The sequence below is a fragment of the Chionomys nivalis genome, chromosome 20 (genome assembly GCF_950005125.1).
Source record: "Chionomys nivalis chromosome 20, mChiNiv1.1, whole genome shotgun sequence".
In the NCBI taxonomy this organism is placed as follows: Eukaryota; Metazoa; Chordata; class Mammalia; order Rodentia; family Cricetidae; genus Chionomys; species Chionomys nivalis.
Genome location: NC_080105.1, coordinates 6097745 through 6222367, shown reverse-complemented (window position 1 = coordinate 6222367; position 124623 = coordinate 6097745). Strand labels below are relative to the sequence as shown.

Sequence of the window (124623 nt, the reverse complement as noted above, 5' to 3'; positions counted from 1 at the left end):
TTGGAGAGTCACACACAGACCCATCCTGAGGGGCATCTGCTCACCCATACCTCACTGATCTTGCCTCCCCACCCCAGCCCCAGAGTCCTCTATAAAGTGCCCTGAGGTTGGCAGAGCACCATACATGACCTTAGAGACGGGGTCTAGACTGACTTGGGACTGCTGGGTTTTGGTGAGCCTCCTGACTTGGCCTCCTGGGTAAGGAACTGCATGCTTGCTATCATACCTGGCTTATTTTGCAGTGCTGGGAATCCAAGGTCTTGTTACATCTTCTTAAACTGTTGGGGATGGGGTGTGCAATGGTGCATGTCACTTCTCTCCTTCCTTGTGGGTCCTAGGGTTTGAACTTGGGTCATTAGGCTTGGTGGTAAGCTGCTTTGCCCACTGAGCCATCTTGCCAGCTCAAAGGACTCTAGGAATGGATGGGTGGGCCATGCCCCCAACTCCTCACTGGGACATCCTGAGCTGTGACAGATGCCTTTGGAGGCTGGGTAGAAGTATAAAGTAAGGACTTTGGATCCAGTGGTGAAGTCTGTCTGTCATCCCAAGTCAGTCTGAGCCCAGAGGATTCTGAGTTCAAAGATACCCTCAGCTATGTGGTAAGTTCAGCCTGCATCCTAAGACCATGTTCACAATAAGGGGCTGGAGACTCATAACCACCTCCTGGAACTAGTTACAAGTTCCAGGAGCTCTGATACCCTCTTGTGGTATGAAGGGCATCAGGCACATACATGATGCCCGTGCAAACACACTTAGAAAAATAACTTTTTTTTTTTTTTTTTTTTTTTTTTTTTGGTTTTTCGAGACAGGGTTTCTCTGTGGTTTTGGAGCCTGTCCTGGAACTAGCTCTTGTAGACCAGGCTGGCCTCGAACTCACAGAGATCTGCCTGCCTCTGCCTCCCGAGTGCTGGGATTAAAGGCGTGCGCCACCACCGCCCGGCAGAAAAATAACTTTAAGAAGTGGGTGGTGGTTCACCTATCATCTCAGCGTGGAAGACCAAGGCTATCTCAGCCATTTCCTGACCCTTTGCTCTGTGGTTGTATTAGAGCGATTGGGAAAATAGCCAAGCATCTCCTGGATTTGTGCAGCAGGCAGCTCACACAGGCACCAGTGAGGACCCCTCCCCCATGATAATACATATAAAAATCTATGCTGGGTGTGGTGGCACGAGAATTTAATCCTAGCAGTTCAGAGGCAAGCAAATCTCTGAGCCTAAGGCCAGCTTGCTCTTACATGGTAAGAACCAGTCTCAAAGATTATATATTTGTTCACATACTTTATTTTTTATTTATTTTTTCATTTATTTATTTATTGATTGATTGATTGATTACAGGACAGGGTTTCTCAGTAGCCCAGCCTGTCCTGGAACTGTAGAACTCAGAGAGACCCTCTGCTTCTGCCTCTGGAGTGTTGGCATTAAAGGCATGCACCAAACTGGGTGGTGGTGGCACACACCTTTAATCCCAGCACTCGGGAGGCTGATCTCTGAGTTTGAGGCCAACGTGGTCTACAAGAGCTAATGCCAGGACAGGTTCCAAAGCTACACAGAAAAACTGTCTCAAAAAGTAAGAGAAAAAAGAAAAGAAAAACAAACAAACCCTAGCCAAACAACAAAAGAGGCATGCACTGCCATCCAGTAAAAGATGTTTTAAGAGTCAATGTGTAACTCATCCCAGCAATTCAGACGATTAAAAATGGCCCACAGGTGAGCAGTGAGTAGCAACAATGGACGCGAATCATCAGATGGATAAGCAACAGCTGTCCATTACACGCAGCATATTGTGTCGTCCTCAAAAAGGAACGATTGATCTTAGATTGATGACCCTTGAAAACAAAAACAATAGCAGTCAGACTTCAAACACTGAGCTCAGGATGTGTGACCGCACTAGGAAATGCCCACAGGGACATTCAGATCAGAGATGCCAGGCGACAAGGAGGAAATGAGGAAAACCTGCAGATGGGGACGGACAAGGCTGGCTTTCGACATGAAGGAATGTTCTGGAGCGAAGGGTGGTGGTGGTTGCACAACACTGAGGACGTGCTGAATGTCGCATAAGAGAGTGTTGTTTATTGGAAAGCGAGCCCGCGGCGTGTGGGAGTTTTATCCTGTTACTGAACTTTTAGCATCAGGAACGCTCAGCACACCGCCTGTTTGCGTCGCTCGGGCCGCTTCCGGTCTGGGGACCCCCCCCCCATTAGCGGGACCCAGCGAATCACGCACACTCGTTTACATAGTCACGCCCACCAAGCTAACTTTCAACATACCGCACCTCCTTCCTGCGCGCCGGCCCTGCCCACCTCACGCTCCTGACAGATCTGCGTACACGCCACCAAAGAAACGCTAGGGGGAAAAATCCACAAATAGCTGAGTAAAGAGGACCCCACGAGTGCGGTAACACGCGTCCACGTGTTCAAGGCTCATGAATAATTCATGTGAGGCGGAGTTTATAACTGGCCGTCTCTAAGTGGAAAGCTGAACTCGTCAGCGGCTCATGAATATGTATAGTGCAGGGGCGGAGGAGTGTACGTCAGGCCGCCAGGGGGCGTGGCCCGCTGAGTGGCAAACCTTTGAGGGCTGGCGTCCGAGGTGGGAACCGCCGCAACTCCGAGTGTTCCGGCTCGTGTGAGGGCCTGAGGCTGTAGGAAACGCGCCTCAAGAGCTTGCGGGCTTGCCAACCTGCGCGGCGCCGGGCGGCTGTGGGGGCGTGGCCAGTCGGGATTTTGGCGGGCAAGCGATGGTCTGGGCAACCACCTGGCCCGAGGGGGGCATGAGTAGACCTTCCTCATGAATAATGCAGCAAGGCGGGAGGGCGGGCCTTGTGGCAGCTTAGAGGCGTGGCCAAAGGCTTTGGCCGTGGGCGAGCATTTCCTGTGACGTAGGATTCTGTGGGAGCTTGGGGCGTGTCAATGAACTGAAGTGGGGCGGGCGTCACCAGAACCTGTGGGCGTGGCCATGTGCGTAGTGCTTTTATTTTCAGTGTGGGCGGGCTCTCTTCTGGCGGGAGGCGTGGCCACCGCGGCCGGCGTCTACAGGTCTTCCCTGAGAGGGGGCGGGCTCCCTGAGGCGAGGGGCGTGGTTATCTCGCCGGTTACTGCTGACAAACAAGTTCGAGACCGCCGGCCGGCGGGGACGCAATCGTCGGGATGCGGAGCCAGCCTCTTCTCGTAAACAGCCCAGCCCGCCGCCAGCGCCGCCCGCGCCGCCCCGCTGACCGGCCTCGCGAGACCTCGGGGCGTGGCCTCAGGCCACCCGGTCCAACTGGGCGCCCTTCGGGGGGCGTGGCCGAGCCGGCTCATGAATAATACCTCGCGGCGGAGGGCGGGCCGGGCGGCGGGGAGGGCGGGCCGGCGTGCGGGCGCAGCGGCCGAGGAGGGGGCGGGGAGTGATGGTTACAAGATGGCGGCGCTGAAGGAGGCTCGGAGCTACGGGCTGTCGTGCGGGCGCGTGAGCGATGGCAGCAGGGTGTCGGTGTTCCATGTGAAGCTGACCGACAGTGCCCTGAAGGCTTTCGAGAGCTACCGGGCTCATCAGGTGAGCGGCGCGGCGTTCTGGCGGGCGGGCTGCGCCGTGGGCACAAGGCCGCGTCCACACCTGGCGACACTTGGCCAACCCCAGTGACATCCTTCAGGTTTATTTTGAATCTGCTTTCGCTTTTTATAAAGCATGTCCTTCCTGTGTAGCTCAGGTTGGCCTTGGACTGACGACCATCCTCCTGCCTCAGCTTCTTCAGCGCTGAGATGACAGGCGTGCCTGGACCCACTCTTAGAAGGGATCCCAGACCCTGTCTCCTCAGGTCACCTTGTGTCGCTGGAGACTTTTGGACGAGGCCGTTGTGTTTTTTCAGTTTAACAAAACTGAGGTGATGTTAGCTAGGCATGGTGGCTTCCTCTGGCTGGGCACTCGGGAGGAGGCAGCAGTTCCACCGCATTTGGTCGTTCCCTCTCGTAGTCCACCCGTCGTCTGGGAGAATTGGAAGCCTTTTGGTGCTTCCTCCTGGCTTGGGGGTGGGGCGGGGACCCCAGCAGTGTGCCTCCCTCCGGGTCTCACCTGAATGCTCCACCCAGGTCTTGGCACCACCCTGCGTCCACTGGGACAGAAGTTGCAGGTCCCCAGGGCAAGTGGTTTCAGGCTTCACCTTAAAGTGACTGGGGTGCTGGGTCTGTTTCTGGGACGTGTGTTTGCCTGTGTTGGCGCAGGGGGTGTTGACGCGGACGAGTGAGCAGAGAGTAACTAGGAAGGAATGTGGTTTCCTTCCTGCCTGGGACATGCGCAGCATCATTGGCCAAGCTAGGAATTTCTTCCCCATTCAGCCTTCTGGGGAGCCTACCTCTTCCCACCTGTCTTCCCATCACTTCTTTTGAGCCACTTCCTGCCTGTGTCAGGGTCTCAGTTTCCTTCTTTCTAGAACAGGATCCGATTTCTTTGGGAAAAGATTAGTTCTTCCTTTGTCAGGTTCCACACCTTGAGACAGAAAGCGCCCCTGCAGGTGAGGAGGAAGAGGTGTTGGGGATTTGGGTGGTAGCCTCTGGTTGACCAGCCCAGCCGCTTTTCCTGGTTGGAGTCTTTCCCCTTGGGCCATTCTGACTAGTACTGGAGGAGCAGGGCTTTTCCCAGAAACAGCTGGACTAGAGTGTGAGTCACCACTGTCAGGTGGACTTGGTACCTGGTGGCAGTGCTGCCAGCCCTTGCCCCGATGCCCCTGCAGCCTTCTCTCCAGCATCACCGTCATACTGTTATTTTGAATTTTGGGTGTGCATTACATCCCCTAAGTAAGCTTGGTCTTCCTCATGTGAGGGCGCTTATGGAACTATAGGCCACATGCATGTGCCCCAAGGAAGCCAGCTGTGTGTGGCCGCAGCTGACAACGAGGGTGCCTGTGCCGTGTGGCTGGCAGCATTCAATTTTGGGGCAGTACAACCCTGTGTTTATCTGGAAAGCTGACAGGGCATTTAACTGGCAAGGTGACTTTGAAGTTTAATCTCTTGTCAGCATAGGAACTTCACGCTATCCTAGGTTGGTCTCAAACTCATGACTCTTTTTTTTCTTCTTTTTTTTGTTTTGTTTTTTGTTTTTTGAGACAGGGTTTCTCTGTGGTTTTGGAGCCTGTCCTGGAACTAGCTCTTGTAGATCAGGCTGGTCTCGAACTCACAGAGATTCGCCTGCCTCTGCCTCCCAAGTGCTGGGATTAAAGGCGTGCGCCACCACCGCCCGGCTCAAACTCATGACTCTTAAGTGCCAAGATAGCAGACAGGTACCCACCACTGGCCCAGCTTCAGAGATAAATTACTTGTTTAGTTTTCCGAGACAGGGTTTCTCTGTGTAGTCCTGGCTGTTCCGGAGCTCTCTCTGTAGACCAGGCTGGCCTCGAACTCACAGAGATCCGCCTGCCTCTGCCTCCCGAGTGCTGGGACTAAAGGTGTGTGCCATGCCTGGCCTGGATTTGAGCTTACCCTCTGAGCATGGAGGGGGCTGAGACAGGGTGCGCTGACAGCAGGAGGGGCAGGTTTGCAATGGTGAGCCTGGGAGGGACTTGGAGACATGTCGGTGATGATGTTCACGGAGCAGTGCCACTCGTGCTCTTCTGCCTGCTTCAGGTCAGTCACTCGCTTCCCAGCAGCTGCTCACTATTGAGCTGGGCCACCAGTTCTTACTTTTTTTCTTAAAGACATGGTCCTCTTCTGTAGTCCAAGCTGGTCGTGAACTCTCCTGCCTAGCTTCCCTGCACTGCATTGGCAGTCATGCCCCAGTACAATCCTATATTTTATTTTGAATCTCCAGGAGATTTTTCTTACCTTCATGTGTAGCCAGAGCAGAAGCTTGAGAGGAACTGACTGTGGAATGGCTGTGTGTGGCCTAGGGAAGGAGCTGGGCATACCTCAGTAGAGGGTTGGGAATGTGTGGTGACCTATACTGCAACAGGAGGCCATGCCAGTTCAAGGTGCAGCCATAGAGATGACCAGAGCTCATTTCACCTGGGACTTGGGTCTTTTTCTCTTCTAATGTTAAAAAAAAAAAAGAAAAAGAAAAAAGGCATACTGCCTAGGGTCCCAGGGCTGGGTAGGATGAGGAGCTCAAGGCCAGCCTGAGCTAAACAACCTAATAAAAAGTCCCCGAGCCGGGCGGTGGTGGCGCGCGCCTTTAATCCCAGCACTTGGGAGGCAGAGGCAGGCGGATCTCTGTGAGTTCGAGACCAGCCTGGTCTACAAGAGCTAGTTCCAGGACAGGCTCCAAAACCACAGAGAAACCCTGTCTCGAAAAACCAAAAAAAAAAAAAAAAAAAAAGTCCCCGAAACCAAACTGGTGCTGATGTGACACTTCATCTTTGTGTTTTGGGATTCAGTAGGTGTGCATTTAGGAGAGCTAAGGAAATGTGGTCTTCTTATCCTTTCAGGACAGCTTGTTGCTGCTGAGAGGCATGCCCTGACAGCTATGAGATGGGGACCCTGCCTCCATCTATTCCACTCTTGTTCATCTTTGTTGGCTAGGTGGGCTCTGTGGCCATGTGTCCTCACCTTGTCCTTGGTAGAAATGCACAGAGAGGTCAGGGGAAATTGAGGGTTTAAGCGGAGTCCACGTCCAGAGCCTTGAGTGGATGTGGGCTAGCAGAGGCCTGACATCTGCAACTCCAGGTCCTCCTTAGGTCTGCAGAGGTCTGCTCCCACTAGAGCCCAGCTTGTACTGAGATTCTGCTGTGGCCTCATGTTCCTGGGGCTGTCACTGGGCTGTAGGAGGCCACCTTCTGGACCCACCCTCTCTCCTGTCAGCATAGGGCTGGCCTTTGGGCCCAGAGGCGCTGAGATGTGCCTCTCATTACACCGGATGTTCTAGAATCCTCAAGAGTTGGCAGAGCTGAGCAAGGGAGATCCACCAGGGTAGATGTAATAAGGAGAGAAGTAGGGCTGTGATGGTCATGTAGGACCTAGAAGGGCATGGAAGCCCTGGCTCACTGTGTTGCACCATGGGGAAAACTGAGTATGGGGCAAGAGGCGCCCCAGTTCAGCCTGCATCTTCCTGGTGTGGCTCTGCTATCCCTGGGGATTCCAGCCTTTTGGAATTGGACAGTGCCCTGACAGTGGGCTGGTGGCTCCCACTTTGTCCAGAGGCTGATGAACCTTGAAGCACATCACCAACCCCCTGTCCCAGGCCTTCTCTCAGTGCTCATGAGTCTCAGGTCAGTCTGCTTGTACCCTAGAGAGACTTGGTGACTGAGGGATCGTGCCACCTTACTGGCATGTCTGTGTTGTGCCCTGTTTTCAGAGAAAGCTGGAGTGTGACAGGATCACCTTCTCTTGTTCCCTGCTTGTCCTGTGTTATTCATCCCAGTCAGCCCCATCGGGGAGCAGTGTCCAGTCTTCAGGTGAAGTCATGGGTGGTGGCTCTAGATGCAGAATCACCTCTCAAGACCTTTAAGCAGGGAGGTAGCTCAGAAGCCAGGCATCAAGGCCTCAGAAGGGCTGTGGCTCTGCCAGGAAGGGTTGGCCATACATTGGTGTGGGCATCAGAAGTGTGGTGGCCTCATACCTTTGGCCTGCTGGGGTGTGGGTTCCCATGTGTGTTGTAGGGTAGGTGCTGGATGGTGCTGAGGCCGAATTCCTCAGAGGACTAGAGAAAGAGGGAAACAGCCTGGCGCTCGAGTCTTTGGGGGTGATGGGTGTGTGCCAACGACTTGACTCCTCCCTGGCCACTCTGACCCTTGGCTTTGCTTCCGGCTGCCTGCCTGCGGCCACGGTGACTGTGTGTAAACAGCAGGCACTCAGAACCAACCCATCTGTTGACTCATCTGCAGGCCAGAGTTCATCACCCTGCAAGCAGTTTTGATAGCGCACCAGGATTGTGACATCCTGGCGGCCTTGAAGGAGGAACTACCCAGCATGGAAAACGTGGCTACTTTTCCCTACTCTGCTAGTCCCTATGCCCAAACCGGACCCACAGGAGACCCCAGAATGGGGCTAATGGGCACACACTGGAGTCCTGCTGATTGACCTGGGTGCTCTGAGTCACATATGTACATTTGTGCAGCTCTGCGTTCCCATGGTGACCTCACACTAGTGTCTAGCAGGTGGATAGTTTGTTTTCATTTTTTTTTCTTTTCTTAGACAGATGTCATGTAGCACTAGCTGGCCCTCTCTCTGCTTCCCAAGTACTTGGATGACAGGTGTTTGCCACCACACCCATTGTTGTGTCACGGTTCAATAAAAAGAAAAGCTGGTGTCCAAATAGGCCATCCTGAGGAAACTGCCCCACACTAGTGTCATAGCCCTGTGCTCTAATGACATCCTGCAGGCAGGAGTCTCCCTGGCCAAGGAGTAACCAGGCCCAAGGGTTTGGGGTGGGGGCTGGCATCCAGTGATCCCCAGAGTCCATATATGTCTGTTGCAGCACATGGGGAGCTGTCTCCTTTTTACTCTGTGCACAGCTAGCACAGAGAGGAGGCCCACAGAAAACAGTTGTGACTGTCCCAGCAGCCTGTGGTGCATTCCTGTCTCCCTTCCCCCATCCCCTGAGACAGGGTTTTTCTGTGTAGCTTTGACTGTCCTGCAACTTTATCTGTAGACCAGGCTGGCCTCGAACTCAGAGATCATCTGCCTCTGCCTCCCGAGTGCTGGGATTAAAGGGGTGCGCCACCCCGCCACATACTTTTGGTGGTCAGACATGCATGCGATTTTGTCTCTTTCTTCCCTAGTCATAGAGTTTATTGTCCCTTAAACTGAAGCCTGTGTGGTTGGCCCCAATGAACTGCACTGCAGCACAAGCTTTCCTGGCTGCTCTGTTTTAATTTTTATTTTGTGTGAATGGGTGTTTGTAGGAGGAGGGCCCGCTTGTTTGTTCCAGCCACCCGGCTAACTTAGACCCGAAATAATCACACAGAAACTGTATTTTTTTTTTCTCTGTGGCTTTGGAGCCTGTCCTAGAACTAGCTCTTGCAGACCAGGTTGGTCTCGAACTCACAGAGATTCACCTGCCTCTGCCTCCCAAGTGCTGGGATTAAAGGCGACAGAAACTGTATTAACTAAATCGCTGCTTGACCCATTAGCTCTAGCTTCTTATTGGCTAACACTTATATTAATTTAACTCATTTCTATTAATCTGTGTATCGCCACGTAGCTGTGGCTTACCGGCTAAAGTTCCAATCTGCGTGTGTCTCTGGTGGCTCTATGGAGGCTCTCTGACTCCGCCTTTCTCCTTCCATTTGCCCAGTCCCTCACTTTCATCTTTGTAGCCTGGGGATAGAATCCAGGCTCTAGAGCATGCTAGGCAGATAGTGACCACTGAATACCTCAGCCTCCCGAGCTCTTCATTTTGATGTCTGCACCCTCCACCGCTGTGTATGCAACAGGTCTCCCTATTCCTTGGTCAGACATGTATTGCTAGATGTGGTGTGTGATCCTGGGGATACTGCTGTGGGAACCTTGAGTAGTGAGTGACTCTGCTGACGGTGTCCTAGGAAGGTCCATGAAGTCATAGGTCTTGAGGAGGAGGCTCAGTGCTGGGAGCCACTAGTCTGGTCCCCACGAGAGGTACGGCGAGGCCCAGAGGAGGTTATAGGCAGGAGCTCCGGGGCCTGGGCTGGGACAGCACCCAGGAGTGGGCCCGAGGGCAAGTGCATGAGGCATGTCTGAGAAGGTGGCTATCTCCCTTAGAGCCAGGCTGGCCCAGAGCTGCCTCCTCCTGGCTCTGCCTCCTTGGTGCTGGGGTAACAGGTGTGTCCCATAGCCTTCTCTTTCTCCTTCCCTCCCTTCTTTCCCTTCTCTTTTTCCCCAACTCCTTTTTCTTTTCTCTCTCTATCCCTGTGTTTCTCTTTATGGAGCTGGATTTCACCACTCAGGTACTTAGCATGGACTAGAACCCTTGGCCACACGTGTGCAAGTATAGAGTTTTTTATTGTTGCGTGTGCATGTGTGCCATGGTTTGTGTGTGTGTAAATCAGAGGACAACTTGTAAGAGTGTTCTCTTTCCACCACAGAGGTCCGAGGGAGTGAACTCAGGGTGACAGGCACCATTACGTACAGTCTTCTGGTGTGAAGGCAGTTTGAATGGGTGTGGCATTGTGAAATAGCCTGTCCTCCTGGTTGCCCCAGTCCAGGCCTCAGCACCTCTCACATCTGACTACCACAGGGCCAGTCACCACCAATACCATGTGCTGACATACCTGATGTTGAGTCCCTTGAAAACCATCACCTGGGCAAGTATGACTGGAAATGCAGAGAAGGTGGCTGGAAGGCCTCATCGATTCCTGGGCCACACCTGTAGTCGTGTGTGGCAGCAGACTTTGCAGTAGCCCCCCAGGACTCAGCTGCGGGTGCGGTTCCTGGAGTTCTTCTGGCTGCCTTTTGCATGGAGGACTAAGCTCAGTGTGGGGATGCCACTCTTTTCTCTCTCTGTGTCTCTTTTTGTTGTTTGTTTTTTGAGGCAGGGTTTCTCTGTGTAGCCCTGTCTGTCCTGGAACTCACTCCGTAGACCAGGCTGGCCTCGACCTCAGAGATCTGCCTGCCTCTGCCTCTTGAGTGCTGAGATTAAAAAGGTGTGCGCCACCACTGCCCCGCTGGAAATGCTACTCTTGATATGTTCTGCTGAATTCTTCCCTAGCCACTGTCCTACCTGCTTGGAGAGGGTGTGGCAAAGCCCTTTCCCTCTTAAAAAGCTAAGGGACGATTTCTGGTTATGGTTCCTCAAGGCCACTGTGCCACCCTGGGACCTTGGTGTCTGTGGGGACAGTAGATGGTGCCTGTCTATTAGACATGGCCCTGCTCTTATTACCACTGTGCCCTCTAAAAGCAGGGGCCCAGTGCTGTGCCTTCTGTGCCCATGCCACAGATCATTCAGGTAACAGGATGGTGGACCTCCTTGGTGCCTGCATGGCTCCCTCTGAGCAGGCTGCAGGTCCTAAGAGATCACCAGAAACTTCTGGGAGACCCTGTGTTGTTTTCAGTGTGCGCAGCCATTTCCTCCTTAGCATGGGAGATGCTTCAATGTCTACCTCCTGGGCAGCTTGCTGTGTTTTTATTTGTTTGTTTTGAGAAAGGGACTCTCTACAAAGCCCAAGCTGTCCTTGAACTCATAGAGAACCCCTTGCCTTTGCCTCCTGAGTGCTAGACATGTGCCGCCATGCACAGCCCAGACTGTCTTCAAGTTTGCATGTGCTCCTCTCACTCCAGTGCTGAATGACAGGTGTGCCACTGTGATGTGTAGCACGAATAATAAAAATCCAGAGCAGAAATTGGCGTTCAACCTGAAAACCAGAAAAGCAAAGCAGCCAAGCCACTAGAGAAGTCTTACCTCTACCAAGGCTGGGTAATCACAGACTAACAGACTAAACTTCTCCCATTTTATATTCCCACTAGTGCTGGGATTAAAGGCGCAAAACTCACTAGTATTAGGATTAAAGGTGTGAACCATCACTATCTGGATTTGTTTTCAGCATTGGTCTTGTGTAGCCCAGAGTGGGCCTTGAAATCACAGAGCTCCATCTGCCTCTCCCAAATCCTGGGATTAAAGATGTGTGTCCCCACTGCCCGACCTCTAGTGGCTTAGCTTTGCCCTTTTGATCTTTAGGCTAACTATTTATTAAAACATAAATAAAATATCACTTATAGTTACAGCTATTCTTGCCATTTTTCCTTTAGATTTATCTTGATTTATTTATTTGGGTATTTTTGAGATAGGGTTTCTCTGTATAGCTTTGTTGCCAGTCCTAGAACTCGCTCTTTTAACAAGGCTGACCTGAAACTCACAGAGATCCACCTGCCTCTGCCTCCCGAGTGCTAGGATTAAAGGTGTGTGCCACCGCGGTTGGCTAGATTTATCTTTTCAGTAAGTAAGGGCTATTGTGTGTGTGTCACACACATCTACAGGTGCCAGCAGAATGCAGACACTTCGGATCCCCTCGAACTGGAATTAGAGGTAGTTGTGAGCCACCTGCTGTTGGTGGTGGGAAGTGAACCCAGGTCCTCTGCAAGAGTAGCCAGTGCTCTTAACTGCTCTTAAGTGTAAGCCCCTTCTCTTACACATTTCCTGGGTTTTATTAGAAGTGGTGTGTGTGCATGTGTGTGTGCGCGCGCGCATGCACATGTATGTGCATGAGTATGCATGTCCACAGCAATGTGACAGTCAGGACAACACTGGAATCTCTTCTACCATCTTCATGTAGATCTAGGAGCAGACTCAGATTGTCAGGCTTGAAGGCAAGTACCTTTACCACAGGAGATTGGCTTGGGCTGTTGTTCTGGAGGGCTGAGTGAGAGGAAGAGCCGAGTGGCCTCCCTGAGTTAGTGAGGTGGTGTGACCACTGCCTATTGCTGGAAAGACTGTCAAACCATTAGTACCCTTGGGATACAAGATGAAGAGGCTTGGGGAGAGCCTTGATGGCCTGTAACCCACGGAGGGGAAGAGGGGCTCAATCCTCACAGCTCCCCACCTTACAGCAGCAGGACTCTGATGGGCCACAGGCCCTGGCGGTGTCACCTGCTTGACGGCAGATTCAGCTTTGCCAGTCCCCTTGGCTAGAGGTTGGCAGTGGGCACTGTGAAAGGGAAAGGTGGACTGTGGGGACTGTGATTTCTCCTGGCTGGAGCAGGCCCAAGGCTGTGAAGTCAGAAGCTCCAGGACTCTGGGGGGTCAGACAAGTGGGACAGCCTTGGCTCCCAGGCCTGCTTGCCTCCTTTCCTATGTGTCATCTCTCCCCATTGCTGGCTGGAGGTGAGTGGGAAGGAGGGAAGGAAGGATGAGAGTTTCTGGAGTGGCCTCCATCTGGCGTGTCTCAGTGTGCAGGTGCACATGGGTAACATGACTGCTCTGCCCTGCAAACGCCAGCGCAGGCCTCAGTTCAGGAGCTGATCTGTGGGCTGAGACAGTTCTCACCTGCCCTTCCTAGTGCTGTGCCAAGTTTCAGGCCCAGTAACTCAAGGTCTCCTTGCCTTTCCCCGACTGGTTCCCCCCCCCACCCCCGTCTGTCTCTGTCTCTTTCATGCCCCCTACTTCTCTCTCACAAGTTTGTTTTTGGTTTGGGTTTTTTTTGTTTGTTTGTTTTTTTCAAGTAGGATCTCTTCTCTATGTAGTCTTGGCTCCCTGGAACTTGCTGCGTAGACCAGGCTGGCCTCAGAACTCAGAGAGATCCACCTGCCTCTGCCTCCTGGGTACTGGATTAAAGGCATGCACCACCAGAGCTGGCTCTCACTAGTTTATTACCATGGTTTGAGAATGGGCAATACGCATGTCATGGCACACATATGGAACTCAAAGAACTGCTTTGTGAGTTGGTTCTTTTCCTTCCATCTTCATGGGTTCCAAGAACTGAACACAGGCCCCCCCCTCTGGTTTTTTATTTTATTTATATTTTTTTGTGAGACAGCATTTTTCTGTGTAACAGTCCTAGCTGTCCTGAAACTCGCTTTGTAGACCAGGCTGGTCTCGAACTCACAGAGACCTACCTTCCTCTACTTCCCAAGTGCTGGGAACCACCACTGCCCAGCCCTTCTTTCTGTTTTTTTGTTTTTGTTTTTGTTTTTTTTTAAGGTAGGGTTTCTGTGTGTAGCTCAGGCTGCCTCAAAACTTGAGGTCCTTCTGCCACAGTGCTGGGTCATATCTGTGCCACCCCCGCCCCCACTCCTGACTCCTTCCTTCTTGTTCTTAAACAGCGGTTTTTCAAGGAAATTACACTTCCTGCTATGGACCTCGTGGTCTCCCCACATCCTGGCATGACTTCAGGTCCCAGCAAGGGTCTGAGATGATGAGGACACTGTCATATCCACAGTCAGTGCCCACCCTCGGGAGAGGACCCTGGGTGTCTCCTGTGCTCGGCTTGTCTGCAGACTTGTTCCCGGGATCCTGATGGTCTTCTGACTGCCCTGTTTTTTAGAGGGTCCTTACAGCCTCTGCTGCCACAGCTGTGTGGGGAAGCTCCTCCTGTGCTGCCCTTGGCTCAGTGGATGGAGAGGACCCTGACCATGTGATTGTTGCCCTAAACCAAGCCATGATCCAAGGGGTCTTGCCACACTGCCCTGTCTTTGTAGATAAGTTTTAGCATGACATCATGTATGGAATAGGCTGTTAAGCTGGGAGTATTGGCCCTGCCCTCCTCTATAGACCTCATTCCCCAAGCTGTGGTCCGAGGGTTGTACTGACTGGGGAGAGAGTCCCTTGGTTCCGGTGTTGTCGTGTTAACAGTAGATACTTGGAGAGAGTGACCATCTACATCACATCGTCTGCATGGATGACATCGGCTTCCCCAACATGCTTATTGGGGGCACCTCCACCCCAGGATACTCCACAGATGCTGCAGGACAGTGACACGCCTATGCTGCTTGCAGAGGGACCTAGGGAACACCTGGGTATCTGAGCTGGGTCTAACTTCTGTTGTTTAAAAGCAGATGTATCTCCACACTGGTCCCTGGTGGGCTGGAGCCTTGCAGTCTGGGTAAGGGAGCTTCGCCTTTTGTCTGTTGCCTCGTTCTGGGCATTGACTGCAGTCCCTACGCTCTGCCAGTGGCTGCTGCCTCCATAGAGGGTGGCTGTCTGGTGGTGGTTCCACAGCCTGGACAACTGGGGGGAGTGAATGTCTGTGAGAGTTGAACTCCAGGAGTCTCCTGGTGGGTCTGCTTAGGGCTCCTGCTTTTCCGTGTGTCCTTAGGTTTCCAGGTGGCCAGCACTCAGGATAGTGTGACTGGTGGAAACCTCCCTGGGAGCTGTCTGAGGGCAGGGGCAGGCTGCAGCTAGCAGAGTGTGTTCTTTTCCCGTGACTCTATTTTTGGAGTTGGCGTGAGGCATCCACCACTTGTTCCAGGGAAATGTGCTTGGCTCAGGGGACATTTGAGATGGGGAAGGGACAGTGGAGGCTGTGATAGCCTGTCTCAGGATCCCAGCTTCCTTAGGGGAGGGACTGGACCCTCATTCCTCCCGTCCCAAATGACAAGGCTTCTCTGTTGGGCTGCCCATGGGTAGGAAGCCAGCTGTCCTGAGCAGACTGGGGCTGTGATCTGGTCCTCCCTGCTGTCCTCTCCTGCTTTCTCTCTTTGTCACAGCACTTCCCCCAGGGAAGATGCACTGTTTTCTCTCACCTAGGAAGGTCAGCCTCCATCCCTCCAGAGCAGGGGTCTGCAGAGCCTGATATAGTGGATAGGGCCCTGGCCACAACTGCTGTAGCTCCACGGGGCAGAGGCCGCTCCTGTCTCCGTAGGAGGACTGCCCAGAGTTGTGGCTTTGATGACTATCTGCCCTGGGACCCCAAATGTTTCCACCTTCTCTTCCTTCCCATTCTCCTCTATTGTGTGAGTACATTGGAAACCTGGCTGCCTTGTGAGATGACAGGGATGACCAGTGAGGATGGCTGTGGTCCCCTAGGACAGGGCCTGAAGCTCAGGAGAGCTGCAGGTGTGCCCATCCTCGTCACATGCCTCTCCCCAGTTAGAGTGAGGTGGCCTGCAACTGGGAGCCTGAGGGTGCCTACAGCAGGACTCTGCAGGCCAGGTACTTTATCTAAGGTGTGGCCACACCAGGGCAGCAGCCTGGCGTACACCAATAGAATCTGCCTACCCCCATGCATCTGTGATCCAGATTTGTGAGGTAGGCTGGACTGAGGGCCAGTGCAGGCCCCAGTCCTTCAGTCCCCATGCTAGTGCCACCCGTGGACCTTTGATGTCCTAGAAGCTGAAGGGTGGCTTAGTGGGAACAAGCTCAGTCACTAAGGGACCTTTGTGAGGTGGCAACAGGAGTCCTGTTTGTAGCTCTCCTGGTCCTTAGCTCTGATCTGCTCTGTGGGGCTGTCTCTGCTTGTGCTTGACAGGCAGCCAGGGATAGCCAGGTGCCTTTGCTCTGAAGCCCAGGTCCCTGGTCTCCCTTGGGAGGCAGATGAACACCATGGTTGACTCAAGACCGAGGTGATGAGGGGTGTGTAGCTGGCAAGGCTGCACTGTCTAGACCGGAGGAGGCGTGGCCGTCACTTGGTTCAACAGTCCCACTCTCCACAGGAGGTGCTTCTGACCACTGCAGTCCCTGTCTCTACTGTCCTGGGACAACTGTGGCCCTTAGCCACTTGTGGTCAAGCAGGAGGCTAAAATGATGTGGTGTGTGCTAGTGAAGGTGACGAGGGTGTCATAGTACCCATTGGGAATGCCCACAGGTTTGCCCCACTGTTCTTAGGATGGGCGTCTGAATACAGGAAAGCCCTATGTTAGGAGGGTGGGGTGTGTGGCTCGTGAGCCAGCTCAGGACTGTCCTGTCCCTGGTCCCTGTATTACCTAGATGGCACACCTAATATTTGATGGGAAGTCAGTTCTTAAAATGGAAGGGAAACACTGGAAGGCACAGCTGTCACCACACTCATGGCCTGGGAGAGTCAGTGGCACGCCTTTCCTTCCAGCTGGAAGGTAACACACTTTCAATGCTCGTAGAGGCACTCTGTGAGTTCAAACCAGCCTGGTCTATATAATGAGTTCCAGACCAGACAAGGTTTTATTTTATTTTATTTTATTTTATTTTATTTTTTGGTTTTTCGAGACAGGGTTTCTCTGTGGTTTTGGAGCCTGTCCTGGAACTAGCTCTTGTAGACCAGGCTGGTCTCGAACTCACAGAGATCTGCCTGCCTCTGCCTCCCAAGTGCTGGGATTAAAGGTGTGCGCCACCACTGCCCGGCCCAAGACAGGGTTTTATAATGAAAATACATGTGTATGTATATATGGGGGTCACACATGCTATAAGCATCTTTTCAGGCCAAAGGACTATAGAGTCACTTGGTTCCCTTCCACTGTTGTGTGGGGTCTGTGGGCTGAACTTAAGCTCTGACTTGTGTAGCAAGCACTTTACACACTGAGCTATTTCCTGGACCTCTTTTTTGAGACTCGGTCTTACTTTACAGCCCAGGCTGCTATTTGTGGGATCCTTCTGTCTCAGTCTGTCCTGTGCTGGGATCCTGTGTATGGACCACTAAGCACATACAATGGATGGGCTTCCTTTGGCCTGGGTTAGGGTTTCCCTTTGTGGGCAGCAGGTTGCTATTGTCCCCATGGATCTGACCATCTAGACTATCTCTTCTCTCTCTGGGTGCACCTCCAGGGCTTTCTCTCCTTCACCCCCTGGTTCCTCCTGTGCCAGACACTGAGTGGAATCTATCGTAGCTCTGGTTTGTCTCCAGTGGCTTCTGTGCACTTCTCACTCATGCAAAATGCTTATGTTGCTTCCCACTGGTGTCTAGTTGATCATGGCTGTGCTCCTGGCTCAGGTGACCCCCTTGCACCTGGCTTCTGTTGTGTCAGCTTGATGGGTGGTGAGAGATTCACTACTTTGGAAAGCTGGCTCTGTCTGCTCATGCTAGATAAGTGGGCCTCCCTGCCTTGAGTTTGGGTTACTTGGTGTGTAGATTGTTAGGACATGCAGAGTTGACAGAGCAGGTGAAGTGTGCCTGCTGCCCTCCCCTGAGCTCTGTGTGCCTCCCAGATGTGCACTGATCTTCAGTCAGTGTCTGCTGCTTTGGGTGACATGAAGTCAGAGCCCAAGTAGCTTCCTTGATGGCCTTGCCCAGCACTTTGCACCTTGCTGGGTGATTTCTAGGTCATGAAACAGTTTTGGGAAAAGCCAGCCCACTCTTCCTTTCTTTGTTGAGGCAGCCAGTGGGCATTTTTAGTTTGTCCAGCACTTCTGGCCCTTGTCCCTTTGGTTACACTGTGACCTTGACTGGAGAGCAACAGGGTGAGCAGCACATGGATTTTTTTGTTGTTGGATTTTCTTTTTTTTTTTTTTTAATTTATTTTTATTTTATGTGCATTGGTGTTTTGCCTGAATGTATGTCTGTGTAAAGGTTCTGGATCCCCTGGAACTGGAGTTACAGACAGTTGTGAGTTGCTATGTGGGTGCTGGGAATTGAATTCAGGTCCTCTGGAAGAGTATAAACAGTGCTCTTAACCACTGAACCATCTCTCCAGCCCTCTTGGGTTTTTTTTTGTTCTTGTTGTTGTTGCTGTTGTTTTTTTTTTTGGGGGGGGACAAGGGTTCTCCACATAACTTTGACTGTCCTTGAACTAACTCAATGTGTAGACTGTCAGACTGGCCTTGAACTCACAGAGATCATTTGCTTCTGCCTTCCAAGTGCTGTACACATGGGATTCTGTGGCTGCAGGAGGCAAGCCTGTCATCAAAGTCCCATGCCAGGCTGTGGGTTCTCTTCCTCACTTGGGCTATCTACAGGGCTGGCCTAGGTCCCTTTATCAAATTAGGTGTTGTTTTGTTTGAGGATTTTATAGGAACATTCAGTAAAACAAATCAGGAGTTGAAGGGAACTAAGACTGTGTGTGTTGTGTGTGTGTGTTGTGTGTGTGTTGTGTGTGTCTGTGCATGCTGGCATATGTATTGTTTTGTGTGCAGCTGGGGCTGTTACACACACTGTTTCCCCAAGTGAGTTAGATTTCTACTTCTCTGTGATAAAACACAGAGAAGCTGAGTGTGTGTGTGTGTGTATTTTTGTTGTTGTTGTTGTTTTGAGACAGGGTTTCTCTTTGTAACAGTCCTGGCTGTCCTGGAACATGAACCTGAGTATCTTATTGAGGTCACACATGTTGGACTAGGACATTCTAAGCTCAGCTACTTCTAGGGCCCATGTGTCGTTCCTACTTGGAAAGGTCGAGTGAGGCAGGGCTTCTGTGTGTGAGACTTGTTCTCCTGCAGCCCTTCTGCTGGCCCCGAACACCAGCACAGGGACCTCTTGGTTGCCTGATGCCCAAGGTGGGGAAAGAAACTCTGCCCCATTAGAGCTGGTTGAAACCTGTCCTGGTCCTGGTGGGCTCTGCCTTCCCAACAGAGGTCCTTATAGCATTCGGTGGTGTACAGCGTGGCGCACAGCTGCTGCTTCCCCAGGGTCTGCACACCCCAGACCTCATCTCTGAGAAACAGCATGTAATGGTTCTACTTGGTCATTCTTGTTGGTAGGAAGTTTGGAGGACACAATATGTTTATATGGAGAATTAAGGTCTTTATTTATTTAAAGGCAGTCAGATAAAGGCCAGACTTGCCTTAGAGTCTCTGAGGGTGAGCATGATCTTGAGCTCCTAATCTTCCCTACTGAGCCCCTGAGTGCTGAGTGAGGGGTGTGCAGTTCCTGTGTGTTGTGGGAGCCAGAAGCCAGGGCCAGACATGTGCTTGGTGAGCACTCTGCCCACCAAACTGCAGCCTCAGCACCCCCAACACATTAGAACAGTTTTAATCTCACAGCAACATACAGTGGACTGTTAAAAGAGGCCTTTCTCTCGCCTCCATGGCACTGCAGCAGGGCAGAGTTCACAGCACCATTCTGTCACAACAAAACACCTTCCGACTTTCTCCTGAGGGCATACAGCCAGCATGCTGGGGAGCCCTGAAACAGGTCATATGGTAGTAGCAGATGGGAAGCAGGGCTGACCTGTACCCCTCAGAATCTCCCCTCAGTGACCCACTTCCTCCACCAGACTACTTCCTAAAGCACATCCCACCGAAAATACACACAAGCAACACCATTGGCTTGGGGAAGAGTGTGCCCACACATGAACCTGTGGGAACCATTCATGACAAACTGATCCGGGTCTCACAACCCAGATCCCTACAGTTACAAAGGTTTCAACATTTTTTAAAAGTCAGAATCTCTGCTGAGTCTCTGAGGCCCAAAACCAGACGTGGGGGTGCCCTGCCTATTGTTATAGAAGGTTCAAGGTCACCTTCACCTACATAGTGAGTCTGGCCTGCATGAGCCTTCTGGCCTTTGAAGACTTGAGCAGCCCAGAGCAGCCCATGACCTGTGCCAAGTGGAACCTTTCTTTTGGGCCTGCTCTGCTTTGTGCCTACAGCTTTCCTCGCTAGACATCTATGTGAGTTTGCTTTCTTTTGATTTGATAAAACTGACCAAAAGCAACATGTAAAGGAAAGGGTTTATTCTAGCTTATAGTTGAAATCTGTTGTCAAGGGACGTCAGGGCAGGAACTCAAGACAGGAGCAGAAACAAAGGCCTTGGGGGAATGCTGCTTACTGGTTTGCTCAGTCTGCTTTCTTATACCACCCACGACCACCTGCTGGCATTGCCCACATGAATCATTAATCAAGAACATGCTATGCCTCCAGACTTGCATACAGGTCAGTCTAATGGAGCTGACTCCTCATGTGACATTCCCTTTTCCCAGATCACGATGGCTTTTGTCAAGTTGATAAAAGAAACCTAACCAGCACAGTGTCCTATGTTCCTGACCATCCTGGCATCCCGGTGTCCCTGAGGCCTCACTTTCCCAACCCTGTGCCTCTCAGGGCCTCCCTGCTACATGCAAAGGGGTTCTCTGCTCTCTCCAGGAGTCTTTAGGTGTGGGGGCTGGCCTGCAAGGCACTTCTGTTGTACTGAAGCCAAGTCCATGTCACCTCTCACTGAGCTCTGAGCAGTCACAGCCCTGCTATGTTTTGTACAAAGCCCCCTTGTCCACTTTAAACCTGCCCTTTACCTCTCCACACTGCACATGCTCCACTCTCTCTGCTCTCTCCCTGAAGTCTGACTGAGAGCAGGTGAGGAGTGACCACCCCACAGCTTGGGCCTCTGCGCTCCTGAAATTTCCTCTTCCAGTTTATTCTAGTTTGTTTGTTGGCTGAGTGTGGGTCTCACTGTACAGCTCTGGCTGGCATGGAACTCACTATGTAGACCAGGCTGGGATTAAAGGCTGCACTGTTGTGCCCAGCTTATTTTGTTAGTTTTAGGTACACTCCTGAAAGCCTGTGTACAGGCAGAATGTAGCCAGGTTCATGGCCAGGACACAGCATGAACAGGCGATGGGAAATGCTCACTAGTTTTCTGGCACTCTGTTCCACGTACTTCCTTCTCTAGCCTTCCTACTGGCTTCTCACTGCAGTCCCACTCGTGGGCTGGCCCCTGCAGGAGTTACTCTTCTCATGGCTGAAGTGGTTTGGTGTGTGGTGGCAGGCACTGTGGTTGCTCACACTGTGACAACATAGAAAACACAGCTCAGGGTCTGGAGAGGTGGCTCAGAGGTTAAGAGCACTGACTGCTCTTCCAGAGGTCCTGAGTTCAATTCCCAGCAACCACATGGTGGCTCACAACCATCTGTAATGAGATCTGGTGCCCTCTTCTGGCCTGCAAGTATACATACAAGCAGAACACTGTATATGTAATAAATAAATAAATCTTTAAAAATAAAACAAAAGACAGCTCAGGCTGCAAGTGGGGCTGGGCTAGGGAAAGCCTGCCCCCAGTTTCCCCGCTTCCCCGGCTAGGCCTCACTCCTTAGTGACTCTGCTTTGAACACAGTGACACCAGCAGGGACTGGATGTAGAAAAACACTGAGCCTGAAGGGACCCATCGTGTTCAAACAAGCAAGCCCAAGTGCGTTTGTTTCTATGAAATATGATGAATGCAGAGTGTCGAAGCCACCAGTGCAGCCATGCGGATTTCCCCACCCTGTCCCTTCATTCAGTACTCGCCCATTGGAGCAGCTAGTTGCTTTTGAAGTGGCTCACATACCCTGACTAGTCCTGAACTCTGTTGTGCAGGATGCCATGAGCTCCCGTCTCTACCTCCTTCTAAGTGCTGGAGCGACAGCTGTGTGTCTCCAGCTCTGCTTATCCTTTTTTCTTTTTTCTTTTTTTAATGTTTATGTAATTTGATGCATATGTGCCCTGAGTTTGTGTCTGTCCACCAGTGCCCTCAGACCTCAGAAGAGGGGCTGGGGCTCCTGGGACTGGATTTACAGATGGCCTCCGTGTGAATATAGAACCCAAGTCTTCTGCAAGAGCAGTAAATGTCCTTAACCACCAAACCACCTCTCCAGCCCCTTGTTTTGGTAATTTTGAGATAGGGTCTTTGAACTCCTTTCCATGTACTGGGGATACTGGGTCTGTGTCATTATGGTCAGCCTACCCTGTTGTATTAGAATACAGTTTACTCATCTGCTCCATGACATGTCTCCCCCCCAAAACCCACATACCCAAGGATATCTGTGTTTTCCACTTTTTGACACATGCCTTTAATCCCAGCACACACGAGGTTTGAGGCCCACCTGGTCAACATTACCCAGTGAGCCTTGTCTCACAACAGAACAGTGGACATTTTATGAGTGTCCACTATCCTGCAGAGGCAGGCACCCACCAGCTCCAAGGAAATTCTCCTGTCTGTGCTTTTCTGGACATAGGGGTGCTAGGATTACTGATGTCTTCCATGTCTTCCTCTGGTCCAGGCTTGAACTCAGCTAGTCAGGCTTTGTAGTTTGTGCTTTACCCAATGAGCCATCTCCCTGGCCTGGACTGTGCTTTTGTTTTGTTTGCTTGAGGCAGGGTCAAGGATAACATAGCCAGAGCTGCCTGCTAGCTTGCTGTATAGGCAAGGCTTTGCCTTGAGTTCCTGATCCTTCTACCTCTGCCTCCTGACTGAAGGGACTGTAGGTGTGTGCCACCACCGCTCACATGATGGCTGCCGTGCTTCTGTGTGGGCACCTGCACTCCCAGGCAGTGAGGGGTTGTCAGTACCTGCTCCAACAGAGCCAGCTAGGGGACCTGGATGGGGGACTGCACAGCCGTGAGTTTATCTTTGAGCCTGCTTCTGTACAAACATAGACAGTCAGTCAATATCCAACCGCAAGGCCGTTCCTGTCCTTGAGCAAGCAGTATCTTCTATCTGTGTGCCCTCGGCTGGCATTCACCAGCCTGTGTCTTAGTAGATAATGTGTTCTTTCCCATGGGCTTAACCAGAACTTGGTCAAGGATATTTGGAGCAAGCAGAACAGGCAAGCTAAACTCAAATGACTTTTAAGCCAGAACGGACTCCAGAGGGAAACTGAGTCACTCGTGGGCCACCACAGGGACCTCAAAGTAGCACCTGCCATTTGTCTTAATGGGATGTTACCCGTGACAGTGGCTGTGCCACATACGCATGGTGGTGCTGAGAGCTCCCTGTCACCACATCCTTGCTGGCTTTCTGCAGTGTCAGTAGCGTTGGCCATTATCTCAGTTATGTAGTGACTTCTCACCATCATGGGCAGAAACTTGGTGTCACAGACTACAGTAAAAGCCACCTCCTGCCTGTTGGCACCTGGTGTGCCCTTATGGGCAAGGGCACGGAGTACTCAGCAAAGCCAGGGAGAGGAGGAAATGTGCCTGGCTGTTGCAGGCCTGGTCTCTGCAGTTTTCACTGTTTTCGGCCCACTGAAGCGCGCTTCTGACTTGCTGAACTGTCTGAGCCTCAATTCCCTCGAGGATGGAGCCTATGGAGTATTGATGAAGACTGCCTTCCCCTATAGACTTCACTCTGCCCTGCCGTTTGTCCTCAACCTTGGCAGGTTCTCTTACTCAGTCCTCCCTTGGGGGTCCTGTGACACCCAGGCATCTTCTGTGGTCCCAGGTACCAGGCTCATGGGTACCATCCTGGAACTAGTGTTCTCACAAGGCCCTGCCCTCGCTGGCTGATACTGTCAGCATCTCCTCCACAGCCAGTGTACTGGGCTGCTCCTTTCTGTCTCGGTGCTGGGAAACAGTGGGAAGTGAGCTGTGGTGTGGGCTCGGGCCAATACTGGATTCTGGAGCTTGTGGTCACCTCCTTCTTCAGAGACCCCAGTGTGTCTAGGTGGTATACCAGAGTCCAGCTGTACCCCAGGGTTGGGAAAGCAAGTAGATGTGTCTGTGCACAGATAGTCTCTGTGTGTATGTGCTTGCATGTGCACCCATGTGTAGAGTGTATGTGGGTGGGAGGGCCTTGGGTGTTCTGGGTGGCAGATTTGTGTCTGAGTTGGTTTCTAAAACATTCCTGGGACCAGGAAGGCTGTTCTGTGAGAACCAGCCAGCAGGTCATAGGACTGTGTCCTCCCTGGCCCAGCTGCTCCTGGTGACTAGGGGTCATAGGACACCAGGGCTGCATGTGTGATCAATGTCATTGTGTGCCTCTGCTTAGCCACACCTAGGGATCCCCATGCCAGGCTGTTAGCTCAAGGATCAAAAATGTTAGGATGGACTTCTGGCACTTGAGCCCACCATACTGTGATAGGGCGAAGTCACCCACAATCTGGGAGTCAGCCAGGTAGGTGGCTGCAAGAAACAATCTAAACAGGGACATGGGCCACCCGACTGTGTCCCTGTATAGGCGCTTCAGGGCTGCAAGGCCAGGCTTGCCACTGTCCAGACATTTGGGCTGAGGACAGATGTGCTGCAGAGGCTTTCTTCTGAGGAGACTGGGGCCTGGTCGGTGGGGCCAGAATCTGAGATGTGAGGTGGTGGAGGCTTGAGTTACATAAAGGCTTGGGCACACAGGTTGACAGGCATGTATTCATTCCTCACTCTCCTCGGTAATCTCCTGACCCGAAAGAATTGAGAAACTTCCCGAAAGTGACTATTTCCTGGGATTGTCAACTGGAGAGCTCTGTGCAGAGGAGCCCAGCTGGCTCCATCTCATGCTGATCTTGTTACCTTGAAGATCAGCCCATTTTTGTCTCAAGGCAGATGATAAACAGCTGCCAAGAGAGAACTGAGGAGTCCAGCCTGCAGTCCTCCCAGCCATCCCCATGGGTAGCCACCACAGACAGCTTTTTTTTTTCCCCCACCCCCACAGACAGCTTTTAAGTGCTGGGGACCCAGGGACAGGTGTCAACAGCATTACCTCATACCCTGTCTTAGCAAAGAACCTGCCTTTCTTTTTTTTTTTTAATATTTATTTATTATGTATACAATGTTCTGTCTCTGTGTATGCCTGCAGGTCAGAAGAGGGCACCAGACCTCATTACAGATGGTTGTGAGCCATTATGTGGTTGCCGAGAATTGAACTCAGGACCTTTGGAAGAGCAGGCAAAGCTCTTAACCGCTGAGCGGTCTCTCCAGCCCCCAAAGAACCTGCCTTTCTTCATGTTTAAGTTGGGCTTGCTTGCCCTAGCTGACTTTGGGTCTGATCATAGCCTGCTTTGTGAGGGGTTCTGGATGCAGCTGCCCATGCATCTCTGCTCCCTTACTGAGCTCCCACACCCACTCTGAGCAGACTCTGGCAGCATGACCTGTCACAGTGTGTCTCCTGCATTCAGGCTTCTCCATGGGCCCTTCTGTCAAAGCCAACTGAGGAGCTGGTGTGGGGGTAGGGGCCTGATTGTGCTCCAGTGCTTGGCTTCTGGGACATTTTATGTGGCTCTCTGTGCTTGGGTGAGTCATCTTCCTAAAGCAGAATGCTAGTAGGCAGATGCTTGGCATCAGCTTCTGCATAGACTGGCCAGAGATCAGGGTGTGTCACCCTGAGATAGGACACGGTACATGCAACCTGGGATAGTCCCTCTGATACACTTCCTCTCCCGACTAATGTTACTGCTCATGCAGGCTCTGCAGGCCACAGCATGGGTACAGTGGGCAAAGTCCCTTGCAAGGGACAGAGGCAGCAGCACCTGGAGCTGAACCTGTCAGATAGCACAGGCCCATGAGTCTGAGAAGGTGACTCGTGTGCATTTGCCATGACTTTATTTGACTGAGGAACTCAGTCTCAGGGAATTCTGTGCCTGAGGACCCCAAAGACCTAGGGTGGGCACTAGTACCTGCCATTGTGTTTGTAGGTAGTCAGCAAGGTGGGGCCTTGGGTTGGCCCAGGGACCCTAGCTCTCTGGAGGTCAGTCTGGGAGGTGTCCTAGGGAGGTCAAGGGCTGTGGTTGAGTGCACAGGCCTGCTGGGAGGTGATATGTTGTTTAGCAAAGTTCTGAAGTTGCATGCAGGTCATGAGTGGGGTTGAGTTGCAACATCCGGGTGAGATCAAATGGTGTGGTGGCCAGGCTGGGGTTGTTTAGGGATAACAGAACTTGCTGTCCTGTGAGGCTGGATCCCCACACCCTCGTTCAGTCCATGTCTTTTCTGGCTTGTCCTGTGGTCGAGATTGGGGGTGGACCTTTCAGTTAAAGGGGGTGTGAAGTGACTGCTGATTGGTGTGGTTTCCTCAGAGGGCTCATGGGGCAGCATAGGAACTGTCCTGACATCCAGCAGGAGTGATAGGACCCTATGAGTGAGACAGGCCAGTATCTGCTCTATGTGCTTAGCAACATCTTTGGAGGCAGATCTAGATAATGTCCTGGCTATGACATTGTTGGGGTCAGTGGACTGGAAGTGTGGCTGTCTGAGAAAGCTGCTCTGGAGGTGGACACAACCCCTGCAGGGAGTTTAGGTAGATGGTTATTTGGGAGATTATTAGAAAACATGGCTTTTCAGCAGAGTGGTAGCGCATACAGGCAGATCTCTATGAGGACAGCCAGGGCCACATAGTGATACATAGTCTCAAAAAGAAAAAGAATTAAATAGTGACCACAAAATACTGATGAAACATAATAAAACACAGCTTTTCAAAAAATAGTCTTTGGTTTTTTTTTTTTTTTTTTAGTAACAGCTGGGGGGCTGGAGAGATGGCTCAGAGGTTAAGAGCATTGCCTGCTCTTCCAAAGGTCCTGAGTTCAATTCCCAGCAACCACATGGTGGCTCACAATCATCTGTAATGGGGTCTGGTGCCCTCTTCTGGCCTGCAGGCATACACACAGACAGAATATTGCATACAAAATAAATAAATAAATATTTTAAAAAAAGGAACAGCTGGGGAGGCCGGGCATTGGTGGCGCACGCCTTTAATCCCAGCACTCGGGAGGCAGAGGCAGGTGGATCTCTGTGAGTTTGAGACCAGCCTGGTCTACAAGAGCTAGTACCAGGACTGTCTCAAAAGCTGCAGATAAACCCTGTCTCAAAAAATAAAGAAAAGAAAAAGAAAAAGCTGGGGATGCTGGCACATGCCTGTCATCTCAGGGAGGTGGAGGCAGATGAATCAGGAGTTTGAGACCCTTCTTTAAAGATGAAACAAGGAGGGCTGGGCGGTGGTGGCGCACGCCTTTAATCCCAGCACTTGGGAGGCAGAGGCAGGCGGATCTCTGTGAGTTCAAGACCAGCCTGATCTATAAGAGCTAGTTCCAGGATAGGCTCCAAAACCACAGAGAAACCCTGTCTCGAAAAACCAAAAAAAAAAAAAAAAAAAAAAGATGAAACAAGGAAAAAAAATAAACAAGAAAGTTAGGACATCCAGAACAGGAGCCACTCATGTGGGATCATGGCGCCTAGAGCGGGCCCAGCACTTGGTGCTGCCCCTGGATTTTGTGTGTAATATATGTAAAGTTGACTGAAGGTGGTGGGCACACTGTCGTCCAGGCAGGTGGGAGCTGATGCAGGAGGATCAAGGGATTGGGCCCACCATGGTTAAATAGCAAAATTCTTGACTTTAAAAGCCAAAAAGGAGAGCTGGGTGTGGTGGTGCACGCCTTTAATCCCAGCTCTCAGGAGGCAAAGGCGGGCGGATTTCTGAGTTAGAGGACAGCCAGGACTACACAGAGATACCCTGTCTTGAAACAAAACAAAACAAAACAAAACAAAAAAAACAAAAAAGGAAAAAAAGAAAAGCTAGGGTGTGTTGATACACACCTGCCTTCTTGGCACTCTAGACACAGGAGCAGGAGGACTGATGAACACTGGAGGCTGCCCTGGTGTAGGTAGTGAGTTCCAGGTCAGCAAAGCCTTACAGAGCTACAGACTGCGGCACCACATACTCAGGCACCGGGCAGAAGACCAACAGTTCTGAGTCATTCCCAGCTACGTTGTAAATTGAGGCAGGCCAGAAATGTGTGAGAACTGCTTACAAGAAAAAGAAATTCCAGCCGGGCAGTGGTGGTACACACTTTAATCCCAGCACCCAGGAGGCAGAAGCAGGTGGATCTCTGAGGTCCAGGACAGCCAGAGGTACACAGAAAAACACTGTCTCATAGAGAGTGGCAGAAATTAAAGTGACAGTCACAGGAAGGATGCTAGAAGGGACTGCCTCTGCTTCAACCCAGTGACACTGACCCAGGACAGGACAGGTTTTGGTGTTGGAGCTCCCAGGTCAGAGGATTTGTTACACAACCACAGATCGCATGCACTGTGTGACTCCATGGACACTTCAGAAAAGACACATTCACAGGGACAGAAAAAGACTTTGAGGAGGCTTGACATCAGGACTGGGCTCTGGGTAGCCATAGTGCTTGAGCTTTTCTGCCCAAGGCTGCAGGAGGGTGGTGGTTCCTGCTGGGTTGTGTCTTCATTTATGGCTTTAAGAATCTTGCTCGAAGAGGCAGGTAGGACAGCCAGGGCCACACAGGGAAACCCTGTTTAGAAATAAACAACAAAAAGAGTCTTCCTCAAGATGTTCCACTGTGAGCTTGCTGGGTCCCTCCTTGAGTTAGACAAACGTACCTACCATGAGTGAGGTCACTAAATGCATCAGGCTCAGCAGTTTGCCTGCTCAGTTGGACAGTGCCACAGCTGTGGGCCTGGCTCCCAAGCTCTAGTCATTCACACAGAGGCACTGTTCCCACCAGGGTCCACAGCCTTGGCGACCACACTTATCCTGCCAGGAAACCAAAGGAGAATTCCTTAGCAGCATTGCCCAACAGGCTGGGCTTTACTGGAAAGGGGAGGTCTCTGGCTAGAGCTCAGCCCCTTCAGCCTTCCCTCTGAGAGGACAGCCTGTGGCCTGGTGCCCCGAGGACTGCTAGAAGGGATCCACACCCTCCTTTCCCTGGTCTTCTGTCCTGGATGGAGTAGGATGTGGGTGGGTGTGGGGACAGTGCTCAGCAGGGTTGACATAAAAGCTGTGAAGCTCCTGGCTCCAGGAAAGGGCACAGCATGCTCTGCCACCCTCACCCAGCCTTGTCTGGCTCTAGATATGACCCATCCGTCACATATCTGTCTTCTAACTTGCTGCATAGGCAAGGATGACCTGATTGATCTCTTGCCTCTGCCTCTCAAATGCTGGGATTACAGGTGTGCGCCACCATAAGTAGTTTATGGAGTGCTGAGGATGGAGTCCAGGGCCTCATGCCTGCTAGGTATGTCCTCTACCAGTTGAACTCCAGCCCCTTGGTCTGGAGTTCACCCTCCTCCCTTCTTTGTGAATCAGGGTCTCGTCTATGATCCACAATGACTTTCCTGTGGCAGCCACCAGGAAGCCTGGACACTAACACTCTGTCCTTTTGCTCAGTGAAAGGGTCATAGTCTTTCTTCCCCTAAAATTCCCAAGGTGGGTCAGGACGCTAGTTAGCTTCCCTCTGGACCTTCCCGGGTGGTGAGTGTGAGCACCTTCTCCCCACCCCCATCTCTCAGTGGTCAGCTGAGCCTCAGCCACACTCTGTAAACTGTCCCCTGCCTTAGGGCATGCACAAACTTTCCTGTTGCCTCACCCTAGCTGTTCTCTAGAGATGGAGAGGATTCCAGGCCCTGTGTCCTGATGTTTGCCTTTGGGGTCCAGGCGTGGAGTGTGGGGGTGGGGTAAGGGTATCTTGGCACCAGCCTCCCCTACTCCCACTACCATCCCTGTTCCAGGAATCCAGGAATGGGTCAGTGCTTAGGGCATCCAGGCCCAGTGCCTATAGGATCTGAAGTCAACTGTCTCTCAGCCTCTTCTCAGTGTGGACCCTGCGGTGCTATCAGCCAAGTACAGTGGCCATGCCAACCCGCTGGCTCACAGCTGTGTCCTCTGTCCCCAAAGAATATGACCATTGCTGCTGCCTGCCCACAGCACATAGTCAAACTTGTTAACCCGATAGGACCAGGGAGGATGTCTCCTCCAACCAACCCTAGGGATAGTGACTCCTTAGCCATATAGCTTCTCCAGCACCCACCACTAGTGACCTCCCACATGCACTGGGAGCCAGTGTAGAAATTGCTAAGATCTCAGGAAGTGTCACACCTGCTATCACCTGGCCCATGGGACTTTATTTCTTGCTGTGGAGGTGGTACCACAAACTATGGGACTTTGAAGGCAGCATCCCTGGACTGCAGCGGGGCAGGTCCCTGCCTGGACAGTCCACTGCCCTGCACTTGCAGTCACTGTCACTCACACGGGCAGGCCCTGGAGGTGGAACTGATGCAGAGGCTATGCTGCTTAACTTGCTCCCCATGGCCTGCTCAGCCTCCTTTCTTATAGAACCCAGGACCTCCATGGGCTGGGCCTTCCCAAACCCATCACTAATTAAGAAAATGCCCTATGGGTTTTTCTAAAGTCCAGTCTCATGGGACATTTTCTCAGTTGAGGCTCCCTCTTTTTTTTTTTTTTTTTTTGTTTTTTCGAGACAGGGTTTCTCTGTGGTTTTGGAGCCTGTCCTGGAACTAGCTCTTGTAGACCAGGCTGGTCTCGAACTCACAGAGATCCACCTGCCTCTGCCTCCCAAGTGCTGGGATTAAAGGCGTGTGCCACCACCGCCCGGCTAGGCTCCCTCTTCAGATGACCCCAGCTTGTGTCAAATAGACATAAAACTAGCCAGCACTTGACCTTTGTCAGCTTGACACATCCAAACACGTTACTGTTCAGTCATAACCTTTCCCCAAGTTCACATGTTAATATAAACATTACAACATAAACGCTCAATTTTTAAAAGTCCCACATCTTTAAAAAGTTCAGTCTCTTAAAATAGACAGTCTCTTTTAAATTTCAAAGTCCCTCAACTGTGGGCTTTTGTAAAATCAGAAATAAAGTCTTACTTCAGGAGGGAAGAACCCGGACACAATCAAATCAAAGTCAAAGCAAACTCCTACTGTATAAATAACTCAGTGTCTGGCCAGGCGGCAGCACACACCTTTAATCCCACCTTTAATCCCAGCACTCTGGAGGCAGAGATTGGCTCTGTGAGTTCGAAACCAGCCTGGTCTACAGAGTGAGTTCCAGGGACAGCCAGGGCTACAGAGCAACCTTGTCTCGAAAAACAACAACAACAACAAAACAGTAACAACAACAGCAACTCAGGACCCAGTGTCTGGGCTCCTCCAAGGGTCTTGGGTCACTTCTCTGGCTCTGCCCTGTGGCTCTACATGGGCACACAGTCTCCCAGACTCCAGCAGCTGCACTCCCCACTGCTGCTGACCTTGGTGGTCTTCCCGGTACTGTCATCTCCACAATGCTGGAGTCTCTGCTGCAACTGGGCTGCACTGTCACCAACAAACTCTCCTGGGCTCTCTTCTGGGACTCCTGTCCTTCTCCACAGTGTCTGTAGTGTCTGTTCTCCGTGACCTTCCAGACCAGCACCACCTGGTGACTTCTACACTATCAAGTCTGGATGCTAACAGGACGTACAACATTGGCTACTTCTGGAACATAACTTCTGCATGCTGACCCTGGGGAAACAGGCATGGCCTTCTCTTGCCACTAACTAGCAACCGTCACTCACTGCCCAGATTGGGATAGGATTGGTGCTGGAGCTGCCTAGGTACTCAGCAGCCTGAATCCCAGAGAGCTATGTCCCTTCTGATTGAAACCAGCCCAGGGGGCGGAGCTTCTACAGACTCCAGGTTGTCCCCCTCAGGACCAGGAGGGTTGATGGGATGTGGTAGGAGTGGGTGGTTATAAACACAGGACACCCTTGGAGAAACCTAACTCCTCAGGCTTCTCAAGGCCTTTGAGCCTGTGCTTAGCTTTGATGTGAGGCACCTGCTGTCCTTCACGTGGCCTGGCTGCACTGTCCAGGACAGTGAACTCCAGCCTGACCCCTAGGTTTCTACACAAGACCACCTGCTGGGCTAGTGACAGGCACTAGCAGGGTAGCTCAGCCTGGTCACCTGTCTTCTGATACTCGCCCAGTGGGCCTTCAGCTGCTAGACAAATGGGCCAAGGCCACGGTGAACAGCTGTGGTCCTCGGTTTGTTGTGGAACACCAGCAGCGCCCCTCCTGATCTGGCTTTATTAACCTGCTTTTTCCCTGTGGGTCACTGTGACCTCGTGACAGATGTGGGTTGTGGCACTTTGCCCAGAGGCTGTTGGCTTTTGAGGCCAGGTTTTGCCCTGCAACCCGGACTGACCCGGGACTCACCATCCTGCCTCAGCCTTCCTCACTGATGGTGCACCACCATGGCGTACCTTGTTCCATCCATGCCTATCTAACCCTATGGGAGCTGCAGTCAAATGACGGGTCTAAGTAGTGAAGACTCCTTGTTGACATGAAAGTCCAGCCTGTATGGCTGGGAGCCCAGGTTTATGAAAACAGCCAGGTCACATGGGAACAGCCACTTGAGGTCAACCTTCCCAGGTCTGAGGAAGGCTGACTTCCTGGGCTACTCCAAGACAGCTGTAGGAGAATGAGCAGCCAGGAAGTTTACAGATCAAGGGGAGTGTCTGCATGGCCATAAGGCCACTCTCAGAGCTGGCCTCTTATGCTGTCACCCACGACTCCATGCATGTCATGGAGGATGTGTTTTTTTTCTGTCTTGTCCTTTGGTAGATCCCTGTGTTCTGCTTCTGCACTGACCTCTAGAGAACTTGGCCCTAGGGGTGGATGTGGGCCAGGCCGTACCTGCTGTTCCTCCTCCTGGGCCCAGTGCCACAAGGCCACCTGACCTTTGCTCTGAGTGGCTCTTGTGTCTTTCAGAGGCTTCCTTTAACCTGTCTTTCCGTTTATGGTAAGATACGGCCCCAGTGACAGTCCAAGCATGTGTACAAATCCTGAAAAAAAAAATGGAAGGATAATGAGTGGCACTTCCCCTTGCTCTATGGCTCCGTAATCCAAAGAGACATCTACACAGGCAAGCAGTGCACAGAGGTGGCTCCCATACAGTGACTGGTGAGGGATTTTATTTTTTGATTTTTCTAAAAAATATTTATTTATTTATTTATTTATTTATTATGTATACAATATTCTTTCTGTGTGTATGCCTGAAGGCCAGAAGAGGGCACCAGACCTCATTACAGATGGTTGTGAGCCACCATGTTGTTGCTGGGAATTGAACTCAGGACCTTTGGAAGAGCAGGCAATGCTCTTAACCGCTGAGCCATCTCTCCAGCCCCATTTTTTGATTTTTTTTTTTCAGTCAGGGTATCACATAGCCTAGGCTGGCCTTAAACTTCCTATATAGCCAAAGATGACTCTAGGCTCTACCTCGTTCTCCTGTAAGCTGGGACTCACACAGCATGTGGCCATGGGAGCCGAGGTCACATCCAGGTCACACTCTGCTTTTGGGTGGCTTCACCAGTTAGTTGGCCCTTAAACCTCAAAAGTGTGAGCTTTGGCTGTAAATTCTCCCACTGTCCTTGGTGTGGCACACCAAAGTGTGCAGTGGTGCTGGGATTGACTCAGTGACAGGTGTGCACTGGTGTGCCCAGCATCACACAAGATCAAAGAACCCTACCACCCTACACAGCATGTGGGTATGTGGTTCTGTCCTGGGAGAGGGTGTGGGTTGTCAGACTGTGGCTTTGTCTTCTCAGCACCTGTCATTGGCCCTGAAGACATGCCACCACTGGGTAGGAGATTGGTTGTGGTGTGGCCATGACCCCTCTGCAGGGATCCTCACCTGTGTCTTCAGCACAGCGCCCTCATGCATGCTGGGTGTTCTGTGACGTGGCTGAACCGCTGACCTGGTTGTGAGCAGCTGGCCCTGTGGGTCATCTCTGGAGAGCAAAGAGGGCCCAAGGCATGGGGCTCTGCAGACAAAGGGACCCTCACTGCCTCCACCCTGAAGGATAATTGTATGCTATTGTAGGACCACCGGCCACCTCTCCCCACCCCACCTGCCCTTGACTGGCTGCTCCTGCCATGCCAGCTGGCAGCTCTGGTTCTGGCTCTGGCCCAGTGTGCAGTGCCCCCTCGGCCCCCAGGCCTGCCCTGCAATGGACTCATTGGCACCGCAGCTATGTATCATCTCCTAGGAGAGAAATGGAGGGGGCAGGAGCCCCCAGACAACAGCATCCCTGAGAGAAGGTGGTCTGGACCCAGTGGGCTGCGGAGCCGATTGGAGCCTGGGGCATGTGGTCGTTCTGCTCTGGGCTGAAGCCCTTCATTGCAGGTTTCCTGTAGCGGCCACTACCCAGACAGGGCTATGAAGGGCTTTCCGGGTGTCCTCACCCCACAGCAGGATCCTGTAACTGTGATCTGCTCCACAAAGGCCACAGTGCGCTAAGCTCCACCTGTTCTCCTCTCCCAGGGAGTCAGCCTTGGACAGCACCAAGGCTCCTGACCTGTTGCTGGCTGCCCATGTCTCAAGGCTCTGCTTCTGTGACTTCTCTGGCAGTTGGAACTCCTACTGACCCTTCAAAACCCTTTGGGTCTCTGAATGTGCTTTGTGCTCTGGCCCTGTATGGCTGGAAGGATGTGGATTTTATGTCCATTGAAGCTTTCCCTTTTGTTCTCTTGTAGGATTCTGTGTCCCTGAGACCATCCATCCGGTTTGAAGGAAGCCAAGGAGTGAGTGTTTCCTGTCCTGATACACACATGGGCTGTGGAAGAGGGTGGCCCCAAACTGGACCCTGAACCCAGGGAAGGCCATGTGTGAGAGCAGGGTGACCATCTCACAGTGATCCTTGGGATGCCCTCTCATGGGCATGTGGTGTTTCAGATAGGAATGCTCCCATGGAAATTCTTCCACCCCCAACCAACTTGCAGTTCTGGGGAAGGAGCCCAGGGCCGCCTCCTTGCCAGCCCAGGCAAGTGTTTCATGGCTTAGCTACATCATCAGGCCTCTGTTGTGTTCACTGTCCTTTTGCAATGAGGAGACTCATGGCCCAGGCAGCTCTTAGAATGCATTTAACTGGGGACTGGCGTATAGTTTGAGAAGCTGAGTCCATTATCGTCATAGTCAAGAGCATGGTGGCACACAGGGAGGCCCGGCTGGAGAAGTGGCTGAGAGTTCTACTTCCTGATCCATATGGAGAGAGAGAGAGGCTCTGGGTTTGGTGTGGGCTTTTGAAACCTCACAGCTTACACTCCCCCCCACACACACTTTCTCCAACAAGGCCACACCCCCTAATCCTCCTAATCCTTTCAAACAGCTCCACTCCCTAGTGACTAAGCATTCAAATATATGAGCCTGTGGCACTGCTCTTATTCAGCCACCATGTCCTCTTTCTCTGTCCCACCAGCCTGTTCCCAAATAGTAACCCAGAGACTTATTAATTGTGAAGGCTTGGCCTTTAGTTCTTGGACTTGTCAACAATAGTATAACTAACCCATGTTTGTATTGATCTACGTTCTACTACATGGCTTTTACCTTTGTCCCATTCTTTGTGTCTTTCTTGCACCTAGATTAATGTCCTACTTCCTCTCCCCCTGCCCAAGTCCCGCCTATACTATACCTCCTGCCTAGTTCTTGACCATTCAGTTCTTTATTAAACCAACCACAGAAATATATCTTAACACAGCATACAAATATCCCACAACATTTCCCCTTTTTGTCTTAAGTAAAAAGGAAGATTTGAACTCTGACATAGTAAAAGTATAGACAATAAGAACAATTATCAGATAAGAATTCCATTCACAATAGTTGGCAAATGTGGAGAAAGCACTGTATTTCTTTCCTGTCTTAGTCCAAAGTTTCAAACCATTCTCTATCATAGATTGTATTACCACCCTAAAAATACCTTAGATAAATGACTTAAGCTTTTATGTTTCTGAACCTTATAAAGTTTACATCTCTAATATAAACTCCTTTTCTGAATTTGGTAACAAGGAAAATTGTAATTACAACTATCTAGTCTTGAGCCCCATCAAAGATTTGAAAAGGATACAATATTATCTGAGTAAACAGGAAGTGTTGCACAAACAACTTTCTAATCTAAGAAACAACAGAGATATCTGGCTGCCTGGACAGTCACCCAAAGTTCTTCTCCAATGATGGGGCATCCATCTTGGACCTACAGGCCTAGAATATCTGACAGACATTTCCATGAAGCCGGTATTTTGAAGGACTGTCCTACCCTGTCTTGACAAAGTTCTGCAGTCAGAACTTTTATGTCCTACTTGTTCAGTATGGACTGCATACTGTTAGCAGTTAAAGACAAGGACAGTTTCTTGCCCAGTGACTAACTGTAGCACAATTAATAAAAACCCAGAGACAGAAATTGGGGTCCAACCTGAAGATCAGAAAAGCAAAGCAGCCAGCTACTGGCTCTTACCTCTACCTCAGTCTGAAATGGCGATCCTGCCTCCAGGAATCTCAGAATGAGACTGTGTCTGAGAGCTGTCTCCTCCTGGTTTATAATCCTCTAGGGCTGGGATTAAAGACTTGCACCACCCGGTTTCTATGGCAAACTAGTGTGGCCACTGGGATTAAAGGTGAGTGTCACCAGTGCCTGGTCTGTAAGGCTGACCAGGACGACTTCAGGCTGGCATTATTTATTAAAACAGCTAGCTTTGTCACAATAAAAGCAAACTCCATATGGAGGTTCTTCTTTGTCCATCATTCTTTTTTTTTAAAGATGTATTTATTATATATGCAACATTCTGCCTCCATGTATGCTTGCATGCCAGAGGAGGGCACCAGATCTCACTACAGATGGTTGTGAGCCACCATGTGGTTGCTGGGAATTGAACTCATGGCCTCTGGAAGAGCAACCAGTGTTCTTAACCACTGAGCCATCTCTCCAGCCCCATCATTCTTTTTTGTAATAGATTGATGCCACCAGGAGCAGATATGTCTTACTATCATGAAAAGCCTTGTTATTAGAACATTTTAAATGCCATATTCTGTGGGTCTCTGAAATGCTTGAAGACTATCTGTCTATCTTAAATATATTTCTGTTTGACCTTGAAAACATACTTAACATGGCCACAAGTTTGATTGTGACTAACTACTAACCTGTATTTCTTAATTATCTTTAATACTTTGTAATAATAATTTTCAAGGACTAGAAATTTGCATTACATTGTTAAATGAGCTGCATAGGTACAATACCTTAACCAAGAATAGAAACATATAATACATTATAATGAAAATAACTTTAAATTTGTATCAGTATACAAAAGTCCATGATAGGGGCTGGAGAGATGGCTCAGAGGTTAAGAGCATTACCTGCTCTTCCAAAGGTCCTGAGTTCAATTTCCAGCAACCACATGGTGGCTCACAACCATCTGTAATGGGGTCTGGTGCTCTCTTCTGGCCTTCAGGCATACACACAGACAGAATATTGTATACATACTAAATAAATAAATATTAAAAAAACACAAAAGTCCATGTTAATATAAAATATTTGAGGTTAGTAGTTTTTAGTTTAAAGTAGATTCAGTAATCTACCCTTTTATCCTATCATTCCTGTATTTCCCTTTTTTCTAACCTTTCTTGCTTAGTTTTTTCCCTTGCCTTGACCAGTAATAGCTTGAATAAAATGCCCTGAACCAATGAAAACATCCATAATACATTGATTGACCAAAAATCACCCATTCTACCTCTGGGAAATGTGGGTATTGTATTTTCTAGACTGCTTCCTATTGTCTGAGAATGAAGGCATCTTTAGGGAACCAGAGAAAACTGAGATAATGGTCAAGGCTGGGAAAGCTAGCTGTATCATTTGTTCAGTCTGTGTGTGATAGGAATATGCAGGACTTGTCTGAAGTCCTGGCTGGAGTAGTGTGTGATTCTGGACCATCTCACCTAGCAGCTTTGAAGTTGTTCTGGATGCAGAATTTGGAGGAAACTGCAGAGGCATTTTGAGATACTGGATCACCTGGGCTGTGTGTGTGTGAGTGTGTGTGTGTGTGTCTTTATTGGTGTCTCGTTCTTGTTCCAAAAACACTCAGAATTTTAAAGGTAATGTGTATATCAGCATTAACACAAGTATGGGATGTCCAGTGTGCACACGTCGGTTAAAGGTAACATGTATATCTGCATTAACATAACTATGGGATATGCAGTGTGTACACGTCAGTTAAAGGTAACATGTATATCTGCATTAACATAACTATGGGATATGCAGTGTGCACACATCAGTTAAAGGGAACATGTATATCTGCATTAACATAAATATGGGATGTGCAGTGTGTACACGTCAGTTAAAGGTAACATGTATATCTGCATTAACATAACTATGGGATATGCAGTGTGCACACATCAGTTAAAGTTGATTTTTTTCATTTTATATTTGAGCAGATAAAAGGTATCTGTCAACTTTATATAAATCTATTGACTGCATAACTAAATTTCTACCCATGTCGTGGACTCAACAGATTTACTATGTCTCACCCAGTTTCATGTGTGTAGCCAAGATTTTCAGGAGGTCTCCCCAGTCAATCTGATCGGCACTGATTTGGAAGAGAACCATAACTTTCTGTTTCCTCTGGAAACAAAGGCAAAACCTCTTACCCACTGCCACATATTTTCTGACTTTCATTCTGAAGTTAAAATACATTCTCAAAATATATAGGTTGGTTTCATTTAGCAGTTTTCATGATCCAGTGTCTCTCAGCACTTGATGTTTTCTTCATTATCATTTAAAAATTCAGCATCAACAAAACATGGTAGGGGATCCAGACACCTCTGTTTCCCATCTTCGCATGGCTTATTCTCTTTACTTTGTTCTCTCTTAAAGACTTTATTTTTTATTTATTTTTTTAAATTTATTTATTTATTATGTATACAATATTCTGTCTGTGTGTATGCCTGAAGGCCAGAAGAGGGCACCAGACCCCATTACAGATGGTTGTGAGCCACCATGTGGTTGCTGGGAATTGAACTCAAGACCTTTGGAAGAGCAGGCAATGCTCTTAACCTCTGAGCCATTTCTCCAGCCCCAAGACTTTATTTTTTTAAACTATTCTTTTTTTTTTCTTTTTGTTTTGTTTTTATGAAACAGGGTTTCTCTGTAACAGTCCTAGCTGTCCGGTAACTCACTCTGTAGACCAGGCTCACCTCAAACTCAGAGATCCATCTGCCTCTGCCTCCAAGAGCTGGGATTAAAGGCGTGCGCTAGCACCGCCTATCTTTTCTATGACTGTCTATGCCCCCAAAAAACACATTCTTTTTTTGTTTTTAATGAGCTATATATTTCTTCCTCCCCGTCCTTCTTCTCTTCCCCCCCCCCCCCCCCCAGTTCTCTGGAGCTGTGGATTGCAGTCTGGTTGTCCTTTGCTTTACATCTTCTCTCCACTTAAGAGTGCGTACATACCGGGTTTGTCTCTCTGGGTCCGAGTTACCTCACTCAAGATTTTTTTTTTGTTCCATCCATTTGCATACAAATTTTATGATGTCATTGTTTTTTGCAGCTGAGTAGTACTCCATTGTGTAAATGTCCCACATTTTCCTTATTCATTCTTCAGTTGAGGGACATCTAGGTTGTTTCCAGTTTCTAGCTATTATGAATAATGCTGCTATGAACATTGTGTGCTTGTGGTTTGATTTAGCATCCTTTGGTTATATGCCCATAGTGGTATTGCTGGGTCTTGAGGTAGATTGATTCCCAATTTTCTGAGAAATCACTATACTGATTTGCAAAGTGGCTGTACAAGTTTGCACTCCCAACAGCAATGCTGGAGTGTTTCCCTTACTCCACATCCTCTCCAGCATAAACTGTCCTCAGTGTTTTTGATCTTAACCATTCTGACATGTGTTAGATGGTATTTCAGAATCATTTTGATTTGCATTTCCCTGATGATTAAGGATATTGAGTCTTTTGGCCCTTGAGAGTCTTCTGTTGAGAATTCTGTGGTACATTTACACAGTGGAGTACTACACAACAGAAAAAAATAACAACAGCTTGAACTTTGCAGGAAAATGGATAGAGCTAGAAAACATTATTTTGAGTGAGGTAACCCAGACACAGAAAGACAATTATCACATGTACTTACTCATAGGTGGTTTTTAAACATAAAGCAAAGAAAACCAGCCCACAAATCACAATACCAGAGAACTTAGACAAGAATGTGGAGACTAAGAGAGACTTACATATATATAATCTACATGGGAAGTAGAAAGTAGAAAAAGACAAGATCTCCTGAGTAAATTGGGAGCGTGGGGACCTTGGGAGAGGGTTGAAGGGGAGGTGAGAGACAGGGAGGGGAGCAGAGAAAAATGTAGAGCTCAATAAAAATCAAATTTAAAAAAAAAAAAGATTTCTCAGGCCCTGCCAGGCGGTGGTATTACATACCTTTTTTGTTGTTGTTTTGTTTTTATTTATTTATTAGGTATATAGTGTTCTGCCTGCACGTATACCTACAGGCCAGAAGAGAACACCAGATCTCATTATACATGGTTGTGAGCCACCATGTAGGTACTGGAAATTGAACTCAGGTCCTCTGGAAGAGCAGCAAGTGCTCTCAACATTTGAGCCATCTCTCCAGCCCAGTGACACATGCCTTTAATCTAAGCACTAGGGAGACAGAGGCAGGCTACACAGAGAAACCCTGTCTCAAAAAAACAAAAATAAACAAAAAGATTTCTCAATTCCTATGTGGAAATACATACGTGGAGGTTGAGCATTATATGTAATGAGTCTTGCTCTGTCCCACTAGCCAACTCCCAAATAGTGACACAGAGACTTATTATTAATCATGAAGGCTTGACCTTTAGCTCAAGCTTGTTGATAACTGGCTCTTATAACTTAAATTAACCCATATTATACATTCTACCACATGGCTTTACCCTGTCCCATCCTGTGTGTCTCTTATGCTTAGATTTATTTTCTACTTCCTCTCTTCTTGCCCAGAAGTCCCTCCTATACCTCTTGGCTAGCTATTGGCCATTCAGCTCTTTATTAAACCAATCACAGCAGTATATCTTCACACGGTGTATAAATATCCCACATCTTTTTATTTTTTTCCCTAATTTTTTTATTGCATGTTTTGTCTGTGTGCCCAGAGCCTGCTGAGGTAGAAGAGAGCTTTGTGTGCCCTGGCCCTGGTGGTTGAGAGCTGCCATGTGGGTGTTGGATCTGAACAGGTCCTCCCCAGTGCTCTTAACGCCAAGCCATCTCTCCAGCCCCTGCTTTTTACGTTTTGTTTTGAGACATCATCTAGCTATATTACCCAGAATTGATTTTATACTCAGTATCCTCCTGCCTCAGCCTCCTGAGCAGCTGGTATGGCCAGCCTGTGTCCCAGTCCTGTCCTCCTATCTTGTCACTGACCTGGTCAGTGTATGCAGTGAGATGGCCGCAGTGGCTCTCCTGTTACTTAGTGCTCTGGGCTAAGTGCTGTCTGAATGGGAAGAGGTCTTCCTGGCCAGGCAGACTGGAGCATTTGAGTGTTCCCACTTCTCCCTCCAGCTACCCAGGCTCTGCAGGTTTGTTCAGCTCACCTTTGTCTGTAACTGGTAACCAGGTACATGGTGTGCCTCAGCTGCCCCACGTGGCCCACAGTTGCTGGCCTGTGGCTCTCCGGGGGGGACACAGCCAGGAGTGACAGCTTCACCCCTGAGTTAGTCAGGGTTCTCTAGAGAATCAGAATTGATGGATATATATATTGTATGTGTGTGTGTGTTGTGTGTGTATATATAACAATACATACATACACACACACACAGATATATATAAGGGGATTATTAGAGTGGCTCACAGGCTGTGGCCCAGCTACTCCAACAATGGCAGTCTGCTAAGGGCAAAGTTGTTCAGTGCATGAGGCTGGGTGTCTCAGCTGGTCTCCGGTATATGCTGCAGTCCTGAAGAAGCAGGCCCTAATGACAGTGAAGGAATGGACTTGCTAGTGAGAGCCAGAGCAAGCAGGCAAAGCCAAGTGTCCCTTCGTCCCTGTCATTTACATAGGCTGCCAGCAGCAGAGGGCGTGGCGCAGGTTGAAGGTGGCCCTTCCCTCATCAGAAGATCCAGATCTAGGTTGGGTTTTTCCAGTTGAAATGATTCAGTCAAGAAAACATTCCTTACAGGTATACCCAGCCACTTAGGCTTTAGTTAATTCCAGATGTAGTCAAGCTGACAACCAATAATAACCACCACAGTCCCATGTCCTTGGCCAGGGCGCCAAGGGCGCCTTCCACAAAAGTCGTGTCAGCCATTTCTTTCACCACCTTTGTGCCTTGGTGTGTGAGGGGGAGGTGGGACCTCAGACATGTGCCCTTAGTGTGTTCCTGCCCCACTCATCGATCTGGGCTCCCATAGGAGCATGCTGCCTGTTGAGGGCCCTGACATCGGACACACCTGTGAGGGGGTCCGTCTCCTGCCGTCTCACTGTCCCCACAGCAGTCTGCTCCGCCTGGCCTCACCTGGCCTGCACGCGTTTGTCTGTGTGCCCTACTCCTTCATGGAATGGTCTTAACCCATTGAAGCTACAGCCTCTGAGGGGACATAAACTGCCATCTGGTGACCCTGTGATAAACAACACTGGTATCTATGCTGTGTGCCACAGTCCATCTGAGCTCAGCCCTGTGTGCAGCTGGCAAGGCAGCTGTGTGTCCCAATGGGGTCTAGAGAGCCGACTAGGCTCGCCACTGGGTATGCCTGTTGTCCTTCCTCTAGGCAGCTGGTTCTCAGCCTTAGTAATGCTGTATGCTGTGGTGACCCCAACCATAAAATTATTTTTGTTTTTACTTATAACTGTAATTTTGCTACTGTTAGGAATCATAGCGTAAATATCTGTTTCCAACAGCTGTCTTAGAGCAGACAGGAACAGCACAGAAGGGGTCTGGAAAGGTTCAGAATGTTCAGAACCAGTGTTAGCTCTGTGATGAGGGTGAACAGGTTGCCCAAGGGGACAAGTGGTTCATGCTAGTCAATCCCTGGGGTGAGGGGAAGGAAGACAGGCACCAGGGGATTCTCTGAGACCTGCTGAGGTGGGGCTGATACAGACAGGGTCCCTGGAGCACTCTAGAGCCCAGAAGCTGGGCACGGTGCTTGGGTTCCTGGGTGTTCTGTAGACCACACAGCTGTACATTCCTTGTTTCATTTTGTTTTGTTTTCCCGTTGGTTGGTTTTTTTCAAGACAGGGTTTTTCTGTGCATCTGTAGCTATCCTGGAATTTGCTCTGTAGACCAGGCTGGCCTTGAATTCAGAGATCCTCTGCTTCTGCCTTCCAAGTGTTGGGATTCCAGGTGTCTGCCACCACCGCCCGGCTGTTTTTGATTTGTAATTGTGTGTGTTTGTGTTGGGAGAAGTATGTTGCACAGCTAATGAAGGCCAGAGAAAGTGTGGGTCCCTGGAGCTAGTGGTCAGTTGTGAACCTCGATAAGGGTCCTCAGAACTGAACTTGGGTCCTCTAGAAGATGCTGAGCCATCTGCACAACCTCCCTTTATCTGATTTAAACTGAGAAAACATTGCTTAAAACATTTCTTTTTATATATTTTTTTTAATTTTTTTTTTATTGAGCTCTACATTTTTCTCTGCTCCCCTCCCTGTCTCTCACCTCCCCTTCAACCCTCTCCCAAGGTCCCCACGCTCCCAGTTTACTCAGGAGATCTTGTCTTTTTCTACTTCCCATGTAGATTAGATCCATGTATGTCTCTCTTAGGGACCTCATTGTTGTCTAGGTTCTCTGGGATTGTGATTTGTAGGCTGGTTTTCTCTGCTTTATGTTTATAAACCACTTTTGAGTGAGTACATGTGACAATTGTCTTTCTGGGTCTGGGTTACCTCACTCAAAATAATATTTCCTAGCTCCATCCATTTGCCTGCAGTATTCAAGATGCTATTTTTTTCTGCTGTATAATATTCCATTGTGTAAATGCACCACATTTTCCTTATCCATTCTTCGGTTGAGGGACATTTAGGTTGTTTTCTGGTTCTGGCTATGACAAACAATGCTGTTATGAACATAGTTGAGCACATGTCCTTGTGGCACGATTGAGCATCCTTTGGATATATACCCAAAAGTGGTATTACTGGGTCTTGAGGAAAGTTGTTTCCTAATTTTCTGAGAAATCGCCATACTGACATCCAAAGGGGTTGTACCAGCTTGCATTCCCACCAGCAATGCAGAAGTGTTCCCTTTTCCCCACAACCTCTCCAGCATAAGTTGTCATCAGTGTTTTGGATCTTGGCCAAAGATGTGTAAGATGGAATCTCAGAGTTGTTTTGATTTGCATTTCTCTGATGACTAAGGATGTTGAACATTTCCTTAAGTGTCTTTCAGCCATTTTAGATTCCTCTGTTGAGAGTTCTCTGTTTAGGTCTGTATTCCATTTTTTTTTTATTGGATTATGTGATCTTTTGGTGTCCAATTTCTTGAGTTCTTTGTATATTTTGGAGATCAGACCTCTGTCTGATGTGGGGTTGGTGAAGATCTTTTCCCATTCTGTAGGCTGTCATTTTTATCTTGTTGATTGTGTCCTTTGCTTTACAGAGCTATATTGTTTTAGGAGGTCCCATTTATTAATTGTTTCTCTCAGTGTCTGTGCTGCTGGGGTCGTATTTAGGAAGTTCTTTTATTGTACAGGATTGTTTTGGCTATTCTGGTTCATTTTTGCTTTTCCATATGAAGTTGAGTACCATTCTTTTGAGGTCTGTGAAGAATTTTGCTGGGATTTTGATGGGCATTGCGTTGAATCTGTAGATGCTTTTGGTAAGATTGCCATTTTTACTATGTTAGTTCTACCTACCCAAGAGCATGGGAGATCTTTCCAATTTTCAGGTGTCTTCTTCAATTTCTTTCTTCAAAGATTTAAAGTTCTTGTCATACCAGTCTTCCACTTGTTTGGTTAGAGTTACTTTGAGATATTTTATGCTATTTGTGGCTGTTGTGAAGGGTGGTGTTGCTCTGATTTCTTTCTCGACCCATTTATCATCTGTGTACAGGAGGGCTACTGATTTTTTTGAGTAATCTTGTATCCTACTACATTACTGAAAGTGTTTACGAGTTGTAGAAGTTCCTTGGTAGAATTTTTGGGATCGCTTATATAAACTATAATATCGTCAACAAATAATGAGAATTTGACTTCTTTTCCAATTTGTATCCCCTTGATCCCCTTTTGGTGTCTTTTTGCTCTAGCTAGGACCTCAAGGACCATATTCAATAGATATGGAGAGATTGGACAAACTTGTTCCTGATTTCATTGGGATCGCTGTGAGTTTCTCTCCATTTAGTTTGATGTTGGCTGTTGGCTTGCTGTATATTGCCTTTATTATGTTTAGGTATGTTTCTTGTATCCCTGCCCTCTCCAGGACCTTTATCATGAAGGGATGTTGTATTTCGTCGAAAGCTTTTTCAGTATCTAATGAGATGATCATGTGGTTTTTATTCTTCAGTTTGTTTATATGGTAGTTTGTGTTGACAGATTTCTGTATGTTGAACTATCCCTGCATCTCTGGGATGAAGCTGACTTGATCATGGTGGATGATGGTTCTGATGTGTTCTTGGATTCAATTTTGCCAGTATTTTTGCATCAATGTTCATGAGTGAGATTGGTCTGTAACTCTCTTTGTTAGTAATGTCTTTCTGTGGTTTGGGTATCATGGTAATTGTAGCCTCATAAAAAGAGTTTGGTAATATTCTTCTGTTTCTATTGTGTGGAACAATTTGAGGAGTATTGATAATTAGTCTTTCTTTGAAAATCATGTAGAATTCTGAGGTGAAACCTCCTGGGCTATTTTGGTTGAGAGACTTTTGATGACTGTATTTCTTCAGCAGTTATATCTGTTTTATTTGCTTATCTGGTCTTAATTTAATTTTGGTAAGTGATATTTATCCAGAAAGTTGTCCATTTCCTTTAAGTTTTCCAATTTTGTGGAGTACAGGTTTTTGGAATATGTCTTGATGATTCTCTGTATTTCTTCCATGTCTATTGTTATGTCCCCTTTTTCATTTCTGATTTTGTTAATTTGGATATTCTCTCTCTGACTTTTGGTTAGTTTGGATAAAGGTTTGTTTATTTTGTTGATTTTTCTCCAAGAACCAACTCTTTGTCTCATTGATTCTTTGTATTGCTTTTTTTGTTTCTATTTTGTTGATTTCCGCTCTCACTTTGATTATTTCCTGCTGTTTAGTTCTCTTAGGTGAGTTTGCGTCTTTTTGTTCTAAAGTTTTCAAATGTTCTATTAATTCACTAGTGTGGGATTTTTTTCCAGCTTCTTTTTATAAGCATTTAGTGCTGTGAAGTTTCCTCTTAACACTGCTTTCATTGTGTCCCATAAATTTGGTTGTGTTGTGTGGTCATTTTCATTGAAATTTTAGGAAGCCTTTAAATTTTCTCCCTTTATTTCTTCCTTGACCCATTGATGATTCACGTGAGCATTGTTTAATTTCCATGAGTTTCCGGGTTTTCTGGAATTAATGTTGCTGTTGAATTCTTATTTTAAGCCATGGTGATCTGATAAGATACATGGGGTTATTTCAATTTTTTGGTATCTGTTGAGGTTTGCTTTGTTACCTAATATGTGATCAAATTTTGAGAAGGTTCCTGAGGTGCTGAGAAGAAGGTATATTCTTTTTTGTTTGGATGGAATATTCTATAGATGTCTATTAAATCCATTTGAGTTGGAACATCTGTCAGTTCCTCTTATTTCTCTGTTTTTTTTTTTTCTGACAGACCTGTTCTGTGGTGAGAGTGGAGTGTTGAAGTCTCCCAGTATTAGTGTGTGGAGTTTAATGTATGATTTAAGCTTTAGAAGTGTTTCTTTTACATAGGAGGGTACCCTTGTATTTGGAGCATTGATGTTCAGTATTGAGATTTTCTCTTGATGGATTTTTCCTGTGACTAATATGAAATGTCCTTCTTTGTCTCTTTTGGTTGATTTTAGTTTGAAGTCTATTTTGTTAGATATTAGGTAACTGCACCCACTTGTTTCTTAGGTCCATTTAATTGGTGTGTTTTTTCCCAACCCTCTACTCTGAGATGATGTTTGTCTTTGAGGTTGAGGTGTGTTTCTTGTACGCAGCAGAAGGATGGATTCTGTTTTATATCCAATCTGTTAGCCTGTGCCTTTTTATAGGTGAGTTGAGTCCATTTATATTAAGGGATATTAATGACCAGTTATTGCTATCTCCTGTTAATTTAGTTTTTGTTGTTGGTGATGTTAATTTGTGTGTTTTCCTCTTCTTTGGGGATTTGCTGCTTTGAGATCATCAATTGTCTGTGTTTTGTTGGTGTAGCCAACTTCCTTGGGTTGGAGGTTTCCTTCTAGTATTTTGTCTAGGGCTGGGTTTGTGGCTAGGTATTTGTTAAATATGGTTTTGTCCTGGAATATCTTGTTTTGTCCTTCTATGGTGATTGAAAGTTTTGCTGGACCGGGCGATGGTGGCGCACGCCTTTAATCCCAGCACTCGGAAGGCAGAGGCAGGGGGATCTCTGTGAGTTCGAGACCAGCCTGGTCTCTGGTCTACAGAGCTAGTTCCAGGACAGGCTCCAAAGCCACAGAGAAACCCTGTCTCGAAAAACCAAAAAAAAAAAAAAAAAAAGAAAGAAAGAAAGTTTTGCTGGGTATAGTAATCTGGGCTGGCATCCATGATCTCTTAATGTCTGCATAATGCTTGACCACGACCTTCTGGTTTTCACTGTCTCCAATGAGAAGTCAGGTGTAATTCTGATAGGTCTGCCTCGTGTTATTTGTCCTTTTTCCTTTGTGGCTCTTAATATTCTTTCTGAATTCTGTATGTTTAGTGTTTTATTATGTGGTGAGGGGACTGTTGTTTTTTTGTTTGTTTTTTGGTCTAGTCTGTTTGGTGTTCTGTACGCTTCTTATATCTTCATAGGCATATCTTTCTTTAGGTTGGGAATGTTTTCTTCTATGATTTTATTAAATATATTTTCTGTGCTTTTGAGTTGAGCTTTTCCTTCTTCTGTACCTATTATTCTTAGGTTTGGCTTTTTAATTATGTCCCATATTTCCTGGATATTTTGGGTTAAGCTTTTGTTAGATTCAATGTTTTCTTTGACTGATGAGTATATTTCCTCTATTGTATCTTCAGCGCTTGAAATTCTCTCTTCCATCTCTCGTATTCTGCTGTTCATGCTGACATTTTTGGTTCCTGATTGTTTTTTTCATGATTTCTGTTTCTATAATTCCCTCGGCTTGTGTTTTCTTTATTTTGTCTATTTCAGTTTTCAAGTCTTGAATAGTTTCTTTCATATGTTTAATTGCTTTTCTTGGTTTTCTTTAAGGAATTTGCTGATTTCTTCCAGTTTTTTGTTTTTTCTTCCATTTCTTTGAGGGAATTTCTCATTTCCACAAACATTGTCCTGAAGTTATTTTGTAGATCATTTTCTTCTGATGCATCTATATTTGATTGTTCATATCTTGCTGTTGTAGAGTCTTTCGGTTTTACTGGTGTCGTGTTGCTCTTTGTGGTGTAGTGTGTGTTCTTACCTTGTCTACTCATCTTTTCCTGCAATAGGTGTGGTTGGGGCTGTCTGTGACTCTGGTTATTAATCTTCTAGGTGCCAGTGGATCCAAGACTCAGATGGTTGTTCCTCATGCTACAGTCAGTGTCACAGTTCTGGTCACCCCATTGGTCACTCCATGTTCCTGGAGGTTGCTCAGCGCTCCGGGGGTTTGCTCTTGTCCCATGTAGTTTGCTGTCTCAGGCCTGCTCTAGCCTAGATTGTTAGCTCAGACCTGTTTTTGTAAATGTCACTGGTCTGGATCCACTCCTGCAGACGGCCCTGGCTTGGGATTGTCCTGCAAAGGTCTCTGGTTCCAGTCTTCTCCCTCGGAGTTCCCAGGCTCAGGTGTGCCCAGACCTGCAGAGGACATGACTCGGGCTTACTCCCTCAGAGGTCCCAGACTCATGCTCTGACCCGCAAGGGGCGAGGCTTAGGTCTACTCCCTCGAAGGTCTCAGATTTCTTCCCGGACCTGCAGTGGTCTCTGGCTCCCGCTGACTCGCTCAGTAGTTGCTCCTCTGTACCTGTTCCTGTGGAGTTCGCTATCTTAGGTCTGCTCCAGCCCACGTTGCTGGCTCAGTCCTGTCTCCGCAAATGTCCTGTGGAGCTTGCCTTCTCAGGCCCGCTCTGGCCCAGGTTGCTCAAAACATTTTTTTTTTTTTTTTTTTTTTTTTTTTGGTTTTTCGAGACAGGGTTTCTCTGTGGTTTTGGAGCCTGTCCTGGAACTAGCTCTTGTAGACCAGGCTGGTCTTGAACTCACAGAGATCCACCTGCCTCTGCCTCCCGAGTGCTGGGATTAAAGGCGTGCGCCACCACCGCCCGGCTCAAAACATTGTTTAACTGTTAGCTGCACTCAGCTTAGTTCCCATGGAAGACCCCCTTTCCCCTCCACCAGTCATCTTGAACCAAGATTACAATGAGAGGTGAAAGGGTTTGGGGTGAAGCCTATGTCCCTCATATCTGTGCCTCAGACTAGCAGGATAGTTCCCAGGCCTGGGTTTCAGGCACTCTTGAGTGAGCTTCACCCACCTCATCAGGCTCTTTGCCTGAAATGCTGAACTTAGGTTACCTGCACACCTCAGACAACCTAGAGCCAAACTGAAGCTGGTCACTAGGACTGCAGCTTAAGTTACAGGTGCCAGACATAGCGCCTGCCATTTGAGACATCCGCAGGCTCTGAGCTACACAGCAGGGCAGCGGAAGCATTAACCGCAGCAGATCCAGCTCCCTGGACTTTTGAGCCCTGGCCTCATGCCCTGCCCATCACCTCCACCGTGGCCTGGTTGTCATGGTTGACATGGTTCCAGCTCCCTGTATGCTCTGTCCCCAGAGGTGCAACACTCCTTTTCTCACCCAGAGGGACCCAGGTCAGCAGCCCCTCTGCAGGCTCAGTCAGAGACCCCAGCATTGAGTAGCACCTGGAACCTGCATGAGACTGTTCATCTGTGTACTGCAGGACCCTGAGCTCACGCTGCCAGCCCTGTGTGATGTCATGTCATGTTTTGTTTTGTTTTTTTTTTTTTTTTTTTTTTGGTTTTTCGAGACAGGGTTTCTCTGTGGCTTTGGAGCCTGTCCTGGAACTAGCTCTTGTAGACCAGGTTGGTCTCGAACTCACAGAGATCCTCCTGCCTCTGCCTCCCGAGTGCTGGGATTAAAGGCGTGCGCCACCACTGCCTGGCTTTTTTTTAAGCAGTATTTTTTTTTTTTTTGGTTGTGTGATGTCATGTACAAAGAGCCCAACTCCTTGGCTGTGGCATTAGCCACATGCAACTCAAGGCTTGTGCCAAGGGAATGTCAGCTCTTGCCTAAGCTGGGAGTATGTGTCAAGGACAGGTGGCGTGGAGGCCCTTGCATTTCCCTGAGCCCACAGCCGGGACCTCAGCAGATGGCATGAGTCTGGGCAGACTGCAGAAGAGAGTGCGCATATATGTGGATATGTGTGAGCGTTGTGTATGCACATTTGAAGCTGCATGCTTGTGTACTCCTCACAGCCTGGGTGAGTGGTAAGAGGCAGGCCAGGGTTTGACATCTCAGATGCTGGGATCCCTCTTTAGACGATCAGTGGGTGTAATACTTGTCTGCAGCATTCCTGAGGCTTTGTGTTCATCATGTGCCAAACAAACCAGCTGTAATGCACACCTGTCTCCCCAGTCCTGAGGAGGTAGGGTCAGGACAGTCAGGAGTTCAAGGGTAGCCTAGGCCAAATTGCGAATCTGAGATCGGGCTAGGCTAGAGACCCTGTCTCCTAAAACAAACACATTTGAGCTGGACAGTGGTGGTAACACACACCTGTAGTCCTAGCACTCGGGACTAGGCAGGTGAATATCCTTGAGTTCAAGGCCAACCTGGTCTACATAGCAAGTTCCAGGATAACTAGATGTGTCACACAGAGAAACCCTGTCTCCAAAAACCACACACAAAACAGAAACCCCATATTTGCATTAAGGCAGATGCAGGCAATGGGGCCTTTGAGGTTTGGTTGCTGACATGCAGGGCCATAGATGGCGTTTACACTGTGTCTACAGTCATCTGCGGGTAGGAGCACATGTTGTCCTGTTAGCTGTGGCAGCTGGGGCATTCCACCATCATGGTGGTGAATCCAAGGGACTGCTCAATGATTGGGGTGAGCTCCTGTGCTGCCTAAGCCTGGCAAGAGGGTAAGGATGAGTGACCATCATGTACCTTCACGCCAGGAGGTGCCACAGAGGAAGATGCCCACATGTTCTGTGCAGGTTGCACATTGACAACCAGTGAATGATCTCTGTGAGGAGTGAGTGCTGACTTGTGCTGCAGCCTCCCCATGCTGAGGACCACAGTAACACTCCCTCTCCCCACAGCACATCTCCATACCCCAGCCTGACTGCCCCGAGGAGGTGCGGGCCTTCTCCTTCTACCTCTCCAACATTGGCCGAGACAGCCCTCAGGGCAGCTTTGACTGCATCCAACAATATGTCTCCAGGTAAGGCTACCTGCCCTCAGACTGCTGCCTGTTCCTGTGGTGCTGAGGCTGACTCGGCGTGGCTCAGGTGGCACCGTAATGGTGACATTTCCTCTTGTTGTGCAGCCATGGGGATGTTCACTTGGACTGTCTGGGCAGCATCCAGGATAAGGTCACAGTGTGTGCCACCGATGACTCCTACCAGAAGGCCCGGCAGAGCATGGCCCAGGCAGAGGAGGAGACTCGGAGCCGAAGTGCCATTGTCATTAAGGCTGGAGGCCGCTATATGGGTGAGTGGCAAGCAGGATGCTGGCACAGGGTGATGTCTATCCACATATCAAAGGGAGGTTCATGTTGCAGGGTGTTGGAGTATAGGGCTGTGGCTACAGATGACATGTGAGCCTCAAGTAGGACGGGGACCCTGGGCCAGCCGTCCTCTCCAAGTCTGAGAGGTGCAGAGCTGTGGGTAGGTTCAGGCTCCGCTTAGCTCTCCTGTTGTCCCCAGCCACCCTCCAGAGGGTGCTGTGGCCACAAGCTGCAGACTGGGAGGTGGGTAAATTTGGCCTCCTGAGAACAACCCAGCAATGGGACAGCACCAGGCACTCCCAGGGAGGAAGGAAGGGCCTTGTTTTGTCTGCGTGGTTTTTTATGTTTAAAGTAATGCATGTATTTCTAATATGCAAGTGGAACCTGCTCGGCTGTGTACTCACGTGCATGTTAGTTTCATGTAGAACTGCAGCCTTGTGTTTTTCCCTGTTTGCTTAGCATATGTAGTGAGTCTGAGGCCAGCCTGGTCCACTGGAGACTCTGTCTTAGAACGAGGACCCAGGTTTGGTTTCCAGCACCCAAGTGTCAGCTCTTGGTGCCCTCTACTGGCCCCCTTGGCCATTGCACACATGTACTCAAACATACATACAGGAATAAATAGGTGTCTATTTCATAATAGAATAAGAGTTGGAATTTCACGTTGTTTCCCCCATACCCCACATGTTGTGGGGTGCAGCTTTGGGTGGGTCTTGAGTAGAGTGAGCATGGCTAGTCTTCCTCCTGTGTGCCTGTGGTATTGGGGTTCTGAGCTGTCCGTGGTAACAGAGCTCTCCTCAAGGTCAGGATAGGGTGTGCACCCATGTGAACAAAGCTGTGGTCCTGTGGATACAATTTGGTTAGCAACCTCACTTGTCACACCTTGTTAAGGTACCATGTTGATTTCTAAGACTGTCGCTGTTTAACTAGTGGGCACACTCAGGAGTCTGAGGCAGGAGAATGATGAGTCAGTTTAGCCTGGGCTGGGCCTGGAGAGATGGCTCAGCGGTTAAGAGCACTGGCTGTTCGTCCAGAGATCCTAAGTTCAATTCCCAACAACCACCTGGTTGCCTATAATGAGATGTGGCTCCCTCTTCTGGCCTACATGCGTACATGCAGGCAGAACACTGTATACATAATAAATAAATACATCTTTTGGGAAAAAAATAGCCAGGGCTACAGTGAGACTTTGTCTCATACCAGACTGAACCAGATTGTGAAGAGAGGGGCCCTCTAGGTGCTGGGCTTGCTGTGTCCTGAAGGGCTGCTCAGGATGGCCTCCTGATGCCTGCACAGCCACAGAGCTCTGGCTGAGGCTGCAAGGCAGCCACGGTGCCTTTAAATCTGCAGAAGTAAGCAGAGCTGTTGCAGGGCACCTGTCAGCCCCGGTGCCTTCTGTCTTTGGGCTGTGGCAAGATGCCCACACATTCACAGTTGCTCAGTCTCTTTCCCCTCTCTCCTCTTGCCTTCTGCTTGCTTTGCTCTGCTATGGACACTGACACTGTTCATGAGTCCTAAACCTGGTGCACCCTCTGTGACATGGTATTTGGCTGTCTGCTGCACCCTAACACGCAGGCTCTCATTGCAGGCAAGAAAGTTCAGTTCCGGAAGCCAGCGCCAGGGACAGCCGATGCGGTGCCCTCCCGGAAACGGGCCACCCCCATCAACCTGGCCAGTGCCATCAGAAAGAGTGGTGGGAGCGGAGCCAGCAGTGTGGTCCTGAGGCCCTTCCGAGATCGGGTGCTGCACCTCCTGGCCCTGAGGCCCTACAGGAAGGCTGAGCTGCTGCTGAGGCTACAGAAGGACGGCCTGACGCAGGCGGACAAGGAAACCCTGGACAGCCTACTGCAGCAGGTATGTGCAGGCCAGCCTGACCACACAAGCTTCCTGACCCCACGGTGGTCTCAGGCCCAGCCTCCTGGGGTGGCAGAAATGTACTGGGTTCTTTCCTAGCAGGGCCCACAACAGGCAGTGCCCACAGACCTGTATGGTATGGTTGCACAGTTTTGGCAGGCGACTGCTCAGAGCTGTGTCTGTGACTGCTGTTAGCCCTGCACTCTCCATGGGAACATCAGGCACACTTGGGTCATGCCTTCTTGCTGTCCCCACCCACAGTGTTTCCTGGGACACTGGATGGTGAGCATTCTTGCTGACTTTAAGCTACCAGCCAAGGGTAGCTCACTTGGGAAAGGAGCTTGCTGTCTGGTGATGCCTAGTGGTTAAGATCAGTGTGCTCTTGCAGAGGACCCAGGTTCTGTTCACAGCACCAATGTGTTGGTTCACAGCTGTCTGTAACTCCAGTTACAGGGGATCTTAATCCCTCTTCTGGTCCCTGTGGGCACTAGGCATGCACGTGGTGCAGACACAGAAATTCGGGCAAAACTCCCACACATGTGAAATTAAAAAAAAATGGACAGTACCAGCCAGACCTTGAGAACCAGCATAGAGGTGGATTGGGGTGACCTCGCCCCTGTGCTCTGGGTGACAATATATATCAAGAGTCTCACGGACAGCACTTGGGAGGCAGAGGCAGGTGGATCTCTGAGTTCGAGGCCAGCCTGGTCTACAAGAGCTAGTTCCAGGACAGGCTCCAAAACTACAGAAAAACCTTGTCTTGAAAAATAAAATAAAATAAAATAAAATAAAATACTCACAGAAAGCTCTGAAATCAGGAGAGGTGGTGATCAACCTCTACCTCGGCCCATGGAGTTCACATAGATGCAACATGGGGCTCCCAGGGCCTCTGTGGTCAGCCATACCAAGCCTGACCATAACAAGCTCGACCAGCCTCACTCTGAATGTATGGTGTATCTTGTGTGGTAGTGGGACAGAACAGGCCTGTCTTGTCACCCATTGGTCTGGTCCTTTACAGCCTCCACGGGTCTCCAGAGGCCCTGAGCACCTGCAATGAGGAGGACCAGGGGGTGGATCGACCAAAGGAACCCGGTCTGCCCCAGGGCAGTAATACATGGTCAATGAGACTACATGCCATCATGGAAGAGCCTGTGTATGGGAATGTGTCCATGCTGTGCAGAAGCTGAGTGGCAGGCATGACAGTACAGCATCTAGATCTCAGTGCTATCATGAAGTAAGCAATTACTCAACCAGTAATAAGGCCCTGCCAGCTTAGCATGCTGGCATACTCGTGATCCCAGCATCCTGAGGCAAGAAGTTGTAAGTTCAAGGCCCACCTGGGCTACAAGTCAAGGCTTTGTCTCCCAAACCCAGAAAATATAACCCATTCCTCTCAGATCCAGCACACCTCAAGAGTACTTCAGATTGACACAGCTGAATGGCTGGTGTGTGCATATGCCTCACACTGGCGCCCAGCAAGGCCAACACAGACATGGCCTTAGCCCCTTCAGGCTCCTCTGATGAGATGCTCTAAGCCTCAGCTGACAGACAGCCTGGGATGAGTGAGAGAGACTTCCTGGCTGTCACCATCTGAAATAGGTAGGGGCCTGTGAGGGGCTGACGGCAGCACACCATGCTGCCCCTCGTCCAAAAGATAGTCTCCACCTTCAGTGTGAGCCCGTCGCTCCAGTGCAGGGAAGCTGAAGTAGGATCATCGCTGCCCATTTCCCTGTAGAGTCCTGTGTTCCCTAAGCACTCACCACCCCAGAGACTATGCAGTGCCAGTCAGTGACAGCTGGATATCCTGCAGGTAGCCAGTGTAAACCCCAAAGACGGCACATGCACACTGCGGGACTGCATGTACAAGGACGTGCAGAAGGACTGGCCCGGCTACTCTGAGGGTGACCAGCAGCTGCTGAAGCGCGTGCTCATGCGGTAAGGTCCTGTATAAACTTGGGTGGTAGCAGCCTCACTCCCACCCCTTCCAGCCCCAGCCTCAGAGGACCTTGGACAGGCTTCAGCCTGACAGATGGCTCACAATCATAGCTGTCCCCAACCAACTGTGCAGGCTCCTGCGAGCCAGGGTGTCCCATCCATGTCCCCATGGCTTCTAATGAGTCTCTTGGGCCCATGGAGTGCATGAGGCAGACTCCAGGAGAGTGGCTTGATAATTAAATGCTCCCCTGGTGCTGGTACTGGGAGGGAAATAGCTAATTGATTCTGGAGTGATTCCCTTTGAGAGATTCCTATTGATTCCTCAAGGTTAGGGACAGCAGCTCACTCTGGGCTGATCTAGCCTGTGCCTTTGCTAGAGCCTGGGTTCCAAGTGCTTGGAGAGGCTGGGAGGGAACATCTTGACAGAAGCCCTAGGCTTGCCGCTCTCTCTCTCTCTCTCTCTCTCTCTCTCTCTCTCTCTCTCTCTCTCTCTCTCTCTCTCTCTCTCTCCCTCCCTCCCTACCTCCCTCCCTCCTTCCTTTTTCTTTTCTTTTTTCTTTTTTTGCCTTTTTTGAGACAGGGTTTCTCTGTGTAGCCCTTGGTGTCCTGGAACGCACTCTGTAGGCTGGGCTCGAACTCAGAGATCCTCCTTTATCTGCCTTCTGAGTGTTAGGATTAAAGGCATGCGCTGCCCAGTTTCTTTTCTCTCTTTTTTGAGTCAGGGTCTTACAGAGACAATTCGGGTCTTAACTGCTGACCCACCTCCTTGTCTCTGCCCTCCACCAGTGCTGGGCTCCCTGAGCCGAGTGCTCACCTGGTCTCTTACTGGCCCTCATGTGAGTGTGCGGGCAGGATCAGCATGCCTGGGACTAGTCACCACTGCTGACGACATTCCCTGTGATGAGTGCTGAGCCAGTCGGGGTGTGTGTGGTACCTTGTGCATAGCAGGCCCACATACAGACTTAGAGCTGACACACAGGATGGGGTTGTGCTTACTGTGGTCCCAGGTGCTGACCACCCACACCTTAGCTTGCAGAGCAGGAGTCCTCCCTGAGGACCCAGGTGGGCTCCGCCTGGCGAATGTTGCACAGGCAGCCCCTCCGGGCACAGCTGTAGTCCAACATAGTGCCTCTACCGCTCTCCTGCAGGAAGCTGTGCCAGCCACAGAGTGCCAGCTCAGATTCCACTGCCTCCAGCCCACCCCGGGAGCATGGCCGCTCCGCCTCACCCTCTCAGGTATCTGCCTTAGGGTGGATGAGTGTGGGGTCCTCATTGGTGCCCCACAGCCCTGTGTGGCCAACATCCACTGCCTGAGCCACACTCCCTTGGGGAACTTACTTTCTTCGGGGTCTGGGGGTGTCTGTCTGGGTGGTCATATGCTTTGGGACCTTGTCTTCACCCTCCAGTGCCCACAGTCAAGTACCTGCAGAGTGCCTGTCACTGACCAGTCGGGCAGGTACCTGGTATGCAGGGATTGGTAAGCCCTGCCCAGCTGTGTGCGGGCACCCCCATGTGGCCACAGCAGACCCTCAAGGTGGCTTCTGGTTCCCACAGGCTTCTCTGCTCACTTCTCAGAAACGACCTCAGTCCACAGACTTCATTGACCCCCTGGCCAGCAAGAAGCCCCGCATCTCACACTTCACACAGCGAGCACATCCCACCCTCAATGGCAAGCTGGGTGTCCCCAATGGCCACGAGACCCTGCTGCCTACCCTGGGGTCCACCCCTACGGACACCCTCAGCTCTAGCCATTTGCCTCCACGGCTGGAGCCCCCACGGACCCATGATCCCTTAGCTGATGTCAGCAATGATCTAGGCCATAGTGCCCAGGACTACAAGCACCAGGAGGCTGCCCCAGCCCCAGCCCCAGCCTCAGCCCCTCACCTCAGCCTGCCCCTGCTGACAGACTTTTCCCAGTCTGAGCGACCTGCTGGCTCCTCGCACACCCATAGCCGACCCAAGAAGAAGTCCAAGAAGCACAAAGACAAGGAACGGCCCCCTGAGGACAGGCCCCCCGCCCCACAGCCTGATGCCCCTACACTGCTCCCAGATACTCCAGGTCAGTACCATCTTGTTGTCTGAGTCACTAGGTGTGGGATGTGAGAGCATCCCTGGGGTCAGGACCTGGGGTACTGTGGCTGGCCACCAGCCTGCAGCCCCAGGCAGGGGTGCCATGGGAAGCACTGAGATGCCCTGGGCCAAAGAGAACGTGAAGAGAACAGCTATATCCAGGGAGGGCCAAGTTACAGACGGGTGTACTGAGCCAGGGAGCAATGGCTGCTGGGACAGGAGGATATACCGTGAGGAGTGAGGCAGAGGTCTCTGGAGCCCTGTGTCCACAGTGTGGTGAGCACATGGGTATGGCGTTACAGGGCCTGTACTGGCTGTGTGCTCTGCTGGTACTAGGAACTCACAGACACAAAGTAGCTGTAAGACCTTTAGGGACTGCTGAGGCCGCTGTGGGCATGCAAACCATTGGCCACAGATAACCTCTGGCTTTGTCTGATGGAGGACAATTCAAAGGGTTGTGATTACACATGGGGCACACTGCCCTAAGAGCCCTTGTCCACCTGGTCAGCTCCAGCGCGCAAGACCTGTGATCCAGCACTGCGGGTCAGGGCCCTGAAGCCTATGTTGGTTAGGCTTGAGAGCATTTGGTCAAAACAGGGTATGTGGGGACTTTGAGCTGTTGGTCCAGGGAAGCAGCAAGTGTACCCTATCAATCCCGCCATGGAGGGGAGCCCAGGCTACAGAGTCAAATGAACTAAATGGCTGGAAAGTGGTGCTCTTCCTGGCAGGGCTGCACCTTGCCTCACCCCTTCGTAGGTTCCACCAGCTCCTGGTTGTAGGCTTGGTTGGGGATGCCATGTGGAGGAACCCCTCCTGACTGGCCCAGCCTGCAGTGGTATCTGCAGAGGGCTAGGGCCCAGCGGTCTCAGTGTTGCTGTGTTTGCAGTTGCTGTGCTGCCAGAGACCGCACCTGCCTGGTCGTCTGCGCTGTCAGGGTTTGTCTCCAGCTCAGTGCAGACACTGAATATTCAGAGTTCTGTTTTTGGCTTCAAGCCAACCTGTCTAGAGGCCAGTAGCCTGGACAGTGGGTCTCCACTGTGGCCAGCTGGCCTTGTCACCTGGTCCACTGCTAGTGCCAACTTGTAGCCATCTAAGCATGGCTTGCAACCTCATACACACTGACCCTGGACTAAGGGTGCATTGCTCATGCAGGTCTGAATGGAGCCTGTGCCAGTGTCCCCACGTCTACTTCTGAGACCACGGACTATTTGCTGTGAGTATGTTACCTGGGCTGTGTCCTACCCAGGCCCAGACACCTGCCTGAGCCAGGTGCTGCCAACCACTGTGCCCATGAGCCCCAACAACCCTTATCATCCCTCAGGAAATACCCCGCCATCTCGTCATCAGAGCAGCGTCAGAGCTACAAGAACGACTTCAATGCTGAGTACAGCGAGTATCGCAGCCTGCACGCACGCATCGAGCAGATCACACGCAGGTTCACGCAGCTTGATGCACAGCTCAGGCAGCTGAGCCAGGGCTCCGAAGAGTATGAGGTACTGCTAACTACCCATGACCAGGGTTTGACCACAAGCCCCTGCAGTAGGCCCGGGCAAGGTCAGGAGGTCTTGTAGCTCACACAGGTTTCTCTAGTGTGGCTACTTCACCATTTGTCTTCCCCCGCTATGTCCCCTGTACCCTTGATAGAAGTGCAGGAAGGCTGTGCTCTGCCTGTCTAGGTGGTTGCTTCCTCAGCTTCCCAAGGTGTGACATAATTCTTGCTGTTTCCCCCAGACAACCCGTGGGCAGATTCTTCAAGAATACCGGAAAATCAAAAAGGTGCGTGAGGCAGCGTGGGTGCTGAGTGGGGAAGCCTGCCTGGCCCAGGTCGCCGGGCAGATGTGTCTCACCCGTGGCCTTTGGTTCCCTCACAGACCAACACCAACTACAGCAGAGAGAAGCGACGCTGTGAGTACCTGCACCGCAAGCTGGCACACATCAAGCGGCTCATCGCAGAGTATGACCAACGGCAGCTGCAGGCCTGGCCCTAGCGTGCTAGCGGGCAGTCCTGATGCTCCGCCTGCCTTTTCTAGTTTTCTATGAACTCGGCCCTTTCGCCGGCGCAGAGACTGTCTATTTTTGTATTTTTTCTACTCCGTGCCTCTCCACGGCCCACACCTCCAGGATTAGAAGCTCCAGGGAAAGTCAGCAGAGTACCAGGTCCTGGTCACTGTAGCTCCCAGCTATGCCCAAAGCCCCCTGCAGTGCCCTCAGCAGCATATGGTCGTCAGCCCCTCACCCCCCCCCACATACATACCTTCATGTCACACCGAGGCTGTGTGGTCCTGTGCTGCTGGCCTCACTCTGTCCCTTCATCCATTTGTGGGTCATGGGGTCCTCTCTGCTGGGTTCCCACAGGGCGGGGCGGGGGGGGCCTGAAAGTGGTGCCTTGCTTGCCTTTTCCAGGGCGCAGGCCTATGGCCCCCAATTGCTGCTTTCTTATTGTGCCTCGTCTTCTCATACCCCAAATCCTAGGGGCCGTTGGTGTGTGCGTGCGTGTATGTGTGAGAGTGGGTTCTGAACTGTGCACATTCAGAGAGAAGCTATGCTGGAGATATGCTGGGGGCAGCAGGGTCACTGCTACCCATGGTGGCAGAACGGGGAGGGCAGAAACTCAAATACAGATGTCTATTTTTTGTTGTTGTTGTTGTTGTTTTCGAGACAGGGTTTCTCTGTAGCTTTGGGCCTGTCCTGGAACTAGCTCTTGTAGACCAGGCTGGCCTTGAACTCACAGAGATCCACCTGCCTCTGCCTCCTGAGTGGTGGGTTTAAAGGCGTGTGCCACCACCGCCCGGCCCAGATGTCTATTTTTCTAAACCTCAGGGGTGTCTCTGGATGGCTTCTAAAGAGCCTGGCAGCCAGGAAGCACCTGCCTGGTCCAGTTCTACCCCACACAGCTATTAGCTTTCCTATGGGATCCCTGGGGTCCCCAGACCCTAGAGGAAACCGATCCTTCAATGTTTGAATGACTGTTGGTTTCTAAATGGGGCTGGGCCAGATTCTGCACAGTGCGTTGTACAGGCTCTGGGTACACCCAGCCCAGGCTGCCCCTTTCCTGCCCTGGGAACTCCACCCAGGGACTATCAGTTGAATTGGTCTGATTTTTTGTTCTGTTGTCTGTCTGAGATTTATGAAGGGAGGGCAGGGCCAGGCTCTGGAACTGCTGGTGCTGGCAGGTTAAAGATGGTCTAACTTATTGGTGGTCTCCGCCTTTGGACTGTACAGTGGATAGTCTACTTTGAGCCATGGACTTGGTGTTTACAGTCTTCACTTTTGCCAAAACGTTACAATTGACAGGAGAGACGGTGCCTTCTTGGGACCCTTTCTCTGAACCCGTCTTTTGTACACTAAGCAGGTGAACCGCCGACTTTTAAAGTCTATAATAAATTTGATGAACTCGCATCCCTGCTGTGCCTTGTGTATGTCACTGAAGGGTGTGGGGTGGTCCTAAGTGAGCTTAGACCAAAGCCCCCTGTGGTGAGGTGAGGGGTGAGGCCAGGCAGGCAGGCTGGGGTGGTAGGGTGCTCGGGCATACACAGAGTTGACTCTCCTGCAGCACCAAGGCCGGCAGATGAGGAGTTAAGGCCTGGTGAGGAGGAGGTGTCTTAGCTCCAGCCACTGAGGATGGGGCAGGAAGACTTCCTGGGCCTGTTTTAAAAACAACAGTGCACACAGAAGTGATGGTGTGTTTTAAGCTGCACTCAGCTGAGGCCATGGAGCTGAGTGGTGGGCTTGGCCACCATTGGCCACCTCCAAGCAGATAGCAGAGGCTGGGTCTGAGCCAGGGCAGAGTCTGTGAGCATGTTTGTTCTCAAGGGCTGCGGTCAGTCTGCCTCGAGACCTTGGCTGAACTTCTAAGAGTTCTGAGGCGGCTGAGGGGGTGGAAGGAGAGCCAGGTGCCCTGTGGGCTGCTGTGTACCCACCACTTGGGAACAGCATGGCCATTCTCTGCCATCTTCGGCCCTGGAGTGGCTGACCCTTGTCCTCCACACCTGACACAATGGTTCCTGAACACACACACCGCCCCACGTCCAGGCCAGAAGGGACTCTTGGGCCAAGTCCTCTCGTCAGTCTTGCTTGCTTTCAGCTCTAGGTCCCTTGGCCAATAAATGTCCCAACTGCGGTCTTCTTGCCTCAACCTCCCAAATGCTGGATGACAAGTTGGCCAGCAGGCAGTATCATTACCTAAATCAGACTGATTAGATACCCTCCATTTCTATTGAAGTACACCCCAAGATGAACGGGAAAAAAACAGCGATCTTTACAGCACAATCTGGATCCTCGGCCCCCGGGGAACAACCCCACTTGCATCTGAGCTCCTCCCTGGAGCTTTACTTTAGGGGGTGCAGTGGGCTTTGCCTGTATTTCTTCCTTGACAATCTCTTCTTCAAACATCAAAACCCTCTCCAACAGCCCCTCCAGGAATCCTGCCAGGGTCTCTTCACCGGGATGTGCACAGTCCCCTTTCTGTTCCTTCATATTGGGGTTGGTTCAGGTTATCTGGACCAACCAACAACAAATAATCTTGACGCCTACGAAGCGCAGCCCCTCTCCCTTTCGTGCAGACATTGTGGACGATCCACCTTTTTGGCCCTGCTCCAGCAGGGGAAAGTTTCCACTAGGAGGAGGCCACTTGTTTTGGAAAATTCTGGGGTGCCTCCTCCGCCTGCCCGCTGGGTTCCCACGGTCCTTATCGCTATGCCTGCTGAGGGGGAGGCAGCGCTGGCCTGGCCATCCTGTCCCTTCCCGTTGGCCTGGTCATGCAGGACAGTGCCAAGGATTAGGGGGTAAGACATACGAGAGCGCAGTTTAGCTCAGCTCCAGGACCACCAAGAGCCCCTCGCCAAGTGGGGCCCCGCCTCCCTGACGGTGGCTGTCGCTCATTGGCTGCCGTGGTGTCCCGGTACAACGTGAGCGTGCAGCGAGCCAATGCGCACGGAGCTCGCGCCTAAGGCTGCTTCCGGCCACCTGGGTCCAGAGCGCCTCGAACCCTGGGCCGCTCGTTACGCCCAGCAGGGGCGTGGCCGGGGCGTGGCCTTAGTCCTTTTTTCCACTGCCCGCGCGCGCGCGCGCGTGCCCTGGTGTCCCGCGCTGTTCGCCTCCATAGTCCGAGCCCACTCGGAGCCGGTGAGTGCGGTCCTGTCCTGGGGTGTAGGGTGTGCCCCGGGCGGAGGGCTCGCGCTCACCGGCTTTCGCCCACAGCTCGCCGCGATGGAGCCCGCCGCCGAGATCCTGGTGGACAGCCCAGACGTAGTCTACAGCGCCGAGGCCATCGAGGCTCGCTATGAGTACCGGACAACGCGCGTCAGCCGCGAGGGCGGCGTGCTGCGGGTGCGCGCGGGCCCGGGGGGGGGGGGGCGGCGGTGGACACCGGGAGCCCGAGGTTCCGCCACTCATTCCCCACCCGTCCTTAGGTGCAGCCCACTGCTACTCGCTTCACCTTCCGCACCGCCCGGCAGGTGCCCCGGCTCGGGGTCATGCTTGTAGGCTGGGGTGGGAACAACGGCTCCACGCTCACCGCGGCCGTGCTGGCCAACCGGCTGCGTCTGACCTGGCCCACGCGCACTGGTCGCAAGGTGGGGGCCCGGGCCGCTGCGAGAGGACGGGGAGGACCCTGAGGGGCGGGGCCGTGTGAGGTGTGGGTGACGTCATCTTCGGTCTTGGGCGAGAGCGGGCGGGGAGCGGGGCCTCTGGAGCTAGTGGTCCCAGCGCGCCGGACCCCTACCCCCTCAACACCCTACCTACTCCTCTTGCTGCTCCCCAGGAAGCAAACTATTACGGCTCGTTGACCCAGGCGGGCACCGTGAACCTGGGTCTGGATGGGAACGGCCGGGAGGTGTTCGTGCCCTTCAGCACGCTTCTACCCATGGTGGCCGCCAACGACCTGGTGTTTGACGGTGGGCGGAACCTCGGGGTGGGGTGGAGGTACGTGTGGGAGGGCCCAGGGTACAGGAGGTTCAGTGTGAGAGTCCCCACAACCTAGGCTGGGATATCTCGTCATTAAACCTGGCCGAGGCGATGCGGCGCGCACAGGTCCTGAACTGCAGCCTGCAAGAGCAGCTGTGGCCCCACATGGAGAACCTGCGTCCCCGGCCCTCTGTCTACATTCCTGAGTTCATCGCTGCCAACCAGACAGCACGTGCAGACAACCTCATCCCTGGCACTCGTGCACAGCAGGTGGGAGCCTCGACTGGCCTCCCCAGCTCAGGCACCTGTTAACTGGCCACGTGGTCCTTTCCTTTGGCTAAATACCCACCCTCACCCACCCTGTCCCGATGAGTAGCCCACGTCCCTGGAGGGCTTGGACAGCTTCCTCCTCCTCTAGCCCCATCTTTTCCCAGTTGGAGCAGATCCGAAAGGACATTCGAGACTTCCGATCCAGCGCAGGATTGGACAAGGTCATCGTGCTGTGGACCGCCAATACGGAGCGTTTCTGCGAGGTGGTCCCAGGTCGCAATGACACAGCTGAAAACTTGCTGCGTACTATCCAGGTGGGTGTGCGCCCACGATTCCTGGGGGTCAAGGCCAGTCCAGAGGGAGCCTTGACTGACTGCCTGTCTGCCCTCAGCTTGGCCTGGAGGTGTCACCGTCCACACTCTTTGCCGTGGCCAGCATCCTGGAGGGCTGCGCCTTTCTCAACGGGTCCCCACAGAACACGCTGGTACCTGGTGCCCTGGAGCTGGCTTTCCAGCGCCATGTGTTCGTGGGTGGGGATGATTTCAAGTCTGGTCAGACTAAGGTCAAGTCTGTTCTAGTGGACTTCCTCATCGGCTCTGGCCTGAAGGTACCTGGGGGCTTCATGAGGTGCCCGGAAGGAGGCCAGGACCCTCGGGTTGGTGAGGGTCCCTACATCCACAGTATCTCTGTGACCACGCAGACCATGTCCATCGTGAGCTATAATCACTTGGGCAACAACGATGGGCAGAACCTGTCTGCACCACTGCAGTTCCGCTCCAAGGAGGTGACAAAGAGCAGCGTGGTGGACGACATGGTTCAGAGCAACAGTGTCCTCTACGCACCAGGAGAAGAGCCAGATCACTGTGTGCGTGGGGTTGTGGGCGGGCAGGGGCCTGGTGTCGTATGATTGGGCTGTGACCTGATGCGCCTCCACAGGTGGTGATCAAGTATGTGCCCTACGTGGGGGACAGCAAGCGTGCCCTGGACGAGTACACCTCAGAGCTGATGCTGGGTGGAACCAACACCCTCGTGCTCCACAACACCTGTGAGGTACGGAGGGCGGTGGCGGGCAGGGGTGGGTGTTGATTTGCCAGACCCTTGTCATGCCCTTCGCCAACCCCCACCCAGGACTCGCTCTTGGCGGCGCCCATCATGCTGGACCTAGTACTGCTCACAGAGCTCTGCCAGCGAGTGAGCTTCTGCACCGACTCAGACCCTGAGCCTCAGGGCTTCCACCCGGTGCTGTCGCTGCTCAGCTTCCTCTTTAAGGCCCCACTCGTGCCTCCTGGCAGCCCAGTGGTGAATGCACTCTTCCGTCAGCGCAGTTGTATCGAGAACATTCTCAGGTGCTCCTGGTGAAGGGTGGGATACGGCTGGCAGGGCAGAGCAGTCCTGGGGCAGCCCTGCTGAACCCACTCTCCCCGCAGGGCCTGTGTGGGGCTCCCACCCCAGAACCACATGCTTTTAGAGCACAAGATGGAGCGCTCAGGCCCAGGCATCAAGCCAGGAGAGATGGCGGCCACCAGCCCGCTGTCACATAAGAAAGAGTCCGCACCTGCTGCCACCAATGGCTGTACTGGCGATGCCAATGGGCACACGCAGGCACCAACACCAGAGGTGCCCACTGCTTAAGTCAGTAATCCTCTCGTCCAACCCTCATCATTGCCCCCAGGACCTTGCCAACAAAATAAAGGGTCCCCATCAGGCAAGCGTCCTTGTGGCTTTTTACCAAGTCTTAGTGTGTAGCCCTGGCCAGCCTGTGTATGTTAACCATGCTGGCTTCAACTCAACCCATCCACTTGCATCTGCCCAAGTGCTGGGGTTAAAGGACTGTACCACCAGCCCGGTCCCTATGTTCTCCTTGTAGATGTGGTAGGCTCGCAACTTCACCCCACCCATCTCATCTGGGCAAGGATTGAGGCCATAACTGCTGGTCAAGTGAGAGACACCAGTGGTGCCAAAAAGACAAAATCGAATGGTGTTTATTGGCTGTGCGCCCCCTCCAGCCCCGTGACAGCGCACAGTTCAGAAGGCCTGCCCTTCTCTGAGGTCCTTGCATTGTGTGCGTGAGTGTGTGTTTAGAAAATGAGAAAGTCCTTCGTGGGGGGCCCTCCCGGCCATCCAGGCTGAGCTGGCCAGGAGTCCGGGTGGAGCGTGACCCCAGACCTTGCCAGCAGGACACTGGGCGCAGACCAGGGCTATCACACGCTCATGGTCATGCCGGGGGAGTACTGCGGAGAGAGGGCGGCGCGCGGGCGCGGCTCAGCTCTGGCCGAGGCTGGGGCCCGCCCTCCCGGGGACAGGGGGGAACCCGGGGAGGGTGGGGAGGAGGGGAAGGTGCCGCGCCGCCCCCCCCACCTGGCCCGCCGCGGTCATGGTCTTGCTCTGGCCCCGCGGCCGCCCCGCCGGGGTCTGCCCGCCAGGCCCCTCCGGCCCGCTGCGGCCGCGGGTGGGGAGTCGACGCAGGCGCTTACGCTTTCACTCGGAAACGGATGCAGGAAGGTCCCGGCGGCCGCCATCTCGTTGTCGTCGCGCGGGGTCCCCGGGGCGTTGCTCAGGCCGCCCACGGCGCCAGGGGAGTTCTGGGGGCGGCGCCGGTCAGCGCATGGGTCCCCTGTTCCAGGTCACCTGCCCCCACCCACCCAGCGTGCACAACCTCACCTTCGGCAGCCCGTCCATATCGCCCGAGCCTGCGGGGAGACAAGAAGCTCAGGTGCTGGTACGGAGCTCAGGGACAGGGTATCCCAGGGGCTCTCGTTCCCGTAGCCTGGGGACAATGGAGGGTGCAGGCGTTGCGCTCAGGGGCCACCCGAGAGCTTGGGGGCAGGGGTCTCTCAGAGCCAACCCTCCCGTGGCGTGGAGGTCAGGGCACTAGCGGATCTAGGCGCCGGCGACCAGGGACCCTCGTAGCCTCCTGTCCGGGCGCCTGGGGGTCGCGGTGCCCGCCGATGAAGCCGCTAGGTGGCGCCCGGCCACTCACCCAGGGATCCGTTCACGTGGTGCGGCTCCATCACGCTCATAGAGGCCATTGGGCCCTCGGGGCCGGGGCCGAGCGGGAACTGCGGGCACAGGGCAGCGTGGGGCTCGGGCCGGCCGCCCCCCGCGGGGTCCCCGTCGGGTGAGGCGCACCGGCCCCCACTCACGTTAGCCCTGCCGGCGCCCGGCCCGATGGGGTTCATGATGGTATACATGTTCTCGCTGGAGTTGGTGGAGTCTGGGGGGACAGCAGGGGCTGTGTGGGTGGGTGTGTGGGATGGGAACCCCGGCCCACCCCAACCCGTGTGCTCTTTACCTCCAGGGCTGGGCATGATGGGTGTTCCGGGGGCGCCTCCTCCTGTGGGTCCCTGCTGGGAGACATGGGGACTGTGAGCCGTGGCTTGTCTGGCCTGCACCCTTCAGGTCCCACTGCGCACCTGCAGGGAACTCACCGTGTAGCTGCCAGGAGATGAGGAAGCGTAGGGGATCTGGGAATAGGCAGCGACAACTGTGAGCGTCAGTAGCAGGCAGCTGGCCCGAACCCTCCTTCCCCAGCTCACCCTGCCTGCCACTCACCGAGTTACCGCTGGGACTGGCCCACGGGCCACGCACCCCTGGACCCCTGGAAGAGATGGGGGCGCTGCAGCAGCCCAGGCGCCCAGGGCCCAGCAACCTGTCATTCCCCAGGGCTAAGTGATCCTTTTGGCCTGTTTCCCCTCCAGACAGTGGAATAAACGTTGCCCAGGTTGTCCCTGAATACATGGCCTGCCTCTAGGCTGGGTGACCACAAGCCTGAGAGTACCCTAGGGCCTTACATGTTCATGGATGGCAGGACCTGGCTGGATGCAAGGGAATTGGGTGGGGGCCTCATGCCAGTTCCATAGCCCTGTTGAGGCAAAAAACGTTCTTTCATCAGAGAGTACCTAGGGCATGGCCTTCCCGCCCCACAGTGGGTTGGGTCACCCCTTACCTGGGGCCCAACACTGGCCATGCTCCTCGGAGGTGTCACTCTCTGCATGGAGCCTCCCAGGCTGGGGTGCCCTGGGCAGAGACATAAGGAAGAGGGCTTGGGCATTCCCAGATATGGACAGCACATCACTTGGGCATTCCCAGATATGGACAGCACATCCAAAAGGGGGCTTCAAAAAAGGACGGGTCCCGAGGAACATCAGCTGGAGAGTCTGCTACTTACCTTGTGCGCGTGGGGAGGGGTCCATGGCACCAGGGATGATGGGCTGGGACCCAGGGAGGCCCACAGGAGGCTGTGGGGTGGGCACGGTACTGAGTTGGAGGCGACAGCCCTACCCAGCTCCTGTCCCACCCGCACTCTCTCACCTGTCCTGGCATCCTTAGGGTGGGACGGGCACCCCCTGGAAACCGTGATGACATGAAGGGCTGGAAGAGGAGGTGGGGGTCAGCAATCTTCATTCTGTGCTTCCCCTAAAGAAACCCTGTTTTTTCTTACGCCTGGGGGCACAATAGGGGCAGGGGCCTCCGACCTTGCTGGTCCCCTGCCTCAGAGACAGATTACAGACCACAGCCAGCTGGTACAGCTGCAGGAGGGAGCAGCGCACGGTCTGGCATGTGTGAGGGCCCTTACTTGACTGTGGGGGTCACCACTAGAACTCTGGGAACAGCTACACATCTTGAGGGTGAATGGGAAAGCTACTGAACCCTGATTGAGAGGGGAATGGCGGCACAGCCTGCAGGTAGCGATGGTACGAAGGGACTTCAACAGGACGGTGGAACCAGCGGACACCGGTGCTCAGGGGTACAAACCCATGCCTGTCACTAGCGATGACAAGGTGCACACATGTTCACATCCACTGTGTTCACAGCCCTTCCACCGAATTCCAGCCTGCAGCTTACCCCTACCTCAACTGTGAGGACAAAGGAGGCCCCAGGCAGCCATACCTGGAAGAAGCCTGGTGCCCCCATCGCGTCGTTAGGGGCCATGGCGCCCATCACTGGGTTGGGGGCTGCGGCACTCTGCAATATGAGACACCAGAGGATGTGAGAGCCACGACAGGTGACTTTCGGAACAAGGTTTCCCCTCATCTTTGCATACAGCCTGGGGACAGCTATCACGTGGTCAAGCTGGGAGACCAGAGAATGGGGTGAAATGATGTAGCAACACACCCAGACTTTTACGGCTCCACCTCATCTTACCTGGACTCTGTTGTGTTGGCATAGAAGGCCCTCTCCCGACCCGCACCCCGAATGTGTAGGCCAGTCCTTGCCCCAAGGGCCCCTCCCTTGTCCTGCACTGTAGATGTACAGCCCACCCATCCAGGACAGAGGTGGGGGGTGTGGGGTTGGCAGGCTCCTGCTGTCCCTCTCTCCTCACTGCCTTCCCAGGTGGCTATGCTGGCTAGCACAGACATGCCTGGGACTCCGTAGGCTTCTGCTATGATCTCTGGAATGGACAGCCCCACCATAGCTCACAGTCAGGTCCCTGGTGACCTGTTCCTGCAACTCTGAGGTTGCTGCAAGCATTCTGGTCTAGCCCTGGGGAATAAATGACAGTAGCCTACAGCGAAAGTGCACTCTCAAGGAAGCCCCAAAATCATTTTAACTCCGGCTGATTTAGGGGTTGTCATGGCCAAAGCCCCCCCACACACCATGCCTGGCCTATCCCCAAACGCGAACACCAGGTCCCTTGATGCAGACCAGCTGGGCACTGCGGGAGGGCGGTCTGAGCCGGAACCCCCTCCCCCCCCCCCCCCCCCCCGCGCCCGTCGATCATCCCACAGCGGCGCCGCCGCGCCCGCCCGCGTTACCATGACGACGGGCAGGGCTGCGCTAGCGTTTCCAGGAGACGCCAAGGTCGGGGCCGCAGCAGCAGGGCGTCGAGGACCAGTCTGCTCTGGCCCCGCCCTCCGACGCCCACGCTGCCATAGCAACCGGCGCCTAGGGACTGCTGTGAGGAGGCGAGGACTGCCTACTGTGCCAAAGGGAAACTGAGGCCAGGGCATTGGTCTTTAACCCCAACTCTACAGAGGCGGGAGGTAGCGGAATCTCTGTGATTTCAAACCCAGCCTGAGCTACATAGGAGTTCCAGGATAACAGGACTACTTAGTGAGCCCGTCTCAAATAAAAACAAAACAAAAAATTCCAGGAGACTCAAGAGACCACTCACTGCTCTGGCAGAGGCCCCACGTTCAGGTCCCAGCACCCACATGGCGGTAGCTCATAATCTATACTAATGCCCTCTTCTGGCCTTCACAGGCACCAAACATACACACGGTGTACAGACAGACTTGCAGGCAAAACATTCATACACATAAATTAAAAGTGTTTGTTTTAAATAATAAAATTTTTTTAAAAAATCAATAAAGAGGGGCGTGGTGATGCATGCCTTTAATCCCAGTACTCGGGAGACAGAGGCAGGATGATCTACAGAGTGAGTTCCAGGACAGCCAGGGCTACACAGAGAAACCCTGTCTCAAAATAAACACACAAACAGTCGGGTGATGGTGGCGCAGGCCTTTAATCCTAGTACTCAGGAGGCAGAGGCAGGAGGATTTCTGTGAGTTTGAGGCCTACAAGAGCTAGCTAGTTCCAGGACAGGCTCCAAAGCTACAGAGAAACCCTATCTCGGAAATAATAATAATAAAAAAAAAATAAACAAACAAAAACAAAAGAAGTGGCCCGGATTCCAGAATCCTGGAGACTCACATAGTCCTGGAAGACTTTGGCCTCACTGGTGTGTTCACAGGCTTCTCTGCGGTCTGGTGCTGCGCAATAGAGGTCCCAGAAGACACTGCGGGCAGTAGACGGAACAAGGTGATCCCACGTCCCCGCGAAGATCCCACTTCCTTCCGTTAGCTCCCACACACGCACGTACCACCACCAGGAGTGCAGGAAGCCAGGGGGCTCGCCCAGGGTGATGTTCTTTTCCCAGCGGATCTATCGGGAGGAGGATGAGTGAGGGGCAGGCACCCAGGAGGGATCCGCCAACCCTGCCAGGGACAATGTGGGATGTCTTGGCAGAGCGGACAGACTCACCTCGGACAGGAAGGTCTGAGCCGACTTCTGTGCGCCTACATGTAGCAGGTACTCATACACATACAGCGCGAGCCTGCAGGCAGGTGGGAAACGGTTCAGGTCGCTTGGCAGAAGGGCACCCAGGAGCCCTCCCAACACAAGGCCGAGAACAGGTTCCCCAGCCAATCCGTCTAACCCGCAGAGCTTCCGCCCTATACTAGATCCAGCAGTTCCACCCGATGAAAACAGCTTCAACTCATTGACCTGGGGCAGCCAGCTCCCATTCATTCCCAACACGCCACATAAACGCCCCCCCCCAAGGGCCCCATCTTCATCTTCTGGATCCAGTGGTGGCTGTAACTTTTCCTTCCCTGTAGAGTACTAGAGGAGACAGTCATTGTGCCTCTGGGGAATGAGGAGTGGCAAGGCAGAGCCTCCAGTGCCACATGCCACCACCAGGCCACTACCCTGTTTTGCCAGAGTCTGCAGCCTGAAGGGACTCTCTAGCTCCATGGGCCACCATAGTGGGCTAGGCCATCCCACCCAGCCTTCTGTGCATGGCAGCTCTCATCCCAAGCTGGGCACTGGTTCCTCTCGCTCACATACAGGTCCTCTGAGTGCTAGCACCTCCTCCTAGTCCCTACAGGGCATGAGAATAAAGGGACATGCTGGACGCCGGGGACCTGCGGGGCTCCAGGGGCCTCCCCAGCTGTCCTCGCCCCACCCTCTCTGGCTGCCTTTGACTCTGGCCTTGCTCTCCATCTGCCTTACCCTCTCCACCCTCCCATGCCAGCATGCCTCCCGCTATCTCATTTCTGCCCTAGGATACACTTGGGAATGGATGCTGGGGCTTTGCACCCCCAGCCTAACCTCCATGGCGCTACCCTTCAGCTTGATATTCTTTCTTTACCCATCCATCCATCCATCCATCCATCAGCCCATTCACATGCCCACCCATCTGTCCATTTGTCCGTCCATTCATCTACGCACCCTCTACTCATTCACCCACCTGCCCATCTATTTACCCATTCGTCCACCTGCCCACGCATTCATCCATTCCTCCATCCATTTGTCCACCCATCTGTCCATCGGTCCTTATGCAATAGCACACCGGCCATCTTCCTAGGTCCAGGTGACTCCCTCAGACACATACAAGTGGACCAAGAAGGGCTGAGCTAGCAGACAAGAAGTCCATGTCAGGATCATGGTAAGCTTGGTTTGAGATGGCAGCATGGTCAGGGTGGCATCCCAGCCCCCCTGGCACCCTCCAGATAGCCAAGAAGGAGCTGTGGCCACCAGAGCCCACCATTCGGTGGTCGGAGACTGAGCTGGGCATGACAGGGATGAGGTGACAACTGATGGTCACTCCCTACAGCCTGCCCACCAGTGGCCGCTAGCCTTCCTCTCCCCTCTCCCTGCCCCTGCAGCCACCTGCTCCCTGGCAGTCCCCCACCCCCATCCAAAGGAGGATTCACAGACTAGATGTCACAGGGTGAGCCCCACTGGCCCAGTCACCAGGGAGGTTGAGGTGGGTAGCTAGGGGGACACACAAGGCCAGTCTCAAGTGTGCTCAACCATCCTCTCTCCCACCACATCTCAGCTCCGCACAGCTCCCCACAGCTGCTTCCTCCTCCAGGCCTACACATCTGAACTGTTGCTCCATTGGCTCCGCCCTGCCTCCTGCCCCAGGGCCTCTGCCTTGGCTGTGCCTCCCGACTCCAGCACCAGCAGTCAGTCCAAGGTGCCATACCCCACCTCTGCCCTATGCCCACCCTCCCCTTACTGTCTCTAACAGCTGGGGTAGGCACAGACATAGGTCCTGAGACCTGCACCCACTGGCTCACTGTCCTGGGTCTGCTGAGCCTCTCAGATCCCCCCAATTTCCCTGTGGCAGAAAGCAAGCAGACTGAGGGATCTTGAGGGCCAAGACAAGCTCAGCGCCCTTCCTGCTAAACGTGCTGAGTGTGCAACATGACAGCTATGTGTTAGCCGGCTGCCAAGGCCCAACACACCACACACTGGCACCGTGATTGTGGGGAATCACTGTAAAGGCCACCCCTACCAGCACCCCTCAGGCAGGTTGCTGGGAGCCAACCGAAACACCGCGGTCAACATCTAGCCTTCCTGGCTAGGTGTCACCTGTGTCCAAGGGAAGGTGTCCTGTGCCATCCTGAACGTTTAGAGAAGCCACCTCAATTGCTGGGCAACACCACATTGACACATGCCTGCCCACGGTCAGCACACACACATACTCCAACTACACAAGGTCTATTCAGACTCCATCCTCAACCTCACCACCCAGGTAGACTTTCCCCAGCAGGTGGTGCACTGCTCTCCTGGAGCCGTACAAGGCTTTAGTGCTAAGGGGACGGGCATGGTAGGTGGAGGCCACAAACAGGTGAGTCCAGGGTGAGAGAAAAACCAGGGCTGGGCCAAGCGGTAATTGAGACACTGGCCTTGGAAGTCCTGACCCAGAAAGGCTAGCCAAGCACAGTGCAGGGCCACCTGCCTACCCTCTGTGAAGACCACACGGGACAGATGGGAGACACCACACCAGTAGGCCGAGAACAGTCCTGCTTCACGGGGCCTCATCGACAAAGACTGCCCAGACAGGCCTTGCGTCCACCCCAGCAGTCCCAAGCCTGGTTGGCCTCTTCCTGTTCTCTGTGAGCCCCACAGGCCAGATGCACTTCTTTTTTCTTTTTTTTTTTTTTTTTTTTGGTTTTTCGAGACAGGGTTTCTCTGTGGTTTTGGAGCCTGTTCTAGAACTAGCTCTGTAGACCAGGCTGGTCTCGAACTCACAGAGATCCGCCTGCCTCTGCCTCCCCGCACGCCCGGCCCAGACGCACTTCTTTCAGACACCCTTGATAAGCATTTGGCTTGGATCCTCCTGCCTCAGCCTCCCTGTGCCTCGCTGTGGTCCATAGCACATCTTCAACTCCCTGCCTGCTCCTACCACAGGGCCTTTGCACCTCTCTGCCCCCTCCTGGCCTAACTTGAGGCTCCTGGTGGTCACAATGGTACTTTGTGGATGGCTGGGCCCTTGCTCTCTGGATCCGCATGTCCTCTCACAGAGGTCCCAGACTGTCAGACCCCGACCCCTGCCTCATCAGCTCCCTAACTTAGCACAGGACTACTAACTATGTGAACTATGTCCAGGCTGGGGACTCACCAGGTGTCGCACGACCGAGCCAGACGGCCTCCGCTTCCCACATGGGCATCAGCCTGATGCCAGGATGGGTCATTGAGGCCTAACCACACATGAGGCCTAACCACAATACAACAAGGGTAGCCTGAGGGGCCAGCATCCATGGCATCCCCAGCCAGACTCCTCTGTGGGTCATCTGTGCCATACCCAGGGCTGTACTGGGCAGCTCAGCTTTCCATGCAGGCTTGGCATGCTCACCACACCTCCAATGTATGTGCTGCTCCAACATGCTTCACCAACTCCCCTGCATGCCGGGCACCTCAGCTTGCCCACCTTGGCCACTCATCCTGCATCTCCAACGCAGGGCAGTGAGGGCCAGAACCAGTCTGGCCCACCTAGGGTCACTGGAGGTAGCCCAGGTAGCTCCACCTTCCCTCCTGCCCTGTGTCCTCAACTTTGCCCACAAGCGACAGTGGAGTTCAGTTCAGGTCACACGTGCCCACACAAATCTCACGACCTCCTGGCTCCCAACACCTAGAGCCCCTCAATCCCTCAAATCGGCAGCTCTTGGGTTTGTGTGCATGGGACCCCCGCCCTGAGACCTCCATGAGCCCCATGGTCTCGGGGCCCAACCCAGGCCTGTGTGACCCCAGAACCATCCCAGTCTCGCAGCCCTCAGATGTTGTGCCTGCCCCGGGGCATCCTGTGACCGCTGCTCACCACCAAGGCATCCTGCTCGCTGCTATAGCACGGACTCCTTAGAGCTCATAGTCCCTGACACGGCAACCCATCCACTGCTGTGTAACCCCAGCAACCCTTGGGGTCTTGTCTGACCCCTTGATCTCCTGTGCCCTCAACTGTCCTGAGACCCCCCCCCAGGACCCCTGAATCTCCCACACTGCAGTCTCATGCCTTCTGTTTCTCAGTGACCCTGAGCCCCTGGAACTCGAGTGCCTCCTAGATATTCTGCCCTTTGTGTCTTCCGTGACCCCAAATGGGGCCTCAGGCCTCGCACACCCACAATCATACACCCTTGAGGTCTCGTGCGACCCCACAAGCCCTTTGACCTCGTGTGTACCCCTGAAATTCCCGCTCCATTCTGATCTTTGGTAATTCCACGAGCCCTCCGGATCTCGTGTATCCCCCTGAAATCCCGCACCCTTCTGGTCCCTCGTGACCGCACAGTCCCCGGTCCCGCGTGGCCCCCGAGCCGCGCACTCACTTCTCGCGCGCCTGGCCGTCCGAGGGCGCGCAGCCCTTGCCCGCCTTGCCGTACATGCTCCGCACCTGTCAGGCGCGCATGGCCAACGCCGCCCGCTCCCCGGGTTCCGCAGCCATCTCCGCGCGGGAGCTGCGGCCGCGGGTGGGTTCTAGCCGTGCTGCCCTCCGCGGGCTGTTCCGGGAAGCGCGCCGCCGCCGCCGCCGCGCGCTCCCGCCGCTCTTAAAGCGGCGACGGCGGGCGCGCACGCGTAGAGCCTGCGGGGGCGGCAGAGCCCACTAAACAGGCTGCGCGCGACTTAGCGCGTCTACCGTACCTCCCGCACCCACGCGGGAGACACGATCTAGCCACTGCCATACCTACAAATAGGGAAGCTGAGGCAGGAGGATGACTGCGAGTTCCAGGCCTACCTTGGCTGCGGAGCGAGACTCCCAGCTGCACAGATTCGCTGGGCTGTGGGTATCTCGGCTTCGACTCCGGCTGGCCTCAAAGTGCATGCGCCCACGACATTCTGCACCCAGAACACACATTGCGAGCCCACATGCAGCCCGGCCAGTTATGAGGAGTTCCATCCATCTTTTTCTTTTCTTTTCAGAGGGTTTCACGTAGTCCAGGTTGGTTTCGAACTCAATAAGCAGCGGAGGACGACCTTGAACTTCTGATCCTGCCTCAGCATCCCTAACGCTGAGATGACAGGCGTGCCCTGCTTAGCCTGGGTGGTGTGTTGTAGATGGAGCCCAGGGCTTTGTGCATGCCAGCGTGGACCAACTGAGCCCCAGTTCAACTATAATTTGTTTGTTTTTCTGAAAACGCGTCTTCACTCAAAGGCAGAGGCCAGCCTGGTCTACATAGCGAGTTCCTAGACAAAATACATAGTGAGACCCTGTCTCAAAAGTCGAATCTAAACAAAACAAAGTCTCAAGTATCCCAGGCTGTCCTCCAACTCCCTATGTCACTAAAACTATCCTTGAACTGGTGATCCCCCTGCCTCCACCTCTGGAGTAGGGGAGTGACACGCGTGCTCACTGGGCCGAGAACATGCTACCTCCAGCCCCCACGTACACACACATTCATAACACGCGGCCCCGTGAGCGCACGTGTGGTCGTGGCGCATGGGCGTGCAGGCGAATGCTCGCTGTCCCTGCAAGTGTTCACAGTTGAACGGCGACGGTTTTTGGGGGGGGAAGGGGGACAGGCAGGAGATTGTCCCAAGTAGGTCTTCAGCTACCGAAACGTCGCGTGGTGCAGTCACGGGAACAAGTTTCCTATGGGTCGTGTGTGTGTGTGTGAGACAGTCTGCAGGTCACCGCGGTCCTGGATGGCGCGGGTGTCCCTGGTGCAGGCAGATCCCCTTGCCCGGGCCTCCCCGCCCCCACCCTGCCGGCGGGCGGGAAGCCGAGACCTGGAGGTTCCAGGAGCGCAGGAAAGGCAGCTCGGGCGCGCCCCGCCTCCTCCCCCAGGACTCAGCTGGGCGGACGCCGGCCTTTCCCATTTCCTGCCCGGCCCGCACCTCCTCCCCTTCCCCCTCCCCCAGCTTCCTCTCCCCGCGGCGGGGCTGGCGAGTACTGGCTGCCCGCGAGGCCGTCGGGGAGCCTGGGCCATCGAGGACAGCATCTTTTGCAGCCTCTACTCTTGGCGAGTGTACCCGCGATGCATAGGTTTCTTCCACCCTCATCTGTGTCCCCAAGGCCCAGCGCTGCCCAGGACGCCCGGTTCCCCTCCCTCAGCCACAGATCTTTGATTAAGTATCTTCACCCACACTCGGTGCTATTTATTGAGCGCCTGCTGTCTACCGGGCTCTGAGGACCCAGTGGAGACACTTTGCTATTACTCATGGAGCTGAGAGTCTGCCGCGGAAAACCGGCCACACATTCTGGGCGGTGGGGAGTGGGGGACGGGCGGCGACGAGGCGAGGTCGGCAGGGCTCCTGGAGGAGGGTGGAGGCGGGCGCAGGGAGGAGGGAGCAGGGGGCGCCCGCAACCCTGCAGGCTGCTCCAGGAGGATCTGCGGGCGGGAGCGACTGCGCCGTCGTCATGGCAACCGAGGCGCTCCCAAACACAGCTAGGAGAGTCGGGGGAGCTGAGCACGCAGGACACACACACCCAGTTTGGGCCTAGCCAGAGACTCGCCCAAACGAGAGAGAAGCAGGGTCGATACTGAAGGACGGGGAAGGGGTGCTCGGAGGCAGCAGAGCAGGGGTCAAGGATAGGTAAGGGCCGAGCAGCTTGCCTGGCGGTCTGTACGGCTGGGTGATATTTATTTCAAGCGCCACCTTGTGAGGCAGAGCTCAGAAAACCATTCCCTTGGGCCGGCGAGAGGGCTCAGCCGGTAAAGGCGCTTGCCACCAAGCTTGATGACTTGAGTTCAACCCCTAGAACCCATATGGTGGAATATGTTGCCCAATCCCGTGGCTTTCACACTCACAATGGCACCTGTGCTCACACACATATACACTGACACAGTAAGTAAATGTTCGTCAAATAAAAGCGACAGGCTGGAGGCGTTTGAAGCCTGATCCCTTTTCCCTTAGGTGTGGTAGGAACCAGATCGCCTGCTTTGTCAAGCGGATCTGCTCCCCAAAGCACGCGGAGGGCCTGGCCAGCGATCCTGGCTCACGGAAGACAAACCCAGAAGGGTAAATCTTGTTTCTTCCCTTGAGCCTCCTGCCCGAGACGGCCGCGTCCACCAGAAGAGCCGGCTCCGCCGCGCCCCGTGTGGTCGGCAGTGGCACTGCAAGGCTGCTGCTCCTCCCTCCTCCCATTCCCCCTTCTCCGTGTCCCTCCTCTGCCCTGTCCCGCAGGCCTTCTCGCCCCCTCTAGATTTCCCCTAAAGCTTTGGCTCACTAAAATTGACAGCTGGTGCCCTCCCCCGCCAGGGGCCACAGCGCGGGTGAGCGGAGCCGCGTGGACCCTGCGCCCGCACCCAGCGGCCTCAGCCCCGCCCAGCTGTGCGTAGGAGGCAGCACAGCTGGAGTGCGGCTGTGCTCGGAGACCGTTTCCTCTCCGCAGCTGTAATTATGGGTAATTTTCTAAGTGCAACACAAAAATTAAAACCCAAACACCACCGGGAAGGGAGCAACCGCAGCTGCTGCACGCGGCGTGCCGGGACTGCACTAGGGGCTGGGGCTTGGGCCTGGGGTGGAGGGAGGTCGAGAACCTAGGGCTATCTGTCCCTCAGCCTCTTGGGGTGCAGGGTTCCGAAATTCGAGGTATTGGGGACAGAAGTCTGTGTGTGGCCCGGTTCAGGAGCTCGGCGGCCCCGCTGCCCTCGCCGAGCCGCTGGGTCAGGTCCCAGCCAGCGGGCGGCTGGGGAGGAAGCCCAAGGATCGCCCTTGCCGGACCGCAGCCTAGGGGGCAGGCTTCTCCTGTGGCTCCCGCCGCCCGCCCTCCGCCTTGCTCGTGAGGACTTCTGAGCCACACGGATACTAGGACCACTGTGGGACAGGGAGACCCTTCTGGTGTGAGCCGCTCCCCGTCGTCCATTCCGCCTGACCTCGGGTCCTCAATTCAGCCACAAGCACGGGGCTTCATTCTTTGGCTGAGTCCCTCCAGCAGGCGTTGATACAGTTTGTTCTGCAGAGGAAAGAGCGGGCTCAGAGTGACAAAGCAACCTGCCTAAGGATGCCAGGGACCAGAGACTGGATGCTCATTTGAGGGTGCGTTGGTAACGCATGCCCCCCTCGCATACTCTCATTTCATATGAAAAGCACTCGATAAGTATTTGCTGAGCAAACGAACCAGCAGCCGCTGTCTCCGGGACCCCTGGGGGGTCTGGGTTTCTTCAAGGTTGTCGGGTTTCTTGCTCCCTCAAAGCAGCCAGGGGATGTGGTTCCAGATGTGGCCACGCGATGGCAGCAGAGAGGCCGCCAAAGAGCCTCTTGGCCTGGCGCATGCGCTCACTTGGGTCTCCGCAGAGAAACACAATGTGTAGGTCTCCCAAGGCGCCATCTCCAGCCTCAGCCCCCCAGGGCTGGGGTCACAGGCCAGCGCCACTAATTTGGCTGCTAATTAGCAGCTTTCCAGTCACTGGAGGGATGGTTCAGTGGTTAAGAGCACTGGTTACAATTCCAGAGGACCTGGGTTCAGTTCTCAGCACCCACACGATTGCTCATTTAACTGTTGCTAATCCCAAAGATGGGAGGAGAAAGACCACTGACCTACATCATCATGGCCAAATTAGTTAAAGCAAACAATAATTAAAACAAGATTTTTATTCCTGAAGGCAGAGGTCAGCACTGGCTGCAGGGGTGGGGTCTCTAAGTAGGGGAAACAGGCAGGGTTACAGAAACAGAACAGCACGGAAACAAAGATGTGGTTGCAAGGTAACAAGGTAGTCATAGCTTTTGAAACAGGTAAAGTCGCAAGATGGTTATCAACAACTTTTGAAACAAAGACATAGTTGCCATTATTCCTGCAGCAGGCAGCCCAGAACCATTTGAAGCTAAGGGTACAGCTGGGGCATAGCCCAGATCCTTGAGAAACAGGTTTAATTACAAACAGGAATGAGCCTACTTCCCCTTTACCACAAAATGAATTTTAAGCCCAAAAAAGAGGCAGGCTGGTTCTTCACGTCTCCCTTGGTGCCCCTGTCGAATCTTTAATAGGCTCTTAGCATTCTTTTGTTGTGATTGTATTTATTTATTTTTTATTTATTTATTTATTTATTTATTTATTTATTTATTTATTTATTTATTTATTTTGAGACAGGGTTTCTCTGTAGCTTTGGAGCCTCTCCTGGAACTCGTTCTGTACACCAGGCTGGCCTCAAACTCAGAGATCCACTTGCTTCTGCCTCCCAAGTGCTGGGATTAAAGGTGTGCGTCATCACCGCCCGGCAGGTCTTAGCATTCTTTATTGGGGGGTCACAACATTTGTAATTACTCACCCATAAATTACACCTGTGTGGTTAATAGACAAAACAAGCGTTTTAAGGCCACATCATCTTGGACTTACTATGGACTCTATATGTAGCCATTTTGACTGTTTCATCAGGGAAACCCTTGGTTGAGGACAAGGGTGACAGGGCCTCTTTTGTAGCCACTTCCATTGATATGAGGAAGCTGTTGTCAGGGTCCAGGGAGGCTGAATGCCAGGATGGCAGTAGGGCAATGGGCATTCATCAGAAGCATAGGTTACCAATCCTGCTGAAGAAACAGGGACCGACCACATCAGCTGGACTGGTTCATGTCTGCTCTCAGCAAGGCCAGGACTTTGGGGTTCTGTAGGACCCCCGGGGGCTGGCATGACGTAGATCACCTTTGGAGCAGTTTGGAGTCCACAGCTGAGGTCAGTATTGTGTCTGCCAGCGAGGGGAACTCTGCAGGGATAGAAGTTAAAGCTAGGGAACGCTCACATTTGAAGATTCCCGCTCAGGAGTAGGCAGAAGGCAGGGAAGCCCCTTCAACCTGTGAGGGGTGGGCCCACATCTGAAGACTCTCTACGCCCTGAAATATACGCTACCATTGTTTGTACTTTGTGTTGAAATTCAAAATATCTAGCAGGTGTCTGTAACATAGCCGGAGGAGACTTACACCCTGGGGTCATAGCAAAACCTATGATTTGGATTCAAAAGTATGAATGCTTTTTCTTCTATCCAGAGGGCTGGCTATAGATGGGACAGAGACATTTTAGCACGAAGAGAAGTAACTCTAAGTCTATGTGTAGGAGTCAACCAGAGGAAATTTAAAATTGTGAGCTTGTGACTGATAGCAGTGTTAGCGTCACCAGCTTACAAGAACCGCACTGGGAACCTGGAGCTCACTACCAGGCTGGCCTCGCCCCATCCTCCTGATCCTCCTGCCTCCGCTTCCTGAGTGCCTGTGCCACCATCACCCAGCTAAGTTTGAATTTTTTTAGGTTTTTTTTTTTGTGTGTGTGTGTATGTGTGTTTCATTTTTTTATTGATATTTATTGAGCTCTACATTTTGCTCCCCTCCCTGCTTCTCCCCTCCCCTCTTCAACCCTGTCCCAAGGTCCCCACGCTCCCAGTTTACTCAGGAGATCTTGTCTTTTTCTACTTCCCAAGTAGATTAGATCTATGTAAGTCTCTCTTAGGGACCTCATTGTTGTCTAAGTTCTCTAGGATTGTGGTTTGTAAGATGGCTTACTTTTCCCATTCTGTAGGCTGTCGTTTTGTCTTGTTGACCGTGCCCTTGCTTTACAGAAGCTTTTCAGTTTCAGGAGGTCCCATTTAGTAATTGTTTCTCTCAGAGTCTGTGCTGCTGGGGTTCTATTTAGGAAGTGGTCTCCAGTGCCAATGCATTCGAGTGTACTTCCCACTTTCTCTTCTAAAAGGTTCAGTGTGACTAGCTTTATGTAGATCCATTTGGACTTGAGTCCTGTGCATGTGATAGATATGGGTCTATTTTCATTCTTCTGCATGTTGAAATCCAATTATGCCAGCACCACTTGTTAAATATGCTTTCTTTTTTCCATTTGATATTTTTTGCTTCTTTGTCAAAGATCAGGTGTTGGAAGTTGTGTGGACTGATATCCGGGTCTTCTATTTGGTTCCATTGGTCCTCCTGTCTGTTCTTATGCTAATACCAGGCTGTTTTCAGTACTGTAGCTTTGTAGTAGAGTTTGAAGTCAGGGATTGTGATGCCAAGTTTAAATTTTTGAAATCTTAGCATAATAATGGCATAGAGTAACTTATATTTATATACCTAAAATCATTTTTAGAGCATCATACTTTATTTATATTTTATATCATCAGATGTTTATAGCTAAAATTATTTTTTAAATAAAATTTTATTTAGTATGTACAGTGTTCTGGATGCATGTATGCCTGCAGGCCAGAAGAAGGCGCCAGATCTCATTATAGGTGGTTGTGAGCCACCATATGGGTACTGGGAATTGAACTCAGGACCCCTGGAAGGGCAGCCAGTGCTCTTAACCTCTGAGCCGTCTCTCCAGCCCCACCCCCTTTTTTATACTAACACTAACTCTTTCCATTTTTATTTTTTTAAATTTTATTTATTTACTTATTTTATTATTGTTTTGGTTTTTCGAGACAGAGTTTCTCTGTGTAGCTTTGGAGACTGTCCTAGAACTTGCTCTGTAGACCAGGCTCAAACTCACAGAGATCCACCTGCCTCTGCCTCCCAAGTGCTGGGATTAAAATCGTGTGCCACCACTGCCTAGCATCTTAAATTATTTTTAGACCTGTATAACTTATGTAACTCTCTCGTCTCAAGTTATTTGCCAGCAGACAGATCTAAATGGTTGATTACTGAGAACAGCCATTGCAAAGCCGGTTCCATCAAACAGCAGAAGTCACACCTGAGACCTGTTTTGTTTACCCCTTAGCATGAATGAAGCCTGTTAGTATAAGATCCTGTGTGAGAGTTTACCTTTTTTTATAAGGTGACCTGATAGACTGAGAAAGGCCAGGTCTGGTTTTCTGTGTGGAGTGTTTTAACCAGGGAGCTGCTGCTGCTGAACTCAGACACTAGTGCTGGCGTCAGCGACACCAAAGATGTAAGAAAAATAATAACAGCAGGAAATAATCCAAATGGCCTAAGCTTCAGTTAATATGTCACACGTACCCAGTCCTGAGATGGTCGCACTAGGCTCCGGTGGTCTCTGTGCCTTCCTTGGGGACAATGGTTATGCATCTTCAGCGGTCCTACAGGACAGCATGGGCCTTTCGCTGCCAGACTTGGGGACTGACCTCTCGGGGATGACCCAACAGGTCCCTGGAGACAGGCGAGGCATAGGGCAGTTCTGCCCAGTGGCCAGTGTCACTACACTCCAGGTAGAGTCATTGTACCTACCTGTGTTCTTTGGAGACCACAGGGTCACTGTTAGGAGCCTCTGTCACAGTGGGGCTTTTCCCACTAAACATTGTGATCTTTGAAAACTTTTGTGGGCCATCTATTAAGTGTGCCTGATTTTAAATAAACTTTGTTTTTAGTTACTTCTAGGTTTGACCTCGAAAACATCTGTAGCAGGCTAAATAAAGCTTGTCTTCCTACCCCTCAGAAAGGAGTTACACTTTGAAAGAATTTGATCATTTATACAGTGACTATCAATGTGTGCATCTTAATCATCTTTAACCTTTCACAGCAAGCTGGTCGCTTTTATAAGACTGGGAATTTTATTCCAATTAAGCTTAGCATTAAAAATACTATAAGGCCAGGTGGTGATGGCACATGCCTTTAATCCCAGCACTTGGGAGGCAGAGGCAGGTGGATCTCTGTGAGTTCGAGACCAGCCTGGTCTACAAGAGCTAGTTCCAGGACAGACTCCAAAGCTACAGAGAACCCGTGTCTCAAAATTAAATAAATAAATAAATAAATAAATAAATAAATAAATAAATAAGAAGAAAAATACTATAAGTTGCCAGATGGTGGTGGTGCACACCTTTAATCCCAGCACTCGGGAGGCAGAAGCAGGTGGATCTCTGTGAGGTTGAGCCCAGCCTGGTCTACACAGTGAGTTCCAGGATAGAACCCTGTCTCGGAGGAAAAATAAACCAAACAAGTCTTTTTGTTGTTGTTGTTTTGCTTTGGTATTTTCAGACAGGGTTTCTCTGAGTGGCCCTGACTTACCTGAAACTAGCTCTATAGACCAGGCTGGCCTCAAACTCACAGAGATCCTCCTGCTTCTGCCTCTGCCTCTCAAGTGCTGGGATTAAAAGTGTTTGCTGCCATCACACAGCTAAAAATTACAATCCTTGAATTGAAGTTTTTTTAGGATCAAAATAAAACTTAAAATCTTAAATATAACCCGTAGGAAGACTGGCAACTTTATTTTCTGAGTCCTTACATAGCACATCTCTGCAGAATATCATTGTTAGAGTTGATCAAAATAGCTAAAGATTAATAAAGTTAACAAAGAAAAAGACTATACCTATGCGGGATTTCAGGCAGAGAGGATGCTGGGAAGAAGGCAGAGATGCCAAATAAGTCTCCATATCATTTTTTTGTGAGCTGGTGTTTATGTTCAGCTACATATGGTACCCAGTATGGGGCACCAGAAAAAGCATTTATCTGATTACTCTTCATCTGAAGGAGCAGAGCAAACTTCTCCATTTTACATAGGACCTAACTAGGGGAGTGAATGCAGTCCAGCAAAGTCCATAAATGTTCCCAAGAAACTGTGCCTGCCCTGGTCAAAGTGACCCACCAGGGTGTCCAAACAACATCTGTTTGCTTCAGATGTCCTTGTAGGTATCTGATTAACTGTTATTTTGAAATTCTTGTCTGCTGACAGTCACTGTTTTGAAATTCCCCTGTACCCCAACCAATAAATTCAAAAGTTGTTTATTTTTACCCAATTCTGAAACACCAAGGCTTGTGCCGCCTTGTTTGTGGGTTTTCCCTTTAAAAACCCTCACCCTGAGGGCTTGAGGGTCATTCTCCCCCACCTGCTGGGTCAGAGTTAGCTAACTTGTAATCCATAAACTTCAGTGCATTTGTATCAAATACCAGCTCTGTAGTGGTCTTGTTTGGGGTTTGATGCATGTGGGCACACTACATCAATAAAAACTCGGGAGTCAGATATCAGGTAAGAATCAGAATGATCAGAGAAGAGGCAGAGAAGCAACCAACAACCTCCTCTCTTTCTCCTTCCTCAGTCCAAAAAGGCTGAGGCTCTCTCTAAGTCGCACACCATTTCCTGTGTCTTTCTAGTTGTCTTCAGTGTAAGTGTTACAGCTGTGGAGAAAGGTGCCCTGGCTGTCGGGAGCCAGGACACACCTACAGCTCTGTCTTGGTGGGGAATGAACCATACCCCACTCCCCCCCACACACAGGGTTAGAGCAGTTCTCTGCAGCCCAGCTCTTCTTTGCTAAGGGTGGTTCCCTGCAGAAATGGAGCAGTGTTACTTGTCTGCCCCACTCCATTCTGGCAAAAGAAGCTCTCCTAAACCTCATTCAAGAGATTTATTGGGAGGGAGCAATCCAGGAGAGTGGGGCAACCCAGGGTGGGGAAGGGCAGCTGCCTACTGAACAGGCACAGCCTTGCATAGGGCTTCTGAGGGGCAGAGTGTTTTCAGGGTGACGATTATCAGGGTGGGAATTGGTCAGATTTCAGTCCCTGATCCTGGACAAACTCAGAAATTGGCTGGATTTAGTGCTCAGGGATTGGTTGGTTTCACGCTCAGTCACGGGCAGAGTGTGTTTCTCCTCCAAAACCTCTGTTAGCTTTGGTCAGTTAGGAGCTAGTTTCACCCTCTGATTCAAAGCAAATTTTATTGTCAGTCTTGGTGGTGTCAGAAAATGATGAAAATCTCACACAATAGCCGGGAGGTTGTGCGCTCGAGAGGCAGAGGCAGGCAAATCTCTGTGAGTTTGAGACCAGCCTGGGCTACAGAGAGATTTCCAGACTGGCTCCAAAGCTACAGAAAAACCCTGTCTAAAAAAAAAAAAAAAGAGACGTATTCTCGGCTGCCTCCCTACATAACCCATGTGCAAGGAACCCCTCACTGCAGGCTTCTTAAGTGTTGGGTTTACCTGGGAGTGGTAGGCCAGGCCAACTTCCCCCCACTCTTGGAATGCCTGACATGCCTGATGTCACTTGCATGACCTCTCCAAATCCTCAGCTTGGACCCCAGTACCATGAATGTCCTTTTGGTTCTTTGACTCTGTTGTGTAGCCAAGGTGATGAAACCCTGCCAATGGATGGTTAGATGCTGGGCCGCTCCAATTTTCTAGGCCCCAGTGTCACCAAGGGAGGTCAGAAAAAGAAGTGGTGGCTCTGGCTGAACTCCAGAGGAGTGTGGAACATCTCCCGGTACCTTGGACGAGGAAATGCTAGGCCTGCTATACCCTCCCCGATCCCCCAGATCAGGATCCCACAGAGCAAGAAACCAGATCTCACAGAAAAAAATAAAAGCTTCCAAGATGGGCAGTGATGACACACACCTTTAATCTCAGCACTCACGAGGCAGAGGCAGGAGGATCTCTGTGAGTTCAAGGCCAGCCTGATCTACAGAGCAAGTTCAAAGACAGCCAGGACTGCACAGAGAAACACTCTCTCAAAAAAAAAAAAAAAAACCCAAAATAAATACATAAATAAAACCTCCACGACCTGCCAGCAGAGGTCCCCAAAGAAGGGAGATGCTTGTGTTTTCCTGGTTTTGATGTGGCTGTTACTCAGGCAGCCTGACAAGAGGAAGGCATGTCTCAGTCCTCAGAGTAACTCCGTAGTACAACCCTCTGAACAGCAGCTCCTCAGTATCAGAGGCCCAGAGGGAAGGAGCCAGTTTCTGGCTTTCTGAATTTGGGTTGTTGTCTTGGTCTCACTGGGGCCTCTAAATGTTAATCCCAAAAATGGGAGGAGAAAGGTCACTGAACCAGATCATCATGGCCAAATGAATTAACACTTGCTCTGCAGAGCAGATTGGCCTCAGACTCAGAAATCTGTCTACCTTGGCTTCTTAAGGGCTTGTATTAAAAGTGTGCTACCACAGCCTGGCTTTAATGCAGGATACTTATTTGTGTACACAGACCGCCTCCCCTTAATGCAGGTTCAAGATGTCCGCACTGGGTGTGTGGAGGAGAAGACTTTTAGACTGTAGTGCATAGGGTGGCAGGTTTCCAAACGGGGTACTTGGCAGGCAAAACAGGTAGGGTTAAAGGAGCAGAAAGTAAATCTAACAAGATAGTCCCTCCAGAAACAAAGATGTGGTTGGTTACAGGGTAACAAGGTAGTTATGACAAGGCAGTAACAGCTGGTTGTATAACCTTTTGTAACAAAGCAGGTTTACAAGATGGTTATAAACTGATATATAATGTCCGTTTGTATATGTGATGCTTTATTTGGTTAATGAATAAAGCTGTTTCAGCCAGTGGCTTAGCAGAGTAATGCTAGGCAGGAAATCCAAACAGAGATATACAGAGAGAGTAGGTGGAGTTGGAGAGTGTCTGCCAAAGGAGGACACTTACCAGTCGGTCACAGCCTTGTGGTGATACATAAATGAATAGAAATGGGTTATTTAAGATGTAAGAGCTAGCTAGAAATATGCCTGAGATATTGGCCAAACAATATTGTAATTAAAATACTTTCGGTGTGATTATTATGGTCTGGGTGACCAGGAAATGATTGAGCAGTTTTTGCATAGAAAATGTCACGCCAACATGGGGCAACTATGTTTACATAAAACCTGAGAGAAGTTGGGAAGGAATTCTAACACAAAGGAACAGAGTTAAACACAGTTTCTTAGTAGCAGTGTTCTCCAGGCGGGCCCTGTCTGGTGGCAGTGAGCAGGTGTGACTCCTTTTAAAGAAGGCTTCCTGATTCGTCCTTGTTGCACAAACAACTCTGGCTCTTTTGGAAGGTCCTGCACTTAAATGGGGTTTGTGAGCTGTAACATAACTCCTGCTCTACACGCTACATGCTATGGACAGTTCACGAGTCGGGCAAGGGCCTGGAAATTGAAACACACACACATACACACATACACACACACACTGGGACATGGGTAAAGCCAAGAATTCCCCTTTACTGTGTTCCAAGGCAGCTTATATAGGGTCTCATTGACTAAATAGCCACGCCTTAACTCTTAGCTGCAAGCCCACCAGAAATCACTCCCCTGCCATCAGGAACTCCTGAGGGTCTCGTGCTCAGAGCAGCTGCAGGCACAGGAAAACAAGTTGTTCACTCCAGCAGGCAGAGGTTCACAGGAAATTCAGGGTCTGGGGGTCCACAGTCCCCAACAGTGAGCAGCGTGCTGCTAGTGGTTTAACAGTGATATAGACCCACTGTATCCCTGGAACTGGGGCAGTGAGCGTGGCTTGCAGAGCTGGTTGTAACGTACCTCCACCATGTTGAATGAGGTGGAGCCAATTAGTCCTGGACATGCTGCTTAGCCTTTTAAGAAGCGCTCCCAGTCAGAAAATGATTACAGAAACACAATAAAGACAGAGTCAAACAGAAATAAAACTCTGAACAGGTCAAAGGTGTGTTTTAAAAATGTACATAGGCTTGGGAGACAGAGGAAAAAGAGTATAGACGTTTATAAAAAGAAGTAAAAGCCGGGCGGTGGTGGCGCACGCCTTTAATCCCAGCACTCGGGAGGCAGAGACAAGCGGATCTCTGTGAGTTCGAGGCCAGTCTGGTCTACAAGAGCTAGTTCCAGGACAGGAACCAAAAGCTACGGAAAAACCCTGTCTCGAAAAATAAAAAAAAAAAAAAAAAAAAGTAAAGTCTTTAAAGAGTCAGTAAAAGTAAAATAAAAGAGTACAGGCAGTCATAGATTAAAGGAGTAAAGAAAAATAAGCCATGTAAACATGGGAAATCCACGGAAAATCAGGATTATGCATATTATTGTGTTTTCTTTGAATTTTTCATTGCAGAGGCATATTTGTTCTGGAGGCTGCTAGGTTAAACAAACATAAAGATATCTTGACTTCAAAATTTGGCTCTAAGGATATGTTACTTTGGAAAAGAGGCTCTGCTTCTGCTCCCACAGAAGATGGGAGCCTGTGGAATTCTTCCAGACTGATGTGGTTTGATGGACCAACACCCCCTCAAAGGCCACCATGAACTCTAAAAATCTTCACCCAATAAACAGCAGGAAGCAGTTTGGAGAAAACTAAGCCCAAATTCCGAAATATTGCTTAGAAATGTTTGTATTCATTTAAAGGGGGTTGATTATAAGTGATTAATAGTCACAGTCAATTTCTTAAAACTAAATAGGGAGGATATGATATAGAGACAAATAATTTGCATTGGTATAAATCTTGGTTATTGATACAAATTTAAGGTTGATTTTGTTACACTGTGTATATATGTTTCTGCTTTTGTATAAGTTATTCTGTTTGTACAGCTCATTTAAAAATGTAATGTATAGTTAAGAAATATATATTAGAAATCCATTCCCAGAAGCCAACCCAGTCCCGGGACACTGGTGGATCAGGATTGAGCCAGTGACCAGATCCAGAGTCAGCGATCTCTATCAGAACAGGTCCAACTCCAAGCCAGGGCCTTCTGCAGGAGGGGATCCAGACCAGGATTTATTTAAGGTCAAAGCCAGTAACCTAGGCCAAAGTAACCCTGAGACAGCAAACTCCAAGGGAGCAGGAGCAGAGCACAGGAGCACCGAGCTACCTCCAGGAACAGGAGTACCCAATGGGGTAACTAGAACTGTGACACTGACTGCACCATGAGGAATCTGAGCTTTGGATTCACTGGCACCTAGAAGATTATTCAACAGAATCTCAGACAGTCCCAACGACATCTATTAGAGGAAAAGATGAGTAGAAAAGGTAAGATCACATGCAACACAGCAAAGAGCAACACAACAGCAGTAAAACCCAAAGACCCTACAACAGCAAGACCTGAACAATGAAATATGGATGAAGCAGAAGAAAATGATCTAAAAAATAATTTCAGGAGAATGTTTGAAATTCTTAAAGATGAAATAAGAAATTTCCTTTAAAAAATTGAGGCAAAAACAAACAAAGAATTGGAAGACACCAGGAAATCACTTAAAGAAAACTAAGAAAAAGAAATCAAACATATGAAAGAAACTATTCAGGACTTGAAAACTGAAATATAAAAAATAAAAAAAAACACAAGCCAAGGGAATTCTAAAAGCTGGAATGTAGACGTAAGTCACAAAACAATCCCATACCAGTTTGGAATTATGATTAATAAAAGGGTTATTTATTTAAGGGGGACGCTTACAGATCACAGTCCACCAGGAACAGAGTCTAGCAGCCGGAAGCGGGAACCGGAAGCCAGAGAGCGAGAGCAGAGCTACTGCTGCTTTTTAAAGCAAAAGAGACCACACCCTTTGTATCTTTGTATCTTTGTAAGTGGGCTGGTATCTTAAAGGCTATTGGCTGAAGGAGCGGAAGGAGCTCCCACAGCACCTCCCCCTTTTGTTTAAGTGAGAGAGTTCCAAACCTGATACAAAACTATATACACTAGGAACAGATATCAAGTGTAAGATTAGAATTACAATCAGCATAAACAATATTAAGCAAGGAACATATGCTAAATGTTTTAATAAACATTCTATCCCAAGGAGTCTAAGTCTTGTGTTGGAAATGGCTTGGCTAGATCATAAGAGGACGGTAACTACGACTGTCTAATCTTCATATTGAAGGCCTGAGGAGGGAGATAATATTACTTGAGCAGGCAGGAAGTGCAATCAAGCAGCTTCCAAAGTGAGCAGTATATGACAGAGAGAATTAGCTACCTGAGCAATCACCCAAAGTCTCATTTTGCAATGTTGAAGCAACCAACTTTGGCTATGGCCTAGCATAACTGATAGGTCATTTTCAGAGGTAGGAAAATTTTCAACACCGTCTTATCCTGTATTCGCAAGATTTGACAGTCCTGCTTATCTATTTCCAGATATCATGCAACTTGTCAGTGGTTGAAGCATTGTAAGTTCCTTGCCCAAAGGTCAATTTTGCCAAGAAGAAAACAAGCTCCAAGTGGAGTGTCTTTGGTGCTCAACATTCTCTTGGGAATAGATTGGTGCTGTCAGAAGCAATCATGTCTCATGTCAACAGAACCCTAAGTTATTTAAATACCATGTTCCACAGATCCTTGAAGTGGTTGAAGATTACCTATATAGGCAGAATCAATCTCTATGTATCTAAAGAACCTAATTGATCTGACTGTATGTACAGCAAGCATGAACAACTATTGACCTATAATAATTAATACCTGTATAATTTGAAGAATAAAAGTTCATGTCAGAATATTAAATAACCTGTAAACAAATGTGCAACAAATGAGGACAATGACCTCAAAATATAAGCAATATATAAGTATCTTGATCAGAGGTAGAAGTAATATATAATGCAATATGAAAATATATCCTAAAAGTTGTATCAATATACAAAACGTCATAAACAGAGATAATAACATACATATATACAACTTGACAAAATAACTTTGTATAGGTGTACAAATAATGTAAAAAAAAAAGTAACAAGGGCTGAAGAGATGGCTCAGTGGTTAAGAGCATTGCCTGCTCTTCCAGGGGTCCTGAGTTCAATTCCCAGCAACTACATGGTGGCTCACAACTGTAGCATGCCACGGCGCTCTGCGCACCACGGCGCTGTCAGCTGTCATGTTCCGATGTAGCGCGCCACGGCGCTCCTTGCACCAGGCGCTTTGCGCACCTCGGCGCTGTCAGCTGTCATGTTCACAGGGTCTGGCACTAAGCCCGTTACCGCCATTTGCTAGTGTCCCTAGTAGTAAACAACTTCTGTGCACACTCGCTACCGGCCCAAGAGTGGTTTGAATCCACCTATCAATTGCTCACACGTCTTGCTCACGCAATTGCATCAGTGTGGGCCGAGCCAATCAAGCAATGACACATCATAGGCGGACCAGGCACTGTATATATTCCCCGCGCGGTTGGGCTCGGGGTCTTTTCGCCTCCATCTTATCTTCAGTCTTCTGCGCTCCAATAAAGTACGTTCCAAGAAGAATCCTGTTGTGGTCGTCTTCTCTGCTGGCAGAGTTGCGCGCCGCACACAACCATCTGTAGGGAGGTCTGGTGCCCTCTTCTGGCCTTCAGGCATACAGACAGAATATTGTGTACATAATAAATAAATAAATAAATATTTTTTTAAAAGTAACAAATATAATTTGAACTTGTATCAATATACAAAAACGATACCAACGTAAATTATCCATAAATAATAGCTCACAAGTATTCACTCTATTACCCACTATTACTGCCCCCACCTTTTCTTAACATAGTTTTCACCCCAACCCTCTATCTAGTACAAGTAATAATCAACAACCCCTAAACAGTGCTCCCAACCCTATGGAAAACTATTTTTGGGATGGGGGCTTCATCTTCTAGAATTGTTTCCCGCTGTCATGGGGGCGATGTTCTCTTGATGGGATCCTGCAAAAGTAAAGCGCTGGTTGAGTTTCAAAATTACTGTCTAGTAGCTGCAAACAATTCTGAGCAGTTGATAGATAGGGTTGTTTTTTTTCTTTTCGAAGTTTTTATTTGGAGTCCTGGCCAGAATGTCATGAGAAGGTGAACCATCATTTCAGCAGCTGGTACCCCCAAAAAAAAAGCGGTCTTGTGTTAGCACCGTCAGCATCAAGATGTCATCTCAACTAGGTGGAGATGTTGCTGTGGGGCCCCATCTTCTTCCTGGAAACTTCAAAGATTACTGCAGACAAAGGATCTGTAGGAAAATCTATTGTTCATCATGGAAAACTTCAACATCATTCATATGAACATACATTCAATGAAGAATATGATAGAGACGAAAAAGGCATGGAGAAAGTAAAAATTTTTCCTGAAGTCTTTCTTCTGTTCCATAGCAGAAGGCTCCTGAATATTTCTTTTAACAACAGGCTTGGATTTAGACAAGTACAGAGCCATTGTCCAACTCCAAACCAGGTGAATATATATAGTGGGTGTGGGTGTGTGGGTGGGTGTGTGGGTATGGATGTGTGTAAATGTAAGTGTAAACAGTACCTGGACTCATAAACCATATTCTGTTTTCTAGATGCTCCTTAGTGGATAGTTATTTTTTCTTCTGTCAGCATTCAAACATCCAGGGTCTCTTGAATTTTTGATGATGTGTATTTTCCTGCAAAGATAAGAGCAGACCCTGCCCCAACCCTATTTGGCTTTCCTTACCACCTGTATGGTTGTCACCATTGTGGATGAGCTGTCATTTTTCTGTTTCAATAGGTTTCTCCTTTTCAAAGCGAAACTTTATTAATTTTGATGGTATCCATAATTTTTCTTCTCCTGTGCAAACAAGAGTGAAACCCCTTCCCCAATGTAGCACATCTCCTAGTTTGCATTGTAAGATCAACACATCCTTGAAAAATCATGGTTGATTCAATTCAGCCTCTCTGCTGCTGTTGTTCCTTTCTCATTACCGTTAAGAAAATTCAAAGTTAATAAAGCATTATGCAATCTATTTCTGGGTGTATTTTCTGTCCCTTTCTGTTTGTTCAGCATATCCTTTATAGTACAATTTGATCTTTCTATAAATGCCTGACCTGTAGGATTGTTTGGTATACCTGTAATGCACTTTTTTATTATAATAAGCAAAAATCCATTTTATTTTTTTAGATACATATGCTGGACCATTGTCTGTCTTTATTTGTGCAGATATACTCATGATGGCCATAACTTCTAATAAATGCATGATTACTGAATCAGCCTTTTCTGAGCTCAGGACAGTTGCCCATTGAAAACTGAATATGTGTCTATGGTGTGGTGTACATATTTTAATTTACCAAATTCCATAAAGTGGAACACATCCATCTGCCAGATTTCATTCCTTTGAATACCCTTAGGGATACTCCCTGCAGGCAATGGTGTTTGATTATAGAAAGAACAAATAGGGCATCTCTTTATAATCTCCTTAGCTTGTTGCCATGAAATAGAAAACTCTTTCTTTAAACGTTTGCTATTGATGTGATTTTTTAATGAAATTCTGAGGCCTGCAACACACTTCTAATCAATAATTGATCGATTTCTTCATTACCTTGTGCTAGAGGACCTGGCAGACCTGTATGGGATCAGATGTGTGTTATGTACATAGGGCAAAGCCTATTCCTGATTATGTCTTGTACCTGGATAAACAATGAGGTTAGTTCTGTATCATCAGGTACAAATTCAGTGGCTTCAATATGCAAGATAACTCTTTCTACATATTGTAAATCAGCAACTATATTGAGAGGTTCTTTAAAAATCCCTTAGCACCATAAGGATGACATATAATTCTGCCTCCAGGACAGAATTATAAGGGCTTTGTTCCACCTTACTCAATTCTTCTGATTTGTAACCAACCTTCCCTGATTTATTTGCATCAGTATAAAACGTATGGGCTCCAGTTATTGGAGTATCACATACAATTCAGAAAAGAATCCAAGAAATTCTCTTTATAAGGTTAAGTCTACCGCATTTGGGACAACTGCTATAAATTTCTCCCCAAAAATTAGCACAACTCCTTTGCCAGGGTTCATTGTCTTCCCATAACATTTTTATTTCTTCAGTAGTGAAAGGCACTATAATCTCTGCTGGGTCTATACCTGCTAGTTGACAAAGTCTCAGTTTACCTTTTGTAATTAATTCAGAGACTTTTTTTCACATAAGTTTTTAATTTTTTACTTGGTTTATGTGGTAAAAAAAGATTCATTCTAAAATAATATCTTCCTTCTGCATTAAAATTCCCCTAGGAGAAATTCTGGAAGCCAATATTGTTGAAGGAGCTGCGGGCCACTTCCTGCCTCCCAGCTCCTGGCCATTGGCTAGCTTTAGACCCGAAATAACAACACACAAACTGTATTCATATCAACACTGCTTGGCCCATTTCTATCGATGTGTGTAGCACCACGAGATGGTGACTTACCAGGGAGATTCTAGCCTGCGTCCATCTTGGGTCGGAGCTTCATGGCGTCTGCCCCAGAGAGGAGAGCTATGGCGTCTGAGCTCACTTCCTCTTCCTCCCAGCATTCTGTTCTGTTTACTCCACCCACCTATGTTCTAACCTATCAGGCCGAGCAGTTTCTTTATTAATTAATCAATGAAAGCAACAGATTGATATGACACTCCCACATCAAATATGACTAAAATACAACTAAGATTTGGGTTCACCCTATCCACATGTGCCTCCTGTAATTTTTTCTCAACCATTGTCAGTTCCTTTTCTGTTTCAGCTCTTAATTCTCTGGAACTATTCAAATATTTGTCACCATCTAAGGTTTTGTTTAAATGAACTATTAGATCACGTGTTATCCCAACAGCTGGTCATAGACTGGAAATGTCTTTGAAAGCCATTAAGAGCCTGTAATCGGTCTCTCCTAATTTATGCCTTTTGTGTTCTAATTTTCTGTAAGTCTATTCTTTTTTTTTTTTTTTTTTTTTTTTTGAGACAGGGTTTCTCTGTAGCTTTTGGTTCCTGTCCTGGAGCTAGCTCTTGTAGACCAGGCCTGAACTCACAGAGATCCACCTGCCTCTGCCTCCCGAGTGCTGGGATTAAAGGCGTGCGCCACCACCGCCCGGCTTGTAAGTCTATTCTGTAACCTAGATAATTAACAGAATATCCTCTTTGGATATTTCCAGGAACAATTTGTAATCCCCATTTAGTCAAGACTATCATTACTTCTTCAAACATCCTTTCTAAAGTATCTATATTTGAATCAGATAACAAAATGTCATCGTGTAATAGTAAATTATAGACTTAGGAAATTGCTTATGAATTATTTCCAATGGCTGACTGACAAAGTATTGGCACAGGGTGGGGTTACTGAGCATTCCCTGGTGGAGGATAGTCCATTGATATCTTCTAGTAGGCTGAGAATTATTATAAGTAGGCACTTAGAAGTAAGCAAACTTTTCTCTATCCTTTTCTTGTAAAGGTATAGTGAAGAAACAATCCTTTAAATCAATAACTATGAGAGGCCATCCCTTTGGTAACAGAGAAGGCAGAAGAATTCCAGTTGTAGAGGGCCCATAGGTTGAATAACCTTGTTGACATCTCTTGGATCTGTCACCATTCTCCATTTTCCAGATTTATTTATAACAACAAATACAGGAGAATCCCAAAGGCTAGTAGATTCTTCTATATGTCAACCATATAGTTGCTCTTGTACCAGCTGTTTTAAAGCCTCCAACTGTTCCTCAGCTAGAGGCCACTGTTTAACCCATATTGGTTTCTTAGTTAACCACTTTAAAGGTAGGGCTGTTTGTACCTCTGAAGGTTATCAATCGCTTTGTGTTCTTGTACAGCCTGAATGGCTGGTGTCCATCGTCTATAATATCTTGTAATATTTTTCTCAGAAACATAAGTTTTTGGGACTACAGAAATGTTAATCTGGGTGCTTTGTTTTACACGAGATAGGGATTCAATTCCCAAGAACTAAACATCTACCTCTTGTAAAGCTATTTCGGATGCCAAGATTCTGGAGTAATGATACTTACATCTGCACCCGTGTCTAATAAGCCTTCAATAAAAATGCCATTTATACAAACTCTTAGCTTTGGTCTTTGATCGTTAATAGAAGTCTGCCAAAATATACGTTTCCTCTGTCCTACTGGATTTTTTGACTCATCCTCCAAATTTAACATTCAGACCAGCATTGCTTTTTACAGCAGGCATTGGATTTTTTAATTTTCTTGGTGAGACACATTCTCCACTGTAACTGGGAATGACTGGGCCACTTTTGGCTTGGGGGCCTGCAAGTGGCTCCTCAAGGATTTTCTGATGGTTGCTTTTTCTGTCTGTTGTTGACCTGCATTCATTGGCTCAATGTCGGCCTTTACCACACCTTCTACATATACCTGAAGGCCAAGGCCTCCTATTTTTGCCATTCCCAGAGGAGACATTATTATAGAATATTATTCATTGTCTACAAGCCCTTCTCTGATGTTCTATTCTACCACAATTAAAACATTTGGCAGTTTGATGTCTCCTTATTACTTTGGAAATTGCTTCTCCTACCTAAGATTCATCATTAAAGTCAAGTGTCTCAACATTCATTGTATACAGAATCCATTCATCTATAGGTGCTGATCTAAACCTTAAAGGCCTAATTATCTTTTTGCATTCTAAGTTTCCATTTTCAAAAGCCAGAGATTCAAGTATTATTCGTCTAGCTTCTGGGTCTGTTACTCCTATTTGTACAGCCTTAATTAATCTTTTTTTTAAAAGGGTTTCTCTTTTTTTATTTATTTATTATGTATACAATATTCTGTCTTTGTGTATATGTCTGCAGGCCAGAAGAGGGCACCAAAACCCTTTAGAGAAGGTTTGAGCCACCATCTGGTTGCTGGGAATTGAACTCAGGTCTTTGGAAGAGCAGACAATGCTCTTAACCCCTGAGCCATCTCTCCAGCCCATAATTTTTTTTTTGTTTTTTTGAGACAGGGTTTCTCTGTGGTTTTGGAGCCTGTCCTGGAACTAGCTCTTGTAGACCAGGCTGGTCTCGAACTCACAGTGATCCACCTGCCTCTGCCTCCCAAGTGCTGGGATTAAAGGTGTGCGCCACCACCGCCCGGCCTTAATTAATCTTTGTAAAAAAATCTGTAAAGGATTCTTTCTGTCCCTGCCTAACCCTGGTATATGATTCAACCCTTTTCCCTAGTTCTTAAATCCTTTCCCAAGCATTCAAGGCTGCTATGTGGCATAGGAACAATACTTCTTTGTGGTAAAGAGCTTGAACCTGTGGGTCAGCATACGATCCTTCGCCAAGAATTTGATCTTGGGAAACCTCAAGACCTTTAGCTTTTCCCTGTTGTTCTGTACGTTTGGATTCTTCTCTGAAATAAATTCCAAACATCAGTGAAGGTCCATCATCCAGGACTGCTAAAACTAACTGAAAAATGTCATGGGGGGTTGCCATGATGTTAGAACCCAGGTCTTTATCTTCTCCTTAACAAATGCAGAATGTAAGCCATAAGTTACAACAGCTTGCTTACTTTCTTTTAGATCATTCCTATAGATATCCATCTACCTTCTTTGGCTTCCTTCCAGCCTTTAGAAGTTGATTCTTTGTCAGAGTAAATTACAGGGTAGAATGCTAACACCCTGGGGAATCCAGTTCTGACAGCACTGGTGATGTTGCATCCTGTCCTTGTGCCTTCTTCCCTGTTCATCAGCTCCAATAATTTCCTCAATCATTTCAAACCTTTTTATCATCGTTTTTGGTAAAGCCTGAATCTACTGGCCTGTATATATTTCTAGTGATTTCATGGAGGCAGCAAGTCTTGGGTCTTCATTCTGCACCTGTGATTCCAAGGTTTTAATGTTCTCCTTTAAAGATAACATCTCCTTCTCGGACTTTTCTTTTTTATTTATTTATTTATTTATTTATTTATTTATTTATTTATTTATTATGTATACAATATTCTGTCTGTGTGTATGCCTGCAGGCCAGAAGAGGGCACCAGACCTCATTACAGATGGTTGTGAGCCACCATGTGGTTGCTGGGAATTGAACTCAGGACCTTTGGAAGAGCAGGCAATGTTCTTAACCTCTGAGCCATCTCACCAGCCCTCGGACTTTTCTTGAATATCATGTAGATTGCCATCCTGGAGGTACATTCTGACTGTTAATTTATCAAAACTTTTTGATAACTTTTGAATGTCAAATTCAACAATATAAATTCTTTCAGATAACTTCCTAATGCCCTTAGATATGGAGTCAATTCTTTAATCCCAGCACTTGGGAGGCAGAGGCAGGCGGATCTCTGTGAGTTCGAGACCAGCCTGGTCTACAAGAGCTAGTTCCAGGACAGGCTCCAAAACCACAGAGAAACCCTGTCTTGAAAAATAAAAAAAAAAGAAAAAAAAAAAGAAAAAAAAAAGAAAATGGAAAGATCTCCCATGCTCTTGGGTAGGCAGAATTAACATAGTAAAAATGGCAATCTTACCAAAAGCAAGCTACAGATTCACCAGAATGCCCATCAAAATCCCAGCAAAATTCTTCAAAGACCTCCAAAGAACGGTACTCAACTTCACATGAACAAGCAAAAAAAAAAAAAAGAAAACAAAAAAACAGGATAGCCAAAACAATCCTGTACAATAAAAGGACTTCTGGAGGCATCACAATCCCTGACTTCAAACTCTGCTACAGAGCTACAGTACTGAAAACAGCCTGGTATTAGCATAAGAACAGACAGGAGGACCAATGGCACCAAATAGAAGACCCGGATATCAGGCCACACCTGTTCCAACACCTGATCTTTGACAAAGAAGCAAAAAAATATCAAATGGGAAAAAAAGAAAAAATACACAGCAGAAAAAAATAACGACAGCTTGAACTTTGCAGGAAAAATTCATGGAGCTAGAAAACATTATTTTGAATGAGGTAACCCAGACACAGAAAGACAATTATCACATGTACCGACTCATAGGTGGTTTTTAAATAAAGCAAAGAAAGCCATCTTACAAACTACAATCCCAGAGAAATTAGACCACAATGAGGACACTAAGAGAGACTTACATAGATCTAATCTACATGGGAAGTAGAAAAAGACAAGATCTCCTGAGTAAACTGGCAGCATGGGGACCTTGGGGGAGGGTTGAGGGGAGAGGGGAAAGGCAGGGAGGGGAGCAGAGAAAAATGTAGAGCTCAATAAATATCAATAAAAAAGAAATATAGATTAATAGATGGTGATCTATAATAGTCAAACTGCAGTCAAATAGTTAGGTTTTTCAGATGGACAGAGATATATTTCAGATGGATAGGTGTTCTTCAACCCTTCTAAAGACCTACAGAATATGCTATTTAAAATGTCTTAAGAACTTAGTCTTTTCTTGACAATGAGACATGCATGCTTCTGGCAGCACCAATTACTTCAGAGATGTTGATGGGCATTGAAGAAACTTTGTATGGAATTTGCTTCAATGTGCCAAAGTTAGCCATTTAGGCAAGAAATTGCTCTTAGCTGGACTGCTTGATGGTATGTTGTATGAACTGGACACTCAGGACTCACAGAAAAGTAACTACTTAAACTTGTCAAAAAGATGAGACAGTTCTTCAGGGTTCCTGCTTCATGAAAGAAATTGCCAGGCATTCTGTAGGACACAGAAGAAAGCAACTGATGAACTTTGCCAGTACAAAACATGGAAAAATCTGCTGGATATTATAGGCCTGTAGACTGAAAATGGATGCCCTGACATTATAGAAGAACTTTGGGTGACTGTCCAGGCAGGAAGATGTCTCAGTCATTTCTAGAACTTTGGAGTTGCATACGATGTACTTCCTGTTTACTTAGGTAATATTATATCCTTCTGGTCTTTGAAGGAGTTGAAAACAGATAGCTATAGTTATAGTTTTCCTTAGTTATGATAAAAGATAAATTAGATATGAAACTTGAGACTCACAAAGAAATATTGTAACTGTAATTCTTGCTTGATACCTGTTTTGTTATATGTAATTTTACTATGTTGAAGTTAAAAACCTTCCTTTTTATTTAGACAGAAAAGGGGAGACGATGTCTGATGTCTTTCTGTATATGTGATGCTTTTATTGGCTAATGAATAAAGCTGTTTCAGCCAATGGCTTAACACAGAAATCCAGGTGGGAAACCCAAACAGATAGAGAGAGAAGGCAGAGTCAAGGAGATGACACGTAGCCGCCAAAGGAGAAAAACACCTGCTGCTAGGGCACAGCCTTGTGGTGATACATAGATCGATAGAAATGGGTTAATTTGAGATGGAAGAACTATCTAGGAATACCCCTAAGACACTGGCCAAACAGTGTTGTAATTAATGTGGTTTCTGTGTGATTATTCGGGTCTGGGCAGCTGGGAAATGAATGGGCCCTCTCTGCCTACACTAAACAACTTCTTGTGACAAAGGCATGGTTGCCATTCCTGGAACAGGCAGAGCCATTTGTAAAGGTTACATGTGGGTCGTAGGGCAATCCTTGAGAATCAGCTTTAATTATAAACAAGAACCAGCCATTTCTGTCTTTACTATAAGATGGATTTTAAACCCAAAATGTTCATAACTCCAGTTCCAGGGAATCAAACAGTTTCAAAATAAAACAAAATATCGTGATCAACCAAATGATGGAGATTTTGCTGCATCCAGTAGGTGCTCAATAAATGTTGGTTCTTTCCAGACACACAGCAAAAAATCTAGAGCCATGGCATGGCCTAGGTAATTGCTTGCCCAGCATGCACCAGGCTCGGGGTCCCATGTCTACCTGTCAACTACAGTTGTGGAGGGGCCCTTGTGTCCCTCATTCTGTTGACTGACAGGTGAGAATCCAGTGGTTGCTGAGAGCTGGGACACTGCAGCTCTCGAGTCTGATTATCGTAAGCTACGTGGCCCCTAAATAACGAGTTCTTGTCCCCTCCTGTGCGTAACTGCACAAACAGGGCCCTGATGTCCACCATCCCAAAGGCTCAGGAGCCATATGTGTCTGGAGAGATAGTTCAGCCATTAAAAGAAGTTGCTGATCTTGAGAGGAACCACGTTCTGTTACCAATCCCCAATGACTTGCGACAGTCAGATACACCAGCACCTGGGGGTTGGGATTGTTCTTCAGGGGTTCCTGGGCTTCACACACTCACCACACATATAAATTTAAAAAAAAAAAAAAACTTTTTGAAAAGGCTGAGGCTCACTGGAGCCTGAGAATAACAAGAAAAGGACTCACTTCGCGGGTGCAGAACACGCTGCAAACTTCTGGGTTCACACAAACTATCCCCTGGGAATCCAGGCAGCATCACGGCGTCCACCCGATATGGTCAGACCCTCTCTTTAGTTACAGGAACTAAGAAGCCCGTCAACCAGCCTGGTCTTCAGTTTCGGGAGCAGACTTTCTCAGACCACCAAGCCCAAACCATGACATTGAGACTTATTATTAACTGTGAATGCCTGGCCTTAACTTAGGCTTGTTCCTAACTAGTTTCTTTTTTTACTTAAATTAACCAATTTTTATTAATCTGTGTGTTGCCTGAGGATTGTTTCCCCATCTGCACACTTCCATGCTACTTCCCGCTTCCTCTGTCTGTCTGCCAGGCTCCCTTCTCTCTACCTGCCAGCCCAGTCTGTCTTTCTCTGCCTAGCTATTGGCCCTTCAGCTTTTATTAGACCAATCAGGTGCCTCAGTCAGGCAAGGTGAAACAGCAGCTCATCTTTGCATAGTTAACCAAACTCAGCACAAACAAAGGCAACACTGTTCACATAGCTAAACAAATATTCTATCCCACACGTTTCCACACCCGTGAGACGGACATAATCTCTAGGATCCTATGGAGGACCCGCACCCAGAGCCATGCACCCCCCTCACTGGGGACCCCAGTCTCCTTGTGTAGCCCAGGCTGGCCTGCCAAGCATGGGCAGCCGTGACCAGGCAGAAGGTCCTGCAGTCCTACGTCCTCAGTGGTGGGTGTGGCCATGTTCTCGTGGTTCAGGTTTTCTCCAAATCCCCATGGGCCCCATGGAGACGCAGTCCGGGGCTACGCTACATTAGCTGCTCTGGCTTCGGTCTGCCTATTTTCTCTAAAGCAGCTTCTATAACTCTGTGGGGTCTCTGCAGACAGCAGAGTTGGCAGAGGAAACCGTGCTCAGCAAGACTCAGGAACTGGTTTCTGGAGTCTTGCTGCACCCAGCGCAGCCTGGATAGCCAAAACTGGCAGGGAGTGCCGGGATTGAGACAGGGAGGCTTCTTTTCAGGTGGAAGAACAGCAACCTTTAGTTTGCCCAGTGACCTTTTATACCTCTACTCCTTCTGTGGAGACCCACCGGCCAGGAAGAACACAAACATCCTTGTCAATTACAGACCACAAGGAAGTTCCGCTGTGGGTCAGGGGGAGTGAGGGCGCTGGATCACAGCAGAGTCTGACTGTGGGCAGGTGATGTAGTTATTCTGAAGCACAGTGCAATGCTGGGGAAAAGAGTCTGAAGCGATTGACGTGATTGTGTGTGGTTAAGACAAATTCACGTGGAATCCCTTTACAGAGTCCATATGGCTTGTTCTTGTTGTGATGCCCGCACCCGCGCAGCCGCAGCACTTCTGATGGGTCTGTTGACTCGGAAACAAAGTGCGCAGGAGAGGAGAAGCACTGTAGTTGGCAGGGACCAGCGCTGCAGACAGTGCAGGTTCCTAGGAGCTTAACTCCCCCATTTCCAGCTTCCTGTGGAAACAGGTATGCATCCTTCTCTGTGGGCAGAAGACCCTCCTGCCCTCTACACAATACCACTAGGGGCAGCCCACAGGCCTGCTAACCCAACACTGGGGTGGGGGAGCAGAGGCAGGAGGATGACAATTCTGGGGCGATCTAAGCTACACTGACTGAACAGGTGAAAGTCACAGTTCAGAATCTTTACCTTTAAATTCCTTGAGAGCCAGAAACTGGGTTTGCGGAACACAGAGTGAGAGCCTTTTAGGCGGGATCCAGCCAGGGTTGGCGTGTCCCTGGGCACTTAGCATGTCACCTGTCACCTACTGTGGACTGGGCCTGGACAGCAGCCCTTCCCCTTCCTGTGGGCAAGCTGGATTGTGCCCATCACAGAGAGTCCTCAGTGGTCCCTGTGGCCATCACAGGGAAGATGGGAAGATCTGCAGTTGAGAGAGGCAGGAGCTACCGAGGGGGAGCAGGGGAGGCAGCACAGGGCTGGGATGTTGGACCTCAGTGCTGAGAGGTCTGTGTTTGTATCGCTGTCTCTAGGGATCTTGGCGATTTCTTGAATGTGTCACTGGCATTTGGAGAGGCTGAGGGTCCCATTATCTCTGAAGGTTTCAAGGTTTCAATATCTCTGAGCATATATGGTTATTGGGCTACCTACCCCTAGGTCTGGGGATTGCTGTGATCTCTGCAGTGACCTTGGAGAGTCTGGTGGCCTGGCCCCGCCTGTGCACACCCAGTCTTCTGGGGATCAGCTGCACCCCACTTCCTTGTCTAGCTTTACTTTTTATTGTGCTCAGCACAAAGAAAAGATGGACAGGCCACCAGACTTACCTCGTTCCCCAGGACTGAGAAGCCTGAGGAAGCGAGAGAGATGGACTGCAGGAGAGATGCTGTCTCAGAGAGAACCCCCACAGCTGACAGCTGGGGCCACGTGGTGGAGGGGAGAACAGGTAGATTCCTGCAGGCCGAGGCCCTCACAACCCACACACCCCAAGGAAATGGAATAAGGGAGATAATAATGAGGAAACCGGCCACATTCACACGTTCACTCTACTGCCCTGACGTCATGAGGCTGCTAGGGCCCCGGGTGGGGTGGGGGTGCTCAAGCCGCTGTGTCTGACATCGGTCACCCGGCGTCATGAGCTCATCCTCAAGGGACGTTGCTGTACAGGCTACTACCACTAGGCCAGCCCCTCACGCGCGACCCTACCAGCGCCTTGCTTCTGTGTGGGGAGAGTCCACACGGGCATTGGTGGCCGGACTCCTCCACGACCCTGCTTTCTCTTCCTGTCAGTGTCCTCCTGGGTCGGGTTCCTTCAAACAGACCCTGTCACACTCTGACAGGCTCCCCTCCCCTGTGCCCTGTGAGAGACCAGCTCCTCTGCCCCCTGCCTCTCAGCTTCCTCCTGGCCAGCTGCTCCTCAGGCCCCAGGACCTTAGCTCCTGACAACTTGCATGGGAACTGCTCCTGATTTCTTGTCAGGTTTATTTATCAGTGATGTCCCCTCCCCTCGCAGGCCCTGCAGCCTCTCTTCAACAGCTAACAGCTAACTTCCTCTGAGCCTCTGTGGGACCGCAGAAAATTAAGGACAGGTTTTAAGACTCTTTGGCAAACTCCTAGCCATGTGTTAAAGCTCCAGCCTTCATGCCTCCTTCTCTAGAATGCCTTGCAAGATCCTGTCCTGTCCCCTTTTCTGGGCCTGTCCTGTCTCCATTGCGTGTGGGGAAGGTCACTGTCCTGCCCCCTTTCCCGGGCCTGTCCTGTCTCCATTGCGTGTGGGGAAGGTCACTGCCCAACTCTGTCCTTTCCCCCAGCCCAGGGCCGTGGCATTTGTAGTGATTGTTCGTTGACTGAATATTTGCAGAGCCCAGCAGAAGTCAGGAAGCGGGTGGGGGAAGCTGCGGGCTGAGGAGCGCAGGGTGAGGTCACCGACTTCCAGCAAGAGAGAAGTGGGAAAGAGCGGCCCCTCCCTCTCGGTGAGCGAGCTTAAGACTTGCAGAGGGCGGGTCTCCGCGCCGCCCCCTCCACTCCGACACATTCGTTCCTGTCTTCCAGATGCTGGGCGCAGAGGTGGAGAATGCCAGGTTGGTGGCTGGGCTGCGGTGAACCCCAAACCAGACCCTAGGCACCCCGAAGCTTGCGACACCACAAGGGCCGGAAGGTTAACAGCAGGAGGTGAGACCAGGCCACAGAGCTCTCAGAAGCGTTGTATCCGCGTCTGCACTCAGGGTTTACGGTACTGAGTAGCCGGGTCTGCAGGAAAGAGGTTGCCAAGAGCCGCAGCGGCGGTTTCCAGGACAACCACTCATCTGCATATGGCCACGTGTTGGCCAACAAGGGTGCGGCAGATGATCTTGAAGTTGGGCAGGTGTGTGGGAGAGTGGTCTAGTCCGCCAGCAGGTGCCACGTGCACCCATTTCACAGATAAGAAGATGGAGGCTTGGGGACCAGGGAGGTGAAGGGACAGTGGCCAACCAAGGGCGGTGTGCTTCCACGTCAGAAGAGTCTGAGCTGGTTGCGGGTGCTTTATTTGGGTTTGAGACAGGGCCTCACTATGTAGACCAGGCTGACCACAAACTCACGGAGATCCACCTGCCTCTGCCTCCCTAGTGCTGGGATTAAAGGAGTGTGTCACCCCCTCTAGCCTGAACTATTAATTTTTTTTTTAAACCCACAACATTTAATCCCGGTAGAGAGAGAGCAAGAGATCACAGGGTAAGGTCACCACCTGACACTTGTGTCCCCACACAGGTTGCTAGAATGGGGGCCACTGGGGCCAGGTTGCTGAGGTCCTATGTCCTGCTGCTGCTGACCATGCTGCTCCAGTCGGGAAGTCAAGATCTCACCTGCATGGTGTCCTCGAGCAATGTGGACTGGACCCAGACATTCAACGACACCTGCCTCAATTTCAGTGGCCTTGGCCTCTCCCTGCCGAGGACCCAGCCCCTGCAGGCCAGTCACTTGCAGGTTCTGGACCTCTCTAGGAATGGGCTGCGGGCTCTCCCCACAGTCTTCTTTGCCAAACTGGAGAAGCTGCAAACCTTGATTGTCACCCACAACCGGCTGGTCAGTGTGGAGCCGTCGCTGGCCCTGCGCTGTGAGCTGGAGCTCAGGGTGGACTGTAGCTGTGGACTGGTCTCCTGGCATGGCATTCGCCAGAGCAACTGCTCGGAAGAGCTGCTGTGTCTACACCCGGACACGGGAGCACCAGGGAACCTCTCCACCTTCCTCCAGGTCAGCTGTCCCCCCAGCTTGGCCCCGGAGACCATGGGTGCCCTTGTGGCAGGGACTATCTTCCTGGCTCTGGCTGTCAGTGGATCTGTGTTGGCCTGGAGACTTCGACAACACCGAGGAGCCAGTGGCCAGGGTCTCAGCAAAGCCCAGAGTTCACACGATACCCCTAGACCTGTGACAGGCTTCCTACCAAGGTACAGTAGCCAGGGACCGGGCCCCAAGACCCCGGACACGCCACCAGGTGGGTCCTCACTGGACTATGAGAATGTCTTCATAGGCGAACTGGCTGAGGACAGCTCGGGGTCCGCACCCAGGTGAGTGACCCCAGATACCGTCCACAGTAAACAATTCCTAGACTTCAGCTTAGCATGGAGGTGTGTATCTGTCATCGCAGTCCTAAGGAGTCAGAGGCAGGAGGATTACCACGAGTTTGAAGTCAGCCTGAGACTGTAGCTTCACATCTCTGTTTATGTGAGGACCGTGGGCCTCCCTCACCTCCAGGACTGGGGGTGAGGTTCCTGCAGGCCTCCTCCCTGTAACCTGCAAACCCAGTTCATAGCTCTGGAGGAGAAAGGGGAAAATGGGCTGTAAACAGCCCAGACTTGTGACTGAGTGCTGTCTATGTCCCTGTGTCACGGGGACATCTCCTGCATCTCCCTATGCATACCTACCTGGGATACTCAGCGGTTAAGGCTGAAGGAAGGAGCAAGGGTGCTGGTGGTGTTCCTGTGTTCCCAGCACTGTGAGGGTGGAGGCAGGAGGATCCGAGTTTGAGGCCAGCAGCCTAGACCACATGAGACACTGTCTCAAGAAGCGAAACACAGAAAGAAAGAGACAAAGAAAGAGAGAGAGAGAGAAAAAGAAAGAGAGAAAGAGAGAGAAAAAGTGGGGGAAGTCTGTAGGTCATCAGACCAGCCAGGAACAGGGAAGGAAGAGAGAGGCCCTGCTGGAAGCTGAGGCTGGGGATTTGGGTAACCCAGTTGCTGAGAACGAGGGTATGCAAATGTTGAGGAGGGTGGGGAGGTCATCGACCTAAGCTAGTCACTCTATCACCACCCCAGCGGGGTGAAGACGGCCCCGCCCTGGGCCTGTTGAGCCTCCAAGTACCCAGGGTTGGTTCCTCTCTCACATATGGGGTTCCCAGAGTTCTCACAGCCTCTTCTGCCCCCACAGGCAATTGATAGTAAGGAAAGTGAAGTCTGTGGGGCTGAGCCCAGATGGAGCCATCACCCAGACACACACAGGCGCCATGACCTGCACTACACAGACCAGGTCTAGGAGGCTAGCACACACTACACAGGCAGATATAAAAATCAAATTCAGCCGGGCGGTGGTGGCGCACGCCTTTAATCCCAGCACTCGGGAGGCAGAGGCAGGCGGATCTCTGTGAGTTCGAGGCCAGCCTGGTCTACAAGAGCTAGTTCCGGGACAGGCACCAAAGCAACAGAGAGACTCTGTCTCGAAAAACCAAAAAAAAAAAAAAAAATCAAATTCAGTGTGACTTTTCCACCCATGTGGGTTTTTTGTTTTTTGTTTTTTGTTTTGTTTTGTTTTTCGAGACAGGGTTTCTCTGTGGTTTTGGTTCCTGTCCTGGAACTAGCTCTTGTAGACCAGGCTGGTCTCGAACTCACAGAGATCCTCCTGCCTCTGCCTCCCGAGTACTTCCACCCTTGTGTTTTGATGGTGCAGAAATAGAGGCTTTCCATGACTTGGGAGCGATCTGCCCATCCAGTGGGAGCTGAGGGTTCAAATCTCTGCCCAAGAGGGATGATCTTATCCAAATCACCCCGGCCACAGCGGGTTTCCTGTAATGTCAGATAAGTTAGTAACCAACGACAACAGAAGAAACGAGGACCACGGGTCCCTTCTCACCCTTTGACTTACTTAAGAGCTCTAAGCCTGAGTGTGTGTGTGTGTGTGTGTGTGTGTGTGTGAGAGAGAGAGAGAGAGAGAGAGAGAGAGAGAGAGAGAGAGAGCGCAAAACGTGCTGCAGCCCTCTCTGACGCCCATCTGCCCCCTCAGGAGCCCTTCCGAGGACACCGACTTCTACATGAATTACAAGGGTGCTGACCTGGACCCTCAGCCGGTGTACTGCAACCTGGAGTCCCTGGGAAGGGTCCCAGCACACAACCAGGAGTCCATGGCCCCGGGGCGCTGAGTCGTCGCCTCCCCCACCCCACCACCCCCCCTCCCCTTGTGAGGACAAAACATGAGCCTGGAGACTCTGCCCCTGCAGCCCCCACGCTCCCCAGAACTCTCAAAGTCAGAGGTGGCGCGAGGACCCCCAAAGCAGGAGGGTCACGGACACGGACTGAACCCTCGGTAAATGCTGGGGGCCACGTGGGGCTCAGCGCGTGACTGACAGAGGTGACTCTCCATTCCCAAGTGACTCTGCACCCATCCAGACCCCGGGGCTCCAGCCCGCTTGCGCCCCTCCCCTCCCCTCCCCCCCCCTCCCGCCCTCCTCTGCCCGCTGCTCTCCCCTGCCTCTCCACGTGTCGCTTTTTCTTTCCTTCCATCCTTCCCACCCGGGTTCAATGCTCATCAAATAGACATACAAACAAATTAAAAACAAAATAAGCCCAAAGAACTGTCCAAGGCTGTCGTGGTTGCTCATGGTTGTCAACTTGACTGCATCAGAATTGATTAAAACCCAAATGGAGGGGACACCTGTGAGGGATTGCTGCGTAATTCTAAGTGGGAAGACCCACTTTTTCTTCTTTTCTTTCTTTCTTTCTTTCTTTCTTTCTTTCTTTCTTTCTTTCTTTCTTTCTTTCTTTCTTTCTTTCTTTCTTTCTTTCTTTCTGTTTGTTTTGTCCTTCAAGGCGAGGTTTCTCTGTGTAGTCCAGGTTGTCCTGGAACTTGCTCGATAGAGCAGAGATCCTCCTGCCTCTGCCTCCGGAGTGCTGTGATAAAAGGCGTGCGCCACCACACCCGCCTGGAAGATCTGCTTCTCAGCCGAACCTTGGAAATGGCAGAGGCTTTTGATCTGGATATTGCGGTGGGAAGACACACCTTTAATCTGGGCCACCACTTCTACTGGAAGTCTAACAGGACATGAAAGAAGGGAACTTTTGCTCTCTGTCTACTTCCTTTATCAGCATTGGAACTCACTTCTTCAAGACTCCGGCACCTATGGAAAACCAGCTGAGATATCCAGTCTTGTGGACTGAACAACTACTGGATGCTTTCTGTTCACAGCCAGCCATTGCTGGATTACCTGGACTGCAACCTGTAAATCATTCCAATAGACCCTTTCCCCTATACATAGAGATTCATTCTGTAAGATCTGTTACTCTAGAGAATCCTGACTAACGCAGAGGCCCAGGTGCCGCGTGCCACGCCCGGAAACCTTCCAGGGCTCCTCAGACATGGCAGAGCTCCCCAGAGCTCAGTGTGTCGTGCTGGCCCGGGGCCTGCTGAAGCACGACCTGGTCAGAGGCGCTCCTAATTCTGGGTGTTTGGAGGAGAGATGGGAGGAAGGTCCCCAAAGGGGACAACTGGAATGGCTTGAACAGGGTTTCATGTAACAGGAGGATCTCCAGTGTGTCCTGCAGGAGGCCTAGGAGCTGGAAGAAGTGAAGGGGGAGAAAGACATTGGAAGCAGCTGATGCCGGCCGGCACCGGTGTGGACAGAAGGGACCGTTGGTGGCTTGGTGTTTAACGTCCCAATGGGTTCCTGTTGCGGTGATGGACGCCCAAGCCAGAGCCATGAGGGAAGGTCGTGTCTGTGGGCTGACTCGCTCCTCCAGGCTGTGCACACAGACCCAGCCACCAACCCACAGCTGGCAATGACTGCTCCCCCACATCACTGTCCGTCAAGAAAATTCCCTGTTGCTGCTGCACGCCTTTAATCCCAACACTCGGGAGGCAGAGACAGGAGGATCTCAGTGAGTTTGAGGCCAGCCTGGTCTACAGAGCTAGTTTCACGAGAGCCAGGGCTACACAGAGAAACCCTGTCTCCAAACAAAACACACAAGAAAATCCCCACAGGCCAGTCTGATGGCGTGCTCTCTGCTGAGAGTCCTCGTCCCCAGGGACCCACCATCGCCCTGCCTGCCCCACCTCAGGACCTTCTACACCAGCCTGGCTTCACCTCACACATCCCCCCTCAGGTGGCTAAACCTAAATGGTGTGGGAGGGGGCATTTCCGCCCGTCTCAGATAGGTGGGCATAGGTGCAAGGGCCTGGACTCAGCAATGCTGAAACACACAGAAGAAATGTTTCTCCTGGGAGATAAGGTGTGGGTGAAACTTCCTCATAACTTGTTGTTTACTCCTTGCTCTTTTCATATGAAGGTATAAAGGTATCCTATGAAGGTATCCTATGAAGGTATCATAAAGGTGTCCTATGAAGGTGTCCTATGAAGGTGTCCTATGAAGGTGTCCTATGAAGGTATCATTTTCAGAGGTATCATGAAAGCAACGGCTGGAACCTAGAAGGGGATACCTCTTCCCTGTTGGGGTCAGCATAATTTTGTAAACTCACAGACTTGATGACCTGGGGCTGCCTATGTTTGAAAAGGTGACCCCCATACTGGGAGGGCCGTAGAAGAGTGACTGGGATGAAGGCAACACTGTCCCTGTGAAAAAAGCAGAGTTACAGGGCACTGTCCAGACAAATCAGTTCTTTAACTGCTGTCATTACATTGTGTGTCTGTGTGTGCGAGCACGTGTGTGCGTGTGCACAAGTGTGTGTGCAAACATGTGTGAATGTGTGTGAGTGTGAATGTGTGTGTGCATGTGAGTCTGTGTGTGTGCATGTGCAAGTGTGTGCCACTGTGGGGGGGGAGGGGTAAGGAGGGAGCGTGCATGTGGAGCTCAGAGGACAGATTTCAGGAGTCATGTCTACCATGTGACCAAGTGAGCCTCTGGGAATTGAACTCAGGTCTTCAGGCTTGGCCACAAGCCCCTTACTCACGGAGCCGCCTCACGAGTCCCCAGCCGTCACAACACCCTCTAGCTGCTCACCCATTCTCACCCACTCGTCCCTTCAGCTGATGCCTTGGGGAAACAGGCTAGAAAGGTGGTTATCTTGCTGAGGTCACTGAGGTGCCGTCTCAGACCCCCATATAAACCAGTCTCACGTTTATTAAGAGTTTTAAATAAATAATCTATTCACCCACCCAGTCTGACCCCAATAAATTAATAATATTAATAAATACAAATATAAATAGCAGGAGGGGTAGGGAGTGCAGGTGAGGGGCACAGTCGGCGCTCATGCGCAGTGGCAGCCCTGGGCCACCAGGTCGTCGTAGGTCTGCAGTGACACGCCGCTGTCCGTCCGGTGCATGAGGACCACCGGGGTGTAGCTGGAGGGGACGCAGCAGGGGGCAGGCACCCGGTCGGGCTGCAGGCCGTGTAGGCGCGCTTTAATCTGCGCATGCGTGCTGGCCGAGCGGTAGAGGTGCGGACACTCTCCCACGCACATGCTCAGTTGCAGCTGGCGCGGGGACAGCACCCAGTCGCTCCAGCCCAGGTCCTCGAGGGTCGCCTGTACAGTCTGCAGATGACAGCAGCGCCCGGGACCCAGCGGGCAGGAGTCTCTGGGGAACGCGTGTGCGCTGCGGCGCCCCCTGCCGGCGGCCGACCGCAGGTGCAGTTCCAGGCGCGCGCCGCTAGAGGGCGTCACGGCCAGGTCCGGGGGCAGCGCCAGGCGCAGGCGCAGTGCGCGGCCGTGGGGTCCCCCGAGGCTGAGCGCGCGCTGCAGGGGTGCGGTGACATCCCAAGCCCGCGACGACGGCGGCAGCATGAGAAGTGCTCGGTGCACGCGGTAAGCTTCGTGGAGACCCTGGGTCAGCGACGCCCGGCGGACGCGGAGCAGCAGGTGGCCGCGCGGCCCCAGTCGTACTGGAAAAGAAACGGAAAGCCGTCACCCGTGTGCCCGTCCCGCGTGCAAGGTGCAGGGTGTCAGGCGTGTGCCCATCACGTGTCTACGGTGCACGTGTGTCACCCGTGTGCACGTCCCGCGTGCAAGGCGCAGGACGTCTCGCGTGTGCCCGTCCCGGGTGCAAGGTGCAGGGCATCAGGCGTGTGCACATCTCGCGTGTACTGTGTACGGACGTCCCGCGTGCAAGGTGCAGGGTGTCAGGCGTGTGTCCATCAGGCGTGTACTGTGCACGGACGTCACCCGTGTGCCCGTCCCGCGTGCAAGGTGTAGGGCGTCAGGCGTGTGCCCATCACGCGTTAAGGTGCACGGACGTCACCCGTGTGCAAGGTGTAAGGTGCACGGACGTCACCCGTGTGCGGCCCACAGTCTACACAGCCCTGGCTGCCCTGGAGCTCGCTCTGTAGGCCAAGCTGGCCTTCGGGATCCGCCAGCCCCCCTCCCTGCTGGGATTAAAGGTGTGTGTTTGGTGGCTGACACCTGTTATCTCAGAACTTGGGAGGCGGAGGCTGGAGGATTGCCCTGAGTCTGAAATTCACGTAGGCTACAAATGTCTCTATGTAAAAAAAAAAAAAAAAAAATCCCAAAAGAAAAATTGGGACAGGTTCTCACTGTGTAGGTGTGGCCGCAGCTGACCTTGAACTCATGGCAATCCTCCTTCCTCAACCTCTGGAGTAGTTGGGGACACAGGTGTGCGCCCCCACAGCTCGGAGACCGCTACAGTTCTGTAGACCCAACCCGCCTGACCCCGCCCCCGGACCCCGGGGTCCTCCTCCCTCCCACCCAGGCGACCGTCACTTGTGACTAGCGGAGTCTTGACCAGCGATTGCGTCAGATTCCTGATCCAGTTCCTGCAGGTTCCTCCCCTCTGGCTCCAGCCACCCAGGACTCCCGCCGCGCCCCCGGCTGTGCACCTTCGAGAGCGGCCCTGGCATCCTGGACTCCACCTGTCCTGCTCCGGTCCGGGGACAGGCTGGGCTGAGCCTCGTGGGCTTGAACGCGGGTTAGGCTCGGGGAGTATGTTGCTCAGGCGGGTCCCCAAATGCCACTCACCTTCTGGAGTGAGTATCCGGACAGCCGTGCCGGGGTTGGGTTCTGAGTTCGAGTCCTCGCGGCTCTGGTTGGCATGCAGCCGGCTCAACAGGTCCTGGAAGCGACCTCGTAGCTCGTGAGCGTCGAGTCGGGACTCCGGGTGGGAACGTCGCTGTTCGGGCAGTGCCAGGGCGTTCCCGGGCGATGGCCACGACAGCAGCAGGAGGAGCAGCAGCAGGAACAGCAGGAACCTCAGCTGCGAGCAGCCTGGAGGCTGGGCCTCGGGCGCGGGCAGGGCCATGTCGGTTGTGTCTTCTGTGTGGCTGTGAGCTGAGCCTTCTGTCGCTGCCGCCTTTATACTCCTGTACTCTGGCCGCCCCGCCCCCGCGTGCGGTGCCAACTCGGGTGACCAAGCTGATCCGGGAGGGAACCCCGAGGACTGGGGGGGGGCGGTCCCTCTCAGCACAAAGGGAAACCGCAGGGTCTGGTGACAGTGAGGGCTGACCGTCCCCACAGAACATGTGACGGGGGCCAGACTCAAGTTAAAGTGGGTTCTTCCTTTCTCTCCCTCCCCCTTTCTCCCACTCTTCCTGCCCCCCCCCAGCCATGACCAAATGGCTGTGATAGAAGGGCCAAGGCACAAACTGAGGCCCACTGCACCTGCTCGGTGTTCTTTCTGCACTCCTACTAACCCTTCAAAACCCTGTGCAAACAGCCCCTGCTCCAGGCCGACTGAATGGTCACACTCAGGTCCCTGACTCTGTCTCCCCAGATCGGTCTCCCCTCTCGCGGGGAGAGAAGCAAGGAGTCTACTGTGGGCTCTACCTTCATTCGGTCCAGACTGCAGGCCCCTGGGGAGCTGGGGTCAGGGCAGGGTGGTCAGGCTTGGACAGAAGATGGAAGTGGGTGACGTCGCCTAGGCCTGCAAAAGGTGGCGGCTGCGGTTCGGGCCTCTGGCTGACCCAGGAATGAGTGACGAGGGGCACCTGCCGGGGTCTGGGGCGCCCGGGGCTCCCTCTGCGGTACGCACAAGCTGCCGTGTGGCCTCTGTCCCATAGGGACACTCCAGGCTCTGACCGACGCCCGCGTGCCTCTCCCTGCCCACCGTCCTGGTGCTCGCTCCGCAGGCCAGTGCTGGACCTGAGGTACAAGCCAGCGGCTGACCCCTGAACTGTCCCCTCCTCCTCAGACTCCCAAACCCACCCCTGATGCCCCAGGCCCCTCCTCCTACAGACCCCGCCCCCGCCCCAGGAGTTACCTGGCTCTGGGACATTAGCCCCAGTGGGCGTCTCTTCAAGGATCAATACGGAGGGAGATAGCCCCGACCTCAGACTCGCAGCTGTGAAAGTTTTGAGGTAACTGTACCCCGTGGGAGAGGCAGCCTGGTGGGCACCCGGCAGGGACGAGTGGGGTTCTGGCCTTAAATTGTTGTCTCTGACTTTCCCCCCCAAATTTAAGTCTCAAGAGTCCGGTTCTCTGCCCCGGGTGAGTTGCTGATGTCTGGAGAAGCAGGCCTGGGTCACACCGCAGTCCTCTGTTTCCCTTTCTGTGAAAAGCTGCGGAGTTCTCCATCTTTGAGGTGCAAGGGAGGACTTGGGGAGTTGTGTGCACGGTACAAATTGAGACACCATCCAGTGTTTCTCCGTGTGACCCTGGGCAAATTGCTCAACTGTGCGTCCAAGTAAAGCCGGGGTCCGAAAGGAGAGAGGCCTTTCTCAGAGATGGGGAAGCAAGGGCTGGAGGCCGTCCGGCGTCCCCCGGGTACGGAGGAGCCGCGGGGTTCACGTGGAGGTCGGGTCAGAGCTGACGCCGCAGGTGGGGAGAGGCCTGCACGCTGGCACCGATGAGGGGACAGGCTCGCCGGCTGCCATTAAAGCGGGAACAAGCCTGGCTGTTCTGGGCACCTCTGTACCCAGCCTGACCCCACAGACCGAGAAAGGCAGCGTCCCAGGTTACCTCTCTGGACCTAGGCATCTCCTTGGCAAACTTGTGCTGGGTCCAGGCTTCTGCCCTCCCGACACATGCGCCGTTGTTTTGTGTGACGGTGTCTTCATCCCATGGGGGCACAAGCTGCAGCAAAGGTCTAGACACCCACGTGACCTGAGTACACAGTAGGCGCTCAGTAAATGCGCAAACTCTCAGCTATGTGTAGAGACTCAGGCAGGTCATTTTGGGGACTAAGTCTCCCGAAGCACTGTGTCAGGGGCCAGCCTAGGGAAAGTTCCTCCTGCCCCAGCACCCTCTCACCCTGAGATCCCCAAACGGACAGTCCTCCTGCCTCAGTCTCCTGAGTGCTAAGATGACTGAGCCACCCAACTCCCGACCCAGAGTGACACCCTGCCCGTGAACAGGCATCTGTCTCTTTAAGACCAAGATCAGTCAACCATCCACTGTTTTCATGGAATGTTCTACAAGGGCTCCAGAGCAGCAAGGCTCCATGGGGTACCCCATCATTGATAGGCACCACCACCCTCCCCCAAACAGAGATTTCCGGTTCACAAAACTCTGGAACGTGGCATTGTGCCCACTTGGCTTCCTTTCCCCAAAATCCTTGGTTGATGACCTCATCACTGGTCTTGGGCCAAGCAAAGGAGCGGGGTGGCCCATTTGTGGGCAGTTGGCCAACCATGACCTCAGCGGGCCAGGACCCTGACTTCCTCCCCAGGAACAGTTGCTGGGTCCAGAGGCCACACACTGGGGCAGAGGTGAGCTGCCCACGCTCGGCTAGCCCTACCTGTGTCAACACAGGAAAGTACCAGCCCCCTTGTGACTGAGCAGAGTCATGGGAGTCACTAGAGGATAGGGTGACCTGCCGTCCTCTCACCATGATGACCCCGGGAGTCAGGGTGGTCCTGGGTCATCTGGGACATCCCCAGAGCCCAGCCCAGGGGCTCAGAGCCTCTGCCTCCAGCGGAGCGGAGAGGATGAGGCTTCAATGGGGCTGCAGGCCCAGGATTCATGACTAAGACACACCAGTATCAAATTCTCAGCCTCGATGTCAATGTCAGGCAAGAACTCAGATAGGATTGGACGAACTTCATGTCGAATTCCTGTGCATCTCTTAAGCTCCACTTTTGGGGCCCCATCTTTCTGTCTCGTTGCTGCTCAGGTTTAGACCATCTGGAGTTCCAAAACAGGGCCTTTTTCCTTTCTGGGAGTTTTGAAATGGGGTGTGCCTAACCCTGGCTCGTCTCAAACTGTTGCTCCCTCTGCTCCAGCCTCCTCACTGCTGGAGGACCTGAGGCCTGGCCCAATATAACCTTTATAATCCCATCACATGACTCTGCTCCAGTCATGGAGAGGCGGTCACAGCCAGGAACCAGTGGGGCTGTGACCTCAAGAAGCCATCCTGCTGTTTCGTCAGGATGGGGAAAGCCCTGGACCCAGAGAACAGACTCCAACCCAAACCTCGAAGCTGCTAGCTTGGGGCTGTGTGACTCTTCCGACTGCCAGACCTCCCCTGGATGACCACCTACAGCCTGAGCTGTGAACAAGAACCTTAAAGGACCACAGAGCTTTCGGTAATTGGTAAGGAGCCATCTATTCCTTTGTTCACCCATCCATCCTCCATTCCCGTTGGCGTAAAAAAGAGCTCCACAATAGCCCAGAATGGAGTGTAACAAGGGTTTATCTATCTGGGGTAAACTCACAGAAAGAATAGTGATCCTCAGTCCTCTGTGTGAGCTGGGAACTGGAACCAAATCCAGCAGCCAACAACCCCGCACACACTTTTTATCTGCATTTATAATACATGAGACCATGCCCAAAGTGGACCAGTATCTTAAAGGTTGAAGGAGTTTCCATAGCACATCCACCCATCCATCATCATCCATCTACCCACCCGCCCACCCACCCGTCCATCCATCCACCCACCCACCCGTCCATCCATCCATCCATCCACCCATCCATCATCCATCCACTCACCCACCCGTCCACCCACCCACCCACCCGTCCACCCACCCACCCATCCATCCACTCACCCACCCACCCATCCACTCACCCACCCACCCATCCATCCACCCACCCACCCGCCCACCCACCCACCCATCCACTCACCCACCCACCCATCCACTCACCCACCCACCCATCCATCCACCCACCCACCCACCCAGTCTCTTCTGTACTGGGGACGGCAGCTGGGCCTCTCTGCTCCTGAGTCCCATTCAGGGCCGACATCCTCAGATTTGCCACTTTGATGCTGTATTTATTTACGGAAATTGTTTTATTTCTAAAGCACACATGACATAAACGTCCTGTTTTATGTAACACAAACCTCTCTGGTCCTGGGTTCTAGAGCATTTGATCCTGAAGAAAGCGCAGACATCATGGCAGGCCCCAGTCCCTGCCAGGCTCCTCTCGCCTGCTCTGGGGTGCCCCAGAGGCCGCATCTTTGTCTCTGTGTAAGGCACAAGCCCTCCTCCGGCTATGCCGCCCTGAGTGTGAGCCTTTCCCACTGTGCTGGGTGCTGTGTCGTAAGGTGGCCCGCCCCTCCTGTCAAAGCACCCAGGCGGAAACAGAAAGACAGCCCCTAGGAAGTGAGGCAGGGGGACAGGAGGACGTGGCTCAGCCAGGGCCACAGAGCGCTTCACTGCTAGCGTTTGGACAACTCACAACGTCCTGCTCAAAAGGGAGGCTAAGTAGGAGGCTGGGCCAGGCTCAGCGGGCTTGGTAGTGTGCCCAGAGCTCAGTGGCAGGGTGATTGTAGTTCAGCTGGTGGAGTGATCTTGGTAGACGTGAGGTCTCATCTCATCAGGCTGGACTACGGGACTTCTGTCCGGGAGATCAATGCCAGCATTCCTCTGGAACTGGTGAAATGGGCTTTCTGTCCCCAAAGCAATCTCTTCCCAACTACTCCTCCATATATCCACAGGACTTGTCCGGCCTGCGCTCCCGCAGGCAGCCCTGGCTGTGTCCGACGGATTATTCGCTGTCTCTGCCCTGGACTCTTCCAGACCTCTGGACATTTCTCTCTTTGCCCAGCGTCTTTTGCACACAGCATGTGGTGCTGCGGAGCTCAGTGGGGAGCGGCCCATCCCATGCTGTTTGTTCTTTGTGAGAGCCCCTGCTGCGGAGTGGAGGGGAGAGAACACAATACGGGGGGGGGGGCGGGGGGGGGGGCTCTACACATACGGGGAACACAACACACACACGGGCGGTGGAGAACACAGCACACACCGGAGGGGACACGACACACACATGGGGGTGCAGGCATGGCAGGCGGGTCCCTAGGGCTCAGTCTAGATGAATCAAAGAGCTCCAACCTCAGGGAGGAGCAGGGGCGAGAGCGATGGCTCTTGAGGAGGACCCAGGTTCGGTTCACGCCACATGCCGCTCACACCTGAGACTCTGACATCCTCTCGTGCCTCTGTGCACACTGCACGTTCATGGTGCACAAACATGCAGCAAAACACTTGTGCACATAATATAAGTCCCAAAATTTTAAAAAGGTGGAAAGAGATAAAGACACCTGATACATGACGTCCTTCATCCCTTGGGGTGCGCTGGTGCCCTGGAGCCTGCGGAGGAGGGGCGCCGAGAGCTCAAGGTCTAGAGGCGATGCCAAGAAAACAAACTGGGAAGACTGATGATGCTCCTTCCTCCTCCCTCCCTCCCTTCTTCTCTTCCTTCCTCCCTCCTTCCTCCCTCCCTCCTTCCTCTCTCCCTCCCTTCTTCTCTTCCTCCCTTCTTCTCTTCCTTCCTCCCTCCTTCCTCCCTCCCTCCCTTCTTCTCTTCCTCCCTCCCTCCTTCCTTCCTCTCTTCCTTCCTCCCTCCTTCCTTCCTCCCTTTTTCCCTTCCTTTTTTCCTCCCTTCTTCCTCCCTCCCTTCCTCCTTCCCTTCTTTTTTCTCTCCCCTTTCTCCCTCCATTCCCCCTCTTTCTTTCTTTCTTCCTTTTTTCTTTTTTTTTTTTTTTTTTTTTTGTATTTCCAGGCAGGGTTTCTCTGTGTAGATCTAGCTGTCCTGGAACTCGCTCTGTAGACCAGGTTGGCCTCAAACTCACAAAAAGATCCACCTACCTCTGCCTCCTGAGTGCTGGGATTAAAGGAATGTGCCATCACCACCCTTTTATAGCATCTGGCATTTGGGGAAAGTATCCATGAAAACATTAATTCATCCAGAGAAAGGGCAGAGTTCCAAAGATGGCCAGGTACGGCCTCTTTGGCCCTGGAAATGTGCCTGCAAATCGCAACTTGCAAAAGCCAGAGAAAACCAGGAGGCTCCCTGGGGACTCACAGCACACCTGGGCTGGCCCTGGGACCTGACCTCAGCAAGCTGTTCTCTGGCCTCTGTAAACCTTGGCAGGTTTGCCCCAGCCAAATAAGTGTAAGGAACAAGTTCTTAAGTTGAAAGCCGGCCTAGTCAGCAGAGTGCCTGTAGCTCGGTTGGTGCTGTATCTGCTCAGCACTCAGGGCTTTGGGTCCTCGGCTCGGCATAAACAGGCTTGAAAGAAAGGGTGACCCAGGACACCCAACCAAGTTCTCAGCACAAAGGAGATTTATTTGTCCCTGAAGGACAGAGAACCGCCCCTGGAAAGACAGGAGACAAACGTGGCACAGAGATAAATGGCAGTTTCTAAAGGGAAAATGGGAAACCCCGTGTTAGCATGAGGTGTTTAATTTTGATTTGACGTGTTAATTAGGTGAATTAAAGGGGGCTTGAATACTTATTTCTGGACTTCAATACTTGAATAGCTGGACCTTGGTTGTCAGCCTCAGAGAAAGGAAGTGGCCAAATAAGGAACTAGACCTTTGTGGCTAGCTTTAGGAATGTAATCTAGTGATCTTTAACAAGGCAGAGGGGATGGGGAAACAGGGCAAGGCCTGCTAGAGCCACGCTTGCCACGCTTGCCACGCTTGGGCTGGCCAGAGTCCTTCAGTCTTCCCATCACTGGAGGGTAGAAGCAGGAGGCTCACGGGGCACGGTAAGACCTGGAGCAAGGGTCAGTGGTTAGGGCACTGGGGACTCCTGCAGAGGACACCAGCTCCATTCTTAGCACACAGGAACTCCAGCTCCAGGAGATCCAGCATCTCGGGCCTCCGAGGACACCTTATCTCATGGCTCATGTGTTGTGGACTATTCCTTTACATTGCACCAAGACATGTCACTGTGATTGGTTTAATAAAAAGCTAAATGACCAATAGCTAGGCAGGATTTGGGGGGCAGAGAGAACTCTGGGGAGCAGAAAGGTTGACACTTAGAGAGTTGCCAGCCAGATGGAGCAGAAGCAGCCTGGGGAGTAGACTAAAGGTGACCGAGCTGTTTCAAAGAGTGTTGATTAAAAGATTTGGGTCGCCTTTAATCCCAGCACACGCCTTTAACCCCAGCAGTCGGGAGGCAGAGGCAGGAGGATCTCTGTGAGTTCAAGGCCAGCCTGGTCTACAAGAGCTAGTTCCAGGACAGGCTCCAAAGCTACAGAGAAACCCTGTCTCGAAAAACCAAAAAAAAAAAAAAAGAGATATGGGTTAGTTTAAGTTATAGGAGCTAATTAAGGACAAACCTAAGCTATGCGCTCTTAATTAATAAGAATCTCCCTGTGGCAGGCAGTACAGAGGCAGACAAGCTATACTCATGTGCAGTCCTACACAGACAAACAAATCCACATAATTAAACAAATAAAGACACGAGATCAACAAGGCTTTCTATAGAGAGCACGCTCAACGCTGAAGGCAGAAAACAAGTGAGTTTCTCATACCAGAGATGCCAATCTCTCTCTTCTAAACTAAGTGGATCTTGCTCAGTCTTCATTTCGGGTGCTGGGACAGAGGCCTGCCTGCCTCCAACCCTTCTCCAGGCGCTGGGACAGAGGCCCGCCTGCCTCCATCCTCCGGGCGCTGGGGCACCATGCACAGCCTGAAACCTCACATTCCACCTTCAGTGGCAGAGAAGAGACCATGGACATCCAGCCAGACTGAAGGCACAGACAAGCACTAGGGGACCTGGAATGCTAACCACACTGGTTCCTTCAAAGGAAGGGACGTCTAACCTGCCCAGAAGGATGGCTACAGTTAATATCCTGTGATCGTGGCAACGTCTGTGTGACTGAGACCACACTGGATCCCCCCAGACCCTTCTAAGTGTGTTTCTGTCGATCTGTAGAACCATCTTCATGGAAGGCGCCTCGCGTTCTTTACCATGAGTTTCGATGGAGTCACACCTGGTCTTTAGGTTACTGTGTTCCTCGAGGAGATTTATATAAGCTTTGTTGTGCGCCCAGGACTGAGTGTGTTACCACCAGGAAAGTTTCCTGAATCGACCTGTTCTTAAATATGCCTAAAATAAACTACCTGGGGTCAGACTGTTGAAGTTTAAACTCACACTGGCTACCGAGTCATGCTGAACTTGACGACCTTCTTGTCTCTGCTGGCCGTGGTGGTCACAGAGACACCCCCACACATACCCAGTCAGCAAGGTGAGAGAGCTGCCAACGTCTCTGGAACGTTCTATCTGGCAGTGAGAAACACCTTCACTTCCCCAGGGCACACAGAACATTCTCCAGGGACCACCATGAGTTAGACCATAAACAAGTCCTGAAAATCTAAAAATAGCAAAACCATAGGAAAAGTATTTTTCAGTTTCAACTGAATGAAACTAGCTACAGGCATGGTGGAAAACACCCAGCACCCAACACTTCAGAGTGGAGGCTGGAGATCTCGGTTTCAAGGCCATCCTTAGCTACTTAAGGAGTTTGAAGCCAGCATGGGCTACATGAGACCTTGTCCCCAAAGGGGGGGAGATAAGAGTTACATTCCACAGCACTTGTGCATCACCTGTGACATTCGAACAATGGTTCTAAAGGAAACACAGGGAAAGCCTCAAAGGACCTAGCCATGAATGGAAACAAAACCAGTCCAGGTGAGGTGGCACACATCCTTAGCCTTAGTCCTTGGAGAGGCAGAGGTAGGAGCATTTCTGAGTTCCAGGCCAGCCTGATCTAATAGGGAGTCCCAGGCTACACAGTGAGACCCTGTCTCAAAAACAGCAGCAACAAACTTATAAGCCACCAAATACAGGTGTCCCTGGTGTCCTGGTGTCCTGGTGTCCTGGGTGTCCTGGTGTCCCGGGTGTCATGGGTGTCCTAGGTGTCCCGGGTGTCCCGGGTGTCCTGGTGTCCCGGGTGTCATGGGTGTCCTGGGTGTCCCTGGTGTCCTGGTGTCCCGGGTGTCCTGGTGTCCCGGGTGTCATGGGTGTCCTGGGTGTCCTGGTGTCCCGGGTGTCATGGGTGTCCTGGGTGTCCTGGTGTCCTGGGTGTCCTGGTGTCCCGGGTGTCATGGGTGTCCTGGGTGTCCCTGGTGTCCTGGTGTCCCAGGTGTCATGGGTGTCCCGGGTGTCCCTGGTGTCCTGGTGTCCCAGGTGTCATGGGTGTCCTAGGTGTCCCTGGTGTCCTGGTGTCCCGTGTGTCCCTGGTGTCCCTGGTGTCCCGGATGTCCCTGGTGTCCCTGGTGTCTTGATGTCCCTGGTGTCTTGGTGTCCTGGTGTCCTGGTGTCCTGGGTGTCCTGGTGTCCCGGGTGTCATGGGTGTCCTGGATGTCCCTGGTGTCCTGGTGTCCCTGGTGTCCTGGTGTCCCGTGTGTCCCTGGTGTCCCGGATGTCCCTGGTGTCCTGGATGTCCCTGGTGTCCTGGATGTCCCTGGTGTCCTGATGTCCTGGTGTCCCTGGTGTCCCTGGTGTCTTGGTGTCCCTGGTGTCCCGGGTGTCCTGGTGTCCCGGGTGTCCCTGGTATCCTGGTGTCCCTGGTATCCTGGTGTCCCTGGTGTCCTGGTGTCCCTGGTGTCCTGGTGTCCCTGGTGTCCCGGATGTCCCTGGTGTCTTGGTGTCCTGGATGTCCCGGGTGTCCTGGTGTCCTGGTGTCCCTGGTGTCCCTGGTGTCCCGGATGTCCCTGGTGTCTTGGTGTCCCTGGTGTCCCGGATGTCCCGAGTGTCCTGATGTCCTGGTGTCCCAGGTGTCCCTGGTGTCCTGGTGTCCCGGGTGTCCCTGGTGTCCCGGGTGTCCCTGGTGTCCCGGGTGTCCTGATGTCCTGGTGTCCCAGGTGTCCCTGGTGTCCTGGTGTCCCGGGTGTCCCTGGTGTCCTGGTGTCCCTGGTGTCCCGGGTGTCCTGGTGTCCTGAGCATCACAGGACAGAGCTCCCGAGGAGACTGCAGGGCAGACAGCAGAGTTCTAAAGTCTGTTTCCTGACCTGCCGTCTAGAGGATGCTGAAGGAGAACCAGAAGTTGGGAGGGGACTTCAGAGATCAGATTGGAGACAGCAGCACCAGCCCCACAGGCTGTTCGGGAAACTCAAATGCTTTCCTGGCCAAGGCAATAAACACTGTCAGGCATGCAAGTGAACACCTGGGGTGCCAGGCTCAGGAGGTGGGGGCAGGGGTCAGGAGTTCAAGGTCATCTTACCTACATAATGACAGGGGTCAGCTTGGGCTACTTCAGACCCTATCTCAAAAACAATAAACAGCCGGGCGGTGGTGGCGCACGCCTTTAATCCCAGCACTTGGGAGGCAGAGGCAGGCGGATCTCTGTGAGTTCGAGACCAGCCTGGTCTACAAGAGCTAGTTCCAGGACAGGCTCCAAAGCCACAGAGAAACCCTGTCTCGAAAAACCAAAAAAAAAAAAAAAACAAAAAAAAAAAACAATAAACAGCTAGATCAGTACTGAAGCAAAGGACAATTTGCAACATAAATTACCTTTATAACTAGAGTCAGACAGACGACTCTATAGTAAGGACAGAACATGGGAACCCTAAGCAGTAAGGAGAAAACAGGACACATCCCTGGAAACACCCTTGTTACCTAACGGAACTCAAGGAAAAAGGAAAACTCCCAAGAAACCTCTAACCAACAAAGAGCCAAGATTCTTTTTTTTTTTTTTTTTTTTTTTTTTCTGCTTTTTCAAGACAGGGTTTCTCTGTGTTTTGGAGCCTGTCCTGGAAGTAGCTCTTGTAGACCAAGCTGGCCTTGAACTCACAGAGACCTGACTGCCTCTGCCTCCCGAGTGCTAGGGTGTGCGCCACCACTGCCCAGCAAGAACCAAGATCCTAAAATCCCTGGTGGCCACACCTCCAAGCCCAGCACCCCAAGGCAGAGGCAACCGGATCTCTATATGTTGGAGGTCAGACTGATTTACATGAGCTTTTCAGGACCCTGAGGGCTACATGGTGAACCTCAAAACAAACCAAAATCTAAGAGCTCAAGATCTCTGTATATCCACAACAAATAAAGAGCTGGGGTTGATAATCAAGATTCTCTCATCTGGGTTGGGAACATAGCCCCGTTGGTAAAGTGCTGTCCTGGCAATCAGTCACAAGGCCCTGAGTTCCTTCCCAGGCGTGACTGAGCACAGGATGCTCCTAGCTAACATTCGGCTCACGGCCAGCTCCTGCTCCACGAGAACCCATCTCAGCAAACAGAAATGTTTCATTTTAAAAAGTGTATGTTTATATGGAGAGATGGCTCGGGAGTTCAGTGAGCACCCAGTTGTTAGAGGACCCAAGTTCAATTCCCAGCATCAGGTCAGGTGACCTTTATAACTCCAGGGGACCCAACGCCCTCTCTGCACTCACACACACAGAGAATTACAAATAAAATCTCAAGAGACCTATAATAAATAAGGAACTCGAATCACTAATCCAAAATCTTCCAGAGGAAGAAAATCCCAAACAAGAATGGAGAATTCTGTGAAATGTTTATGGAAGAAAAAATGTCCAGTCTCTCCCAGGAGTTGTAGGGACCCTGAGGAAGCCATCAGTGGAGACAAGGTTTCAGTGAGTAGTCCGGGCTGGTCTAGAAGTACTGATTCTCCTGCCTCAGCCTCCCAAGTGATCACAGGTGTGTGCTGCCATTATAACTCTCCTTCTCGAGTCAGAAAAGACACGGGGTGGCATGGAGCCATGGCCCAGCTCCCCCATCACATAAATGCAAATTCCCTAAGCAGCCGCCAGCACAGGAACTCAGCAGCTTGGCTAGGCCCTATGCCAGGTATCGTCACCCCAGGAATTTGAGACTGAGTCAATGAAAAGTCAGCTACAGTAACCCAGGCTTTAACAGCACAAGGGGGAAGCCATGTGATCTCATCAGGTGACGCAGAGAAGGCTGCTCAAAAATCCGAAACTGTTTCCTGCTTAAAATACATTCAGCGGGAAAAGAAGAAATCCCTTCGGCAGCAGGAAGGACATTTATGTTACCTGGGACTGGGGCTGGGGCTGATGCTCATTTAGCAAAATGCTCGCAGCTCAGCAGCGTGCCTGTGGCGCAGTAGGCAGTGTGCTCATAGCTGTTAGTAGCATGCATAAAATCTATACATTAAAGGCTTTACAGCTCACCGGATAGGGCTGATAGCTCAGTAGAGTAACTCCTTT

General features: G+C 51.0%; 5 protein-coding genes across 17 annotated transcripts; 3 read left to right on the top strand and 2 right to left on the bottom strand.

Moving 5' to 3' along the window:
* The first annotated feature begins 3379 nt into the window (after positions 1-3379).
* Positions 3380-60473, top strand: Ell (elongation factor for RNA polymerase II). Its single transcript, XM_057752847.1, has 12 exons — positions 3380-3533; positions 34151-34198; positions 50819-50940; positions 51046-51209; positions 52811-53076; positions 54887-55011; positions 56160-56247; positions 56566-57070; positions 58234-58294; positions 58403-58574; positions 58813-58857; positions 58953-60473. The coding sequence occupies exons 1-12, from the start codon at positions 3399-3401 to the stop codon at positions 59067-59069; spliced, it is 1848 nt and encodes a 615-aa protein (XP_057608830.1). The 5' UTR covers positions 3380-3398; the 3' UTR covers positions 59070-60473.
* A 1553-nt stretch (positions 60474-62026) lies between these two features.
* Positions 62027-64994, top strand: Isyna1 (inositol-3-phosphate synthase 1). The gene is made up of 11 exons (XM_057752154.1): positions 62027-62205; positions 62281-62409; positions 62493-62654; positions 62843-62975; positions 63062-63255; positions 63420-63569; positions 63647-63862; positions 63956-64120; positions 64192-64305; positions 64384-64601; positions 64683-64994. Exons 2-11 carry the CDS (start codon positions 62290-62292, stop codon positions 64885-64887), a joined length of 1677 nt encoding a protein of 558 aa, XP_057608137.1. The 5' UTR covers positions 62027-62205; positions 62281-62289; the 3' UTR covers positions 64888-64994.
* A 216-nt stretch (positions 64995-65210) lies between these two features.
* On the bottom strand, positions 65211-74795 carry Ssbp4 (single stranded DNA binding protein 4). 11 transcript variants are annotated; one of them, XM_057752162.1, is made up of 17 exons: positions 74589-74795; positions 70240-70312; positions 70079-70140; positions 69910-69994; positions 68146-68220; positions 67567-67626; positions 67424-67493; positions 67202-67272; positions 67047-67117; positions 66808-66853; positions 66684-66719; positions 66548-66602; positions 66399-66469; positions 66236-66314; positions 65917-65945; positions 65730-65837; positions 65211-65486 (listed from the first exon to the last, which is right to left on the bottom strand). In XM_057752162.1, exons 1-17 carry the CDS (start codon positions 74642-74644, stop codon positions 65457-65459), a joined length of 1077 nt encoding a protein of 358 aa, XP_057608145.1. In that variant the 5' UTR covers positions 74645-74795; the 3' UTR covers positions 65211-65456. The 11 variants fall into 11 exon arrangements, 10 of the variants coding, with proteins under 10 accessions (XP_057608145.1, XP_057608146.1, XP_057608139.1 ...); XM_057752163.1 differs by having other exon boundaries at positions 66548-66599; XR_009055670.1 differs by lacking the exon at positions 66236-66314.
* Positions 74796-104154: 29359 nt separating this feature from the next.
* Lrrc25 (leucine rich repeat containing 25) lies at positions 104155-107694 on the top strand. 3 transcript variants are annotated; one of them, XM_057752829.1, is made up of 3 exons: positions 104155-104211; positions 104879-105675; positions 107384-107694. In XM_057752829.1, exons 2-3 carry the CDS (start codon positions 104888-104890, stop codon positions 107517-107519), a joined length of 924 nt encoding a protein of 307 aa, XP_057608812.1. In that variant the 5' UTR covers positions 104155-104211; positions 104879-104887; the 3' UTR covers positions 107520-107694. The 3 variants fall into 3 exon arrangements, with proteins under 3 accessions (XP_057608812.1, XP_057608811.1, XP_057608814.1); XM_057752828.1 differs by having other exon boundaries at positions 104155-104302; XM_057752831.1 differs by having other exon boundaries at positions 104155-104302; positions 104879-105602; positions 107384-107531.
* A 2766-nt stretch (positions 107695-110460) lies between these two features.
* Positions 110461-112825, bottom strand: Gdf15 (growth differentiation factor 15). The gene is made up of 2 exons (XM_057752836.1): positions 112301-112825; positions 110461-111210 (listed from the first exon to the last, which is right to left on the bottom strand). Exons 1-2 carry the CDS (start codon positions 112578-112580, stop codon positions 110579-110581), a joined length of 912 nt encoding a protein of 303 aa, XP_057608819.1. The 5' UTR covers positions 112581-112825; the 3' UTR covers positions 110461-110578.
* Positions 112826-124623: the final 11798 nt, after the last annotated feature.

Bases quoted from the DNA above. Each gene is read 5' to 3' on its own strand.
- Ell (XM_057752847.1), top strand. From the start codon at position 3,399: ATGGCGGCGCTGAAGGAGGCTCGGAGCTACGGGCTGTCGTGCGGGCGC. The intron at 55,012-56,159 runs GTAAGGTCCTGT...GCTCTCCTGCAG, and splicing joins CTGAAGCGCGTGCTCATGCG to GAAGCTGTGCCAGCCACAGA. The intron at 56,248-56,565 runs GTATCTGCCTTA...TGGTTCCCACAG, and splicing joins GCTCCGCCTCACCCTCTCAG to GCTTCTCTGCTCACTTCTCA.
- Isyna1 (XM_057752154.1), top strand. From the start codon at position 62,290: ATGGAGCCCGCCGCCGAGATCCTGGTGGACAGCCCAGACGTAGTCTAC. The intron at 62,410-62,492 runs GTGCGCGCGGGC...ACCCGTCCTTAG, and splicing joins GCGAGGGCGGCGTGCTGCGG to GTGCAGCCCACTGCTACTCG. The intron at 62,976-63,061 runs GTGGGCGGAACC...CCCACAACCTAG, and splicing joins CAACGACCTGGTGTTTGACG to GCTGGGATATCTCGTCATTA.
- Ssbp4 (XM_057752155.1), bottom strand. From the start codon at position 74,644: ATGTACGGCAAGGCGGGCAAGGGCTGCGCGCCCTCGGACGGCCAGGCG. The intron at 70,141-70,239 runs GTGAGTCTGTCC...TCCTCCCGATAG, and splicing joins CTCAGACCTTCCTGTCCGAG to ATCCGCTGGGAAAAGAACAT. The intron at 67,494-67,566 runs GTGAGAGAGTGC...CCCACCCCACAG, and splicing joins CCCTAAGGATGCCAGGACAG to CCTCCTGTGGGCCTCCCTGG.
- Lrrc25 (XM_057752829.1), top strand. From the start codon at position 104,888: ATGGGGGCCACTGGGGCCAGGTTGCTGAGGTCCTATGTCCTGCTGCTG. The intron at 105,676-107,383 runs GTGAGTGACCCC...CTGCCCCCTCAG, and splicing joins AGCTCGGGGTCCGCACCCAG to GAGCCCTTCCGAGGACACCG.
- Gdf15 (XM_057752836.1), bottom strand. From the start codon at position 112,580: ATGGCCCTGCCCGCGCCCGAGGCCCAGCCTCCAGGCTGCTCGCAGCTG. The intron at 111,211-112,300 runs GTGAGTGGCATT...TTTCTTTTCCAG, and splicing joins CCGGATACTCACTCCAGAAG to TACGACTGGGGCCGCGCGGC.